Source organism: Chelon labrosus (assembly GCF_963514085.1).
Source record: "Chelon labrosus genome assembly, chromosome: 15".
NCBI lineage: Eukaryota > Metazoa > Chordata > Actinopteri > Mugiliformes > Mugilidae > Chelon > Chelon labrosus.
The window spans coordinates 1168574-1278102 of NC_140348.1; the positions used below are offsets into that span (position 1 = coordinate 1168574).

Here is a 109529-nt window from a genome sequence, read left to right on the forward strand (position 1 = left end):
TGTCACTCTTCAATCCTGTAACATTGTAAGTTTCCCCTCTGCTGATCAGTAGAGGATGATTTTGTTGTATGTTATCTAATAGTGATACTGACTGTGATATAATCTTGCGTTGCATAATGGTAACTGAACTGAATCTTGAATACAGACCTAAACTACATCAAATTAGTTGCATCAGACATGCAAACAAGTGCTTACTTCTCACAATATCATGTGTGATAGTATATTAATGAAGAAGTGGGCAAAACACATATATGACAGAGGCTTAGAAACAGTTGATTATAAACACCGAATAACTGTATATTTAATAACATTAGGTGGATTTGTATTGTGGCAGCAAGCTTCTTAACACTCATTGTCTAAGGGAAAATGAAGATCAGATTACAAAATATCTTAACGTCTTAAAGTGAGTTTCTGTATGTTATACTGAAAAACTGTACTGAAGCCACTGCAGTGAGTAGTAGACTGTCATTAAAGTACGCTGTTCTTTCCGAGCCAAAGGTCAAGTCAAACAGGTTTTCCCATTTGGTAACTATAAAATCCGACATACCCGAATGCAACAGAAGCACTTTCTGGTTCCGTCATTACGCACGGCGACGTAATCCCTTTGTCCAATCAGATGAGGAGCCTGAAGCTCAGGAAAGAAGTAGATGATATGGCAGCTTTGAGAGCAACCAGGTGGAACTTGCTTTGTCAACGCGACTAGACGTTCGATTATGAAAACAATTTGATTCAGCGACGGTGTCAGTGCAGCGGCTCGAAATGATTTACTTAATATTAATTTCCGCGTTCTCCGGAGCAGTCGTTACGTTGATATTACAGTTCTTGCTAATATACCGGAGAAGCCCGGAGCCCACAGGCAGGACAGAGCAGTATGTGAAAGTAGTGCCTGAGAACGCACTGAAGGATTACTTTAATACCCAACATGTCGAGCCAGGCCAACAGCAGCAGGACAGCACAGCATCTGCTGCATCTAAACAGCAAGAGGCCGTCTCCACTAAGCAGCAGGAAGCGGCTGTCACCAGCGGCAGCCCCAAACAACAGCTGCCACCGCCTTCTCAAAGCGAGCCCATTGATGGGGCCAAACCCGAAACGTGCAATTTCCTAAATGCTATATTTTTGTTCTTGTTCAGAGAGCTCAGAGACACCCCTGTCGTCAGACACTGGCTCACCAAAAAGATTAAGGTGGAATTTGAGGAGTTGCTGCAGACCAAGACAGCAGGTCGGCTCCTGGAGGGACTCAGTCTTAGGGATATTTCCCTGGGCAATTCTCTGCCGGTCTTTAAAACGGCCAAACTTATGAAGCCCGTTCATTTGAACGAGGACGGCATGCCCGAGGAGCTCAACTTTGAAGTGGACATCGAGTACAATGGCGGCTTTCACCTCGCCATCGACGTCGAGCTGGTGTTTGGGAAGTCTGCCTACCTGTTCGTTAAGATGCGGCGCGTGGTTGGCAAGCTGAGGCTGCAGTTCACGCGCATGCCCTTCTCCCACTGGTCCTTCTCTTTCCTCGAGGATCCGCTCGTGGATTTTGAGGTGAAGTCACAGTTTGAAGGAAGGCCGCTGCCCCAGCTCACCTCCATCATAGTCAACCAGCTCAAGCGGGTCATCAAGAAGAAGCACACCTTACCTAACTACAAGATCAGGTAGGCTCCCAGACACTGTTTATCTCCAACTGCAGAAATGGCGTGTTAGCAGACACATATTCTGATAAGAATATTTCCCTGGCAAGTGAGTCTGGCTACGCCAGGCTGACCACTTATTGGTCCTATTAATGATTTATAATCTGCGGAAGCAGCTTGACTACAAAAAGAATGACTCGATTTAAGATTGTTATTCTACAACTGGTCTGACCAACATCAAAGTAGTTAACACAGCAAAACAAACTACAATCTTTTACAATAAATAACTTGAAATTTTATTTATCTCTTCGTAATGGTTTTATGTAAAATAATCCTCATGCCTGATGTTTTTCACCTTCGTTAGTTCAGTTGCCTCAATGAGCTCCACAGAATGACCACAAATATCGTTGCACCAACTCTGTTAGTCCAGAAAATCGGTTAGTATTTATTGCTACTGCTACAAATCGGTTAGTATTTATTGCTACTGCTAACATGAAAAATATTTACACTTTTTGCAGGCAGCTTTGTGTATATACCTGATCACTTCACTTTTAATACTGTTGGAAACATCAACAGTAAGAGTCCTTTGGCTCCTGAACCTTAGCATTGTTAGCTGTGTTAGCACCTATCTGATCTCTGCTCTCTTGACACTTAGTTCCTTGCCAGTAGTGAAAAATTCTAGTTTGGTATTCACATTGGCATGAACCACAGATAGCTGGCTGAACTAGACAGCTGCCAGACACCTCACAGTGTTTAATTCATTCAATTCAGTTGTATTCATATAGCGTCAATTACATTCCAAATTGTCTGCTGTACAGAACCCAAAGAGCAAGCACCAAGGTGACGGTGGCAAGAAACCTTAAGCACAGTCCAGCTCATATGGGGGGACCCGTCGGCTTGAGGCCGGCAAGGTAGAGATATACAGACAGAAGAGGGAGATGGAGCAGAAGAGAAGGGAGGCGGGAAGAGGAGGAGAGCACAGCAGGAAACAAACAGATGAAGCATATCTAGGCAAAGCATACCACACATGTAGCATATAAGCTATTTACAAGCAAGACTACTAGGATACTAGAGCGATGCATGGGAGGACAGAGAAAATAGACAAGCAGTTATTTAGACATTTCAGTGTATAGAGCTTTGTGGGAATTCAGGCTAATTCAGGAATTCATAAAATTACTGGTGGAAAAACAGATAAATAAAGGAGGAGACAGACATGCACCACTGTCAATGATAATAGTAGTTATGTTACAGGTGAGTTAGCTAGCATACTATACAGATGTATAAGGTGTCACATATAGGTGGGGAAATAGGAAGGGTAGTCATTCCTCCATTCATCATTCTGAATGCCAGAGAGCCAGACAGGCTACATTCTTCCCATTTGAATGGGTGGGGGTACTCAGTTTTTTTTAACTTCACCGAGCAGTAAACACACCTCTAACCCCTCAAATTAAACAGTAACAGGCTCCCTGGTACTACACGAAATATGTTTTCTGAGAGTTACACTGAATGTCCCTCTTTGTCTTTCCTCAACAGTGGATATATTTATAAATGATTTAAGCTGTAAATGGCAGTTATTGATCAGCAGTTAACGTCACTAATTGGCGCCAAGGCATGTCGCATAATGTCATTCTGCTGCGTTGAGGAGTCTACCTGGGAAAGCTGCCAGTGTGATCACAGGTGGTTTTAGCCTGTTTAGCACCCTGGGTGGACTTTGTTAATACTGATACCTAGATTCATCAGATCTATTTAAGATAAGATAATCCTTTATTTATCCCACATATGTTTATACATGCATTCGTCTTGGTCTTGGTACAAGTACAGTATATAAATATAGACGTTTTTGTAGAATTTACAACAAGAACAATATAAGCGCCTGGCTAAATGCTCAATATGTCACAAAAGATGCAAAATATGTGTATAACTTATATGTCTCATAAGTTATAAGCGTAATGAAGTCAGGACCTATCAACAGCATGAAAAAGGTTCATGGTGGTGTCATATCATGTAATGTAAAATCAGTTAATACAATATAGCATAGGTTGTTAAATAGATGACAGCAGCATACCTTTTTTTAAAAAAATGGGCACCTGATGGCTTGGACCGCTTCTCCTCCATGGTGTTAATTTAGCAGTAGAGAATCACTACATTCCCCATTAGTCAAGACTCAGGACTTTTTCACATCTATGTTTGCTTCAAAGTTGACACTGAGAGTACATTCTTGACCTTTGAGCCATTAATTTCAATTAGGGAAGATTTTTTTTTGTTTTTTTTAAGTGCTTTCAAGTAGTGTTTTATCAACAGCAGTTTATTCATTTGTCATGTTTTCTGTCCATGGAGACATTCTCCAGGCCAACAAAGAAAAATCCATCTTGAAGAGTAAGTAGTAAGATGCAAGTAAGATGTACTTGAAATGCCTGGAAAAAAATTGCTAAGGCTTAATTTCAGATTGTTGCCTTCTTTGTCAGATGCTTCATAGTGCATATATAAACTATAATAGAATTTAGACATAATCGGTATAACTGCTACATTGGCACATGTATGTTTTTGGGCAACCAAATTCTGAAGCATAATCCAAAATAACGTCTCCCACTCCATGAGTCAGATTTCAGATACCATCCCTCCCACTTGCAGCTGCTACTCATTTTTCACATATCAAATGGTTTTCAATGTGTCATCAGTCATGCATTGTGCTGAATGATTGTATTGAGTATTAAAGGGGAACTACTGTTTTTTACATCTTGGACCTTATTTCTGGCATAAAATACGGTTATTTACTCACCCATATAACGTAGTGGGAGTGACTGGGGCACCGCAACGCAGCCTCTAAATAATGCATTATCTGCCGCGAAACTCGTTCATTTCACCAATATTTTGTTATCGTATGCTAGTGCTATTCCCCGTTGAGTCCGGAGTTGTAATTGCTACTGTAATTTGCTACTGCTAGTTTTTTTGCAACATGGCTGAATATTTTTCCAACTCTAAGGTTGTGGATGAAGCCGACCGTCGCAGGTGCGTGCAGCACTCAGAGACAACATCATCCAGGTCAGAAGACATCATCCGGGGTCTGTAGGTCAAGCTACAGACCCCGGATGATGATAACAGCCAACTCCGGACTCAATGGAGAATAGGACTAGCGTATATTAATAAAATATTGGTGAAATGAACGAGTTTCGCGGCAGATAATGCGTTATTTAGAGGCTGCGTTTTGGTGCCTCAGTCACTCCCACTACATGGATAGATCTAATCTCCCAAAGGAATACGAATCACACAAAAGTTATATGGGTGAGTAAACGACCGTATTTTATGCCAGAAATAAGGTCCAGGTTGTAAAAAACAGTAGTTCCCCTTTAAAGGATCCACAGATATCTCAGAAAAAGGTCTCAGCAGAGTTTACAGTTTGTTGGCTATGTGAAAGTTTGCAGACTACATCATGCTTGTGGCCTTGTGGTCACTGTTTGGGACCTAGGTACCCACTCTCCACCATCAGTTTTTATAACACAAACTTGAGTTGCACAAGATTGCATTACCATTTTCTGCCATATTTTGACTTCACTTTTGCACAGTGGGAGGAAGTTGTCCTTTATATAAAGTCTGTTTTCTCAACCACATGCAGCTTAATATGATCTGTACATGTCGGATGCCAAATATCTTCACATGGGGAGTTATCGTGCTTCTCATCATATTCAGGATGTAATGTTTACATGGAGCATAGAAACATCTACAAACCTGGCTCTGTATATCCATGTATACACAATAAAGTGTCTTAGTTGCTGATTGCTGGGTGCTGTTTGTGCAGGCGCAGGCCTGCAATATTTACAGTTAAGAACAGTTAACCTTAAATAAATGTGACCTGATTTCTCCCACTGTACATACTGGGAAACAAGCATCCTGTAACCTGTCCAGAACATGCTGGAACCCCATTAGTTAGATCATCTCTAGTTAGACCCCCCTCCTCGCATGCATCGGCCGCTCATCTGCTCCGTACAGAATTTAACCTGAAGGAGAAAACGAGCTTCACAAATAAAAATTGATGTTACCAATGTTCGTGCTATGGATTTTTTAGACCATGGAGATTTACAATTATTTCAAGGGAGTAGGTCAAACCAGGAGGAAACGACTCCGGACGTAATGTGAACTAGCTTAACTTAATGAGAGCTAGCACAGTTAAAGTCAACTGCTCGTATGTCTATTAGTTACCAAAGCATTTGTAGCCGATGTAGTTAAAATGGGTAAAACTGTGAATAATTGTGTTGCAGATCGATTTAATGTGTGCCCCTACATTTTCTGCTTGTGCTCCTAAAATTTTCTGTAAGGGGCCAGAGTGCTCCCTATTACAAAAAAAAAAAAAATGCACTTCTGCTGGGCACAGAGTGGTGGACGTGCTTATTTTCACTAAAGCAAAAATACACTTAACACCATCATTATCAATCTTGTAAGTCTGAACAGGCCTGGATTTAATGGATTTAACTTGACTGGTTGGAGGAGACACACTGTGCAACTGCAAGATGATACTTTTAGTTTATGCTGTATGATGATGTTTGTGCTGCATTTTGCATTAAAAACCAAATAGCTCAACTGACTGCAGAGTCTACCACATGCCTTGTAGCCAGCACTAGTCCAGATGTCATGTGAGGTTTTTTTTTTTTTGTCAATAGTGGCTTTCTCTTCTAGAGAAGAGCACTCTCTCTCTCCTGTACGTGGCACTCGTTGTATGGTCCTTGCTGCGTGCATGCAAATCATTGCTTATCTTTGTCTTTGTCATGGGACAACAAGAAAAATGGCATGAAAGAATACTTAGAACTTTCCCAAATGAAAATAATCCTAATACTCTTACTCAAAGTTTGTCCAGGGTGTCTGGTTTTGTTTTTGTAACTTCTCCTTCATACACTATATTACCAAAAGTATTCGCTCACCTGCCTTTACTCATTCTATGAACTGAAGTGCCATCCCATTCCTAACTCATAGAATTCAATATGATGTCGGTCCACCTTTTGCAGCTATTACAGCTTCAACTCTTCTGGGAAGACTGTCCACAAGGTTGAGGAGAGTGTTTATAGGAATTTTTGACCATTCTTCCAAAAGCGCATTGGTGAGGTCACACACTGATGTTGGTCGAGAAGGCCTGGCTCTCAGTCTCCGCTCTAATTCATCCCAAAGGTGTTCTATCGGGTTCAGGTCAGGACTCTGTGCAGGCCAGTCAAGTTCATCCACACCAGACTCTGTCATCCACGTCTTTATGGACCTTGCTTTGTGCACTGGTGCACAGTCATGTTGGAAGAGGAAGGTGCCCGCTCCAAACTGTTCCCACAAGGTTGGGAGCATGGAATTGTCCAAAATGTTTTGGTATCCTGAAGCATTCAATGTTCCTTTCACTGGAACTAAGGGGCCAAGCCCAGCTCCTGAAAAACAACCCCATACCATAATTCCTCCTCCACCAAATTTCACAGTTGGCACAATGCAATCTGAAATGTACCGTTCTCCTGGCAACCTCCAAACCCAGACTCGTCCATCAGATTGCCAGATGGAAAAGCGTGATTCATCACTCCAGAGAACGCGTCTCCACTGCTCTAGAGGCCAGTGGCGGCGTGCTTTACACCATTGCATCCGACGCCTTGCATTGCACTTGGTGATGTGTGGCTTGGCTGCAGCTGCTCGGCCATGGAAACCCATTCCATGAAGCTCTCTGCGTACTGTACTTGGGCTAATCTGAAGGTCACATGAAGTTTGTAGCTCTGTAGCAATTGACTGTGCAGAAAGTCGGCGACCTCTTTGCACTATGCGCTTCAGCATCCGCTGACCCCTCTCCGTCACTTTACGTGGCCTACCACTTCGTGGCTGAGTTGCTGTTTTTCCCAAACGCTTCCATTTTGTTATAATAGAGCTGACAGTTGACTGTGGAATATTTAGGAGCGAGGAAATTTCACGACTGGATTTGTTGCACAAGTGGCATCCTATGACAGTTCCACGCTGGAATTCACTGAGCTCCTGAGAGCGGCCCATTCTTTCACAAATGTCTTGTTTCACAGTCTGCATGCCTGAGTGCTTGAATTTATACACCTGGGGCCAGGCCAAGTGATTAGAACACCTGATTCTGATCATTTGAATGGGTGAGCGAATACTTTTGGTAATATAGTGTATATATAGCCATGTATAATGTAAGATGAACTATACTGCTACTTTCTGACTACACTATCCAGCCAAATGTATTTCCTCCCAAACAGTCAGGGAAACATAGATGTTTGGATTTTCTTCATATTTCATATCTTTGTTTCAAATTTGAATACAGGCCAGATTAGCCATATTTCCACATATGTAGTTGTGTGTAGAAGAATGGCTAATAATACGGCCTCTTTTCAAATCATCCACAGCTTGCAGGGTTCTCATCTGTCCTTGAAAACTTAAGGACTAGGAAACTTTACTTGGCCAAGTTCAGTGTGCTGAACACTGTGAAGACCAGTGGTGGGCTGTTATCAAAATCACTGATTTACATTTTAATATTTTCCCATTAATCTTATTAAAATATTCCCAATATCCTATTCTTTTCATTTTATTAAGATGGGAACTGATGATTGTGCAGCATCTAGGATACAATTCACAACAATTATTGTCTTCAGCAGCTGCCATTACTCAAGCATACTGCTGATTCATAAAACTCAGATGTGTCAGAAATTACTACAGACTGTCACTTCTGGGAAATCTCTGGCATTTGAATCACAGCAGAGGGAAGACTAACCTAAATGTTTTCATTCAAAAAGTGTATCATACAGCCCTACATCCACCATCACCAAAGCCCCAGTTCTGGTTAAAGAAAAGCAGACCCAAAGCATGATGCTGTGACCACCACCTTTCACTGTGTATATTGGTCTAATGCTGATATGCTGTTTTACTTTTCCATTAAACATACATTTAACAATTTTGGGCAAAAGGGTAAATGATGTAATTGGACAATAACAGTTTATCACAGGGTTTTGGGACACTTGACATGTGCTTTTGCAAAATTTAGTGGGCTTAAGTGTGTTTTTCATCAGAAAAAGTGTGTGTCTTGCCACCCTGCTTGATAGCCCAGACAGATGAAGAATAGGATAGTTGTCACATGTGGTGAGCAACCAGTACTTAATGATGTTCCATGTTCCATGTATCCATATATCTACCCCCTCTATGGGATACTTCTTAACTGTGAAATCCAGTTGAGGCCTTTTCAGCTCTTTTAAAAAAAACTCCGGTGAAGACGGGTATGTACTATTTAACATAAGCTTGACGGGAAGTTGATTGTGAGCACATCCACATACCCAGATATAAAAGCATGTGTGCACAGTGAAAAAGTCCAAATGAGACACAAAGTGTACGAAGTTAATATAATGATGAGATTAGTTTAAAGAAGTGAGAGAAACGGGGGTTAAAAAGGGGAAGTAGGAATTGTGTGAGAGTGAAAAACTTAACTGGAGAAACAGAAACTTGTCTTGATTTGTACTTGCAAGTGCACTTGAACTCAAGTCACCGATATCTTGGAGCTCTTTTTCTGAGTTAGGCTATGTCAGTCAATTAAGTATTGATGATGATGCCGAGTCATTGCAGTCCTACTATAGTCCTCACTACAATGACACTGGTGCGAGTCCTGCCTGCGCACATTGTTACATGACATTACTTCTCTGTCTTTCTCAACACGCTACTTTCTTTCTCTCTCCACTTAAAACTGTCAAAGAAAAGGCTATTGAACAACTTTACAATATATATAGCATATAGCCGTTACTGCAAAACTGATTTTGTCAGTTTTCTTGAAGTGTAGCATTTTATTTTATAAAAATATAATCATTTATTTGGATGTTAGCTGAGGCACTTGTTAATATTGTAATAATAGGCTCAGCCTCTCCCCTATGCAGTAAAACGCTATAGATAGCCTTGTCTGGCTCATTGTAACGACAACTTAAGTTTAAATACCACTTCAGAAGACAAAGTTTCTTGTTAAATCTAAGCTTTTTTTCTTACACAATCTCACTGCTTTAGAGATGTGTAGGAGGGTAATGCAATAAACACAAAACCTGTGTGAGTGTGTACCACCCACGATCATGCAGAGTGAGTTGGTGTCATGAGAGGATGTAGTACAGAGCAGCCTCGGAATGAAAGCTGGACCTTGGGATTTGCTGAGTGGCACAGATGGTATTTCAGTGGAGGGCAAGACTGGGACTGCGGCCCATTGGAGGTAATCCAGGCATTATAGGAACCATGTAGAGGCAGAACTCCAGCTATGGTGGGTGTTAAACCAAATCTGTGATCATTACACGTTGTCATCGTACAGCTCCTGCAACATTTGGAAAGGGGAAAGAAGGGGAACTTGAAAAACTTCTAGTCCTGCTCATTTCTATTAAAGCACAAAGTACTATTTCAGCAAGTAAACAAGTAGACCAAATTTATATTGCTGCCCATAGCTAATCTTGGTCATTCGTTCTGAAGTATGATGAAAGTATGGTAGTTGGTTCTCGTAAATTCCAAAGTGGTCAACTGTTAACTGTCACACCTCTTAACCTTTTTCCTGGTGTCATTTCCTGTAAGAGGAGGAAGGATGGTAGCACTCCTGCAAACAGCACGCCATTTTAGAGACAGCCCAGTTCCGTTTTAGCTCTCTGTAACACAGATGGGAGGTGACTTGTGCATCGATTGGACTGCCGCTGTAGTTTAGCTGTTGTTTTGGCTGAAAGCCCAGAAGTGAGAGATGATAAGGTTTGTAAAACAACACAGCTGTAATTGACTAGTCCTGTAAGTAGTGCTATAGTTTAAAAAAATGCCTATTAGCTGCTCCATAATATGCCTTATCCTCTTTTTGTAATGTCACATTCTCGAAATATATATACCAGACGAAATAATGTTTCCCAACGCATTACTCAAGAACACATCCCATATGACCAAAACATTCACTCACCAAACCATATCTTACAGCCAAAGGTTTCATTTGGAAGATTGGACTGTGTGTTTGTGTGTGTGTGTGTGTGTGTGTGTGTGCACTTGCTGAAGAGGTGTTCATAGTACTGATGTATGTTTGTGGTTCATTACGAAAGTATGTATGACAGTACAATGGGAAACACTGAACAGTCATGAATAGGGTGAACCAGTTAGCTGCTGACATACCTTAGACAGACAACCTAAGACAACAACCAAGATTAATTTACAATATTAATCCATTGGCTACAGCTCCTAAAATATGACTGCGACATGTGACATTTCAGACGTTTGAAAACACTGATATTGTTAGCTTGTAAAGGCATGAACAACAAAGGCCCACTCTGTCTGGGCCAAAAAGTTGCATGTGATTACATCTCAAAGAATACAGCCAAAAGCCAGGAGGCACATACGTTCTGTGCCTTTGTGAAAGGAAATAACTGCAAGCAGAATGTCTGTGTAAACATTTAGTAAAGTGACACTCTGTATTTATTTATTTATTTACGCAATTTAAGTATGTGTGTCTGATTACAAAGGCTTTACACAACAGTGAAAGAAATGCAGTGAGTGACAAATACTTATCATCCACAGGAAAAAGGAAGTCATTGCATTTGACCTCTCTGTTAGTATCCCCACTTTGATTGTCTGATGTGTTGCAACAGTATGTTACTCTGAACTGAAAAATCAAGTTTCCTCAGTTCAGATCATTGTGGTTACCTTAAGAGGTCTAAATACTTGCGTTCTCAGAACCTGTAATGGTGGGTTACATTTTGGGTGCCTCTTTATATTCCAGTTAGCTTTGCTTTGTGCCCATGTGTATTTTCCCGCCTTTGTGATTGTTTGAGTCTTGCTCCCCAATTAGTTCTGTGTGTATTGTCCTGTCTCTCCATTTCTCCTTGTTCAACTGTTGCTTTCAAGTTGTGTTCTTTTTTTGGATAGCAATGAAGGTATCTTGTGTGTTCACTGTCACCACAGTATGTTTTCATGTAGTAATGCAATGCAAGACAGCCTGATTTTGCTGGTTTAGAGATTTGGACAAGTCTTCAAATTGTTAGGTTAACAGCTGAAACTCTAATCTCTTGCATTCTGCGTACAGATCCATATGTGTATCGTAGAGGTAATTAGATACTAGAGCTTGGTATCATTACTGATTTACTGAATTGATTTTATTCTGATTTATGATCAGACAGTCCACATTCAGTATCATTTAGAGATATTTTCATTAATTTAAAATTGAAATTAATGTTGCCATTGCTTCCAGAGATTTGTTTACTTTTCACAATGTTTTACCTCTTGTTGGCACATCTTACACATAGCTTTGCTTTTGCGCTGCTCTTCTCTTTCATCATACTTAAATCCAGTAAACTTTAGGTCTGACAGTTGTAGCTTCTGTCACGTGTCGGATCTTCCTCATATGTGGACTAATCTCGCTGCGCGGTCTCAAAAGATTTGTTGTGTGAAATCAGTTTTGCGAGACAACAGCGAGATTTCTAACGAGAGCTTACAGGAAATAGCATATTTAAAAGATTGATCCAAGGATTTTGTGAATCTGAAAATCAGTCTTTAAAACCCAGCCCTATTAGATCTGTTCAAGGTTCTTCCAGTATGGCTTGGCTTTCTGGTGCCTGTAACTTAACAACATACAGTATTGTATGTCAGTTATAACTCCCCTTATTCACATAATATCTCCGAGTTTAAAACTGAGCTCTGAATTTCTTCACATTTAAATACTAGTATATTCAGTAATTTCTGTCCTCCGAGAGGCTACAATAGACAAGAAGCTTTGTTGTCTAAATCCAACAAAGAGAGAAGGAAACTTTCTGAAAACCCTGTGCATGATAAAAGGAATTTGTAGGGGAAAAAATGATATACTAAACCCAAGCTTTGTATATGTGTCTGCGCATGACCATGCTTGATCCCTTATATGATTACTCTCAGCAATTAATTGTCAGAACAGAGTCCACTACTTAGAGCAAGAACCTCAGGCCAATAACAGTGGCACCAGAATCTCAGAATGGCAAAATACGGTTGTGTGCTCTCAAACATCATAGCTGTTTTGCTTAATTCTCAAGCCAGCTTCTCTTCCAGGCACCACACCCAACAGAAGTAGTCACATTCTTCCTGCTTCAACTGTGACTCTGCTTTCTTTTGACATTCTTAACAAATGAAACCAACAACAGCTAACAAATTTCATACTGTCTTTTCATAATTACCAAAGCTCCATTGTGTCAAGAGTTAAAACTGACTTTTGTGTATTTGTGATTTATCTTTACAGATACAAGCCCTTTTTCCCCTTCCAAGTTCAGCCTCCACTGGGGTCAACCTGTGATGTGAATCTGTCTGTGAAGGACAGCAGGTTGGTGGAAGGCAGACTCAAAGTCACCCTCATTGAATGTAGCAGGTGAGAAACTTGAATTACTTCTTTGCCTAATCTGTCTTGACACATAGCTTAACATATTCTTTTATACTTTGATTTGGGTTGATTTGTTTTGCGCTAGGTCTCTTTGTTTCATATTGGGAGTGCATCATCATACACCACGCAGTGGAGACAGTAGTGTTCTTCTGACTTTGTAGCAACAGTTTAGGTTCCTGTTTCAAAATGACTACATCCCTATCAGAATCACACTATCACACTGTGAGGCAGGATTTTTACAACCCCGAAAAACCACAACAAGAGCAATCATTTAATCCTCCAATCATATCAAATGTGTTTTTTCACACATGATTGGTTAATGCAGTCTCTGTGCATAATGTTTTTAGGTTGTCCATCTTCCAATTGAGCAGCACCTTCAGGAATTTCTTCAAACCCTGCCATCTTTAATTGATTAGAATTAGATGGTGATTGTGACCTCACAAATGTGTTTTCTTTTAATGTAACATATTATATGCTAATTATAACAAATGTCAATTTCACTGCAAGATCATAATGTTTTGCAAAAACACAAAACATTAAATGTCGCAAGACATTAAAGTCTTTCATAAAGTCAGTAAGGAGTTTATGAAAACAGTAAAGACAGTAGGCGGTAAGTGAGGCTCTAACCCTAGCCTTTGTCCTGCTTAACCAAAGCAGGATAAATGAAGATACTGTGATTACTAGCTAAATTCAGTGTTTCCCATAGGGTAAGAATTTATTGATAGGCATCATATTTGGTATGTCATTTTTATCTGCATTTGTGGCCAGTGTTTCCTAAATCAACATTTCAAAATTCTGTGGAATTGTGGATTTTTCACAATGAAAACACAGATTAAAGGATCAGTTTCTTTGTCAGTTCTGTGCCAGTGGCAGTTTCCTTTACATCTTCAACCCCTAAAATAGGGGTGCCCACACCTTTTTGGCTTGTGAACTACTTTTGCAACGACCAAGTTGTGCAGCAGCTCGCTTGTTTGACCACACACGCATGTGGAGACATCAGACTGGTCGCCTGTCTATCCGATATTGTATTGTACGTCAACCAAGTGTCAAATGCCACAGTGAGGATAGACTAACGTCTGAAATATTTGTTTTGCATGGAACACGACATTTGGGCATCCCTGCCCAAAAGCATCTACAAACACTGGACAGAGCACAAGTCTTGCTCACCAGTCTCTGCTTTCTGAGACACACTTCCTGGTTGTCCAAAGCTGGCAAGTTTAAAATTTAATTCAAACAGAAGAGTCAAATTAATGAGTATAGGCTTGCCTTGGAGAAACGGAGCTGTGTGTTTGATATGTGTGTGTTCACCTATGCGTCAGTGTGGTTGAATGCGTTTGATAGACCACAGGACGATCAGATCAAGCTCTTCTATTAATAATTCATGTTCTGTCCATTATAATAATCCAGTGTCTCTCCTTTAGCCCTCTTACATCATAATATTTTATATAAGCATGTTTGGAGGCAGTTCTTCCTGTATTTGTATATTTTATGTGTGAGTTGTTAGTAGACGTTTACTATGATTAACCTATTATATCAGATCAGTGAATGTCCAGCAGGGGAAGCTTCTACTCATTTACAGTTTTATGTGAGGAATCGCTGTTTGATAAAGGTCAGCATCATACCTTTGATGGTGATCATACTGGCGATACTGCTCCTAAAATACTGCAAAGTTTCTGTAAGGCTATGCTGTTTTTCAGAAGTCAGGCAATATCTCATTATTGGTGTCAGAGGTGAGAGGAAACCCCTCTGAAGGAGCATTAACGGCCTCAGGACAGCAGGGGGCAGCAGCAACCACAAATATGTTGTAGAGATTATCACAGTACACAATCAGGCATAAATTCACTGCATTAAATAGTTGACTGAACAAAATAGATTTGCAAGTTAATTCATAATCTCATTGTGTGAGTTTAAGTAAGCAGGAACTAAATGTTAAGATTTCCTGCCTTCCTTTATCATACATGATAGTTTATTGAATATTTCAGTGTTTTTTTGTTTATTTATTTATTGACATTTTATAGACCAAACACGTAACGGAATATTCAAAAGTATATTCAGTATTCACCAGATAAAGAGATGATGAAAATAATTCTCAGGCAAAGTCCTGGTGAAGGGAAGACGTCAGTAGTGACAGAAAGCAAAGGGAGGGAAAAAAAAAAGAATATTGCATGTTGAAGCAATGGAGACAGAGATGTCCTGACTTTGCGTCTCTGATATTCAAAAACACTTGATCCTACACTTCCCACAATGTAACCAACATTATCTTTTCAATGCTCTTGTCTTGCTAGAGTTTGATAGACTATATCTATCAAACTGTACCTCATTAGTTTGACAGAACTTAAGTGTGTGTGGATGAAGATCAATAAAAACTTAGCAAGCTCAGCTTTTTGTGGTTAGAGTGAAATATCTTGGTGGGATCAAGATTTACAACTTCAAATTTCTCTAGTTTGAGCAGTCTAATCCGTTGATGAAAGATTGGTGCTTTAGGATTTTAATTCTTAATACATTTTGACTTATACTTAGTACAGTTAGTAGTATATTGTGAACAATATACACATATATAGTTATTAGGTACACCAAGCTAAAGCTAATACAGTCTAATGGAACTGTCTTGCCACAAATCTTTCTTAATAAAGGTATTAAAGGTTTTTATCTCTGCTTTTTCTTTATTTTGAAAAACAAGAATAAAATATACAGTGCAATAAAAATTAAAAGCAGATTGAAAAAGTATATAGAAATGAGATAAAAGAGAAACCAGGCTTAATGAAGTAAGGTATTTTAAAAAGATGAGTTTTGAGTCTGTGTTTGAAGCTTGTCAGAAAGTCTATGTTTTGGATGTCAGGTGGGTGAGTGTTCCAAAGACATGGAGCTGTGTGACTGAATTAAACCAAACTCATGGTAGACAGTCGGGCAGGTGGTGCAATAAGTTGATCTGCAGGAAGATCGTGAGGGTGAGTATAATTGGAGAAGTTCAGACAGATATGATGGAGCTTGGTTGTGAAGGGTGATGTGGTATTTCGTGCTCTGGATGGGCGGAGTTGATGAGTGTTGTGGAGGTGGAAGTAAGCTTCACAAGTGATGTTGTTGATGTGGGCTTCTAGTGATAAAGTGTTGTAGAGGATGACGCCTAGACTCGAAACCTGAGGGGAGGGAAATAGAGTGGAGTTATTGATATTTAGTGAGAAACTGTTAACTTTGGCTAGAGTGGACTTGAAGCCGACTAGGAGGACTTCTGTTTTACTGCTGTTCATTTGTAAGAAGTAAGAGAGCCAGGATTTAATTTTGGTTAGATAGGCAGAAAGGGCGGGGGCTTGAATAGTGGAGGTCAGCTTTGTAGACAAGCAGAGGTGGGTGTCATCCGTGTATGAGTGAAAGCATACCTTGTATATGCGGAAAATATTACCAAGAGGAAGGAGGTAAATGATGAACAGTAGCGGGGGTCTCCTGGGGTGAAGGGTGAAGGGTGAGATCTGAATTGTTTAAGCTGGACATACTCTGTGCAGTTGGAGAGATATGACGTAAACCAGTTGTGACAGGTGCCTGTGATACCAGTGGAGGCGAGCCATTCGAGGAGTATGTTGTGGGAGATGGTATCAAAGGCTGCAGCTTGTATCAGTAACAGTTTGTATCTTCATGAAGAGAACATTTACTTTGGACTGTTTGACTGCCTCCAACTGTACGGAATAAATTGATAACCAGGTGTATTTGACCCAGCCCCCCCCCCACCCCATAGCAATGACACTCTTTGATGGCAGCAGTCATCCCCAGCAGGATGCAGCCTGACACAGACACACACACACAAAAAGGAATAACTAAAAAAACATGAAGAACAGCACAAGGTGTTGACCTGGCCTCCAGATTCACTAGATCCCAAACTGATAAGGTATCTGTGGGATACACTTGATGTATGTCGGTGTAGCGCCTTTGAACAATGACAGAGACAGTTCAGTGTGAATTGAATCTTCCAACTTTACAGTAGAAAATCCTGTGTTCATAAGTGGCTCATAAAGTCATAAAGTAGCTGATTGAGAGCATTGACAGTTCAGACAATGAACAGATTTCATTGCTTCATGTATTACCTCAGTTGCTGTAGTTCTCATACATGCTGCGTTGTGTTCTTGCAGACTGTTCATCCTGGGCTCCTACGATAGAGAAACTTATGTTCATTGCACGCTGGAGCTGAGCAGCCACCAGTGGAAAGAGAAGACCAGAAGTTCCATAAAACAGGTGAGCGCTTTCTCCATTCTAACTTCTGACACTCTAATGTGTCATTGAATTGAATTTTAACTGTACCCAAAATTACAACAACAACAGTGCTGATATTTGAGAAAAAGACTTATCTTTAAATCTTAACTTAAAATAACTTAGAAAACAAAGAAAATACTGTTTAAGCTGCTATAACAGATATGGTAGTCTGCATTCTGTATATTATGTACAAATCTCTTCATAAAGTAGATGGAATATATAGAAGGTACAAACTAATACCAGGGTCAAGTGTAATGTATTGTTTTTGACAGGTGCAGTTAAGGCTGGTTTCATTGTTTTGATACCATTGTACTACAGCATGTTTTGCTGGAGTCTTTTTACAGGCGGGTTGTGCTGCACTTTAACGTCTTCCAGGTGGGAGCAATCCAAGGGCGAATAAAATAAAATAAATACAATTTAAAAATGTCCTGTAAGCCAAGTGCAGCTTATTCACAGTAAACTAAATTTACTATTAAAGCTGATAATGCAGTTTCAGCTATAACAGTTGAACATAATGACACTGCCTTTGTCTCCACTACACTGAAGCCTGGACAATCTGCTTTGAAAAAAAACAAAATAGTGAAGGAGGTCTTTGTGTTTATACTCACTGTGAGCTCCACATGGTGTCTGGGTTATTTAACCCATTTTTTAAATTTACAAATAAGCTTGGACATACGTGGTTCTGCTAATCTAAAATAATATTCTACAGCAACTGAACTTGTGACAACTGCCTTGGAAGTCCTAGATGCAGTCAAACTGTGCGACGCCTCAAGCTTGCTCTGGGGGTTTCAGGCCGGGTTTTGTAAAGCGTCTTGAGACGATTTGTATTGTTATTGACGCTATATAAATAAAATTGAAGTGATTGCTCCTATCCTCCCCAACATGTCAAGCTCTGTCATGGACACTCTGTCATTACCATGTCTGTCTACCTCTGCTACATCTGGTGACTGTGATTTTCATTCATTTTTTCCCGTTTGTAGCTCTCATATTTATAAAAAAACAAACAAACAAAAAAAAAACTTCTATTTCTACTGGTCACTTTATATTTCTAACAGGTCACTTTATATTTATATTTCTAACAGGTTACTTTATATTTTTAACATAGTTTATAGTTGTATAAACATTTTATTTCTAGTCACTTTCTATTTTTTATATAGCTTTTGTATTTTATGTTCAATGTATGTTACTGCTACTGGATGCTTGAATTTCCCTCGGGATTAATAAAGTATCTATCTATCTATCTATCTATCTATCTATCTAAGCTCTTACTGCACAATACGAGTGGTTACATTCTTTTCGACAGTCCACTATCCAAACCAACAGAGGGCACTGCATCACCATTCTTTAGGGAGTTTTCCCAGTGGCCGTATATCAGTATATCAGTACTGTTTTTTAAGATGTAGACGTGTTTGGTTTGTTAACACTTGCAAGGACTGAGATAACCACTGAGATCGTTACAGCTCTTGGGACAGATGTGTAACATTTAAATACGTGTTGGAGAAAAGTTATTGTATGAAAGCAGAGTCACTGAATTACTAATTCATTTAGAAAAATACATTTGTATCGATGTAACCTCTAGGTTGTAGCTTTTCAGGCACTCAGATATATAACACAAACACTTCCTCTGTAGATGCTCCAGATTGGACCGTTTGTCATACTGACACATTAATACAAGCTTGTTTTCATCTTTCTGGCACTGATGAGATTGTCCCATTGTTGACATTTTGAGCAGCAAAGTAAATTTTCAGGCCCCCACGGCAAACCTTTTCTAATTGCTACAATTTAGAGATATTACAGTTATCACATCAGGCTTGTTTGGAAGTGACTAATGAGCGTTTTAGAGGGAAATGTCAGGCCTAATTACTGGCGCTTGCTCGAGTAAAGCCTGATGCCAAAATCCTCGCCACACACTTCTGAATGACATTTGCAATTGCTGAAAGATCATTCATATTGCATCGAACAGTAATTGTTCTGTGCTGTATTCTCATATTATGTTTACTGATGTTGGTTAAATCCTAGTCCAGCAGGGGGCAGTGAAATCTCAGAACTCTTCGCTTAACCTTCCTTCTGCCTTCCGTCTCTCATTCAAAAAACACAATTACAAAATAGGTGCTGTATATTTCTTTTTTTAAGCACAGGAGTTCAGAGTTAATATTTACTTTGTAAATAAAAATTTAAATGATACACCTTATTTTTTTTTCATAAACCTGAACATATAAAATGTAACACTCAAATCGAAGTTGTTGGTCCATGTGAATTCAACAAAAGAAACGAGGGAATGTGTGAAAGGGACATTGATTCTTACAGCTTTGCTAGTAGTCATGTGGTATATAGATTCCAGTTCAATGGAAACAAAATCTGCCACATTGGCCTGGTTATAAAAACAAATAATGTATATACATGCATACAGCATTAAAGTTATAGTCCTTATGTTAAAGTACAGCAGGGCAGTAAATGTGGTGGAAATATTTAAGAACTGTATTTAAACACTTATAGAAATTTGAAGTGTTGAAGCTGGTTGGACAGTATTATTTAATTTCATTGTTTATATATATTGGACTAGCTGTACTGCTGTAGCTTGTTCTAAAAAATGAAACAATGAAACGAAGTTTGACGTTGCTCATCATAGACTTGTGTAACACACAATGTATATACAGTATAAGCCGTCCTCCTGGACTGGTTGAACCAGGCCACGGCAGTCAGCTTTGCAGTAAGTAATGAATATGCGAACCGTTCCACTCTACCACTCCATAGTAAAGCCATCAGCACAGCCCTCTCCAAGTGGACCCACTTCAAAGCACTTGTGTCCCTTTTTTGTTAATATACGCATACAAATGCAGATTCATGTTGGCATTTGAGCCTGATTTATCAGTCCTCTCCAGTCTGCGTGTCCCCAGCAGGACTCTGTAGTAAGGATTAAAGGCTATACCATCTGCAAAAGGTCAATTCGCCATCTTTCTCTCCCTCTTTCCACTGATGATTGCCAGATATGACAGTTGTTTGTGTTGTGTGTTTTAATAGCTTTCATGCCATTTAAATATTCCCTCATTTTAACCAGTGTGAATTCCTGCTTTTCATTGCACCATGTGTCTGTCTTCCCACAGGGAACCTGCTCTAATCATTAAGAGCCATTAGACTGTGTTGAACATGCTATTCAGGGCTGGTTTAAAATCTCTACCTTCCAGCTGCATATCAGTGTTTAGTTTCTAGTCCCACACAATGGAAAAACTCCATACCAGTTATGAGCATACCTATCAAAGAAAGGGTTGTTTTAATTTGTTTTTTTTTGTGTGTGTTTTGTAGTATTGTTTTCATTGTGCAAATATTATATATTCACTGTTGTAATTGTGCACAACTGCTGAGAGGTTTGATGTTGGCTAGTTATTGCTGGTATTGATTCTTGTCTGTGCTTCTCATTGCTTTATGGTCAGAAGTTTTAAATTTGACTACTATTCAGCCACCAGAATCAAAATGAAAGAAATACAGGAGACAGGGTCTCCTCATCAACCTTGTGAAGTTGAAGCACTTCCAGATACATATTTTGACTACTCTCTAGCTGTTAACCTGTAAACTGTAAACAATTTGCTCCCTTGTTTCTCCTACCGTTTCACTGTGAAAACCCTTAAGATAAGATAAAACAGGCTATCTGAATATTGCACTTTGTTTTTCGTTAAATGTTAATCCCTGTTTATAAAATTTTAAATATTTTTTTATGTATACACTTCATATACTTCCAGTTCCAGTCAAATGTTTGGACTCACCTTCTCAATGAATGAGATTTCTTTATTTCTATTGTAGATAAATATACTGAAGCCATCAGAATGATGAAGGAACACATGAAATGATGTAGTAAACAATACAGTGTTAAACAAACCAGAATATGTATTTTAGGTTATTTAAAATAGCTACCATTTATTTTGATGACAGGTTTGCTTCAAGGTGGTCACCTTTTGCCACCAAAAATTACACAATGTAATTGTGGTAATTAATTGAACCACTCGGCTAAAAATAATACATGTTAATTTTCGCAGTGAAAGTACAAAAAAAAAAATGATATAAGTGGTCGAGCAAAATGTTGTTTAAAATATTATAAAATTTAAAAACATTTACATTATTAGAGAAATCTAATTCAGTCTTATATTTCGACATGACCTAAAATGTCAAGTATACCAAGGCTTTGAAGTGACAACATACAGCCCAGAAGCTTTGGATGAATTCTTCATTATAATAATTGTTATATAGAGAATAATATCTCTGCTGCTTCCCGTTTGTCAATGTTTACTCTGGCCGCTTCATTGTACTGTGTGTACTTGAATGTGCACAACACGGCTCAGGGTAAATGAAGCCCTGTTCCATTACAGTTTCAGATTGTGTGTGTGTGTGTGTGCGTGTGCGTGTGTGTTTTATAACTCATTTATGGTGTGTTGAGTTTGCGGGTGGGGTGGCGTGGTGGTGTCTGTCAGGCGTGTTTGCGCATCTGCCCTGTCGTTTCCATTGTCGGCCCTCACTGCTGATGCTTGCTGACAGCTTGACCGAAGGGACATGTGGCGGGTGTGTGTGTGCACACCCTGCAGCTCAACATCTTGTTGTGTAACATTTGTTGTACTCAATGGGTGGCTTTGTGTTGCATAAAAGAAATGTTTGTATTTACGGCTGCGTGAGCCTGAATGTTCCACTCTGTGGAGCCCAAACTCATCCAGGTTCCCAGACTTGAAAGCAGACGCACCGTGTAAGATCAGTCATCGTGAGTTCAGAGGTTAGGGAAAAAATGGCTAGCTCCTCATGAGTCTTCCATTTAACGTCTCTGTCAGACTCACAAGGATTAGATCAATATGACAACTAGATATTTATCTCCCACTTTTACCTAGGCTTCCATCAGGTATTTTATTTTTTTTTTTAAATAACATTTGCCTTCCATCAGTCCTAGCAACGTGCTTTCATCAGGCTACCGAACCGTTAGCCGAGCTCTGACATATGCATCAGTGTAATCGATGTACCAGGAAATCGTGCACTGACAAAAGTTCTGCGATGTTTGGAATGCAAACTGCGATTAGAGACAAGAGCCAGTTAATAACGTCACTGAATTGCAATCTGTCAAAATGACAGGTGGCCTTCACATTTTTCCATCGCAGTTTTAAAAAAACAGTCAATGACGGAAATTATTCAGTTAACGCCACCCCTGTTAAGATCTCATATTGTCTTTATAGTATACCAGTTAAAAGAGTATGACTTATCATATTGCACACTTAACAGGCTGTTAGAAATATTGAATTCAGTTCAGTCTTCAGTCTTGAGTGTTATAATGGTTATACCATTAAGAATCATGACTCACTATGGTAATATATTTTGGAGAATACTGAAAAAAAAATCTGCAAGAAATGTCAGTTTACAGTAGGTACTCGTTAAATGATTGTGGGTCTAGTTTTCTGCCATCCTTATGTATGTATTGCCAAGTACATAGTGTGAAAATTGCTGTCTTGAATTAAAAATGTCTTATACAAGACTAAACGATTGTCTTTCACCTAAAGGTAATGCATTACGCCATGTTATATGAGCATTGCAATCACTTTCAAACATTTTCATTTTGGTGTCATTTATGGTGTACAGCATTATCATTATTGTAGATATCGATGCATATAAATGCAACCTTAAGTGACTAAGTGCCATTGAACTGAATTTGTTTACAACAAAGTGGCTCCGACAGGACTCTCCAGCTGCATTTAGATTTTTTTTTCTCTATATTGGTTGAAACATGCCCCATGATGAAATGTGTGTTACCAGACTGATGGGACGTGTTTAAAAGAAGGAATTTTTACAGCAAAATTCTGCAGTAAAGGAATTGTGAAATTCTGTAATTTTTTGCAATTTCATGGGAACTGATTGCAGTTGTTATATCCGAGGTATCTGTTCATGGTTTTGGTGTGCAGTTATATCTTGAAATCATTTAAGAGCCTTGTACACAGCTGTCACCCAGACCTCAGGATCAACTAAGACCGTATTTCTTTCCCTCTTCCAGTGTCTATTCCTTAACCTCTCATGTGACAGTCAATATTCACCCAAACCCACACACAGAATACAGCCCGGCTCAGAGACGGAGACCAGGAAATTTAATATATGGGATTTTGCATCTTTGACCCCCCCCTCCCCCTACTGACATGCACAGACACACACCCCTCCCTCCCCATTACAGTGGTTGTTTGATGTTCCACTCTGGGTGTCTTTAATCTGCCCCGAACACCCGATGAAAGACAGTTTGTTGATGAGGAGCCACACACGAAAGCACACCAACAAACACACATACACAACCCTTAACAATGAGTCATCTAGTGCTTGAAGCACCAGATAAGCCACAGGTTTTCTTCTTCTCATCATTTTGGAATTCAAAAAGGAGTGAGAATGAAATCAGTGTATTTCATATGACATCCACATTCATTTATCATGTTTATTTATTTAAAACCAAAATGCTGAACAGTTAAGAAAGAAAATGGTGAAACAGTAGTACAAAATACATCTTTAAAACACAAAGTTTTGCATTTTTCTTGGCACTGGCAGGTTTTCCAGATGGGGAACTTACCACTGTGCTTCTGTCGATTTATTTTGTCACACTATCTTCATGTCTTCATGCCACGTAGTAACTGAGTTTGTAAATCAGTTCATGGTGGTGGGCAATAACATCTGTTGCAGGACTCTTATGTTTTACTTGGAGTTGACAATATGTCTTTATAACTCTGAACTTAACTGCTGCAGAAGGACTTTAGGATGGATCAGTTGTCTATTCTTAAAAAAATAAAATAAATAAAAAATCCCATCACCTTTGTCATTTTTTGTAACACACATTGAGTTGTAGCAGGTGACACATTCATCACCCGTTTCCGCTTTGCCTTGCCAATTAAATGGCCTCTTCTAATTCTTTTTGACAATGGCTCGCTGTGAGGCGAAGAGTAGATTAAAGACATGAGACGTTGGTCCCACAAGCTGTTTGTTTCTAATCGCTTTTCCACTGATCAATCCACCTCAGAGGAAACTCAATAGACCAACCGCCATGTGCATGACAGACAGAGCCACAGCCATATTACAGATTTCTTGCTGTTATCATTTGCTGTGTTTTTCTTCTGATCATACAGGCATGGTTTCTCATTAGAAATGAAATGACCTGTTAGTTCAATTCAGTTCAATTTTATTTATATAGTTGCAAATCATAACACATCCTCTTATTGCATTTTACATAGTATGGTCATAATTATAGATTGATTTCCTCCTTAAGCGGGAACTTGGTAACAGTGAGGAGGAAAAACTACTTTTTAACAGGAATACAAAAACGTAGACAGAACCAGATTAAGGGTGGGCAGCTGTCTGCCTCATCTAGTTAAAGTAAGAAGAGAGATGGAAAAAAAATGGACATTGAGAATGAACAATAAACACTGACAGGTTGGTGGGACAAGTAAATACAGAACAGAAACATGCAGCTACGAAGCCAAAAATACTTGTAGAAAGGCAAAGGGACAGAGATAACAGAGAGGAAAAATCACAAACTACAGGAAAGAGAATGACATTCACATTAGGAGAGGAGCCTGATAGCCAGTGACTCTGCCTCCTTTCTGCTTCTGGACACTACAAGTAAACCCGTTCCACTGGAATAATATGGTATAGATATGTTGGGGCTTGGTCATTAACAGCTTTTTTTCTGTAAGCGGAAAGATTTAAATCAGAATCAGAAAAAAAAATCAGAAGTATCATAATAAGAGCACAGTCAGAAGGAATGAAGCCATAGTGTACAGTGCATTATTTATTTAATATTCATAAATTGGTTTACATATTTACAAATGTTGTGTGAGCTGCTCAGAAAGATAGGAAAGATTGGTTCTGTGTCTTGTGCATTCAAAAAACTACTGCTAAAGGATGTTGTTCAATGGTGTAGGTATATTGTCAGTTAAATTCTTGAAACCATGAAATATCATGATACTTTTTGCTGTATTTTGCCCATCCATAGTAGGCAATTAGTAGGCAATATCGAAACGATTGTCAGTTATTGAAGCGGCGTAAGTATATATACGTTATATGATTTGTCTGAATAATGACCTTTCAAATATGTATCTTGGCCAAAATCCAGATTTGTATGCATCACAATAAGTTCACGTTTGTTTCACAAACTGTGTTATCTTGGAGATAATACAGGCTCTTTATTTATGAAATTACTGTGAATGCCCTTTCTTTCCATCGACAAGGATCTGACAACTGATATGACGTAGGTTTGTCTGTTTTTCCTCTGCTCTGTCAGTGTTATTTAGAGTGATGGTAACCACTGAATATATTTGTAGTTTCTACTTCTCCTTAACAAAAAATGATATTATGTAGGATGTATTGCGCAGCAGAAGATGAAATAAGAGCATTTATTTTTGTTGTGTCCTTCCTCTTCAGTCCACTGAGGGATGAGTATCTGTGCAAGACGGCTGTTATGAATAGCTGTTTTTAATGGCTGTTCAAAGGGCCAGCAGGATGTTAATGATGCAGAGGCCTGTAGCCTGTTTACTTGTGGGCTGAAATTAGGTGACAAAATGTGCAAATGTTAAATGAATGATAAGTAAATATTATGAGGTCAAGCAGTCAAATTGATCCTTGTAGCTTCTAAGAGGCAAAATGACACTTGGGCAATCCTCTGAATCAACTGGTGAGCTCGCTGAGGAGGAAGATAGGCTCCGTGTTTGCTTGACAGACAGGCACTGGTGCTCAAAGGAGAGGAAAGACCGAAATGCCAACTTGATAATGAAGGAAATGGTGTCTTGCTCTATTTCTGAATCGGTGAACTAGTTAGAATTTAGTTGTCATTTAATCAACTAGGATGACGTAACGGTCATTATTTTCCAATGGCAGGACAATGACAGTGCTACAAAAGGGATGGTGTGGGCGACCAAACCACTGTTGCTGTCCATACAAGTGCAAATTAGGCAAAACACCTTTTTGTTTCCCTGTGTCTCCATAACAACTCCTTTGTTCTTAAAGCTTTTGAAACCTGCTTCCTATGATAAAAAAAGCAACTTGAAAATCCTGATTGAACCACACCACAAACACAAGGGCAAAACTAAACTCCGTAGTGATTTTGCTCGAGAAAGACATGCCACCCATTTCTCCTTCATGCACTCATTTATTTATTTACTTTTTGTAAGTGGAATTGAGGATGTGTCATTCTGAAGGTGCAGGGTATTCAGATACCTTTCTTCCCATGTAGTTTTTGTTTACTTCTTTCATTCTAGCCAGCTAGCCATTGGCTATCTGTAAATGTTCCTAATAATTATCTTGCTCTGTTTTTCTCTGCTGTCACAGCAGACCTGTTGCTGCAGTTGCACTAGCTTCCACTGTTCCACATATTGTTATTGTCAAGAATCTCCTGTATCTGTAGCATATAACCGTAGTCGCTCTCTCTCTCTCTCTCTCTCTCGCTCTGTTTTTTTCTCTGTTGTATTTGTGTTGTAGTTATTGAACACTGACTGACAGCTAATACTAGCAGACAGTGAGCTTTAATATTATTTCAGCATTTGGACAACTCTGTACCACCTATCTGTGGTAGTGTGTTTGAGAACACGCACTACAGAACATCATGACTGGTAGCAAGCTTAATAAGTACCCACATAAACACCTGAGTAGCTACTGGCCATGCACCCCATCCTCAGCCCACCCCATCCCTATCACCACCAGGACTGCTAATTGGATGTGACAGGGAATTGCTGCGCACTTGCCTCGCAGCGACTTGTACCCTATAACCATACACAAATCGATCTGACATGTGGTATTAGATTAAATTACCACGCAGTGCAGTGACAGGGAAAAGGATTTGCTCAACCCCCACCTCTCCATCTCACATGCACCCTCCCAGACCTACTGGAGAACAGAAGGATGTTCAGCCAAACAACAGGAGATGCTGCTCCACCCAAACGATCTGTCAAGCCCAGGTCTCAGACCAGCCGGCAGCTAGCCACCTCTCCCTGCAGTCTACACACGTAACACTCACATGACTTATAACCCATTCTAATTAAATATATGTGTATGGTTACAAGTGCAACCATTAGCAGTGATCTAGTTTTTTCCATTTGCTAATGTACTTATCTTTGTCTTTCGCAGAGCACAGCACACATAAATTGGATTTCACTAAAAACAAATTGCTTGCACACAAAAAGAAAAAGAGAACATTTAAAAATTGAATTTTCTAAAACACCTTGACATTTCAATTTAAAAAAAATACAAACAGGTGCATTTGTTGACAGCCAATTAATTCATGTTTTCATTATGTTTCATGGACAGCAAAAACAATGTCAACTTTCATCAAGTTCTCCCCATTGTTTATTGGAGGAAGCATGTTATGTCAGTGTGTAACAGAAAGTGTAAGATGTCTTTTATCACAATGCGAGTCTTATTCAGGGGAACAAAGGAAGACTTGTCTGGGTTTCTGTCCTGGAGGTAAAGGAGAGAACTTTAAAGTAGTGATAGCAGCCATTTGAACATATTAACCTTTCATTTGTTCTCTGTGGCAGTGCAGATAAAAGAGAAGCTGAAATAGATGGTGAATTGCTGCATTTACATCTGGACAGTTTGGGGTCACTACGTTCTTTGTCTTTTCTGCTCAGAGACGAGGAAACCAGGAGCTGCTTGTTCTCTTAGTCGATTGTAACAAGGTTAGTTCAGTCACTGCTGCTTAGCCCTGAGAGAAAGCACCTCTGCGCAACAATTAAACTCTGCAATTTAGAGGAACAGCAAACAACTATTTTCTCAGTGAAGTCAGGAAAACACCTTAATAATTTTCTAGAAACATAATCAAATAAAAATGAAGGTTTATAATATACTTACTATATTTCCTGTGCAGTGTGTATATTCACAATCATTATTACATGGTATTCATCGACCATCCACTGAGTTTCCCCTCTGCGTCTCTACAACAAAGGTGGAGAATCAGCATAGTCGGCACAACTTATAGAGTTGCAGTAGCCACAAATTTTGTATTCAGTGTGTCATAAATCATCATGGCTGATGTCCATCCTAAAATACATGAAATAATAAACCTGGTTACAAATCATAGAAACAATTGCTTCAGATGTTGCCTGAGAGTGGAGTTTTTCAAAAGAACATAACATATATTTTACGTTAGTAATTTTAGCATTTATAAATGAAATACTACAACTCTGCACTCTAAAGTTTGCTAGTCAACACAGTTTTTATAACAATTCCAAAGCCAGAAATTTCCATTGAACCCTGAGTTGTTCCATTTGCCTGGCAGTGGTGTGTGAATGTGTGTGTGATTGTGCCAACGAATGGGTAGATTTGTCATTGTTACTGTAGTTGGCTTTGAGGAAGAGAAGTGCTATATAAAGACCTTTTTACCATTTAGCCCATATCCTTACACCTTAAATTGTCCCTGCTACCAGACCGATAAGATTTTATAACTGTTTTTAAAAAAACTTTAAAAAAAAATAGTTTTTAAGTTCATTACCTGTCTTTGGGATTAGTAGTTATAGATGATTATATACCAATAAGAACAATTTACAGTAATGGATACTCAACAAGCATTTTTTGTGTCATGTGTTTCAGGGCATCAATATTTTTGGCCATCATTACTATCAATGAATTACTATTAATTGATACCAATGATGGCCAAAAGTATGGATCTAAAATCCAGGTTGAAATTTCAAGGTGTATCGTAGTCATTTTGTACTTTTGGGCAGAACAAACATTCCTTTTCTCGTTTTATGCTTGGACCATGCATTGAATTTTAAATTAATTAAGCAAATGCCTAGGATAAGGAGACGTAGGATTGGACCTTTGGCTGAAAAACAACATTTTTTTTATTGTACAGCACTTATTTTAAATGTGCTTTATGATAAATTTGACTTGACTTGGCTTATTGCTGGATTTTGGTGTGGATTGCCACATAATTAGGTACGTGTGTGTCTGTGACTGCACATATATTGATGGTTTAAGTGTGTGTGTGTGTGTGGGGGGGGGGGTGCTTGCGGGTGCTTGCGTGTGTAAAATGGAGATTGGCCCTATTTGCTCTCGAGCAGAATGGACTCATGTTTTTTGTAAATCTATTGAGAGCACAATGGCCACAGTACAGCCAGTAACACAGCTGTATACACACAGCTACAGAGCTGCTCTTCAGTGATACTGCTTCTATCACCTTTCAGCTCTTATTACCAAAACAGAAATATGCTTCTGCCCTTAAAGTGTGAATTCTAAGTTGCCAAGCAAAAGCTGACCCACTCAGCTCTGGCAGGATCTGAAGTTACTCCCCACAATCTTCCAAATGCCAGTGAATCGTGTGATGGATAATAAATAGAACAATCACAAAGCAGACACTTCACTTTTTTCAGATTGCAGCAGAGGGCAGGGGGAATTTATTGATGTTTGTCTCGTATTTTCTTTTTAGTTCAAATATAACTGAAATACCCTATTTCTTCGCATAAAACACATATTGCCAGAAAAACAAATCCCCAAACACAGGCCGGGGAAAATACATGCGTGGATAAACTCATGGTGTCATACATTTCGTAAAATTTGTTTTCATTGTTTTTTTTTTAGAAATAATAAAATTTTGATATAATGTGCAGCCCACTTAAGTATGATGCACACTTTTACTGATTTTAATTAATTCAGTATTATCATGCTACTTGCAACTACTAAGTTATTATTTCCTATTTCATTCACGGTGTTTGTATAATTACTGAGGACAATTGCATCATTTTATGATGAATATACACTGCCTGGCCAAAAAAAAAGTCGCCACCTGGATTTCACTAAGCAAATAGGTACGAGCCTCCTATTGGATAATTACTGCATGGGTGATTGTCTTTCAGCTGGCAACAAGTTATTTAACCCCAACTGATGCAATGAGTAGCTTCTCATTTCTTAAACAACCATGTCTAAAGACACATCCTGTGGTCAAGGAAAAGATGTTAGTCTGTTTGAGAAGGGTCAAATCATTGGCATGCATCAAGCAGAGAAAACATCAAAGGAGATTGAAGAAACTGAGTTAAAAACTGTCCAATTATTAAAAACTGGAAGGATAGTGGGGAACCAGCGCATCAGGGTAAGAAGAAAAGCAGATGAAGTGATCATTCCTAGTGCCTACTGTACAAGCCTGTGGGGGCAGTGCTATGATCTGGGGTTGCTGCAGTTGCTCAGGTCTAGGTTCAGCAACATTATGTGTCCAAAGAATGAGGTCAGCTGACTACCTGAATATACTGAATGACCAGGTTATTCTATCAATGGATTTTTCTTCCCTGATGTGCTGTAATCAAAGCTAAAGGTGGTCCAACAAAATATTAGAGTGTGTGAACTTTTTTTGTGGTGGCGACTTTTTTTTTTTTTTTTTGGCCAGGCAGTACCATTAAATGATTGTAGGGATAAGGAATAAGATACAAATGTAAAATATACATATAAAAACTAAAGACATGTGGTGGCATAAATTATACACTAATATTTCCTTCTGGACTCAGCGTCTCAGAAAAAACACATAACTGCATCTTATATTTAGAATGTTAAACTATTGTTAAGGGTTAGATGTTTAACTAGATTGATATTACCTTATGCCTAAATGTGAAACCTCCTCAGCTAAACATGGCATCTGTGTTCAGCCACATTGTCATTTGCAGAGACTGTGATGAGATTGGATGCTTCTTCTATCCTGTAAAATTAGCTGGCTTATCAAAAGTGCTCTTCCACTTAGAATATCATTGTGTTTTGCATCTACTGCTGTTCATTCATATTCAGAGCTTTACCAACTGAACCTACCTGGACACTATGTAATGGCTGTTGTGTAATGTAGTGGTTTAGCCTCCACATTCTCCCCCAGAGCAACCTGTTGGTTCTGCAATGTTGTTACAGTCTTCATGGAAGAGCAAGATCAGATTAACACACACACACAGACACGCACACCCCCACACAAGAGACTCCAAGAGACCGAACCATGAACACTAAATTCTCTATCCAATACCTAGTGTTGTCCTAGTCTTGTTGTGATCTCTCAACTTAGATGACAGTACACAGATATCAAGTGGTGATGCAGAAGCTTGTAGCAAACAAAGGTTAGTCATACGTAATTAAATATCGGAGCATGTTACATGTAACCTTGAAAAATATACTGTAAACATTGGGTTCTAAGAACCCCCAAAAATTAAATGGACTCTTTGAAAACAAATCGCATCTTAATCGGAAAAAAAACACGCTGGATATCTATAGTAAAATGGACTGGGTAATGTATTAAGATTGAAAGCATGCCACATTGTTTGATGGAAATTAAAATGATCAACATACAGAGGGCTGAATTCGAAGACAGCCAGAAAATCAAAGTTAAAAAATTATGCAGCAAGCTAGTCCATTTTGCTGAAATTTCTTAGCAGCAACTCAGTAGTTTGTATGGCCCCCATGTGTTTGTATGCATGCCTTACAATGTCAGGGCATGCTCCTAATGAGATGACAGATGGTGTCTCAGCTCCTGGACAGTCTGAGGTACAACCTGGCAGTGTCGGATGGACTGGAACATTATGTCGCAGAGGTGTACTGTTGGATTTAGGTCAGTGGACAATGGACATTCGTACCAGACCATCACTGACCCACCACCAAACTGGTCATGCCAAATGATGTTACAGGCAGCATTATGTTCTCCACGGCTTCTTCAGACCCTTTCACGTCTGTCACATGCGCTCTGGATGAACCTGCTCTCATATGTGAAAAGCACAGGGCGCCAGTCGCAGACCTGGCAATTCTGGTGTTCTATGGCAAATGCCAATTGAGGTCCACGGTGCTGGACATTGAGCACAGGACCCACTAGAGGACATCAGGCAGTATGTTTCTGATTGTTTGGTCAGAGACATTCACATCAGTGGCCTGCTGGAAGTTATTTTGTGGCAGTGCTGATCCAGTTCCTCCTTGCACAAAGGACCAGATACCAGTCTTGCTGATGGGTTGAGGACCTTCTTTGGCCGTATCCATCTCTCATAGTGTAACTGCCTGTCTCTTAACCTTCTGCCACTGGTATGTATTGATGTGCCATCGTGGAGGAGTTGGTATGTGCAACTCTGTAGGGTCCAGGTATTGCCTCATGCTACCAGCAGTGACGCTGACCCTAGCCAAATGCAAAAATAGTGGAAAACGGAAAAGATAAGGAGGGAAAAATTGTTGCCCCTCTTGTGCGCATGTTGTAAATTTCATGAACACCAAAGCAGCTGAAACGGATCAACAACCCCCTCCATTGCTGAACTTGATGCTATACTCTTTATTTTCTGAGCAGTGTAGTTATGTGGCACAGATCAAGCTATTAGTAATTTCATCATAATATTCACCAATTTCTCATATTTGGAATTGCGAGTGTCCCAGGCCTGCCATCAAATAAGAATTATACTTCCTCAATATGGATCTCTCTTTATCATCATCATCACTGTGGCCTGCTGATACCTCTGATGTTGTTCTTTTATTGGTATATTCTTGTCATGAAAACTTAATAAATGCCAAAAATATTCTCTCACTCAGGGTATGTATATACAGTAAATATCTATCCAGGACCACCCTCTGCCATCTCCTTCAAATCAATAAATATTTGGTGTGATAACACTTGACTTTAAAATTACTTTTTCTTGGCACACATGCACAGTTTTCTGCCTTTTCTGTCTGTCTTCTGTCTCTGCATGCAATCCCAAACTTACTCAATATTGTTAAAAACGCCTAGTTTTTACTGTGATGCTCTGTTTGGGTGATTTAAATGTGTGTTTGGTCTGTAGCATTGTTAGGTAGAGTAAGTGGTATATGAAACACCATCATAAATGCCAGGACCTAAGGTTTCTCCAAAGAACATTACATCATAACAAGCTGATCAATGGTAAGTTGTGCTCTTTAGCCACAACATTTATCTCTACCGTGCCACGACTGGCCTAACACAGCATATCATCAATACCAGCTCCCGCCTGCTTAAAGGGGAACTACTGTTTTTTACAACCTGGACCTTATTTCTAGCATATAATATAATACGTTCGTTTACCCATATAACTTTGGTGTCACTTTTAGTCCTTCGGAAGATATTTAGCTCCTGTATATCCATACAGTGGGAGTGATCGGGGCACCGTAACGCTTCCCCTAAATAATGCATTATCTGTCACGAAACTCGTTCATTTCACCAATATTTTGTTATGATACACTAGTGCTATTTCCCGTTGAGTCTGGAGTTACCTGTTATCTATTCGCGGACGTGCAGCAGTTTGTTGTTCTTTGGCCAGCTGTTCCTCTCTCTGCCTCTGCATCTTCCTTTCAACGAAGCTCCTCATCCGTACATTCTGGCTCAAAACGGTAAGGACGTCCATCATAAACAAAGTCGCCGTCCGCAACCTCGGAATCTGAAAAATATTCAGCCATGTGCAACACACTAAAAATTAGCAGTAGCAAATTACAGGTGAACAAGCCACGCAGGGTGCACGTGGCGCTCAGAGATGTGGGATCTACAGACCCCGGATGATGATAACAGGTAACTCCGGACTCAACGGGGAATAGCACTAGCATATCATAACAAAATATTAGTGAAATTAAAGAGTTTTGCGGCAGATAATACGTTATTTAGAGGCTGCGTTTCGGTGCCCCAATCACTCCCACTATACGGATATATGTGGCACTCCGCTGGAGCTAAATATCTTTCGAAGGACTAAAAATGACACCAGAGTTATATGGGTGAGTAAACGATCGCATTATATGCCACAAATAAGGTCCAGGTTGTAAAAGCGGTATTTCCCCTTTAACCTTCACCAGGTGCCCAACACTCAGTTTGTTGAGCAAGTGACTGATGTGGTGCATTTATCACACATTTGACTCCTCTGCTTTATTAACTAGAATCCAATGCCCAGTTTTAGGCAATTACTTAAAACTGTATTTGTTGGAGACGGACTATACAAAACATGCATAGCACCTTGAACGATACACTGGTTGGGAGAAATGGATGTCCACCATAATGGAAGGCCACCAAAAATACAGATTACGATTCACTCTCAGACTACTTTAGACTTTAGCCATCCACCCATCAACCCAACCCCTTGCCTCCACCTCACATGCCAGCTTGTATAGATCATCTGCTTATTCATGGCCAACTCTAACTCAATCACTGCCTTCCAGCAGAACAGTAATAAATGACAGCAGGGGAAATTACAGTCATTCGTCTCTGTCTACCCACATCATGCCTGCCTTCTTTTCAATCTCTTTGAAACCAGGATACCTGTATCATCTCCATCCTCATTTTCTTTGTCTTTATCAACCCCACTTAGCTCTTTTCTTTCTACCTGGAATAGCCCAGCATTTATGTCAATAGCGTGTTGATAATCTCCACCGATCTCAGTTAAAATGGCACAAGCTTATGTACAGAGATGGTAATCTGCATAGGAGGCACAAACTTCTCGTATCTGTACATCTGCTTTCATTTGATAGACGACCTGTCAGACATAAAACAGGTCACCTCCGCATCACAACAGGTGTGTTGTGGGCTATGTGACTTATACCGTGTGCAGTGGCTGTTATTAAGGCAGCTGGGGGAGGGGGCTTAATTGCAGCTCTCTCTTCTCTCACAAAATTGCCAGTTTCATTTTGAGTCTCTCATCAAAGTGCTGAAGCCAGATGCCAGTGTTGCACTTTAAGCATTTGGCACCTTTTTTTTCCTATTCTTCAGTATCTGGACTAAACAAATAAGCAGTCACTGTTGTTAGGTGCTGGTTGTAGACTTGTAACATAAAGAAATGTGCTCAGCAGTAAACAAAAAGGACTGTTTTTTTTTTTTGTTTTTTTTTGTTCTTGTTAGATTAGTTACATGTTTAATTTAACAATGTGCAACACTACAACATCAAACAATGCAATATTTTAAAGCCCTTCAGCATGATTCTTATTTAGATTAATCTTTTTCATCTCTTAATATGTTTGATAACCCTAGGCTTATCTATCTGTCCATCCACATTAGATGGATGGAAAATTAGGTTAAAAGAGTGCAGAATCTTCTGTTTTGCATTGCAAAAATTAGATTAACCCTCTTACCACTGATCAGAAATGAATCATATTACTTCAGACTACATTACTATGATTGCATGAAGTATAACAGTTGTAAACATAGACAGCCTGTAACCTCTTAACCAATGCTGGTCTTAATTGCTAATTTTTCTCTTGTTACATATATGCATCAGACGGAGGTTATCAAAGGGCCATGTGGTAGCGTGGGGATGACGTTCAGGCATGTTTCTGCTACTGAGGGAGATGCAGTGCACGTCAGCATCGAGACCGTTACGCCCAACTCCCCTGCAGCCTTGGCAGACTTGCAGAAGGGTGATCGCCTCATTGCCATTGGAGGTCTGAGTGTGTTACCTTTTATAAACACTTTAAACTTTAAATAACATTTTCTTTTTTGTCCTGTTTACTGAAGACTTTCCCACTCTTGTTTCTGTTGACAGGTGTTAAGGTGACATCATCGGTTCAAGTGCCCAAACTGTTGAAACAGGCTGGAGAAAGGGTGCTGGTATTATATGAGAGGCCTGTTCGACACCAGACTCCCTCGTCGGGAAGCCTGGGAACTGTGCAAGAAGGATTTGGACAGCTTGAGGAAACCGGTTTTATTCCCCAACCAGGAGGCTATGAAGAAGACCCAGCCCCCATCACCACCCTTTCTGACATATCCGACAGCAAAGACATGGACTCCGAGTTTGAAGAGTTGGTTGTGGACTCAAAACCTAATCAGACTGGTGGCCCTAATGGCAATACCACAAATACCAGTGACATCAAGGAGGATTTCTTGCTTTCAGTAAACCAAAGCCCCAAAAGGACTGTGGCCAACTTGGCCTCTAAGCCCCTTGGTACCATTTCACCCATCCTAAACCGCAAGTTAAACCTAGTGGGTCTCCAGTCACCACTAAAGCCCCAGCCCAAAGAGTCACCAAAGCCCTCACCGCATAAGACAAGTTGTGATCCAGCAGAGGGTCTGCAGCGCCCTTCTGTCCCTCCCCCACCTCCTCCCTCTCGCCCTCCAGTGCCACCTAGACCTCAGATAAGGTTGACATCGGCCAGTTCAGAAACCAGTCTTTTGGAAGCAGTTGATTCTGTTTCACCTACTTACACTTCTACTAACCCTAATGCTACTGAGACTACAACCATCAGTGCTCCCGAAAAATCTCCAGAAAGAGTTCCACCCAGTGAGGATAAGGCTGGCACTGAGAGGTTATCTGTCAGACAGGCTGAGTCAAAGCAGTCTACCAAGCCAACAGAGTCCAGTGATGAGAATCTAGCACCCACCACTGTGACAAGCGGCAGCAAAGTCGATCAAGCAAAGGATAAAGCTTCAGAGAGTTCCTGCAGCACACGAGACAGTCTAGAAGACCACTCCCTGTGGGAATCCCCAGAAACCATGTTTCGTAACCAGTCAGCCCGCTGGCCCAAGGCCTCTGTGGTGTTTGAGGTGGAAAGCAACCATAAGTACCTTAATGTGGCCCTGTGGTGCAAAGATCCCTTTAAGCTAGGTAGTTTGTTGTGCCTGGGTCATGTCAGCCTCCAGCTGGAGCATGTAGCTTTGGAATGTATGGCCACATCTTCTGCCGAGTACCAGTGCATCTTTAGATTAGGGCCTCCAGAGCCTAGAGCAAACGTCAGTCGCACTGCCCTGCGTAGTCTTGGTACCCACAAGGGCTTCAATGAGAAGCTGTGTTATGGAGATGTTACTCTGAACTTCTGTTACTTAGCTGAGGGTGAGTTAGAGTGTCCAGGGGGCATCCCAGAAAGGGAGCGAGAGGGGAGCCTCCATGATGAAGATCTAAGAGAGAGGGATCCCATCAACTCAGCACCCCGTGATGACTTGGCCTACAGCGCTATTCACGTAGCAGAGGTTCGTCACAACTTTCAGGACACTCAGTTTCAGAACCCTACCTGGTGTGAATATTGCAAGAAGAAGGTTTGGACGAAGGCAGCTTCTCAATGTATGATCTGCGCTTACGTTTGCCACAAGAAGTGCCAGGACAAGTGCCTCGCTGAAAACCCTTTCTGTGTGGCAGCAGCTGAACGTCGTGGAGCTGACCCTGAAGCCAAATCCACCATAAACCGGGCCACGACTGGCCTAACACGCCATATCATCAATACCAGCTCCCGCCTGCTTAATCTTCGCCAGGTGCCCAAGACTCGGTTTGTTGAGCAAGTGACTGATGTGGTGCCTGGAGTGGTAGAGCCTTCACCGAAGCACACTCCCAACACATCTGACAATGAGAGCAGTGATACTGAGACCTATACCAGCGGTGCCAGTCCCTCAAAGCAACCTGCTGGCAGTGGTGTCAGCAGTAAACTTGTACGTAAGGAGGGTGGGTTGGATGACAGTGTGTTTATTGCTGTGAAGGAGATAGGCCGTGATCTGTACCGGGGACTGCCCACAGATGAGCGCTCACAGAAGCTGGAGTTGATGCTGGATAAGCTGCAGCAAGAAATTGACCAAGAGTTGGAGCACAATAACACACTTGTGATGGAAGAGAGGGAGACCGCAGATGCACGGCGCAAAGCTCTAATCAGTACCGCCCTGGCCAAGTCTGGGGAGAGGCTCCAAGCCCTCACCCTGCTAATGATCCACTACCGTGCTGGCATTGAGGACCTGGAGTCAGTGGAGAGCACCTCTCCTTCAGAGCAGCAAGCCTTTAAAGGCAACAGAGAAGGCCTGGAGGAAGAAGCCCTGATGGGGACAGACGTCTGTGATGGTGACATATGCAGCCCTGTGGAGGTGCAACTGCTGGATGACATTACTGAGGAGCAGATCTGTGTGGAGGCACTCCACTAAAGACTTACAAAGACAGTTTGTGATTTTAAAAATTGGAAAATTTCCACCGTCCATTTTAGATATTGGGGTCCAGTGTTTGATTTAAATGTTTTCTCATGAAAAGGACAGAATGATTTTCCTCCCCAAGGATTTACACCAGTCAGGCATACCATTATGACCACTGACAGGAGAAGTAAATAACACTGACTCCAAATTCACTAGATCCCAAACTGATCAAGTATTTGTGGGATGATCCACTGATGCCCCTCCCCCTAACCTTTAGGACCCACTAACAACGTTCTGTTGCCAGACACCACAGGACACCCTCAGAAGGCCCATGTCCATTCTCTGATGAGTCACAACTGTTTTGGAGGCACAAGGGAGACCTACACAATATCAGGAAGGTGGCCATAATGTTATGCTTGATCGGTGCATGTTATTGATGTTTTGATTTGTACAGTGTGATCCTGGTTCCATGCTTTGGGTTCTACAAGGGAATCTTGAAAGCTACACCATTACCTGCCCTCAGTAGTGCTGCATTATTGCATTATCCTCCGGTTTTGTTGTCTGTGGCTTCAAAATGTCACTGCCAGCTTTGACATAAGGCCTTTAGAAAATGGGCATCTTTGGTTAATTAGTATGAATCATTTTAATTTTGGAAAAGAAAAATAATTGTTTAGTATTTGTTGGCTGTGTGCATATATACGTATATATATATATATATATATATATATATATATATATATATATATATATATATATATGCGTGACTTAAGCAGGTTAAGCAGACACAGCAGCACATCACATTTATCTGAGGGTGCTGCGGGCAGTGATATCTTTTGTTTTGTGCACTTTTTTATTGTAAAATATTTGGAGTTTAGAAGTGACTTCCTGCTCACAAAGCTCGTTGGGATTGCAGCAGCTGTATTATTGACAGTGGAACCTTATATATATATATATAAATCATGTTTTTCATTTAGTGTTTATTTGTATTGGTTAGGATAAATATGTTTAATTATGTAACTAATTTACAACAATACCTTACACCTTCCATCGTTGGAGATGTAAGATGTAATTGTCCTGAGTGTTAATATTGAATTAATTCTTAATTTACTAATTGTTATTATTTATTATCATTATTATAATTAACAGTGTATATATTTTCTCATGTCTTGCCAAGTCATGTTTTGTTCAGAAAACCCCTCCAACAAAAACAAAACATTGGGTTCTGCAATGCAAGAAATCACATGATTTTTATTGCAGATCATTTGCCTTCAATAGATGCTTTCATGTTGTTTTCTTACCCAAATGAATGTATGGCCCTTTTCTGTCTATACACAGCTGCAGCTGTTTGCTACCTTGTAAAACATCTAATATTAATGTTAGCCTTTTACAGGGGTTCTGTTATAATCTGCTTCAGCTCCCAAAACACTATGCTGTTCATCTGTCTTTACAACCTTAGATGGCAACTTTAAAATAATTGTTTGTGAACAGGGAACATCGTTCTCTAGTATCTCAAGAGGAAAAATCTACCCTTCACACTGAAAAATGTCTAAATATATTCTGGTGGCAATGATCAATTCTTTCTATATATTGATGGGTATTTTGATATTCAGTGCCACAGCTCTAGGTTGACGGTTGATACTCCATAAGAGCTTTCTAAAAATTGTTAGAATCAGGTTCTAAAAACTCAAATTCAAAAAAACCTTTACAGAAGTCATTATGACTTGTTACAGTGGGAAAAGCACAGGTGTGTTAATTACAGCTGCACTGCACTTATAGGAGGTCTTGTTTTTTTGCACTCTGGTTCACTTAATGCAACTGCTATTTTTATTTTGAGGGAAGACGAAAAACAATCTAGAAAGACCAGTTGGACTGATTGCTGAGAAGATAAACACTGCATAGTGGTAGTTATTACAAAAAAATTCAAATAAAAATATGACAACAGCCATAGGTTTATGTTGATATCAAGAAAACAGTAAAAGTAATAGATAGAGCTAATAAATAAGTAGCAAGTAATTGGCAAACACCAGCTTGTCAGATGACTCTGCACTGCTTTGCAGCAAAGGTTTAGCCAGTTTCTGCACCTGTGTCCATACCCCTGTTGTGTGCCCAGAGTGGCCTCATATCCTCTGCTGGCCACTGAATGCAGCACCTTTTAGATTATTTTCTATGGAAAAAGCAGAATTAAGACAGTCTCAGTCTAAAATCTGGGGATTCCTGTTTTATGTGTGACACGTTTTCTTTGATTACAGAAACATGCTAATGGTAGATTTCCCAATTAGAAATTATGAGCATCACCCCAAATATTAATGAGTTAGAAGAGGTTAGATTTTTCCTTTCATGTAGCATGAAGGGCATGTTTCCTGTTCTTTCCAATGTATCAGCTATGTTGCTTATGTAGATAATGGCTAACTGGCTGCTGTACTTGTCAGTCTCTCGATCTCTGTATATCCAGATTTTTTGTGCAATATTTTTGTAGGAAATGGAGCTGATAATTGGGAATGAGTCACCATGTCTGTGATTTCTCTTTTTAAAGTGTGTAGTCTATATGCCCATCCTTCTGGTAATGCCAACTATGGGTTTTGGGGTACCAATTAGAACCTTGTGGGAGTTCACTTTATTCCATAAATGTCTCTGTTGGCCTGAGAAGCCCTGCTTTTGCTGCTGCTGTTACAATGTGCTCTTCGACCCCCCCCCCCACACACACACATCTACCCACCCAACCCCGTAGCTCTAACCTTTGAGCCTGCACATACATATTGACTGCCCACCACAGCTATCAGTAGGTCCAGATGCTGTTTCTTTCTTTCGTTGTGTGAGTACGTGAGGGATGTTGTACATCAGTTTTTAAGAAAGGCTCATGTGTTGAAACTTTATTGTACATAACCGAAATAAACGAGATCAAATGAATTCCTGTCTTTATGGTTTGATCACATGGGAGAACTTAAAATGCACAAGGTCAGGATGTATCCCTCCAGGAAAAGCAAAACTTGATGTTAAATGACAGATTTAATACTACACAAATATAGTTTTTTAAGATTTATTTATATTAAAAATGTTGAACAGCAAGGGGAGCATGCTTACATTTCAAATAAAAATGGAGTCTTGCGTGGTGAGCATGCATATAGGCCATGACTGGTGAGTGTGTAACCTAATTCCAGGTCTTTCTGAAGCTCTTCACAAGTGGAGTCTGACTTCTCTGTCAGAAATCTTGCTAGGAGCACATGGTCGTGGCCGGCTGATGTTGTTTCCACTCCCGGATTATGGCCCCAACGGTGCTCACTGGAACATTCAGAAGTTAAGAAATCCTTCTGTAACCAGTGCCATCAGTACGTTTTGCAACAACAAGGTTGCGAAGGCCTTGAGAGAGCTCTTCGGTTTTATCCATCATGAGATGTTTCTTGTGTGACACCTTGGCAGTGAGACACCTTTTCATAGGCCATCAGTTGGAACTGAATGAATGTGTTCAATACTTTTTCCCTGTGTCATTCCATTTTGTAACACGTAACTTCATTTATGGACATCTAAGGTTTGATTTCTTTGCGTGTGTGGGTTGCATTGCGTTGTTACCAATATGTCAGTAGCACCTTTAGAAATATATTTACTGAGAAAAATGGTGATGGGTTCAGTACTTATTTTACCCGCAGCAACACATTATCCTCTAATTATGACAAATTCATTCATTCATTCATCTTCTGTAACTGCTTATTCCTGTTAAGGGTCGCGGGGTCTGCTGGAGCCAATCCCAGCTGATTATGACAAATGTCCCGCGAAAGTTTGATATAATAACAATGATAAAGCATTGACATTTTATATCCCAGACAAAGTTCAACGTCACTGTTCTAAATACATGTATTAAAAACACACTTGTATAAAATTCCTTCATAGTCATAGTCGGACATACATAATATGAACATGAATACACAACCACAAGGCTTTATTCCAGTTTCTCACAGTTCTTGTGTTTTCTTTTTAAAGATTAATTCCATGGAGTTATTGTATGCTTTTCTTCATTTCATACTTGTAAAAAATGAAATAAATGCAAGGAGATGTGCTGAGAGGCTATCCAGGATACATATTGGCTTATAACACTATGTGGAAGAAATGTCTTTTCATCTTTCAGCATTATTAATTTTAGCTTTGAGGTCATAACATGCTCTAAAACCATGCACTTCATCTTCAATTCTCTTGCCTTTCATTTTCTCTCTCAGCTGTGCAATTTCCTCAGTATCGATGGAAACCCTGCAGATGTAATCCACTGTTGAATTTCAGTGAAACAGAGGACAGCAGCACATGCACAAGTCTTTGTTCATCCCATTGAGGGTAAAAGGCTCATCAGGTTTGTTGACCAAGGAATTGAGATTCGCATGGTAATCTTCCAAGATGGCTACAGTGGGAGCCACCACTCTGAGCTTAGGAATCCCATGATGTAATGGAAGGTTTGTCTGTCTTTATATACAGTTTATGCTAGGCTGATGCAGTATTTTTGTGAGATGTACCCATAATCTATGAGAAAGATACCATTTGAAAGCTATTACTCTTCTGCTTATACAAAAGTAAGTTATTCCTCCGGGTTCTGTGCTGGGACCAATACTCTTATTATTCTCTGACTTGAACTTCCATTGCTATGCAGATGACACCCAGCTATATTTATCCACGAAACCAGATGAAAGTGATCAGCTGGTTAAATTCCAAGCATCTCTTAAAGATATAAAGGCTTGAATGACCTTTAATTTTCTGCTCTTAAACTCAGACAAAACAAAAGTCATTGTATTTGTCCCTAACAGCTGAGTGATGCTGAAAAAGTACCTCATGTATTTGTGTCTTCCAGGCTGGATTACTGTAATTCATTACTGTCTGGCTGTCCAAATAGCTCTTTAAAAAGCCTCCAATTGATTCAAAATGCTGCAGCAAGAGCATTGACAGGAATTAGCAAGAGAGATCATATTACTCCAGTTTTAGCTTCTCTTCATTGGATAGAGGCTTAAAGGCCTAGCTCCATCGTATCTTAAAGACCTCATTGTACCATATCATCCCAACAGATCACTTCGATCTCAAAGTGCAGGCCTACTTGTGGTTCCTAGAATTTCAAAAAGTAGAATGGGAAGCTTTCAGCTATCAGGCTCCTCTCCTGTGGAACCAGATCCCAGTTTGGAGGCAGACACCCTCTCCACTTTTAAGGTTAGGCCTAAGACTTTCCTTTTTGATGAAGCTTCTCTGTTGAAGCTCCAGTCCTCTAATTTCTTATCTAATTTCTTGTCTATTACTACTCATGAAATTCTGGTACTACTGTATAGCATGTTATATGCTCGTAACTGCATCATTCTCCAATCTGCCTATGGTGCCTTTTATATTAAAAAATTATAGCAGCTAACTCTCCTGTAATAGGACAAGTGTTGTCACTAACAGCTTTATTTATATTACAAAACTGTCATGTAACATCATCAGCTATATCTTGTTTTTGTATCATCATCAGATTCTACATGTATTCTTTAGTCAGATGTATGTCTATGTATGACAGATGGATGTTTATCTCGTTCCTACTACTGTTCTCTTCTCTCTTTCCTCTGTCTGTACCCGGCTGGCCTTAGGCAGATGGGTCCCTCCATATGAGCTGGGTTCTGTTCAAGGTTTCTTCCTGTTAAAAGACAGTTTTTCCTCTGGGGGTTTCAGGACGGGTTTCAGACCAGATTTCCTAAAGCGTCTTGACAAAATTTGTATTGTGATTGACTTAACAACTGAATTCAATTGAATTTTTGCAAATTTTATGTTTGTGTTATACACGGAAATTATATGATTATTAAAAGAAACATGACGCAGGGCTTAATCCATCTCTTACTGTTTTTTTTTTTGTAACAGTTTCAGTGGCATTTAGTCCAACACCCATTCCCAATGGCATGAGATGTATCCTGACAGTAAAAATAATCTTGTGAATTGCCACATATATCCTGAAATTGTCTTTAAAATTTACCCCCACTGCAATCCAGTTATGTTAAAAACATCTTTAAGTGTCCCCATAGGATCTTCTTTCAATAAGCCTTTTTCTAATTTTACGTCCAACCCGACTGTTACCCATACACTGAAGGTCTGGATTCAGTTTAGACGATCCCTCAACATTACAGGGCTGTCGCTTGCCGCTCCAGTGACAAAAAACACATTTACTCCATCAGTAATTGATGGTGCCTTTGATTCCTGGTCACAAATTGGAATTAAGTCACTATACGTCCTTTACATAGATGGTAAGTTTGCCTCCTTTGAACATAAATCACAAAAAAAATGGTATTCACAGGTTGGATTTTTTCAGGTATCTCCAAGTCAGATGTTTTGTTATATGTAACTCAGACTGTTTTCCCTTATCCCCTCCCATGTCACTTTTAGACTCAACTTTAAATGTTCTACAGTCAAATTGTCAGTAAAATTTATAAACTGATCAATTCACATCAAGTGACCAATTTGGAGTCTCTTCAACGTAATTAGGAAACAGACTTGGAGGAGCCTGTTTCAGAGCCAGTCTGGCAAAAGATTATTCAAAGGATTTATTCCTTCTCTGTATGCCTAAGACATGCTGTGGTGAAATGACGTCTTCATTGGTCCAATTTCCAGCCACACTGTTGCGTATGTTTTGGACATGCCCAAAGCTGTATAGATTTTGGCAATCTATTTTTGAGGCCTTCTCCAAAACATGTCGTAAAACTGTACACCCATCCTCTTTATTTTCCCTGTTTGGGGTGACCCCAGTGGATAGCTCTCTTAGTAAGTGCAATATAAACATGTTTGCATTCTGTTCTTTGCTGGCCAGAAGGCTTATTCTCTCTAAATGGAAAGATTCTCAACCTCCGACATATGGACATTGGATTAGAAAGGTTATGTGTCATGTCCATCTAGAAAAAGTTAGGTACACCATTCGAGGATCTGTTGGGAAATTTTACTTTTAATTTTTTCCTCTTTTCTTTATTTCTTTTTAAACATCTGGCTATATGTATATGTATTCCAACATTGGTCTGGCATTTTGGGTATGGGGTGGGAAGGGTTTATGTTATGTTTGTTCAGACTGTGTCTGTTCATGTAGTTTTAAAAATTTGGAAAATAATAATAAAAAAACATTTTTATGAGGGTTCACTATAGCTGTGTACCATCCCTCCCTCGCTCCGTTATTACAATCACATTTTTCTTAATATATTTGATTACAGTGCATCAGGCGTTCCTTACCCAAAAGACAACAAAATATGATGTATAAATGGGTAAAGTTTCCTTACTGCTAGACTGATGCAAGAACAATAACTGTCTGGGTTCTTAGTGAAGAGGAAAAGGAGGCATTGTAAGAGCATCTGCAAAAGTAATTGAAGCCCAGTGTTGAGATGGACAAGCTGATTACAGTGTGTCTGCTCTCGCATTTCCCCATCATGGCAACTTATTCTGCTGTCTTCCAGGGCTCAGCCCCGGCAACCACTGAGTGTATTTCTGTGGCCAAACTGAAAAGCATGCATATTACTCCTCTGTTCACCTTGAACTGTCACGGTAATAATGTGAAGCAACATTTGGGACTAACATTTTGTCTGTATGCCCAGTATACCAAATGGTAATGGTGCCAACAATCAACTGCCCATATATTTAGTGTCAGTGCTGCTTGTTTCTGAGGAGGAAGCTGCTTTTCAGAATACAGTATCCCACATTTATTAGGACATATGTTTTTTTTTTTCTAAAAATGAAAAAACAAACAAACAAAAACATCCAGCCAATGACATACTGTACATGTAAGACTTACACTGACATGTTAGCAACAGATTCTGGATGAACAAAACCACAAAAAATACTCAAAAATAAATACATGTCATGCAATATTACTTAAAAACATATGCAGCATAGGTCACACTTTTGAGAAATCACTCAGTTTGTTGTTTATAATCATAATGTTTTTGCTACTATGATAAAATCCAGTTTTTCTCAGCTCTCCAGCAGGTTTTCAAGGAAAAATAAATCAAAATAATATATAAAAAAATAATGTATGTGACAGAAAATCCAGTGTGTTATAAACACAATGAATACTACAGAAATCAAAAAAATATATACATTTATGAACAAATACATTTGTAGTGTAATTGTTTGCAGATTTTCTGAGAAGTAGAGTATTAGTAGAGAAGTAGTACCAGCAGTAATAATATTCTATTCATCCACCATAGTTCATTTGGGAGAAATAATGTCACTGGCTGTCAAAGAAACATAATATTAACTCAGCTTAAAAGCAAATTTAAAGATGCTGTTTTCTTTTGTTTGTTTTTTTGTAATTCTTTGTACCTAGCCTACGAGACATTGAAACTGGGGCATCCTGGTAGCTGACCTTACAGTGGATATTACTCTACAATGTCCACTCTCTGGTTTGATTTCAACTCGGACCTCAACTGTATGCCTCTCTTTCCCCTTGATTGCTTCCTTTTTTTCCCCTGTTGAGTAAGCCTCAATACCAATACATGATCTAAAAAGAGAAACTGGCAAAAAAATGATGCAGTGTTAGTTACATAGCAGAGTGTCTTATTTCCTTCACTGGTCCTTCTGAAACATGTAAAATTGTGTTTGTGCTGATTATCTACAACAGAACTTCAACCAACAGAATTTGGGCTGTAACTGTTTTAACAGAGAAAATGTTCTACCCACCTCACAACACGCCCATCATCTCATTTTAGGCAGTGGGTTCCTTTGGTGAACAGTACTGTACAGTAAATGTAGAACAACAATCACCGACAGATGCAAGACCAGAAAACTACACAATTCTACTTAACACAGGTAACAGTTAAACTGAGCACATAGCCACACTTGTTTTCAGCTTCTGGTTATTTACCACCGCTGCCCAAATTGCACAATTTCTTGCACCAATACTTTTTTTTTGACAGTTTCCTGTGGCTGGTGTGTGCTAAAAGGTTTTTCTTCAAAAGGCAGACTCTTTGTGCTATGGAGGATAATGTACTTCATGGTGGTAATATCTGCTGTGCTGACGATAAAAACATGTGGTCTGTAAACAATCAAATTGCAGCTGGGCAAAACTTTCAGACCCACCCATGACTGCTTTCACTGTCATCTGGGCATGTTACTGTTGTGGCTGTGGGACAATCCCCACTTAGAGGACTCTCCATCCAAGGCATATTTATTTTGATATGATTTTTCATTGCATAAATTACTCCAGATTATATTATTTTTTTCTGTTGCCTGCAGATAAGTGCCCCCAATTTCCCCAAATGATCCATCACATTACTAATTAGAGGAAGCAGTAGTTACTGCTAATTTGTCTGGAAGTTCCACTTTCAATGAAACTGATTAAAATAAGATTTAAATCATAAAATGTCTTGCAGAGTCATGTTTGTTTCTAGGTTGGAAGCCTGACCAACTTCCACGCCCACACATTTTCATGGTCAATTGTTGGTCTAGAGTTGCTCTGTTGGAAATTCTCTTTCAAAGATCCATTTATGGTGGCTTTATGTAGTGATTGACAGAAGAGTAACATTCAACCAACCACATTTAATTGGCTATATTAAAAATCAAATTGATTATTTTTTTTTCTCTGCATCATTTGAAACACACCCCATAATGAAATCCAAACAGCGTGGTACCAGGCTCCACCAGAAGAATTGAGTTTTATGCCTTTTCAGTCTGTTCAGTCTGCTCTGATTGGTCCGTCACCCTGACCTAAGTGGGCACAGTCCATAGATGCTCCAAGCAACATTACTGCTGTTGAAGGACAGATGCAGGGGAAATGAGGGACATGAAAATGTGACAAAGCCTTGCACTGAATGAAAAATGGTACACAAGTGCAGAAAAGCAAATTTAATTTTCTCGGCTAATGTCTTAACTTTTCCTCTGTCTCTGGAGTTGTTTGGTCATTGCTCGAGAGTTGATCATTCCCATTCCCAAATAACTCCTCACTGCATTAAGAAACAATCAAAATGCTGGCCCTCACTACTGTACCATCACTTCTGTGAGACTGGTAGTACTGTGGTGTAACAACTACTTAAAGACTTACAGAGTTTTCAAGACATACATAAAACAAACAAGAAATATAACTGAATTGTAAAAGACAAAACTAATAGGACTAAGTAAAGAATATTCTATTTGGAATCAGCCTGAGGTTCCCTCACAGACATAATGTAAAGTGGGTCATTTCAGTGGGGTCATTTGAAATTTTGCCAACTTAATGCTGTTGAGTTGGTTTTGTTTACAACAAAAGGCCGCAATCAGAGAAGATGTTGAGTTCCTGCTATTACATCTGTCTAAAAAAATATATTAACAGGGAAATTACTTTAAAGGACAAACAGTCAACAGTAATTTAGACATTTATTGAGAAGCATATAATATGTCGCATAATTTGTCACTCTGCTTGGCTGTAGGACTTTTCTCTTTATGGGTTGAAACGCACCCAGTAACGAAATCCAATAGTTACAGGCTTATTGTAAAATATCTACAACAATATACTGATTTAAGGCAACTCTTTTATGCTGTGTCTGCCTATAACTGGTCTAAGCAAAGACAATGATTGGTGAAAAGAGTTGTCATTCATTTTTCTAAATCCACTCTTGAAAAGTTAGGCAAAAATAAATGATCGCCCTTGGCCTTGGCCTCCAAGAACAAGTGGCAATAGGTGGTATATAACTGATCAGTGAGGAGGGCCTTTCAGCAAACATTAAGTGAAATCTCAGGTCAGTTTTGCACGAGTCTGACAGAATGCAGTATGATTAAATTACTATTGTGTAGGGTCATGATTGTACGTGAAGGTGAGACCATTTAAAATGACAGACTTTAATAAAATGCTGGTCCCGCATTGTTTCATTTTGATGGGAAGTTGGTTTTTTTTCTTTTTCATTTGTTTAATGACATTACTTTGTAATCATACATTATTCATCACATTATGCTGTGGGTTAATCATATTATTTGCCTGTGTCAAATCAAATTTTAAAAATGTAATTTGTAAATGTCACGCAACATATTCCTTCCTTCAAGAAACGGTTTGGAAACTGTGCTTATTTGCTCACTTCTTACGGATTTAATGGGAGGACTGATATTAGTCTCATTCCCCATATGTAAATGCGTAGCTGGGCAAGCAGTTGGTTAGCGTAGATTAACATGAATACTATGGGGAAACATTTTAGAACCAGGCAAGCGGTTTTCCAACTGGCTAACCAGCTGCTAGTCCTAGTTTTATGTTTCCTGTTTACATGTGAAAACAATGGATCCTCTCTACTAACTTCTAGCAAAGCACAAGAAAATGAATTTTCTACTATGTCAAACTTTCCCATTAATTCATACTGGCAGAACCCAATGTAAGTGTGGACTGTATACATGCAGTAAAACCACTGACAGGTGAATAACTTCATCATCACTTGATCATCTTATTAGAATGCAGTGTTCTGCTAGGCATTCACATAAATGTATTTAGACACATATGACACACTTAAATGTTGTACAGCTAGAAACAGCTAGACATACAAACGTAGTCCAACGTGGACAGACCCAAAGGCTCCACTACCTATGTCCTAGTGCCAGATGCCACAGGACACCCTAAGAGCGCCCATGTTTATTCCTAGATGAGTCAGAACTGTGAACTGTTAGAGGCATATGGGAGACCTATACAATATTAGGCAGGTGGTCATAATGTTATGCCTGATTGGTGTATACTGAGAGAGGAACACAGAACGAACAGTTTGTCACAGGTGTCACCTGACCTTTTCAACAGCAGACATTTTGACTTGTCATAGCAAAGGAAGCACAGGTGTAAATAATAACATTAATGATGGCTCAGGGCAGAAACACAGAAAGTGGCGACCTCATCAGGAAACAGCAACACCTCCCCCATTCAGCAGCCCCTGGCGACTAATACAGCTGTTAATGAGAACGCTGCTGCTTCCTCTGCTGCTGCTGCTATTTTGAGTTACAATACAAATCAGTGCAGGAGAAGAATGTCAACAGTGTTGTAGAATAAGAAAAATCTTCATGACATGTCCCTCCTCAACATTCAGGTTTTGACCTATTTTTACTGAAGGTTTCTCAAAGAAAATGGATGCAAGTCTGTGGTTCCACGTGGCTCACCACTCTCTGTGTGTTGATAACGCTGTGTCCAAGCCTTTCCAGTGAACCTGATTGAACCGGTTCACCTTAATGGACAACATTATGAATAACACTTGCGCATTTTTTCCTGACATGTGAAAATGTAACGGATCTGTTGTAAACAGCTTTGTATTTAGGTAATAATTTGTCAAAAACACAGCATTTATTAATTACATATACATGTATATTTCATACTGAAATACACTGGGCAGAACTCTGTTGAAGTATCCAAAAAGCTACTGGACTTGTAGAGTTTTTTTGGAGAAAACGTTTCACCACTCATCTGACTAGCTTCTTCAGTTGGGACTGGTGGGAAGTTGAGGTTTAAATACACATGTGGGTTTAGCCCATCTGAAAAATTGCAGTTCAAGTAACAACGGAAGAAGCTACTCGTATGAGTGCTGAAACGTCTTCTCAAAAAAAAAAACTTCCAGTCCAGTTGCCTTTCTGAAAAGTTTTTTTTTGATATACCATGACCTGAATGACTGAGAACCTTCACAGACTCTCTGTTGTAGAGCTCAAACCTTGACGTATGTTCCACATAAAGGCTTTCAATATATAGATAGCTGTGGAACAGCAGTTCTCTGGCATGTCAAAGTATAGTCAGGCCAGCATTTGAAGAAGGATCAGTTCATTTTAATGGAAAGACAGCAACCATTGGATCTTTTCACAGTGGGAGTCTTTCTATCCAAGTTCTTTTCTGGTGAATTGACACATGCAGTAAGTTTGCTTCACTGATGACTGGCAAACTGCTAAGACAGTTCTAGCTTCTGAGCCAATGGAGAGTAGAAGAGTCCATCACACAAATATTTACTACACTAGCTAACTTTATACAGCCCTGCTCTGCTGAAATATACTATACAGAAAATACACCAACTTGCAGACAGCCTCCAAACATAATGCTGTTTAGGAAGTAGTATATTGTTATATAAAAGCGGAACTACATAACTAGCAGAGAGGCTTGCAGAAAAAAATGTAATTATTATGAGTGCATGAAAAAAAAAGAAATCTGTTTATTTAAATCACCCACTTCCAAACATGTGATATACTGAGTCCATACTGTTATACTAAACTGTGTCAATGCGCACAATTTGATCTTATTTGTGGACAAGACATTTGGTTTCTTTACCTATCTCTGAACAGCAGTATGGGAAATGTTTCAAATAATCTTTGTGGTCTCTGTTCTTGTGAGGATATCTGTGATCTGTTTTGGAATACATTCCTTATTCCTTCTTCAGCTCAAACGTGATGACATCCCACACTTCCGCCCAAGTGGTTGGACTGGGGAAGCCCTTGGTACGTACTTTAGTAAGTTTTTCAACGTAAACAGGCTGACTAATCTTCCTTAACAAACATTGAATTCTTGACATACCACATAATTGCCTATTATAATACCAACTTGCACATCAAATTCAAATTATAAGTATACTCGGGACAGGATCATTGACGTAAAGTAGATAAAACTTAATGGCCAGCACATGAGTCGAGACGGATCTTCAAAATAAACTAGCAAAGCGTCTGTTGCTCAGCACCCTCCTACTGTCTAAAAAGTGCTTGTTAACACATCTCTCTACTGAATAAGGCTGTTGGCTAAAACATATCTCTCACACAATGCACTTGCAAACACAGATCAAGAACAACTTTGGTTTGCTCCAGTACAACTGCTAAGAGTACACTGAACAGTGAAGACTGAACGCAGGACATTCACATGGAAATATCTTGGCTGTTTTGTTTCATTGCGGTTTTCTTTTTTCTTCTGTGTTCCTTCTTTTTTTGTACAACAAAATAGATCCTCTGAAGGGTTAACCTGCATGGCTGCTGTCCTGTTAATCATAATCCTCATATTCTGGATCCATGTCTTCACCTTGATAGTATGTCCCTTGTGTGGAGTAGGACCTCGTCTTCATTGAACAGTTGGTGTCCATCAGAATTGCCTGAAAAGACAATTGTTAAAAGGTGTTGTTTCTGCCACAGCATGTATTAGTGTTCTTTGTGTGAACAGAAATTAAAATACAGTCATTGTTTTAAATGTTCTTTAACTTGCAATTGTTTTGTGCCATTAAAGCATAATATGTAAGATGAATGAAAACTCCTGATTTTAGTAAGGCGGTATCTACTATTTTCATTGTCTTTCTGGCTCAGGTTATCAGATGGTGCCCCACTCATTCCTATGAAACCTTCTATCTTCCATTTCTGGAAAAAGGACCTTTTCAGTTCTAAGGGAACCTTTATACAGCATGCAGGCAGTTTTGGAGCTGTGAACACTGGTAAAAAATTGGATTGGCAATATTCTGATTCTGTGTTTGCGTTTTGAGTTTCGTTCATGTTTCTTGTTTTCCTGTTTCCTGTTTTATTTTGTTAAGTTTTTGATTTCCTGTTGCATTACTCCTTGTGTTTCCCTGTGTTGATTAGGTAATTGGTTTCCTCCTTGTCTTCTTTTGATTTGTGTCACCTGTGTCTCGTCACCCCTCTGTTCCTCGTGTGTGCATATATAGCCCTGCCTTCCCCTTTGTTCCTTGTCACGTCATACTACTATTTTTTTTTTTTTTACTCCCCTGTGTGTCACCAGTGCCCTCAGTGTTTTGAGTGTTTTTTGTCTTTAGTCTCTTGATACCTTTTTGTCTTTTGAAAGTTTTGATATTTGTTTGTTGGCGTTCCTGCTGTTTCAGCAGCGCCTTTTGTTTCCTTTTTTTGTTTGATAAAACTTAGTTTTTGCCCACTCCTGCCTCCTCCCTCTTTGTCCTGCATTTGGGTCCTTCCTCCCCTGGATAAAACCATAACATTTCTGTGCCATTATGTGTTTATAACGTAGAAAAACATGCAACAAAGCTCGCAGATTGCGCCAAACATAGAGAAGAAAGAAAGAAAGTAAAGATCTATAATCACCAAAGACATAAGGTCTTCAGGCAGTTTAGCATGTTCTTTTCAGCATACCAGAAACCATACAAAAATATATAAATATAAAATATGTAAAGTTTATCAATTCATGTAAAAGCAGAAAGAAACTGTGGCTGAGGTAAACTGACAGAGAAATACTGATGTGAAACCAGTGGTGTTTTTTTTTTTCTTCCAAATTTAAATCCGTTAGGAGCTTGCATGTCACTGTTAATTTTGAAACCTGTATTTTTTCCTGCGGTCGTGGATAGCTGCTCTGCCCTTTTTAGTTTAACCTGTGTCGCTTCTCATCTGAATCTAACTGACAAGTTCTTGTTATTTCAATTAATTCTGCCATTTAATAAGATATTTATTGTGAAGCACACCCAAGAAGTATCAACAGTAATATATCAAAATTAGCTCACTGTAGAAAAATCACTTTTGGCCTGATGGATATTAAATGTTGAATTCTCTTATTCTAAATATGCACAAAAATTAACAATATCCTAAAAGCACATCAGCAACCCACTGGACTTGAACTGTGCACAACAGGCTAGATATTGAGAAGTAACTGTTGATTCAGATCTGAACGATTCCACTCATCTTTAGAACTTAAAGAGGCAACTCGTCAGCAGCATTGCTGGAATGCCATGTTTTCTTTCATTTCAGGACATGGAAGCAGATTGATGGATTGACAGATCGGAACACCCTTAGTGAAGGAAGCAAATAGTGATGAGTGGCGGGGGGGGAGATGAAGTGAATACAAACAGAACATAACGGAAGTGGAAGGGGAATGAATGAAGGAAGATGCTGCATAGAGAAGTAAAAATGGGTATCGAGGCAGATGAGTGAAGCTGCTGGATGAGAGGGTTCACCCACAAGCATGCAGGGTGGAGATGTGTATACAGTCCAGTGGTGTCCAATGAAGGCAAGCCAGTTAATTGATTTTCTCCACTGGCTTAAGGTCGTATAACATGAATATGAGTGTATTTAAATGTGTTATTTAGAATAAATAGAAAGACAGCAGTGTGTGACATGATCTGTGGAAACTATTTTATGATTGGGTTATTGGGTCATGTTTAGTTGCAGTCTCATAACTTCTAAATAGAGGATTCAAAAAATATGTGAATGACTACTAGAGTTTTGGGTGTTGAATGAGAATGTGAATTCTCAACCAGACACAGAATGACAGCAATTTATGGTACTACTTCAGACACTAGGAAACAGTGTTGGGATTACAATCTATCCAAAAATCATAACTGTGCATTGTGTGTGTTGACCATGCCTTTTATAGCATCCATAGTTCTGTGTGTGTATGTAGGAACAGGTTGGCCTTGTATAAGTTTGCTATATATCTTACAATTTTCTCTTCCTGCCCTGGTGGATTCCTGAGGAAGAGGCAGAGAGGAGCAAATAAAATGTCCACTATTCCAATGATGGTCATCAGCCAGGGGAAGCCGATACTCTCAGCTATGGATCCTCCAATTGATGGACCTGTATCAGGAGATGACAGATCAATTCAGTACGGATAGGTTGATGTATTGGTAACAATGCTATAAGTATAAAGGAATGGTCTTGAAGCCATCACCTAGTAACAATCGAGTACCAATGATAATATACAGCCAAAAGCAAAAAGTCTGAAGACACTACAAGACAGCTGTAGCTCAGGTGATAGAGCTGGTTGTCCACTAATCACAGGGTTCTTGGTTTGATTCCCAGAACCTCCAGTGCCAAAAGGCAAGACAATGAGTTGACTGGGATAGGAGGTGATCCCCTTTCAGAGTATCTTAGAATTTGGGCATGGGCTCTTCAAGTTAGTTCAAACCTCTTCTTTGGTCTACAGGTATTTCATGCAAAGCTTTGAGGTAAATATGGACTCACTGAGCTGCTGCGAATGAATCCTGGTAGAGTCAGTTTAGTACAGGTGTCCAACTCCAGAGCAAAACCTCTAAAACTTGAATATTCCAGAACTATGTTTCACTGTAGTGTTATTCCCTCACCTGTTGTTCTCCCACTGTACTTTTTGTCATCATCCTCTGTAAAATCTTGGTGTATCTTTGTCTACTTACTGTACTGTATGTGTCCTTCAGACTTTTTGCTGACGATTTGGGTCTACTGCTTACCTAAAGCAAATCCCATGCAGAAAGCCACGTCAGCAATGGCATACACACTTCCGTAGACAGACACATGACGCAGGTCCACCAAGTAACCCATTATAGGCATCATAGAGGAATCCACCATGCCTGTAACACACAGTGGTCTTACAGTATTGTAAGATATTGTACATATTTAGCAGTACAGTTAGTGAATGTAGCAGACTTACCAATGGCAAAACCAACACCAAAATTGGGAAGAATCAGGCCGTAGATGTCTCCAGCAAATGGGACCTAGAACAGATTATTTGTTCATTTACTCCTATGAATTACATTATAGTAGAATAGCGGGAGTATAGAATCTACATTAAACACGTTGCATGGAGAGTGAAGCTGGCTGATTTTAGATTTTAGAAAGATAATAATAGTAAAGAGATTTGAGGAATAATGAGATATAGCGCAAATTTACACCGTGGACAGCCCGAGGGAGATGACGCGGACAATCTGGATGTTTTTTTTATATCCTAGAAAGAGTAAACGTAATGACATCTCTCTCTGTTTGATCCAAGCTGTAACCATACATTGCACTGTTGTACATAGACTCATTTCTGTTTATTCATTATATTTATATATATCCAGAACGTTTACTTTGGAACTGTTTCACTGCCAAATTCCTTCACATTTCGTCTATTTAGGTTTTTTATTCTTATGTGAGAGAGAGAGAGAGAGAGAGAGAGAGAGAAACGTTTTTTCGATTTTTCTGTATGTCGTGAACGTATTGACAAATTGACAATAAAGAAATCTTGATCTTGATCTTGATACACTCAATACTCTAATTATATCTGACAGTGCATTAAAATACACATTTATTGCATCATGTAGTGGAGCTACTCTTTAGTTTCCACTTGCTGAGCAACTATTTTAACATTTTTTTATTGTTAAAATCTATAGTTTATATAATGCACACATATCACACATCTCCTTGGTCACAATCATGCAGTGGTTAGCACTCGCCTCACAACAAGCAAAAGTGAGTGGGAAGCTAGCCACAGTCCCAGCCCTTCAGATGACAATAGCGATCTAGGAAAGATTGCCAGATCTTGTAGATTTTCTCCTCTTGTTTTTTTTTTTTTCTAAAGAGAATTTAATATTTACTCATTCCAGTCATTTCATCTCCCTTATCCATCAAGTCACACTGTGTTGGTAGTTTCGAATTCAAATAAGAGTATAAGGGTGAGATAATCTCTGTGCCAGCAGGCTGACAAATGATACCATATTCTGTTCCAGACTGTTTTGTGTTAGAGTCTCTTACTCCCAGAATTACCATGACAGGATCTAAATCCATAAGTTTTATGCAAAATGTTTGTTATCCAAGGAAATATTTCTCCAATAATCTAATATCCTCTGACAGCTTGTGAACATATGACTCAATGATGCTGGTACAAGCCCTCAGTGTTCAAGTGAAGGATCTACAGTATATCTGGAAATATTTTATATGAACTAAAAAAGACCATGTCTAGCACAGACTGAAGAGAGTTACCACTGACCCTAGGTCATCTTGCCAAGCAGATTTCAAGTGTTCCATATATTAGCAGGCCACCTGACTCACTTTATTGTAAAATTTGGATATAGCTCCTTCTCAGTGTGGATCTTGTAGAAATAACAGTTTTTAACTGGTCTGGGGAGTTAGGATATGATGGAGTATTTGGTTTCATTCATAAAGTTCCCCGTCTGCCAAACACTGTGTTATTCAATGAAGGTGCAAATGAATGATTTTCAGTTAGAAGACGTTGGAGGGTGCTTGCCTAATTCGTAAGTGTAATGATTTCTGTAATTATTTTCTCTAAGCCATGAAAGAAACCTTTCTTAATAAACCTAAAGACACATAAGGAGGATGCTAATTTTCATAATACTGATTTGAGTATGGAACCAGCTCTAAAAATTTGGGAACAATATAATTTAACTAAAATTAATCTTATATGCTGATATTTAATTGTGCTGATAATTAATTAGATATTAATCTAATCAATTTATAAAATTAATGTTACTGCAAGGTTTGACTTCTAAGGGTGGAAAATGTACAATAAAACCTCACATGCACACCACCACCATTCATTTTACCTTTATTTTTTAGAGATACTCAACTCAGAAAAATGAAAGAGAGAGAGCATGTGAATGACATGCAGCAAATGGTCCCTGGCTGGGAATCAGACTGGAGAGTCACTGAGCAGGGCATGCAGACTCATGAAGGATGTGCTCTACCCACTCATGTTGCCACAAATTCAACTAATAGCAAAATTTGAGCTCCATTTTTAACATTTCTGTGAGACAGCATGCTGATCAAATCTCCTGTGGTTGTCATCTGAATACTTGCTGTCTCCCAAATACTTACACATATTACGCTGATTCCAACCACCACCATTCCAATGAGAGCGCATAGCCATCTATAAGGGACAAAACAAGTGGTCAGTATCACCTAATGTAAAACAGATTTATTCCATTCAGCTGCATACAATTAGTATGTGTATAACACACTGCATATTTAAATATATAGATTGAATACTATACCAAATATACAGTATACTTAGTGCTACTTAGCATGCCTGAAAAATACTAAATGCCTGAAGAATAAGAAAAACCTTTATTAGTCCCGCAATGGGGAAACTGCAGTTTACAACAGCTTACAGAAAGATGCAGAATAAAAAAACAGCAAGAGAAAAAAGGGTAGCTATAAAGATAAATAGTGGAACAGAGTCAGGAAGGGAGAGAATGAGTAAGAGCTGTTGCAAGCAGCTGCCGGCTTCGACCGGCGCCGACCTGTACTTCCTTCAAACTTCCTGTACATTGAAGAGGGAATAACTTATAACAATGAGTCAGTGACACTGATTTATTGAACCTGTTGAAAACATTTCTCAACTGCAACTCTTGCTGTTCTCTTCTCTCTTTGCTGTTCTCTTCTCTCTTTGCTGTTCTCTTCTCTCTTTCTTCTGTCTGTACCCGGCTGGCCTTAGGCAGATGGGTCCCTCCATATGAGCTGGGTTCTGCTCAAGGTTTCTTCCTGTTAAAAGGGAGTTTTTCCTTGCCACCGTTGCCTTCAGGCTTGTTCTGGGGGTTTCAGGCCGGGTTTTTGTAAAGCGTCTTGAGACGATTTGTATTGTTAGTGACGCTATATAAATAAAATTGAATTGAATTGAATTGAACTCCATCAAATTTGATTTAACAGAAATGCAGCATAATAAACACTACATCCATGTCAATCATAATAACATAAGGTTGTGTCTTCATTAAATATGCCACGTGCAGTTCAATGACAGATACAGCCTCATCCTGATAAAGGCATTTCTTGTATGGAATGGTTCACGTGTGTAGCAGAAATGACCCACAATTTTGTGAATATTGCTGTTATGAGCGTAACTGCTGAGTGATGCTGTGGTCCTGTTGTGTTGACAGTACTATCACATATGTATTCTTGTTGTGTGTATGTGAACATTCTTCTGTAAAACTTTCATGTGTGATTGGGAGATACCAACCCGACAGTAATACACCGATCAGGCATAACATTATGACCACTGACAGTAAAAGTAAATAACATTGACCATCTTGTGACAATTCAGTGTTCTGCTGGGAAACTTTTGGAAATGGCATTCATGTGAATGTTAATTAGACATGTACCACCCACCTAGACCAGACCAGACACCCCCACCCCATGACACTCCTTGATGGCAGCAGCCATCCCCAGCAGGATGCAGCCTGACACAGGCACACACACAAAAACACTTTAGGAACGAATAAAAAAACCCACTAAGAACAACACAAGGTGTTGACCTGGCCTCCAAATTCACTAGATCCCAAACTGATCAAGTATCTGTGGGATGATCCACAGAGGCCGCTCCCCTCAACCCTTAGGACCCAAAGGCCCCCACTAACAATATTCTGTTGCCAGACACCACAGGACACCCTCAGAAGGCCCATGTCCATTCCCTGATGAGTCACCACAAGGGAGACCTACACAATATTAGGATGGTGGTCATAATGTTATGCCTGATCGGTGTATATTGCTTTTGATGCTTGGTTGTTATACATGCAGTGCAGACAGAGAGGCAAAATAAGTGTTTTCCACTACTGTAATATTCCCAAAGATGCAAAAGTAGTCCGGGATGCAGCATATGCATTTAACTTTGCATTTGGGGTAGAGGCCTGATTAAAAGCAAGAAGGTTCTTTTTCACAAACTACTCAAATGGAGTCTATTCTGAAAGTACTGTTTTAACATTAAATAGGATTAGCTTATGATAGCACTGACAACAGTTGTGGTTAATGGAAACAACAACAACAAAACAACCATTTCTAGTGAAGATGTGTACACACAGAGATTACGGATGCCCTTTACCAAGCCTTCAATAAAGCCAGCCTCACAAGCACTAAAAGACTGAAAACTCATTTAGAGGAGCGGAAACAGATATCAGATCCACAGAGGGAGAGAGAGAGTGTAGATAAACGTAATTTCCCTCCCTACCTCCCCATCTTGTGTGCCAGCGTGCCGAAGATGTTGGTTCCAATAAGGTAGGAGATAGACGCTGGTAGGAAAGCGACGCCTGGATCACAGACAGACACACATACAGAGACATGAGAAACTGAAGGTGTGGGCAGGATTTCCAAGATTAGCAGATCTCTATCAGTTGCTCATCACAGAGCTGCTGTACATCTTCCATTGTCTGTAATGAGGATTTGTGCTTTCCACCTGCCAGCATGTGACACCCTAATATCCTGTTCCCCTCTCCTCCTTTTTATCTGACCTAGACTTCATACACAACTGACTGCACAAACAGACTAATAACAGCAAAGACTGCAGGAAGTCTCTGTATTTCGTAAGATGGACTAGTGACACTTTTGTATGATGTCACTATGTAAGACATGTACGTATATTATGTACATAAAACAAAAAGATGTGGAAGACTGAAAAATTATTTTGATGATTTTCTTTGTGTGAGTGTGATGAAATATAATTATATGCAAAGGTTTGGGCACAATGTGGAGACTGCACATAAAAGCATAAGCAACCCCTATAAGGGCCTTCTTCAAATGTGAAAGCATAGTGAGTATTTGGTAATGTTCCTTTCTGTTCCTCCTTGTAGATCACTTCAGGTTCTGATATATTGTTCTGTCTGCTTCATATCATTGTCCTGTCTGAAAAGCCAGCTTCTTTTCACTTCCTTTGGCAACATCATATTTAGACAGAAACTCATAGAATTTGCGAAAAAAAAAAAACGATAAAATGATATTTTAGTTATGACTTACTATTTCATGATTATGAGTAAAGATGGTTTATACACTGATATATTTTTAAGACATTATTGCTTTTGTGCAGTGTTACCACCCCAACCAGTTGCCTGGGTGCCATGGCTGTTCAGCAACAAATTCCTTGCATATTTGTACATATATTAGGGCAAATAAAGCTGATTTAATTAGATTTTTCATCAATATCAATTGACCATTATGTGCGTCCTCCTGTTTATGTCTGTCTTTTTCAAGGTGCTGTAGCAACGCATGTCTGTGTAGTGTGTATTGTCTGTGTGTACAGAACAGAGCTTTATAAATACCTAGCTGCCATTTCCTGGCACACATTGTCTCCATCATCCAGATTGGCAGCGTTGGCTCCATCATGGCAATAGCCATATTTCCAAAACAAATGGCACCTGGGAATGGAGATTGAAGGTAAGTGGATGCAGTGTCAATTATGGTCTGTTTTTGTTCCTTGTTCCTTATGTGTTACTCCACAGCCTCCAGCCCTCCTTAACATGCAGCCCTCACTTCACAATATAATTTCAATTCATGTTCCTGCTCTGTAACCAGCAAATCAATTGCCGTCTTTCTGCTTGGTTGACATGTTCAAAAGACCAAAACAAGATCTGAATCATTTCCCTGCTCTTTGCCCACCACCATTAACACGACAATATCACACAGATGCTTCTCAGGACTGGGCTGCTGTATCGGCTATTATCTTCTTACCAGCTGCAATTAGAATGTATGGATCCTTCATTAACGTCAACAGTGAAGTCCCCTTCTGACTCTGTGAAGAACATAGGCACAATAAAAACATTCTTCTGTAAAATGCAAAAAGCCTATTTTATAGCCTACTACTTTCGTGTTTACACACATTGCCAACATTCCCATTAAGATCACCTCAAGAACCTCCTCCCAGTGAAATACAATTTGCTATCTCTGTTTTAATTATTATTATCAAAAACAATGACATAAATTATTAACCTAAAATAAAAAAAGTAAAGAAATTCTGCCTGGACTCATAAAAATGGCATGTCATTAGTCATAGCAATTGAGACACATTATACTTGAGATTCCTTAAACAAGCAGCATCACGCTCAGCCCAGTGCAGCTTCCTCATTAACTGAAGAGCCAACAGTGCCTTGTTGCAATTCTCGAAATGTGAAAAAATTTACTAATGACCAGATACAGATTATCTTGCTGCCTTTACTTCTATTAGCACCTCTGTTTGGTTCTTATCTTAGATCATGTGACATAGCAAACAGAAGCAAAAGACCATTCTTTCTTTTCTGGAGAAGTCATTAATTAGTTTCTGAAACATCTGAAATGATGTCTGAAGAGTTCACTGAAGCACTGGTTAGGATGTTCCATCTCTTTAAATACGTGATCATCCAATGTAATGCTGTAGAGTAAACTGGTTTATTAATACATTAAAAATAAGTTAACTTTAATAAAAATGATGTGTATATATTATTACTTTTCATAAAGAAATAATGTCAACTGAGTGGAAAAAGACATCTGCACACTTCTGCTTTAAAGTCCTTGTCAGTTAATACAGATGAGCAGTGTTTTCAATCTATTTAAAAAAAAAGGAATTTTTTCCAAACATTTTTCATAAGCATGTTTGATCAAACATGTCCACTGGGCACTGATGCTGTGAGAGAGAACACATTTATTCATGTGCTTGGGCAGTTGTAAGTTTTTGTCCTATTTTTCATTGTATTTTCATTTAAAAATAAATGATTTCATATAATAGCCTGTTTTACGGTAGCCATTAATAACTATGATCAGCACAAACAACCACACGTCCACCAAAACTGCCTCACACTGATCAAAATTTGCTTGAATGAACTACACTGTTGGTTGCTATATTTCAGACTTTTTTGTGCGCAGTAACTTTCCCTTAAAATAAATTGCAAGACTCAGTGTTGTAACTTGAATGTTTAACTGTCCTCATATGCTCTTGTTTGCTTAGCAGAGTATTGGTACTTTGAAACAGAGTCAAGCTAAAGGTGCTACGCAAACATAGCAGCTCACCTACTATTTACCAGGAATACTATGTGTTTTGTTGCATGTCTTCCTCCTTCTCCATTGCTCTTCACTCTTCCTGTATTTACTATCTAATTAAGAAAAATTGTCTTTAAAATGTTCTGCTGCTCTAAAGGTCATCTTAATGAAGTGAGGTAATAACCAGGAAATAAATAATCAAGGCAAACTCACCTCTGGTTCCACCTTAGTGGGCTGAAGAACAAAAAGCTGCAGAGCTGTGAACACACACACACAGTTAATGTAAACTTTAATGTGTAAGTGAAGATGTATTTTTGCAAGTGTTTGCTATTTTATTGCTAAGTATTCTGACTGAATATTCTTGGTTATTCCTGTTAGCAAGGAAAAAATGTACCTCCATCAAACAAAGCCAGGAAAGCCAGAATAAGGAAAGGAGCAGTCTTCCCAACAAATTCATACATCACGCTGCCAAATGGTGGTCCAACTGTGGAGGACACGCTGGTGGTCAGTATGGACAGTACTGGAGAGATCTACTTTGCAATCGCTGCAGCTACTGCAGTGTTTCCTCCATGACAGCTCACTTTCAACAGGTGTGTCAGAATATGTTTTGGGGAGAATGTTAGAAAAGCTGTATTATTAGCTGTTTTTTGTAGATAAAATGACACTTGAGTCAAAAGAATAATTTTTCACGAAAGACATATGCCATGGGCCGACTGGGCCTTTCTGTGTGGAGTTTGCATGTTCTCCCTGTGTCTGTGTGGGTTCTCTCCAGGTACTCCAGCTTCCTCCCACCGTCCAAAGACATGCTCGTTAGGTTCATTGGTGATTCTAAATTGGCCGTCGGTGTGTCCCCCCCCATGACCCTCCAGAGTACAAGCGGTTACAGTAAATGAATGAATGAATGAGAACATGCCATGCCATGAGAATGTGTTGCACCACCAACAAAAAAAAGCACCGTAACATATTATAACAAAACAATTGTTTCTCTGTAACAATATGGTAAAATTTCATACCTAACACTCCTAGTGCGAGACCTCCCAAGGCAATCCCAATGGCATGACCTCTCTCCTCATCATCTGTGTAGACGCTTGCCAGCATTCCCATACCTGAAAACACAGTTATACAGATGAAGAAAGCAAGAACTCCAGTCAGATTACATACACACACACACACACACAGAGTTACAATTAAAGCTGAACACAGAGAAAAGTTAATATATAAATAAAAATCTAAAAGCATTTTCAGCAATTGTAGATTATGTGTTTTGCATGGAAAAGTCACAAGGACCTTGGACCTTAGTTTTCATTTTTCTCAATGTACATTTAACGCACACATTTAAATATTTACTTTTTCAAGGCTCATTAGTTTAACACATACTGTAATTCAGTAGTGGAAAAAATGCATGCTGCTTGTTGATCTACAAGCAAGTATAAGCTGCACTTTAAAAAACAAGCCAATAAGGCCCAGTATTTAATTCAGTTACAGTATAACAAAGTTATGTATGACAAGCAAGGTAAGTAGTATAAGTGAAATAAAATAAATAAAATAAAATAAAGCACTTTAAACCAGAGAACAAAAATGACAGTCAATTTCAAGATTATGATAAAATTTCTTAAATTTAATAAAACCGATGATGTCTTTCTTTCTTCCCATCATTCTGGTCTTCCTGTTCTTGACACTTGGATATCTTCTTTTTTTCTTTTTACCATGAAAAGCCCTTTGGCAATCCAAGCACGTTTAATTTGCAGCGACTCACCCATGTGTTATTTAATTCTTTGAATGTACCAAACTGTTGATCTGGCCACTCTTATCCTAACCTGCATTCCGATGTGAATTGAATGTGAATACCTTCATATTAAGTTTGCACTCTAAACCTATATTTATTATATAACTACAACAAATATGTTACAGTAAATTCCTAAAAAATGACAAAAAGTGTCAGTGTTCAGACACATATGGACCTGACTGTATGTGGAGAGGAGCCACTTTCTTCTAAGGCATAGTTCCTTGGTCATCGGGTGGTGTGTCTATGTGAATCTGTGTAATTATATGTTAAAGCGTGAGAACCAAAAATGTGAGTGTTCATGTACTTTTTGTACTCTCATACGTATTCATGAACATAAATTAGTCCCTGTTTCTCACATTGAATTAACATGAGGACAGCAATGTGCCAAAGAGTCCTATTCCATTTTCTGGTCTGTCTGGTGTTAGTAACTGTGTTTTAGACCTTAATGAGACAGACACGATGCTGTGGTAGAAATCCTGACTGATAAACAACAAACTGTTTAAATGTTTCACATGTTAGGGGCCAGACATATTATGAAACAGCCTTTTTCTGTTTTACTTAAGTAGGATATTTGATATGAACCTAATATCTACTCATTAGTGAGGTGTCTAGATTGCTGTTACTAAAAATATGAGTAGATTATCTGTAAATGATCTTGTTTCTCTCGGACTTGTCACTCTACAGATATTTAGATTTCAGATTAGTGTTTAAAACTCTTTAGATAACGGTTGTCTGCACCTCTTTGCTAGCCTGGCAACATGTGGGTGACAATAAACCCACAATGCCGCACTAATTTAAATTAGTGTACTCAATAAATGTCTGTCTACTTAATGTTAATGTATTCAGATACACCCAGCTGCTGAAAAGGCAGAGTGGGTATGATCATCACATTGAAATGGAGAAAAGGAGACTATACCAGCCACAGATGAGCAGGAGGACCCCACACCTTGAAGCGATCTGGCCAGAAACAGCAGAGTGTAGCTCGATGAGAAGGCGAACACTTCACAACAGCAAGAAAAGCAAAATTATAAACAAAAAAACGTCAGGCATAGTGTATGTATTTTCTGGTTTTGAGAATAAAGGCATGGTTGCTGGAACTCACTGATTGTAGAGAGGAACATAATACAGAAGCCAGCGAATATGGGTAGCTGGTAGCCTATTCTAAGGGGACACAGAGAATAACATTACATTTATACAATATAGTTCTTCTAGTTAGTCTGAGATGTCTACATAAATATGTATACATACTGCATTTGCACAAAAGGTTTTTAGTTAAATCAGAAATGAATTTCAGCGTCTAAATCAGAGTAAAATAAAAATAAAAAAAATATTCATGACTATTTAAATGGAAATGCTGTGGCTGTGGAGAGTGGGAGTTGTTGTCAAGTTGAGCCAAGACAGATATGGATGTAGATTGTCTCCAGCTTTGTATGAGTTGCCAAAGCGTCAAGCAGTACAACCAGGAGTAAAATGAAATAATCACCTTTAAGCAGATACTGATAAAATTAAACTCCACAGAAAACAAGTGTCAAGTAACACAAAGTACAAAGAGGATTTGTAGAACTTTTGCATTCGCAAGACACATTCTCACCACAATTGTTAGGCTGGCATTTTAACTGAAACGCAGGAGGATTAAAAGTCCAAGAGCTGCCATGCACATCACAACATCATTGGAGCTATTGTATTCCCACGTAGAAACCTGACATGCTTGACTTGCCTTGTATTGTCCTCTGTCAGAAGGGAAGGTGACTCAGAACCAGTAATGCGACTGTGCCTCAATTACGGCGTATGCCTATCTGAGACAGTAAATAACGGCTTTGAGTTGAATGCTAGTAATGTTCTAGCAGTCATGCTTCTCCCCTAAATATATCTCCCTTCATTTATTTCTTATTTCCTATATTCTTATCTATCTATCCACCACAATCTCCTCCTTACACCAACTGTGTGGCTCTATAACTACCTCAAATCACTTCCTTCTTTTCTTCCTCCTTAATAGAAGAAAGTAGACTATTCACTAACCTGTTATCTCTGTTTTGGTCTCGGCCAACTTATATGAAGTATAACCAGCTCTCAGCAACTAACCTCCAGGGCCAAAAAAATGAAGCCAACACAGAGGCTGTAAAAAACTTCACCTCCTCAAAGGCTGAACAACACTGTCAAGTTATGGGCTGTAAAATCTAAACAATGAACTAAAAACTGGCTCCTAGAAAGAGTACTCAACAAAGTCACAATTATCTCTGACAAATTGTTATTGTGACTGCTGGCTTAGTGGTGATCATGAGAGTTTTCCTATAATAGAGTTTAAGTGTCATAGCCTATCGCACTCTCATACCATATGCTGGATGAATATGAGTGACTCATTCATTATGCAGTAATCGATGCATGAACAGACAAACACACATGCACACACATGCAAACACGCAATCAGGAACTCTGCTCTGCTTAATTCAGCTGGATTAGAGAGTGTATGTTGTAGCTAATATGACATTACACACCTGAAACCACATCAATGGCTTGTTGGATGTCGCCTCAGACTGAACCCAAAATGCTATTCTCTGTTGACCTCTCTGAACACCGTTGCTCTTTAATGCTTGTTGCAACATGTCATCAAATGCACACCGAGTTGCATCACAACTGAGACAAATAGAGCAGTTTTGAAGAAGGTTCTTCACATTGGATCAAATTGACCGAACCACTAAAATTCATGTGTCTTTGTACACACCAAAAAGCAGAACAATCAGATTCTTTACAAGGAAAATGAAACAGGCTCCTTCACAATTATCTGGCACGTTTTGACATGCAGTCACAGGATATGTGTGTGCAAGCACACAGTGTTCATTCCCTTTAACAAGCTTGCAAAAAAAAATTAAAGATACTATGCTTGTTTGGTTATTGAGTGTACACTGATGGTACAATAAATCAATTTTAACAATTGGAAATAAAATCCAAACAATACTTAATTAAACAACTCTATTTTCTTAAAAAAAGTTGTCCCCCAGACATCTATCCTCATGTTATTTCTGAGCGCAGTTTAATAAATTAGAACATAAACTGATTTGTCAGTTATAATGGTTAAATGTAAAGCTTAACAGCTGGCTGATTAATCAATTAGCTTACTCACATTTAGTGCTGTGGCATACATTACACAAAAATGTAACGCATTATTTGGTCAATCTACACACAGTAACCCATGTTTTCAGATTTTATTAAAATTCATTGAAAATCAAAAACTGAAATTTCTCATCTACAAAAGTGCCTTTGTAATGTCAGTCCCAATTGTGGCCAAGTTTCTCCTGTTTACTGTAATTCGTCAAATACTGAACTGATTGGATATGATGTACATCTGTGCATATAAAGACCTCACATTTCATGACAGCAACCAAGGAATGAACTCTTTTGAAAATTCAGTAGACATCAGTGAAACAACTGTGGTAAGGCATAGTCTGGCCAAGTACTCTAAAACCATGTCTAAACCTTTGTGTAGTCCCCGGAGTACAAGGTTCTGGTTAACTGTGAAACATGAGTTTGGAAACCCACCATGACTCTTCCAAGAGTTGTCCATTTAGCCAAACTGAATAGGAGTGCCTTGGTCTGCAAGATCACTCTAGGGCTGGAGATATACTTATGTATTTTCCACAAAATAATTCTGCAAGTGAATAGCATATATGTTATATACTGTCTTCCACCAATTCTCTGATGTGCCCTCTAAAAGGAAAGTTGGTATTCCAGACAATGACTATCATTTCCATCCCTAACAAAACGAGGACCACAAGACTTACTGTCTACAGACCTACTACCCTGCCCTCTGTGGACTCATTTCTGATGGAGATTGTGGGACAAATAAAGGATTTTCTTGTTCTTATTCTTATTCTTATACGTTTACAAGTGTGAGATTGACCATGAACAACAAAGAGCTGAACGCTGCAAACACAGTGGAGAGATGGTCATGAACTTCAGGAAAAATGTGGCACTATGGAATCCTTCTGCTTCCTTGGAAGCGGCTGAACATCAGCTCTCCATCAAAATCCTCCATGATCAATTGCATCCATTTAAAATAAAACCACTTTATTTAATACATTAGAACAAAAACTGAATTTGCATGTACAATAAATAATACCTTGTGTTTTAGGATAAGAATTCCAAATGTGGGATTGTTTTTTGGTTTATTGTGTGGCATCTACACAGGGTTTCATCTCTCGTGTTTATTATTCTGTGACACAAATTCTCAGGCACCAACAACAGACATATTCCAGGTTGCCTCTAAAGCCCATTAACTGGCCAAATCCCAGCTAACCAGTCAAATGATATATAAATGTCTCTACATAGAAACAATAATATTGCGAAGACATACCTGTTTGTAAGTGGCCCTATGAAGGGGTTGGTAATCAGTTGCACAGTGGCCTTAGAAGCAAACAGCATTCCCACTTTGACGTTTTCATTGAGCAGCCTGCTGCTGGACTGTGGGCAGTCAGAGGAGTTCTGTGGTTGCTCTACACCAGCAGGGGTTGGAGGGACCAGATCAGTAGACCTGGCTGTGGTGTTGGAGCCTGACAACCTGACAGAGTTGTCATATAAGGACACAATGCTGTGGAAGGATCTGGGAGGTTCCTGTTGTGACACGGTGCTGTTCTTCAACGCCACGTCCGTTGACTCATCCAGGTTGTATAGATAGCTAGGAATTATGGGAACTGGCGGGTACAAACAGGCAAGAGAGGACTGATGTAATGAAATATGACATGACCACTGACTGACACTTACTGGCATGATGCTATTCAAGGAGTATATCAGCAGAGATCAAGAGCGCTTCTTCAGGAGTATTCACAATGCTAAAGATGGACTGCTTACATCAGTGAAAACCAAAACCAAAAAGTAAGAAAAAAAGAAAGAAAGACAGATGTCTTTGACCGTAGAAGTAAATCTATGAAAATACAAATGGGCATATCAAAGAAAATGATATACTAATCTTTTTTTCTTCTTCTCATTATCTCAATAATCTGTTTATAGTTTTTCATCTCTCAGAGCCTAGTGTACATCCTATTCATAGAGCAACCTGCTTTTCTGGCTTCTTTCAAGAATTGTCTTGCTTTAAAATTTGTAACATTGTTGAAAATGGTTGCCTGAAGGATCAAGAACAAATTATATTCTTCTTCATCCATAAAATGTAGACAGTTATTTCTTAAACTTAAATGTTAATTTAGACATTGATACTGATGGAAGAATGTAGAAATTAGAGGGAATAATTACTGCTGTTTGAACATACCGAAGCACTATAATATTTGAAGAGGAAAATCCCTTAAAATTGACCCAATCAACAGGACAGTCACCTCTAAAAAATACAGCAGATAATGCAATGAAACAGCCACTTACAGTATTACCCTTTAACTTCCTAAAAATGCTTATACCATTTCTTCAAATATCATATAATTGCATCTGAAAATATATTTGCATTCCAGCTAAAAAATTTGATCTCGACACCAACGACCACACATTAAATGAATATTTAATGGCTGTCATGTGTTTCAAATGACTACCCCTTAAAATCTCTGACAACCTTATTTAGATTGAGGTATATGTGTGTTTTCAAGGGAGAACAAATAATTAACCACACATGCTGCCAGAGATCATCGGTGCCTGTATCGTTAAATGTGTATTGCTTTGGAAATGATCTGGGATGTGGATTGACAAATGTGGATTTTTGGGAAAAAAAATAACAGAATAACCATGAATGTGGGCCACGTTCATGTTGTCATAAACACCTATCCTTACTGGATCAGCCATATGTCATCAGGCTTATATATGCCATGAATGATGTGAATGATGACAGCATGCGGTCACATCTTTAATTCTAGGCTATGTCTTGGCAAGCTTAACACTGAGATCAAATCTGGTCTTGTAGTTTTCAGTCAGATGTCTAATTTTATTACATTTGAAATTTAAATGAAGCTTGAAATAAAATAAAAAATAAATACTAATTCATCTCCAGAGCGTCAGGTGATTTGTCAGATCGGGTTTTGGCACTATATATTTCACAACAACATATTGTGGATGACAATATTATTAAGGCTCTGCTGGCTGGTCTATGTGTGCCACACATGACACATGAGATTTTGGTACCGCTGTGGCATTAATCAACAGACAAGCTGTGATCTCCTGACCCTGAACAGACTGGTCCAGACGACAGAGCATGTTTGCACAGACTGGACTACCTGTTGCGCAAAGAGAGACGGAGAGAAACTCAACAGAGATGCGGGAGGTGAGAAAAAGCGCACTTACCAACAACAGTAAGCAGCATGTTATCCAGAAGCAGGGCGACGAAAACAATAAAGAGTATCAGCTTCCTCGACTGTCTCTCCTCTCTGAGCCATTTGAGCAAATTAAACTGCCGGAGCGCATCTAATCTCCCCATTGTGTTAGTCCCGAAAAGAGCAACACGACAGAAAAGGCGTCCTTCTGGAGAGAGACAAGTGGCGGCGACGGATCAGTAACTTTGAGAAACCCTACAACATTGTATGAAACAATCGGTAAGTTAGAAATGACAGACAAGGTGCTCAGACTGCCGAAAATGCGAAAAGGTGAGTGCTGCTGAGTAAATCTTACCTGAGATGCACAAGGAGCAGCAGCAGGAGCAGGAGCAGGAGCAGCAGAGGTAGCAGGAGGAGAGGAGGAGAGGAGGTCTTTCTACTGAGTGGACCGGCTGCTGACGTCATTCACCCTTCATATAAATATGTACTGTACATCCCTGTCAGACCTGTCCTCAAACACTCAAACCAGAGCTCAACACTTAACACAACAGGGAGGAGACCATGCAACAGACAACACTGTAGAGACTTCAGTCTGGTCTAGGTCTAGGATTCACTTGACGGGAGAGGATCTCCTAAATATAAATCTGTGTTCAGAGGTGTTTATCACCTGCCTGACCCCAGCTTACTGGAATTAACAGGAGTGCTAGGTGAATATTTTCATTTTGTATTTTGTATTGTAAAAACACACCTAATAAGATAATTAACAACATAGCCTGTAGGCATAACAGGCACAAATAACATTTATATGTTTCTCAGCGGAGAACTGAAACTAACAGGTGAATTGAACAAACGGAATCTTTATAAAAACTTAAAGATCTTGTATTTATTCCCCTTTTTAACAGGTTAAATCACTTTTTCGTGTAAGTCTCACATATCCCCACAAGATAGACATAGATTACTTTTTTTCTTTCTACAATGCATGACGCTTTACCCTCATTTATAGTGAACTTCAGTTGCAAATGCAAATAATTTGCATCTGCCCACACCCATTTCCAGAAGAGGGTTGTGCCTTTCCGGCCATTGCCATGGATACGCCACAGACAAAGGCCTGTTCAGTCAGCCATCTCATTTCATAATTTGGACCTCAGCTCCAGGCAGGAACAGGAAGTTGCATCAGTGATGGGTTAGACGAAGACTTCTGTAGCTCTTAACAAATACAAAGCATCGGTATAGTAAATATTGTATTGTTTTGAATTTCTGATATAGTCCAAATAGTGATATCTGTGATAACCAGGGATATGAAATATTTGAAGAAACAATGATGAAACAGTGAGTCTGAATATACACACAGTAGCCCACATGTAACCAACCCTACCTGTCATGCCTGTTGGTCCTTGCACCGCAGTAACTACTCTCTAAGACTTCTGTAGGTTAGGGTTGGTTGGTTGACTACTGAGGTTGATGTGTGATCCTCACCAGCAGAGTTGTGTTTTTGAAAAGCAGAGAGTTACAAGATACAAGACTACAACTAATTCCTTGTATTCCAATTATTTGACCCATTGGTCTGCTAAGCTATTGTACTGATTAGTGTTAACCGCTGTTCCCCTAAGCCTTCAAAGTAAAGGAGGGTATCTCTTCCACAATAAGAGATACTGTGTGCTTCCCAAGCATCCCAGATACTTTGGCATCAGACAGTGGATGCTTCCAAAAGCGGAACTGAATCTGAGGTTGGGATTAAGAAACAGAGAGCTTTGGTATGAATGTGTTTTACTTCTGGTTAAATAATGAAAATGTGGCTAGTGTGTTTGTTCTTTGTCAGTGTTGTATAGCAGCACCATCTTGTGCCCAGGAAACTCTACTGCAGCACTCCATTTGCCAATTCCTCAATGCTCATGTAGTCAGTACCTTAGTATGATATATGAAAGACAGACAAAAAGTTTGGGGGTTAGATGTTTGCTCAGGGCACCTGAGCCATGGACATGGACGACCCGGCCCCAAGCTGCACCTCTAACCACTACTCCACAACTCCCCATCATCAGATTCTACATGTACACTTTAGTCAGATGTATGTATGTATGACAGATGGATGTTTATCACATTCCACCTGCTATTCTCTTCTCTCTAATGTCCTGTCTCTACCTGGCTGACCTCAAGCAGATGGATCCTTCATAGGAGCTGGGCTCTGCTCAAGGTTCTGTGAAGCATCTTTAGACAATTTGCATTGTTATTTGCTATATAAATAAAATTGAAATTGAAACTGAAGTCCTTTGTCACCCTTTAGTGCAGGTTGTGGTGGCAGACTGGCAGTTGAATACCATGATGTGGCTTAAAGCTGTTTCTGTAGCTGGAGAAATCATTTATATTTTCATTATATTTTCATTTTCACATAGGTTTGTGTGTGTTGGCCGACTCCCTTTTATCATCAGTACTAAACCCAAAATACTCCCAAACAGGGGCCAAAGCTATTTTGGATTTTTACTAGTCCTGTAAGGACCCTAGCATCAGCAGTAACCATTTTCTCAGCTCAGTAGCATTTCCCAATTGCAGAAATTAACCTTGAGTGGTGCACGATGTGCACTGCAATAAATCACCTCATATGGCATGTCTTAATAAGTTTAATAGAAAGAGGACTATCTGTAGTTTTGATGTTATTGAAAATCATACCTTTTAGGCTTCTATATACTGATATGCTGTAATTCTGGAAAAAAAACTGCATAAATGCAATGAGGATATGGCTTGTGAAAAATAAAACTAATATTGCAGTTTTCCCTCATTGTCCTAACCTTGCCACTAAATTAACACCACTTACTCTGAAGGTAACTTCAGGTAACTCAGTGATAGCCGGCTGGGCCTTCATCTGATAAGGACATTCGTATCACATTCTGTTATACCTTCACTGAATCTGCAGATCTGCTGAACACAGTTAAAGTCTGTTCAAAAATCACTGAGCAACCCATTGGATCTCTTACTGCTTAATGTGATCAGCAAACTGTGAAATCACCTCACAGAATTTTACAGGACTCCTCTCATATTCTGTTACCTGAGTTTGAGTGGCTCCCCTCAGGACACAGACTTTGCTGTTGAGGCTGCAGGACACAGAGAATGAAGATTACCTTCATTTAAAAAATGCACAAATACATGCTTGAAGCACTTATACAATTTTGGGATTATTGTATGCCATACTGTATGTGCTGTTTTTATGTCTTTGTGCGTCTATTGATTGTGATTATGTTTATTTTTAGTGACTTATGCCCTTTTAAATTTCACAACAAGAAGGTTTCGGGTTCAAATCCAGGCCGACTGGGGCCTTTCTGTGTGGAGTTTGCATGTTCTGCCTGTGTCTGTGTGGGTTCTCTCCTGGTACTCCGGCTTCCTCCCACTGTTTAAAGACATGCTCATTAGGTTCATTGGTGAGTTATGCATCTTATAGGTTGTGGCACTAATCTGTCATTGGCATATACACAAGGTAAATATTATTCTAGAAGAGGCTAAAGCTAAAACTTGTACTGCCCCCGACACAAATGAGTCCATGCAGATCTTTACCGTATTTTTTTTTTTTTTATCATACTGTTCCTGTACATGTATTGATTTGGTTTGTTTACTGGGTATTATTGTCGTGACTTTTCATAGTTAATTCTGTGGGTAATTGGCTTCACCCATAATGCTTACTTGATGATTAATTGTTTCACACAGACCCAAGATTGTGCATGTACACTAACAATCTTCTCTTCTTACCGGGCACACCTGACACGTGCATGCACACGCACACACTCTCACTCAGCACATTATTTGTTTTTTAGTGAGATGAGATGTTTATATTGTGTTTTACTTTATTAACGTCACCAGTGGTGCTTTCCTCTCTCTTCCTGACCCTTCCAGGCAGGTAGTTGTAGAGGTTGATAGATACCTGGGGGATGCAAGTGTGCCCTGTCCTTGGCATGTTGGCACTCTTTCAACAGAGTTTCTGGGTGGCTACCATGGAGATGTTGGGATGTCAGTGTGTTTGAGACCACCTGTCCCATAATCTCTCAACTTCATCACTCTAATCAGAACCACATGGGTCTCATGGGACTGAACCTCATTGTCCCTTCCTGGGCCCACATCACCCTGGACTTCATCATTGTCTGTCCTCTTCTGACAGTAACACTGTCAGGTGTGGCCTGGTGTTGCCATGAGGCTCCTCCTAACACTCCAAAGTTTCCCCTTGTATCGCTCTATCTCGAACTATCTCTTGCTCTATCATGGCTTTAATCATTCTGCTCAATGTCTGTCTTCCCATTTACTGACTCTCCTTTCATTTTGGACATCCACTACAGTCTGACCTACTGTTCCCAACGTCCTTGCAAAGTCAATTGGACTTGTTTGACCTGGTACCATAGCTCCCCATACACTTAAGAATTCATCTGGCTGATTTTGTCTTTGTTCACTTAATAAACACTAAGTGACCCAGTGCTATTAGACGCATTGTTTTATTCATATGTGTACGTGAGAGGAGATGTTTAACTTGTGTGTACTTCACTAGTATATATAAGAACATTTGAGTTCACTTTATGAATAGTATGTTTTAAGTGGATGAGAATAAGAGTATGTAAGAGCATTGCACTTGTATCAAGTCAAGTCACGTTTATTTATATAGCACACTTAAACGCAATGTAATTGACCCAAGGTGCTCACAGAAATAAAATATATACAATAATAAAAACAAAAATATAAATGACAAAAAATAAAATAAATAAAACATAAAATAAATGAAAATACATAATAATAATAATAATAATAAACAGATTATGATTGTAGATAAAAAAACATATGGTTACTGAAACTACTACTACTAGAGAAAGATGTACAGTAAAGTTAGAGATGCCAGTTAATATAATACTGAAAAGAAATAGAAATAAGATAAATAAACAAACAAGGGGAGAAATTAATGGACATTATAGGCCGAAGAAAATAGATGGGTCTTTAAATTTGATTTAAAACTAGTGATGGTGGGACAGGACTTAATTTCTATAGGGAGATTATTCCAGAGTCTAGGGGCAGCAACAGAAAAAGCCCTATAACCTTTAGTTTTTAGGATTGCATTTGTAAAGTTTTCAGTACATAAATGTAGTGTATGTATGTATTCACACAGCATGTGAATGAGTCTGATTTATTGTGTGTATGTGACTGAATTCTGAATAATGTCCCTAACAGCTTGTCATACTTATAACTGTTTTGCACCTTGTGGTGAACTCTTTGTATTTGCTCTTGTGAAGTCTTCTCTTCATGGTAGACTTGAATAATGATTTGTTTCCCTCCTTGAGAGTGCTCTTCATTAAGCTGGATGTTGCGAAGGGGTCTTTCTTCACTGTGGAAAGGATTATCCACCACTGTTGTACCTTCTGGCATCCAGGCCTTTTTATGTTTCAAAGCGCATGAATTGAGTCCTTTATCTCAGAATGTACCAAGCTGATTTGGCTGATTTAAGTCTAGAGTCTGCACTTCAGTGTGTCTTGAATTGTACTTGATCAAATGTGCAGCTGACAGTGGCCTTTAAAATAATTCCACTATCAGTGCATAATTCTTACAGTATGGTACATGCCCCTCAGCAAAAAAAAGCGTCCAGGATATTTACTTGCTTCATTTTCGCAGACCCTTATCCTGTCTTTCAGCAATGAAAACATAATGCAAACAATCAAAGAAAAAAAACTTCAGGATATTTACTGGTATTTACATAGTGACAGCTGTAGGATTAATAAAGGGTTACCTTGTTTTGGGTTACTGCCCTCTGCTGGTCAATTACGGTACTGGGGATTTTCTGTAATTTCAGCACATACTGTATATTGAACAATATTATCTGTTGTTTCGAATCTTTTTATTGAAATATAAACATCACACTGCCCACATCTTCACAAAAAAACAAAAACAAAAATGAACAATATGAATAAATGTTGTTCCCTACTACCTAAGCTTTCAACATATCTTAAATGATACTAAAATGTTTAGCTGATCACCAGGTCAACCATATCAACGGGGGAAACAATGGAACAGTAGTTCCCTTACTCTGCGGTTCCTTTATTGTAATAATTCAATTCAATTCAATGAATTGTGGCAAGGAAAAACTCTCTTTTAACAGGAAGAAACCTTGAGCAAAGCCCAGCTCATATGTGGGGACCCACCTAATGCTAACCAGGTTTGGGAGAGAGCAGCAGAAGGAACGAGATAAACATACATCTGTCATACATACATCTGAGTAAAGCATACATACATGCAGCAGCTTAACATGTTACAAAGAAGAGAAGTAAGTAGTAATAGTTGATGCATGTTGGTGAAAGGGAGATGGAGAGAGGAACACATAGTTAATAACATGCTATACAGTTGTAGCAAACAAATGCATGCATAGTAAAAGAGAATTGGAGAGGCAATAATTGTGTAGTTTATCAGTGGATGGTAGATGGTGTACCTTTGTTAATCTGTTCTTCCTCTGCTGAGATGTGTTTATGTCCTGCTGTATCTAATTAGCTTCTTGATTCAGAGCAGATATTGTCCTGTCAATTGATCACCTACTAACAGATTAGACACAGCAAATGGTATACAAAAAGCCATGGCCAGATTAACTTTCACTAAGAGCGTCTCTTTAAATGAAGCAAAAGCAACAGTTTAGACAGCAGCAATTGATTACATTTTACAGGTAGAAGACTCAGTTTGGGGACAGTGAAAGTTTTAGCCTTGACCACTTGTTGTATTTGGAAAAATAAACACAAACACTACAAATAAATGCATTACAGTTCAACTCATCGTCATTCGAAACATTACTATATGCTTTTTATTTTTTATAGAAATCTAACAATTAGAAAAAATTGAACCTCATTTATCAACAATGCCTGTATGCTATAATTTTTTGATCAACCAGGTGTACATTCATTTTTACAAATATAATCTGGTTTATAAATGTTTGATTGTGCTTGGATATGTCTTATATTCGGCACCCCAGGTGACAACATGGCAGGGTACACATGCATAATAATGCTAACTCTACATCAGCTTCATTCATTCATCTTCTGTAACCGCTTGTTCCTGGGGGGTTGCAGGGTCTGCTGGAGCCTATTCCAGCTCATCTGGACAGGTCGCCAGTCTATCACAGAGGGCTAACACAGAGACAGACACCCATTCACACTCACATTCACACCTACAGCCAGTTTAGAATCATCAATTAACCTAATGAGCATGTCTTTGGATGGTGGGAGGAAGCCAGAGTACCCGGAGAGAACATGCAAACTCCACACAGAAAGGCCCAGTTGGCCCATGGATTTGAACCCAGGACCTTCATCAGTGCTAACCACCTCGCCACTGTGCCGCCCCATCAACTAGTAGATTAACCATTATTCATTTATTATTATCCATTTTTATTTGCCAACTGTAACCAACCACACCATTCATGTTTATCGTTTCTGTAGTACAGCATCACTGAGAACCTATGGCTCCTAGTGGATGTGTAATACCATTATTTTTTTTTAAATATCTATTTTATATACACCAATCAGGCATAACATTATGACCATCAGGGTTGAGGGGAGGGGCATGTGTGACTCACCCCAAAGATACTTCATCAGTTTGGGATCTAGTGAATTTGGAGGCCAGGTCAACACCTTGTGATATTCATGTTCTTTGAGTTGTTCCTAAACTGTTTTTTTGTGTGTGCCTGTATCAGACTGCATCCTGCTGGGGATTGGGATCCACACTAATGTCAGGTCCAAAAGTTTTCCAGCAGAACATTGCATTGTCACAAGATGGTCAATGTTATTTACTTTACCTGTCAGTGGTTTTAATGTTGTGGCTGATCGGTGTATCTTATATAATTAAACAGCTAAACCAATTTAGAATCTATAATTTCTATAATTTATTTTATTTTTTTATCATTATGTATATTGAATAGTTTGTCAATCCCCTGTTCCTACACTGTATATGTATTTATATGCACACAAAAAAACTTTGGAACTGTCAAATAAAAGTGTTTGGCTTAATGGAATTAAATGTTTTAATATCTGATATCAGGTTATTCACAACAAGATATAAATGGAGAAAAAGTTTGCCATTATATTTACAGGATAACAACAGGTGCAACAAAACGTTTCAAACATGGGGATCTAACCAACCAAACTGAAAAATTACTGTGTCATCTTATGCAGCGTTGCTAGGCAGTACAACTGCTACAGCACCGCATATAAATCCTTTTACTCACCACCTTCCATCCCTGTGCAGAAGAGTTTGGCACATGCACACTTTTATCTATTTTGCTAATGCTTCTAACCAAACAGGCTAAACAAAGAGTTCACTGGATAAGCTCCCACAGGCTCCTGTTATGGGCCTGTTTCAACACCAGCCTGTGAGCTTGTACAACTCTTGGACATGAGGCAGTGAACCTTTTGATGACTTAGTCTTTCTTTTCATTTTTGACAGTGCTCACATTTCCTCTGCTAATGAATTTGATGCACTGGCGATAACAGCTTACAATTCTTGTTTGGCTCAGCTTAAAAGACATCGACATGATTGCCATACCAACAATGATGAAAAGTGAAGTAAGCATAAAGTACTTAGGGTGTTGTGGTACTATGTCACCAAAACCAATGGTGGTGAGCGTGATAAAGCAGAAGTAGAAAGGGTCAAAGTTTTTGAATTCAGTTTCCCACAATGGCAGAATTAGACCTCCAAAACAAATGTAGGCAAACACAATGAAAAGGATCAATACAAAGGGTACATCCAGCATTTCCATTCCATCCCCCAACCCTGTGAAGTCCCATATAGCATATCCCTTGGGTGCTGATGGTAGCCGGTCTAGTTCAGGGCACGACAGGCTCCTGAGCAGCGGGTCCTTTCTCAGTAAATTCTCCCTGGCAAGAATCTTCTCAAAGATCTCTTTGTTGTTTTGGAGGTGGATGGACTTGTGCCGTACATCTGCCTGGCTGTGGAGCACCTGCCGGATGTCAAGGGGCTCGCGGATCACTACGTCATGACTAAAAACAAAGGTACCGTCCTCCAGTTCTCTGTGGCTTGAGTTCGCTGCCTTCTTCTGAGCCTTCCGTGGTGACCAGGAATGCGAGCGAAGAAATTTGATAAGGGTGTGAATGCGAATGTAGGCTTTGGACATCACCATGGCGAGGAAGTCTCCAACATCAAGGATGACCACAAGCATGAGAGGTATGCCCACCATGGCATACAAAACACACACCACCTTACCAGTGAGGGTAACTGGATAAATCTCGCCATACCCTGCAACAACAATGGGACAAAGAGATATTTTACTGTAAATCACAGGAAGGTGTTGGGATTGTCTTGGCTTAAATTCTTGTATGGGATAAGAAACAGATATTCTAACCACAACAGGTGTATCACAATTTCTTTAGTTTCTGTCTTTAAGTGGGATTTTTCTAAAACTAGAAAAACCTGCAATTTTATTTTGGCCACTTAGGAGCAATTGAGGATGTTGATAGCCTTTTAAAGGTGCAGAAGTTCAGTTTGAAAAGATTAAGGGTGTGGTTTTACAACTCGAGTGAGTACAACTTCTAGGGCCCTCTTTCACATTATATTTCAACTGTGAGCGCAGACGTGAGTTTTGCACAATCTGGAGGAAAAAATGACGTTCACCCCTGTTCAAGAAAAAAAAATTTATATATTTTTTTTTTATGCCAGCTGTCAGCTGCCATGCGATTTACAGCATACAGCATGGCTGGTGCAGCTGAAAGAGAAGCCACCTCCTGCACCACAGAAGCAGCTGGCCACACAAACAGCTGAGTCATTTCCTAGTATACACAGTCAATGGTTATTCAGAAATGCAGTACAGATCCTGGTGGAATGGGATGGATGGGCACATCAGTCAGAGATTCTATTGAACAGGAATAGCTCAAAGTTGCTCATTTAAAAAATGTGAACGGTTCATTTTGGAGTCTATGAACTTAGTTCAGAATTAAAAAAATGTGAACTGTGAACTTAAACTAGTTCACTTTATCTGTGTGAACTGAACTTTGAACAAGTTCTTGTTTAGCATGAACTGGCACAACACTGCCTAGTACACAGAACTGAGTCCCCATGCTAACCCAGAACAAACCAAATCCAATAATATAAGAAGTAACTGTCTACAAGCAAAGACAATGTTGCTTGGGCATAAATAACACGGTACAATGATTTTGTTTTTCAAAAACATTTCATATTAAGTATTTACAGAATGTCCTTTATAGTAGACAACAGGTTTCAAATTCTTTGTTTTCTTGTCTGGTCCGACCAAATTGCTGCAATATCACTAACACAATTATGAAGTTAATCAAAACTTGTAACTGAAATATAGTTAACTGGAACGCTGTTTACCTTTTATGGCAGTATTCTGAATGATCAATGATCAGAATGAGAAATCAGTAGTTTAAAAATGTCCACAGAGGGCACCTAACTTAAAACCCTTAATTGGATTGTCATCAGCCTTAGAATTTATTTAATGCAGGTAGTCCCAAAAGTTGTTTCCTGTGTTTGTCAAACACAGAAAGCAGTTACGCTTGGGTTCCTTTTGGGACACGTTCTGCCTTTCGAAGTACCCTAAGTCCCAGCTTTGTAGACTCTGTCCCAAACACAGCCCACCTGTACATTTGTCAGGTACTTTACTGCAGTCAAGTTACGTGATGCCCTACACATGCCCACCAGCAACAGGAACCGTCACGTAAAACAGGAGCCATGCAAGGCAAAGATGTCAACTGATGTTAATGATCGTGTCATGAGTGACACGTAAGTTTAGCAGTTAAATACATTACTGTGATCCTATTTTATCTGTCACTGCTCTTACTACTTTATGGACAACTTGAATGATGGTGTGCATACATCCAAGCTGGTAATTGTGCCATATTTTATTTCCTTATTCATTTTTTTAAAATAATTCTCTTCCCTCTTCTTTTATGCTCAGGATTTATCTCTACTGTCGAACAAATACAATAACATCACATGAATGTATTTATTTGCTAATCTTACATGTTGCTCCTGACCTGAGTTAGCAAGGATGTTTAAAGGTTTTGACATAACCTATAGTGTAAGGTAAAAAATTGTTTTTGTCCTCTCTTGTCCTCTCACTGCGCATGAAGTCAATAACTGGACATCCACAGTGACTCATATTAGTCAAATGAGTCTCAAATTATAGAGATTCATTTGAAAGAGACAGTATGGAGACTGTAATAATATCCCACTGTGGGATAAACCAAAGGATTGTCTTGTCTTATTTATATTTTTCCACACAAATGCATTTCTTATATTCAAAGAGACGTTGTGTACTTATACAGATGACACTATTCCTCTGAATCTTTAACAACCTCTAACAAGCTTTTAGCGGTGGTGTAAAAGGCATTCTCTGTTGAAAGCATCTTATATTCTGAGAGTTATGGGCTTCCTGTTGACACTAAGCCATTAGCCATTAGCTGACATCCCTTGACCACTTATCATGTATCTGAAAGTAACAGACTTAGCAATATACTTACACATCAAATTAGGACAGAAAATGCATGGTCCAGATAAAGGTAGTAAATGGAAAAAAAATTCACAAATGAATCACTAACAAGTGAAAAAAAACAAAAAACAGCACTGTAACTAACAGCACTGTTAGCGACAGAAATATTTGTGGAAATGTGAGCAGATTACAGGTCAGTTTAACACAATACCCTTTTAGGTAAACAATAATAAAGGAGCGTTTCAATTCTCATGTTAGGAAACAGACTTTTACAGAAAGGTCAGTGAAATGTTTGGTGGTAAATCTATAAATCTACGACAATCTCAACCTCTTCTGAAACAAATTAAATGACTTTTTTCCCCATTCACTTTTGATATTTCATTTGGCACCACACAACACTCCTTCTGGTCCATGGTCAGCTGACTGCATACAGACACCGACATTCATTTTCTAAAATATTTACATGTATTCAAATTCATCAAGTTACAGTCCCCAGTTTATCTGAGTCACTGAGGTGGCAGTAAGAGGCGCCTTTTTCACTGCCTACGCAAGCCAACACATAGTTTCTTGTCCTGCTACAAATGCAGAAATGTAGTGGTTTTCTGTTTATTAAAGTTTATTAATAACTTACTATAACTTGATACATGAGCCTTTCAAAACTGTGCCAACACTACAACACTTTCTTGAGATAAACAGTGAACAGGGCATTGGACCTATAGGGATTAGCACACAGAAGCAACTCCAGCTGTCATCTGATAATGAGACACAGCAGCCACACATAGTAAAATATGTAACCATAATCTTTTTTTTAGGATCCTAGCTTGTTAGCGTGCTATTTAGTAAGGAATGTCCTAATTATGCATGTGACAACAGATTCAACGTCAAAAAGAAAATGATCTCAAAACTACTGACCATCTTGTTATGAAGTCATGTATGGATTTTTAAGGAGTGTTCCCAGTAACTTTGGTGAGGCTTCTGACCTGACAACTAGATCATTGTAAAATCTAGATAGATAGATAGATAGATAGATAGATAGATACTTTATTAATCCCAAGGGAAATTCAATCTAATCACCATAATGTCAAAAAGTCAAAAGTATTTACTGTATGGTTCTCATAAGAGAAATCCTAATGTTGTGGTGCCCTTTCTTGTAGCTCCACCCTCACTGTTATGTTCAGTTAAGCATAAACTAATCCATGCTGGGCAGGCTGTGTACTGCAGCTTTATCATAGCCTTTTCACAGAATAGTTGCCTGCTGCCAAATTACCAGGTCTTAAAAATGCGAGATTCACTTGCATTTATGGATGTAAAAGTAGTGGTTTCTGTACAGTGATATATGTGGCAATGCCCCACGATATCAACACTGAACACCACACATTGCTATAGAGGCACAGTGCCTCTTCCTCTTCCAGTCTCACATACATTTACAACAGTTTCGTTTGCAAAGTCTGCAAAAAATCCTCCACTCCATGCACAATCTGAAGGATGTTACTGTTTTTTTACATCTAGAGTTTACCAGTGAAGAGTATCATGAACACCTCTGCACAAATTTCTATTGCATGTTGTTATACAACTCTGTCAATATTTGGGACCCAACTCTTCAATTTAGTTATTAGCAAATGCTTAAGCAGCCCAGCCAGTAAGAATAGCTCTAGGTCAGTGGTGTCAAACTCAATTAGAGAGGGGGCCAAAATTAAGAACTGACTCCAAATCACGGGCCAACCAGAATGGATATTTTTTTTTAAATGAGACGCAATTTTTTCTTTTCAGATGTATTATCAGAAATGATTGATACAGAAATATGAATGTACAGATTCACTGATTAAACAACTAATGAGAAAAATTGCAGGAGATTTCAACTAACTTATTCCAAATGAAAATGTTTTTTCTCACTAATTCGACAGATTTAAGGGGGATATGATGGGGGATGAAGGGAGTGAAAATTACACTTTTTGAGCTTTTTCTACATTTAGTAGGGCGTGTGGCAAGTTTGACAGCTCAGAAAGCCGATAAAAGGCCATGCAGTCAGTTTGTTAGGAGTGGCCTAAGAGTGAAATTGTGTCCTTCAGTGAGTTGTTTCAAATTTGACTCATCTGTGACGTAACTAGCTCACTGTGCCCTGTCAGTCATGGTACTTACACGGCTTCAAACAGCCTCCTCCTTCCGTATACATTGTGAGACAAGACATTGTGAGATTAATAGTCCACAGTATGGTTTCCTGATGTTATTTCTATGTTGTATGAATTTGAATGATGCCAGAATAAAACCAAACTAGCGGGGCTAAAGTGGTGGAGCTGACCACAGGGCTAAGTTAGCATGCTGAGACCGTGTTAAACATGCTGCTGTTATTTGGCTAAGGAACACTTTCAGTGTGTCTGTACGTTAGTATGCATGTTAACAGACTGGTGTTTAGCTGTGGTGGTGTTGTCATTTATATTTTAGTCCCTGTGCTGCTCCACGGACTGTGCCAACACTACAACACTTTCTTGAGATAAACAGTGAACAGGGCATTGGACCTATAGGGATTAGCACACAGAAGCAACTCCAGCTGTCATCTGATAATGAGACACAGCAGCCACACATAGTAAAATATGTAACCATAATCATCTGACCCTTTTGTTATAAAGTCATGTATGGATTGTTATGGAGTGTTCCCAGTGACTTTAGTGAGCCTTCTGACCTGACAACTAGTATCCATCATGGCCATCGTAAAATCTAATCACCATAATGTCAAAAAGTCAACAGTATTGTATGGTTCTCATAAGAGAAATCCTAATGTTGTGGTGCCCTTTCTTGTAGCTCCACCCTCACTGTTATGTTCAGTTAAGCATAAGCTAATCCATGCCGGGCAGGCTGTGTACTGCAGCTTTATCATAGCCCTTTCACAGAATAGTTGCCTGCTGCCGAGATTACCAGGTCTTAAAAATGCGAGATTCACTTGCATTTATGGATGTAAAAGCAGTGGTTTCTATACTACTTCTCCACACTTCTCCACAGACAGATTGAGGAGGTTGTTTGTTCCTCAGACCATACGACTCTACAACGCATCCCTGTGAGGAAACAACCGGACTTTGGTCATTCCTGCCACTACTGTATATTTTTTACACAGCATTAAATATTTATAATATTATATAACTATTTAGCAAGGAACAGTAGGTTAACCAATTAGTCTGCTAACTGATACAGCGTTACTACGTCTTTGTGTAAGAATCTCCATTAATATATTTTAGTATTTAGTGCTCTAATGGTTGTGGCTTGAACTTTTATGTGTCAACCATATGGACTAACGTAGCTTCAAAGCGCTGTGCTGCCGTACTGGCATCCTCTGGCATCCTCTGTGTCATTTGCAGTGAAAGCTCTTGCCTCCCAGTTCCACAAAACATTCTGAAACTTTCCCATAAAGTACAACTGATATGCATAATATAAAAAGTAATATAATACGTCATAAAGGAATTCTGTGAGCCGAAAGACAATGTAAAGTGAAATACACATGAATGGTACTTTCAGTGTTTATGATTGCAAAATAATATAGGCTACCGTCCAAATATGAGGGAGAAAATAAATGAAGCAGGATTAGGTGAATATTTTAAAGATAGCTTCACTCAACCTGCCAAATGTGGCCTGATCCTGACCTGCTACTTAAAAACAGTATATCACTCACGGGTTATCACAGGTGACTATTTACACATTCTTGCATTGAGCACTCATGAAAATGGCACAAATTTGCAAAACGCATAATTTAATCAGATGAAACTAAAATAACCTAGAATCACACTGGGTCCAACATGACCAGGACTACATCAGTGACCATAGTGTGCCAATCAACCATGCATGGAGTAAAATAAGTGAAGGAGTGTATGGACATGGGTCTGCAAAGCTGTAAAAGATATTGAGTAAATAGAATTTATAGATGGCATAATGAATGCACAAATATAGTCTTTTCGCTTGTACATACATATGAATGAGAAGACCTTCAGTTTCATCATGTCTGGGAGAATATGAGAAGAAAAAAGCGAAAACTGTGACCGGTTTAAGTCTCTGACTTGAATCCAATAGGACACAGGGGACTCAGGGAACTTTAGTTTTTAAAAAATTTTTTTTACAGTATATGCTAGAGAAATGTATCCTTCTATGAAAGAGCAGTTGAGCAGAAACATGTACTCCATGAACTGTGACAGACTGAGACATACAAAATATCAGAATAAAAAGATGACATCTTTTGCAATAGTTTACCATTCAAATGATAGTAACCAGAAGGGTATTCAGGTTTGTTACCAAGTGACTCACCAACTGTTGTGAATACAGTGCAGCAGAAGAACATGGAGCCAAAAAAATCCCATCTGTCAGGTCTCTGGAACCATATGGACTTGAACTCATGCCGCATCTTCCCCTCCACGTCCTTCACTATATCTTCATGTGTGCAGGATCCGTTATCTGCAAGTGAAATTAAGTTCTAACTTATGGCTCTGAAAATGAGACCTAATGAACGCTCAAACATACCAATTTGTCACATAGAGTAGTTAATTAGAAATCACAGAAAGTCCAGAAATGTCGACACAATTAAATAAAACAACACGTGGTACTACAACATATACTTGTTGACGCTTACTGGTTAGGTTTTGGACGGTGCTGACAATCTTTTCCAAAAACTTCTTGTAATCCGTTTCGGTAACGGAGGGACTCCCTCCTTCAATATATTGGAAGATGAGTGCACCTAGCGCTGCATATGCAACCAGAGAGGAACACAGCAAAAGGTGAGGAAAGAGCGTCCAGAACCGCGCTGCACATTTTCTGGACTCGTTTTTAGCGCTTATTCCTCTCTTCACTGCCACCGACATCTTCTTCCTCCGCAGCTCCTGCAGTAGTCTGTGTGGTAAGTGGCCAGTCGTTCACCAGCATAGCTTTATGCTCCAGCACTGTGCGTGGGGATACCCCAGACAGCACACTGACAGCCAGGCTCCACTTTGTTTTTCGCTTTTGTCCTTATTCGATACGTTACGGTAAACGCATGCAAGAACAGCCCTTCAAGATGAAAACAACGTTCGCTGAGAGTAATTTAGCAGCACACACACAACATCCTCCATCCATGAAGCCTCTGTGAGAGATCGATTGATCAGGGACTGTAGCCTATTGTCTTTTCTATGGTCATGAAAGAGCACGACTAAAGCTCTGACTGACTTAAATATAAACCAAATATATTTAAGCATTTAATTTATTTTCTAATTTTTTCGACCTGTGGTGTAAGAACTCAGCAAAATGTAGAAAAATAAGGAGCTGATAGAGTTGAGTTTAATGACAGTAGATTAGGCTAAGCAGTTATTCCAGGTTGATCCTGGATAAATCTAGGGCTCGGGCCCCATCAGAAATTCACAAAATGAATCTGAGAGGTCTAAGATAGATAAAAGTGGTTAAATTATTTGACGACTACAGCAGAAGGCACTTAAATAAAACTATGGAAATGTTAACATCTCTGTGGTGGAATTGCAACATGTCAACATGTGGCAAAAGTCCACAACCAGAGACTGCTTTTTGTATATAATTATTCACTTATATTTTAATGATATTGCACAAACTGACCATTTGCCATTTTTATGACAACAGCTTCCCAACAAACGTGGAAAAAATGTAGAGTATTCACTCTAAAGGAGAAAGTAGCTTAAAAAGGAAAGAACCAAGGGGCTCAAATTTGTGCTGAAGTACAGTATATTAGTCAGTGTATTTTTTCATTACTATTGATAGCCTTAAATCAGATTGATCCACTTTTCATTTCTGACGTTCTGGTTAATGCAAAAGCAAATATGCTCCTTCAATCTCTAAAAACAAATTGCCTTGAACTTTAGCACCAGGCATAACAGGTGCTATATGAGATTTCTATATTTAGTAAACTATGTGAGGGCCAATTGTATGTCGCATTTAGAGAACAACTGTGGCCTGCTTCTGTAAATATCTTCAGACTATTGAATATGACACTACTAACTGACTATAGGTTAAGTTACCCATTGTTGACAGTATTGAGAATCACCGTGAGTTTATCAAATATTTTTTCTGCATTAAAGGCAATTTGATATTTGGACATGATTTTGTGGCCTGACTTAAAATAGGGCGGAAGTGGAATGTTGTCAGTGAGCGCTGGTGTGATCTAGTACAACAACACAACAAACTACAGCCACAGTGATGACCATAAGTTAATGACCACCCTCTGATTTATAACAGGACTGTTCTGCCACACTGTATCATTTCTGGACTTGATGGTTTTGTTAATGTTGTTGTCCATTTTGATCAATCAACGGTAAATTAAGAAAGACACTGAAGGAAACCAGAACTCAATCAGCATGCTAAAATAATAATCATAAATTTATGACAACCACCACCAAAGAGAAATGCACAACAGTATCCATTTTCATTTATTTCCATTGCTGCTTATCCTCTAGAAATGATTTTAGATCAGGGTTCACATGGACCAGTACCTAATAGCACAATAACCTCTAAATAACAACAACTTGAAAATGTTCCCTTTGTTTTATTGCAAAGAAGTACAGTACACTTACATTATGACAATGTTTACATTTAATAAACTACCCTTTTACAAAACATTTAATGAGCAGCCTGATCATTTCTTGAGAAAAGTCCTGCTGTTTAGACTTGAATAGACTTTACTGATCCAGAAGGGAAATCGCTTGGTTACAGTAGCTCAGTTGCACATAAAAACATTCTTGAAATACACTAGTAAAAATAAATATAGTAAGATAGGTATGGATAAGTATGGAAAGCATAGGAGCATTAACATGAATTACATGGAGTTATCTGTTACAGAAAGGTGGGTTGTTGTACAGCTGGATTGAGTAGGGTTTGAATGATGTCCTATATTGTTCAATGTGAGAGTGGAACCAAATCAGTCTGTTGGAGAATGAGCTCTGCTGCCCTTCTGTAGTCCTGTGAAGAGGGTGTATAAGACTGTCCATAATGGAGAGCATTTTGTCCAGTATCCTCCAGTCCCTCACTGACACAAATGCCTCCAACTTACTGCCAATAATGTTTCCAGTCTTTCAGATCGGTTTGTCAATCTTACTTATGTCCTTTTTGCTGGTACTGCTCCCCTAACAAACCAGTGCAGTATAGGGCGCCCACAACCAGAAAATCTCTTGCAACTTGCTGTACACATTAAAAGATCTGAGCTTCATCAGGAAGTAGAGTCTACTTAGGCCCTTCTTGTACTCAGCATTGCTGTTTTCCTTCCAGTCCAGTCTGCTGACTCCCAGGTATCTGTAGCAGTCCACTACTTCCAACTCTTGGAACTGGATGGTGATGGGCTCCTCTGGTGTCTTCTTCCTTCTGAAGTCAATGACCACCTCCTTCGCTTTGTCCACATTCAGGAGCACGTGTTTTGCCTGAGACCACTCCACAATGTCTCCGATCAGTGTCCTATGCTCCTGTACTCCTACACCTAATGTCCATCTCTAACACACCCAACCACCGCAGAGTCATCAAAGAGCTTCTGCAGGTGGCAGGACCTGGTGCTCTACTGGAAATCTGAGGTGTAAAGAGTTAACAGAAATTGAGACAGGACAGTCCCCTGTGGTATCGGACAGGTAACCCCCCAGCCGCACAAACATGAGGCTGAAATGCAAACTGAAGAGCGTTCAAGATGGGGGCCACCAGGGGTCTCAGCTGAGCCACAATGAATCTCTCCAGGATCTTCAAGATGTGTGATGTCAGTGCAACCGAAGTCTGAAGTCATTGAGACCAGATGGGATGGGCTTCTTGGGCACCGGCACTACGCAGGATGTTTTCCATAGCACCGGTATCCTTTCGAGCTTCAGACTCAAGTTGAAGATGAAGTGCAGGATGCCAGTCAGCTGTGAAGCACAAGTCCTTAGAACTCAGGGGTTGATTCGGTCTGGACCTACTATCTTGCCTTGGTTGACTCTCTCCAGCTGTCTTCTCACCTGGCCAGGTGTCACAGTCCTCAGTTGAGGTGGCAGTTGGGGGGAGAGCAGAGGTGATGAACAGGAAGGGGTCAGTGTCAGTGATCAGTTTCATGCCTCCACACGTCCTGGGTGTTGCTCTGCTGAAGTTTGGCCTCCAGCTTCCTCCTGTAGGCGTCCTTACACTTCCTCAGCTCAACCTTGAGTTGAGTCCAGATCTGAGGGTCAGTTTCTTCTGGTTCAGCAGTTTAGTTCTGGGTCTCAGCATTGTGTTATTTCCATTCCATTTATCTGTTTGCCATAGTTTTCCAGCCACCACACTTTTCTGGTGTCCCTTTTGGACTTTTGCCTGACTTGACATCTGCTGTTAACATTTTAAAATTTTCTGTAAAATACGTTTAACTTCTTCTGGCCTCACAAAAATACAGCTACATCTATTATTGTAAATTCCACTCACTTACAATGAAAAAATGTCAGCAGTGAATAATTGTACACAAACTCACCTCAACCATCACAAGTATCTAACACTCAACGCTTACCCTGAACTCTAATATAAACCCTAAAACCCCTTGTTAGTGCTCAAAAAAACCTTTTGACCAAACTGGTCCACACAAGAATTAAAAGACATACATACACACGGAGTCCCAGTAGAAAAGTCTGGAGCTGAATCTCTTTCTTAATACACCCCTGGCTGAAGCCATTAGATTTGATCTAATATCATAATCATTTCCAATGGTGGCAATAGCCTGCTTTGATATTTACAGGTGATGATAAAGTCTGCTGAGCATTTTTGCAGGAGTTTTCAGTTTCATGCAGTGATGACCATAATTGGCGTAAGACAGACAAACGACCGCACAGGCGCACAGGGGAGGTCCAGGGAATGTTGGCCTCTCTCAGTAAAGTGCACCACTTGAATAGCTCTTATGTCTGCTCAGCATCAATGGAGTAAACATTTGGCCGGCATTCTGGTTAAAGTAAACACCCATTACAAAGTCATGGTGCTCATCTCAGTATTTAACAGTCACACCATACCAAACCAAGTAGTCAGAGAATAAGAAGCACTGTAATGTCCTCTGGCCCCAGGCTGTATGTTTTAGACAAGGCTTTTAAAGGCAAGCTAAGTCAACTGTGTTTGTGTTAGCATGACTTATTTTGAGGTAAACTTGGAAACCTTACATACGCCTGCTACCTCACTGTTGACTGTGTTTATATTTGAGGCTAATCTTGAAAAAACATGCTGCACACAATTTCAACATGACACTGACTAATTTTATCGCTTCTAACCTTCTCTCTGTGACTATTTTATATGTGAATATAGCTGAAATCACAGCACAGCATGTGTCTTGAACTTATATGTACTGTGGTTTTGTCTGAAGATGGTGGTCCTAAAATTAAAATGACTCAGGAAGTGATTGCTGGTTAACAGTGGAGCAGTAATTTCACTAACAAAGACCACAACGTAATTGACACAAGGAAGTTTATTGGTAGACAGGACATAAGAAATGGAGAGAGGGTTAAGAGGCATTGAAGAGAAGGGGTAAGAGAGGAGTCGAAAGGAAGGGAGGAGAGGGGCAGAATGTGGAGATGGATGACTGTAGAGGACCCAGGGAGTGAGAGGTGGGGGCACATCTCAGGAAGCTCCGGCTCCTTGCCTCCTGATTCCTGTAAAGAAAGATGGAAGAGGAAGAAAAGAAAAGAGAGGGATGGATAGGGAGATCCAATTGCGAGCAGAGGTATTAAAGAATGGGTATTGCATCCATACCCTCTCAGTATCAATGAACAGGTGTCATGGTTTAAAAACTTGGACATGCCAGTGGTGTGCCTGTCCTCTGCAGGCCAAGGAAGCCATCAAAATAGTTGAGATAAGCCATGCTTGTTAGGAGTGTTAGGAAACTCCTTGTTTGTTGCGAGAAGAAGGGTACAACGTTGGCTGATTCCCAGAGCTGGGTAGTGTGTATCATTTGTATTATTATAGTATTTTTATTACAGGGGAGAGTCCTATCCCACCATCTATCGTCTCCGTTCTCCTGGGCAGTAAAGGTTTCTCATCTTGTGCATCCACGGTGGTCCAATCACTGCCTTTCACTGACGCAACTGAAGCAACTAATAGACCTCTGGTAGCTGACGTCACCCTGCATCAGCAACCACAACACCGCATTTTTGCAGGAGAAAGGTACATTTTACCAACCAACAAGTTATTATTCATAAAAGCAAGACCTTGAAAAAAAAAGATAATATTAGGTAGGAAAAGATTGCACTGTAAAAAATTTCAAGTCAGTAAAACTTAGAAACGAAAGTTCGCCTGCTGCCTTAAAAATGTGAGTAAACTCAATGTGTCGGTGAAGGTCCAGTTGCCTTTTTTGAACCTTTTTTGGATGAGTAAACTCAACCTGAAGAAAAGCTCTGTTTCAACTCAAAAAGCTAAGTTAAGACTAATGATGATCATTTCTTGTTTTAACTTGATCCAGTGAGTTAAAACAAGTTATTAGGTTATATTATCCACTGAAGAAAACCAAGTTAAGATCAATTTAACTATGTTCATATCAGTTGGCATTTTAAGCTGAGAGCACTAATGCTTTTGTTTCTACTTAGATTTCTCATCTTGACGACTAATGGCAAGTTTTAAAGTTTATGTAAGCTTCAGATGGATTCAACTAACTTGACAGAAATATAACATTTAGTTTATTTATGCTGTTTAGAGAGGAGGAAATTCAAATTTGATCAACCAAAAACAGCCACTTTGAGATTCATTCCTAACAGGAAAAAGGCTTCTAAAATCCGCCCATCCGTTACACGTTTCAAGGGTAATGCCATTTTATAGTAATCGATTTATCTAATTAAAAAAATGTGAAAATGGTGCCGGCATCTATATTTCCCAGTATTCAAATCATCACCCTTCTTCCTCTTCAATCATTTTTTCAACTCAGACTTATGAGTTAGATGAACGTTGACCACACAGAGAAAACTCACAAGAAGTCAAGTCAATAAATTACTTCAAGTTGAGAAAACTTATTAAATTGGGTTCAATATCAAAAACTTGTCATGACATTTGGAGATAAAGAGAAGAAATATGTTCACATAACTTAATGATGCTGTAATGTTTTACAGTGAGGTATATCTTCTATGAACCAGGCAGGGGGAGAGTTACCTGGGTTTACACAGTATGGTAACAAACGTGGTGGCATATTAGAATGGCAGTGTATTAGACAGATAGCCAAATCCCATCTGAAAACATCTATAGTGAACATTGCGGGGGATGTGCTACCAAATATCACCAGAAGCACTATGAGAGGGAAGCAGGAGAGGAACGGTCTGGGGGTGGTGTACTCAAAATCCAAGAAAAAGACGGCCTTGTTGGAATGCGTAAAAATGTAAAAGGTCTTCTAAAATGTCCAAAGAAAGAAGACGTCCCACAAAGGGAGCAGTCCTTGTTAAAAGACATATTCTAAGCTAAATAATCATGGCCACCATCTGAGATTTCAATAACTGAGTCAAAAACATCCATTTGTTCACACAGTATAGTGTGTACAGTTGGAGCAGTGGGCTGCAGGCTCTAAGGATTGCGCCCAGGGAGCAATTTGGAGGTTAGATGCTTGCTTAGTGCACCTCAGCCATGGACACGGCGGGAGGCGAACCTGGGACCCCTCGTCCCAAGCTGCACCTCACCTCTAACCACTACTCGACAGCTCCCCCCTACATATGAGTTTAACTGTGCGGTGCAGCCCGGGTTCTGATGGACTTCCAGTCTGATGTTACATGTTTTGACTATAGACACATTCCCCAAGGAACCTTCTTCAGGATCCAAGCTGAAACAAGAAACCAAAATCCTCACGAACCTTAGCCAATGGTCTCTGTTTCAGATGTCTTTCTGATACGTCTGTATTAGTTGGTAATACATCTCTCATCCATAACCATTCAAGTGAGCGTGTGAGGACAGAGCTGGAACTGTTTGCCATTTAATGCACATAGACATCAATCGAAAAATCTATATTTGGTGAAGTCCTACAGGTTTCAGCAACAGCAGAGAAGGGTCCTATGGAATTTAATAAATCAGTCAGCAATGAGGATTACCTCGATCTAAACAACAGCGACATGTCAGGATCACAAATGCTGATGGCTCAAGCCTGACTAATGATGCCGATGTGGGTTTTGCACTCTGTTCTCTCGAATAATAACCGAATGTCTAATCAGCTATAGAAAAGACACGCTGGACACAAAGCTCAGCAAAGGTTTATTTTGCAAAGACACTAGCAAACCCAGCTAAGTGTCAACACAGGACGTCAAGGCAACAGCTGAATTGTAGAATTAATTGCTAATTTGATTTGTTTTTTCAAGAAAACTACTGCTAAACACCATGGTCTTGCACCTGAAATTCCAAAGGTGAATTTTCTCTAATGGTAAATGGCCTTGCTTTTATATTGCGCTTTTCTACCTATTGGTACTCAAAGCGCTTTACACCAAACTGGGGGTTCAGTGTGTTGCTCAAGGACACTTTGGCATGTGGCACATTCCGGGGACCGAACCGCTAACCCTCCGGTTTATGGTCAACCTGCTCTACCTACTGAGCCACAGCCGCCCAGGTTCATCTAAGGTGCCTAGACGCTCATTTATAATAACAGGTTTCTCTTTTATGCCTAAATTACCTAATTTTTCTTTGTTTCCTCAAGCTGAGGGGAGCATCATCAGGCCTGTCCAACAACCTCAGACAGTATATGTCATCGAGTTTATCATTTATTTCTTTATGCCAATGCTTAAATTGCTCAAAAATATTATCCAACCACTCATGCAACTCCTCCATGGTGGGGAGAATGGCATTATCAAAAGACTGATCAGAGCCGACACTAAATCTAGCAGTCTTATATGGTGTGCCATTGCTGAAATTGGAGATGTTGGCAGATGTCTCTGTTTGATTTAATTATTAACAACTTTTCTAACCTAGCACAAGTATGGTTAAGGGCTGACAATAAACCACCTTGTCACCGCTGAAGAGCAGCTGCTGGAGATTTGACACCTCCGGCTGGTGAGCAGCTGCTAGCGCTTTTCCAGAATTGTGGCAAATTCTTTTTTAAAAAAAAGGACTCAAACTATACACTAATGACTGCTGGTTGAATAAATTGCCGGCAAAACACCACACACAAAAAACACCATACTGTAGAGGGAGGGGACGTGGCATCAACAGGATTCTCTACAACACAGCCAAGTTTTTTGCTTCAGACTCCAGAAGGGCAGTAGCCGCCGAGCTAGGAACCAGCAAATTTTGCAAATCCCCACCAGGCTGATGTCTCAAATGTAGGCTGTTTTGGGTGGCTTGTATTTAGCTGCTGCAGAAACTGTGATGCAGATGCCTTTGTCTCCTCCACGGATGTGATTGTAACACCTGGTTCTCAGACCTATGGACAGAAAAACACAGTCATACACAGTTAAACTGTAGTTGTAGTTACATCTTTTTTTCACACAAGGCATCCCAATAACTGGACAAGACTCTTTGTACACACTCTGCAATGTCAACCCTTTTCTCTGGGCCTGTTCTCAACAACTGCAACCACTTTAAGAATGGTAGGTGTACCCAATAAATTAGACTTAAAAAAGAAGAAACATTATTTGAATGGCCAAATCATGTGTTTATTTTGTTCTCTGTGGGAAGCCTTCATCGCTCTCCTCACACACATTAAAAACTAAGACTCATCCAGGACAATACTATGCATGTAATATTTTATAGTGTGGTTAAAGTAAAAAAATGTATCAACCTCACCACTTAGACAAAAGTTCTCATTCACAAATGTCCGGTTGCATGCATATTACCACATGCACACGCAGGGATGCCTGATTTCACTGAAGATTTTGCTGCTCTGAAAGAGAGATGAGCAAAAATGTCCCTATTTAAAAAGTGAATTAAATAGTAAGTTGCACCTTTGCACCTTTTGTATTTTGTACTGAGGGCCATGGTTGAATTTTAAATATTTTTATACATAGAAATAAATGACACAGTCTTCTACTAATCAGGGAATATACTAATTAAAACACAGTTTTCTGTTGTATCTTCTTCTCTGCACATAAAAAGTACAAAGATGGTAGTGTTGAATCCAGATAACAATTTGTAACGATTTCAACTAATACAATGCATTTAAAACACAATTGTTTGCATTGTATTGTCACTCAATGGTGAATTGATTTTACACAACCACTTAATAACACTTGTATGACTGACATGTTTTACAATGTTCCTTTGGTGATTCTGAGTGGACAAGTTTTCAGCAGCATGGTTCACAAGAAAGTTTACAAGGAAAACAAATCAAATCATGGTACTATGTAATTCAATTTCATGTGGGCACAGGGGGTGTTGATAGCGTGTAAAGCCTTATGTCATACCCTAAAGCCATTAACTCAATCTAATTCCTAGTCTTAAGGCGGTTCTTTCCTTTCGTCCTTTCAGTTAGTGATAATGTCTTCTCTCTTCTACCACTCAAGGTCTGCATTTGCCTTGGGACCAGTGCCAGACACTCTAAATTGCAGGAAGTCTTAGCCTCAAACACTGCGGACAGTTTTTCTCAGGGTCTCTTTTGTACTGCTACTTATTCCCGATATATTACACATACCAGAAACTCAACCAAATACAGGAGTAACTAAAAAGTAATGCACATGGCCACGACAAGCCTGTTGTTGCAATAGTTTATGACTCGTGAAATTATTGAAGTATTCACCAGTGCTGGAGAATGAGTTGTCTGTTTCCCGTTTGTATTTACATTCATTCCGTGAGTTATCATAGCAGCAAACAGACGGGGTCCCAGACGTGTCCATCACCTTTTAAAACCCTATGAACCATTCCTGTTGTAATCTGTACCGTTTGCAGCAATTTGTGTATTTGGTTGCGTTTTCTATATTCACAAGATATATTCGTAATTTGCTTGTGTCCTCTCTAGCTGCAGTGCATTGAGCTCTCAGGTTTTTAGGGCTTGAGGGAACAGCATGCATGCTAATTTTACTGTACAGAATTAGTACGCTCCATATGCAGTGAGAAAATACCTCTGTTTATTAATTCACTGATCATGTTTCCTGTGCTCCACCACAACCTTTTACTAAGCTGAGCACAACAGAGAGTGCAGGGAGACCATAACACTCTTGATAATGGGAAACAGAGGATAACACCAGCTGTCACGTGAGATCTGCTATGAGGGCGTCTGCTATGAGGGCATCTGCTGATGGGCGTCAAAAACCACAAAAGCAATCCACTGCCTAATGTAGTATTCGGAAATGGAGTCTCACACAGAAAGCTGCAAGCTAAGCTAGTCTTCTACAAGATACCCTAGATTCTGGGATACTGAGATAATAAATCACTTAAGCAGATTCCAGTCATGAGTCTATAGCTATATATGACAAGACAGACAAGAAGATGACTTGGTTTGCAGCACACAGTATACTGTAGAAGCTGTCTAAAAGATCAACAGTTTAACTGTAAGTGACATGAAGGACAGTAAAGTAAGATGCTATCCTATCACCTGAAGACCATGCATGCGACTAAAACCATTTGTTTTCATTAAGCCAGTATCACAGGAAAATGTATACAAATGTGTTGAAAATTGCCTAGTCAGTAAAACTGATTACCCTCCACCACTGACATATTCCCACTGAACCATTAGAAACCCTTTCCTGACGTTCTCCTCTCCACCCCCAAACAGGAGAAGAAACAGCTTCACCACAAGGTCCATTTAATGCCGTTATGTGGCTTTTGGTCATATCAGCAGATGGAGCTTGTAGAACTGTAGATGCTCAGAGTCAGAAAGCCCAAGCACCAAGGCAACTGTAGCAAGGAAAGTCTCACTTTCAATGCGAAGATACCTTGAGGACATTGGGGGACTCTACAGCTCGGGGCCGACCAGGTAAAGTCTGAAAAAGAGACAGCTGGAAGAGAAAGGAGGAAAGGAGGAGAAGAGATAATCAGCAGAAAAAATCATACATACACCAGGACAAAGTATACAAGCAGCATTCACTGTATACATAATACAAGCAAGATGACATTATACCCCTGGGTAATGCTAATTATTGGGTTTACGATGTGCTAGCAAAGTCACTGTTATAAGAATACACATCATCCAACATACACAGCACTGAGGCAGTACATTGCAGAAGGTGCAATGGCTCAGTATAACGCATAAAAAATGCAGGCTGGTAGAAATGGAGAGCAAGCAATGAAAACTGATGTCATGGGAGGTCTATAGGTGCACAGCATCATAACTAAAGTACGGAGTCATTTATGACAGCCCTCACTACAGGCTGCCCTTATCCAAGTGCAGCTACTCCTCCACCTTAGCGTCATTTTCAAGACATCCGTCCCAACCCAGTCATCACTGGGCAGTCTTTCTGCTCCCTGGGAACTGTGATCACCCAGGATCTCAAGTGGGACTTGAACATCAGCTCAATAGAAAAGGCACAACAGAGGATGGGCTCCCTATTTAAAAAACCTTAAAACAAATTCCTTATATTCGTAAACCATGCTGAGGTAAGGGGTGAGGTTGAGAGTTTATGCTGATAAACTAGAGCTTTATAACTGAAATCTGAGTGTGACATTTTCATCACACGTTTAGTTTTTCGTTTCATGCATTGAACTATTGTTTTTTTCCCTGTTCAACTCATGTAACAATACCAGTAGCAATCACTAGCTGACACGTATCAGTTCAGAACCCACGTCCATAAAGGCAGCTGCTTTAGTATATTAAATGGACTTCTCACAAACATCTGATTCAGTAGATCGTGTCAGGTTTCATTTTGTGATGCAGGATGGCCAGTGCATACAGACCATCCTGACTGGTTTAGCAGGAATGTCATGATTGTTAGCTAAATTTGTTAGGTTTTTGCAAAAACTGGACCGAAATGCAGATACAGACACAAATCCTGGAAGTTGGACTGTTTCATAAAATAAATAAATAAATAAATAACAGGAGGAAAATAGCTGAAAACAGTGGGATCCTATGGCAAAACATGGCACGAGGCTGTGGCATTATAGTCTGGAGACAGCTGGGCTGAATGCAGAGGTGGATTAAGGCTCATCCAAGCAAACTGTGGACAAAGAAAAGACAATGGTCAAAAAGTAGCATGCAAGAACTAGAAAAAGTAACAAATCTCGAAAGCTGTATCACAATCCCCCCTGAATAAGATGGAACAATCAGAGAATAGGTCTTCTATGGGGACTGCTGGAGAGCACAGAGGAGGAAGCAGAATACAGAATATAGAACAAAATTGTTCAAAATTAGTTCAGAATACTGTAAACACAATGTTTTTCACACAATATCATCAGTGGGTTAAAGGCTCAATCATCATTGTTCAGCAAAAGATAGATGTATAAAACTCATCAAACTTGAGACTTTTTTTTCGATAAACGCAAATTAGGGAACGATCTACTGGAATATTCGGATTGCACTGCAGCATTTAAAGAGTCAAAAAATGACTTTAGTATATGGGGCAATTTGTCACCTCCCTGATAGCTGACAGGACAGCTAGCCAAACACAATGGTTGCCCAACAATGGTTGTCCAATGGAGAAACCTTCCATATGACCAAACATTGCCAAAGTCCAGTCAAACCACAATACTTTTTCTGTTCTATACTGTTTGTTTGTCAGCATAAAAAAGATCATAACTATCCTGGTGAAACAAAACACTAATCTCTGGAAATCTCAGTGGAAACCATGAAGACATATTAGTTTTTAGTCATGTCTACTTTTACGTGTACTGTACACCACCAGTCCTCATCGGTTTTGTACACTGTTGGGAATTGCTTATGTGTGAATCAATGTAAAATTTGAGATGGTGTTCAATTCCTGACAACAAATTAAACAGAGTAGTAATAATAATAGTAATGAGGACCATGACTCAAGTCACGACCATATTCCTTATGTATGAAGCTTTGACTGTAGAATCATCATAGTCGTTAAGTCTTTCCAATAGAAATATCTAAAGCTGAGGAAGAAAACCGTGACAACAACAGTATCATTTAACATCAGCTCAGGTGGACTAGTAACTTTCTCACAGGATCAATAAAGTAGCTACAAAACTATTTTGCCCTTGACTTTCAAATATAACCACATCAGTGGCCTGTAGGTTAGAAAAAGAGGTAGAGATGAAATATCACAGTCAGCTTGAAAAAGTTCTATATTGTCACCCCGTGGTCATTTAGACTTAGACCTAGATAGACTAATCATCCACAAGGGAAATTGCTTGGTCACAGCAGCTTAGTTGCACACAATAAATGCTCTTAAGACCCACAAGTAAAATATTGGGGCTATATAAACAAAACTGAAGTGAACTGAATTGATAAATCAGCAAAGTATTGGGTTTATGTAATCAATATCTTCTATTAAATTTACCTGCATCAGCCCTCTATCCAGTCCTTCAGGTTGACTGCAGCTTACCGTATGGGAAAGATTATTAACCATTCACCGCCCTCTGCTGGTCACACTGGGTATTGCGATTTCCTGCAACACAAACCACATTCAGTAGGGATAATCTGAAAAGGAAATATTCAGTCTTTCAAAGTCAACCTCAAAAGAAATTATCTCTATTTCCTGCTGTGAGCAATTAGCTTGTTAATACACATTACACACAGGTACAATACAATACAATTAAAGTATTTCATATAACATTAGCATAACATTTTACTTAAATCACACACAACCAGCAAGCATAGAGTTTATCAGCAGCTATTTTGTTCAACATATCACAGGGGGTGGCATGACAGAATTCCATTCACGTGCAAGGTTTTATTTCATTGTCAAATTATATTACGTTTACACTGAAATGTCTGACTTAGTGTGACTTAGATGCGTCATTCCCTGTTCCTTGTTCCATTTTTTAGGTGTACATGCAGTTGTTGTATCAGTTGTCTGACCACAAGGGTGCCATTGGTGAGATACTCATATGAGGAGTCCTCACAACAAAAATATATATTTTTCACATCAGAAGATCAGACTGATCCACAGAGGCCCCTCCCCTCAACCCATAGGACCCAAAGGCTCCCACTAACAACATTCTGTTGCCAGACACCACAGGGCACCCTCAGAAGGCCCATGTCCATTCTCTGATGAGTCACAACTGTTTTGGAGGCACAAAGGAGATCTACGCAATGTTAGGAAGGTGGTCATAATGTTATACCTGTATATTCAAAGAATTATGGAGTAGTAAATGTGTACATTTGTTTTGCAAAAAGCAGCATAACAGAAAACTCTGATAGGAAACTGAAGTATCTAAAGTCTATTACAGTTTTCTAATATCTATGAAACAGCTTGACAGAAGTGTGACGGAAGGAGGAGATCCCTCCCAGTCCTGGTGCTGCCTGCCCATCAGGCTGAATGACTGGCACCTGGCGAGGTGTGGGTGTGGCCACTAGGCCTGAGCATAAGTACGCTGCTCAGGCCACACAGTCTCACTCTGCATTTGGTCTGGCTTGGATCTCTGCCACATGGTGTGGGAACTGTTTGGGGCCTGGTGTTCTGTGGTAATGAATTATGTTGGATTAACTCTAGGTTTCTGCATCCACACACTCATACACATTCAGCCACCTCACTTACAGACACGCATTAATAAAACACAATTGATTACTGATTCCTGGTTTCTGAGTTGTTTAATAAATTTCTTTTTTTAAAAAGTACATGCCTGGTGTGGTCTCCACCTTTTTGTCTGGTTCCCTGATTAGGAAACGTGACAGAAGAAATTTCACTATTTGGATCTTTACCTAAGAACTACTAATACTGTACAGTAAAATACATCACAAGTTTAAAGTCTACATTTGAAATGATACTTTAAATGGAACTATATATAAGCATTTCCAGTAAAATCTAGTAGTATTAAGTGTAATGCCTTAAATGTAAGACCATGACAATAATGGCAGTAATGATTAAATATACAAGCAGAATTTTCTATTTTAGTTGCTTAAGGTGGAGCTAATTTTCATTTCATGTACATCTTCAAGTAATGATTGTATTCCCTTATGGTTTATCTGATGAGTATTCTGTTTTAAGGAAAAACACCAAATCCTTCAAAAGTTTCAATCACGATAATTCACCCTTTCCACAGTCGAGGTCCCTAGATCAGGACCAGGCTGTGTCTATCTCATGGCAGAGGCAAAGACATCAGGGAGGTCATTTATGGAGAAAGCTAAGAAAAAGGGAGAGTTAGAAAGCAAGGTCAGAGAAAATCTTGGCCTGGGTTTTAGTCATTGGACAACTAAGTAGTACTAGGTGGCTTGTTCCATATTCATATATTTCACAAAGTTGTTGATTCTGTACTTTTTGACTGTAAGCCATATCAGCCCATAGGAATAGTAACTATCAACAGTGATCTCAAACTTAAAAAAAAAAAAAAAAACACACAGCAGCTTTATTTAATGTTGACATTTTTCTTGTGGACTGGGACACATTTTCCTCTGAGGAAAATATAAAACATTGCAACCACCACTACCAGAATGCCGACAGTCAATCGCTGTCCATCTCGGGTCGACATGAACTCCATTACAGTTTTTTCCAGTTGCTAACACGCTAAAATGACATGGACAGCACAAATATTTAAACTGACACACAGGGAGCAAAACCCACATTTTCTGCTTTACACACATTTTGCAATTCGAAATGGCACTTTTTAAGTGTACTGAACGCAGTTCTCTGCATAAGACACAACAATCTGACATAAAATCACATTTTTGCGATTTCAAAAAAATGCCATTTAAAATGACACTACATGAGCTCATTGGCCGCTATATGTGCTACCTGGCCAAACAGGTGTTATGTAATTGTTAACGCTTCAGTCAGGAAGTAGGCAATAAAAGACCACAGGTGAGCATCTTTTTTTTATTTTACAACAACAATGGAAGACATTGCTGAGAGAAGAAGAGGTAGAGGGAGGGTGAGAATGAGAGGGGGAGGAAGAGTGAGAGGTAGGGGTAAAGCAGGTAGAGGAGCTTGTGGCCAAAGAAGGCAACTTTCAAATGAAATAAGAGCAACGTTAGTTGATCTTGTAATCAACCATGGACTGACAATACAAGAGGCTGGACAGAGAGTGCAGCCCAACTGCAGCCGTTTCACTGTCGACACTTAGTAATCCGGACATTTAGACCGGAGCACAGGTATGTAACCAACATTTCTTTCACACTGTGACAAAGGCGTCGTCACAGGCCTGGGACAGCACATGGTGTTGAACAATGGAATTCACATTCACATTCACTAATTTCTTTTTAGATATGGTGGTGAGTGTACGCACCACTTACAGGTCAACAAAATAACACACATCACCACATTTAGTTTAGAGTATTTAGCAATTTATTTTCATTTGTCATATTCGTGTTTTCATCTGTTCTCACCAATGCTGATTTCTTTTCTCTGTCCCAAGGATCAACCAGAACTGTGGCTGAGGCCTAATCCTATATGATCAGAGATTGCTCTCAGGTGTGTTGGGTGTGGAGGTAGGTCAGGGGTGATTTTGTTTGTAGTATAATAAGTTATGTTGGTTTATGTAAAACTTGTGACTACAGAGTAGCACAATATGTCAGAATATCATGGTTGTATGTAGAAATCATGTTTATGTTGTCATACTGAAATCAGGAGGAGTAAATTGATTACTGTAGCTAATGGTTGGTCCAGAGGGAGGGGCTGAAGGTATAAAACCTCTGGCCACCAAAGCTGTGGGGGAGAGAGGTGTGCGATACCGCTAGATTTGGTATCGATCCGATACCAAGTAAATACTGTGCCAGTATCGCCGATACCGATACCGATATCGATACTTTTTAAAAAATTAAGGTGGATGCACCATCAATCTGAATCAATCTAAATCTGAATTAATTCTCATGACATTTTAAGTGTTTTCGTGATTTGCCTTTTGGATTATTAATCAATTAAAGTTCAGTACAGAATTTGGTTTATAAGTAGGCTAAATAGAAAATACTTTATCACAATAAAAGTTTTTGTTCAGAAACAACACAAAATGATCACTTGAGGACAAATAAAAACAAATTATTTTTCAGGCATGTTCAGAAACTACAATAAAAACTTAATCTCTCCCTTCATTGAACTTCTTTCTGGATTTTCTTTTCTTAAATAAACAAAGTGTAGAAAATTATCACTCCACAACAAATATTATAAATAATGTAAGGACATGTTTAGGAAGTACAATACAATACAAAAATAAAACAACATTTCTCCCCTTTAGTGCACTTTTTTTCGTCGTATCAGCGATCTGTAGAGGCCAAGTGGGCGGGGATTTTAAAATTTTCTATATGCTTTTACAAGTTTGTTGTGTTACCACTGTATCTTACCACGTTTTTACAAATAGCACAACTTGCTATCGTTTTATTTTCGGCCCGAAAATATAACCAAACAGCCAGGGCCGGATTAACAATTTCCAGTGCCCTGGGCAACAAGACTCAAGGCCCCCCCCCCCCCCCCCCCCCCAAAGCAACAATCGCAAAGTCACAATCATCAAGAGCATATACCCTGTACTTCTATACTAACAAATCAGGCTACTGCATGGCTTGATGGAGATATATGTAACAATATTGCCATGGTGTAGGAGTCAAGCCGCGCTGGTATATTATTTTTTTTTATTAATGTAGCGAGTTGCAGCGCAGAGCTTTTTTTTTTCTCAGCACCCCCTGCTGAGAATATGTTCCCGCGGCTATGACTGTTTTTGACGTGATTTAACATAATATTTTGATCGAACGGGTTGCACAAATCTGCACATGATTAGGGAAGTGAGGACTGCGTTTGTAACGTGATCGAACATAATATTTTGACTGTGCCCAGGGCCCCTTACTGGTCCTGTGCCCCTGGGCAAGTGCCCAGTTGCCCTAATGGTTAATCCGGCCCTGCAAACAGCCCTATTCTTTCTCTCGTTGTGTGTTATGCGTTGCTGCTGGCCGAGCCTGGCTGGTAGCGGTGGGCGGTGTTCGGTCACCTGGCGCTGCGGAGTCACATGGTACAACAAACACACGAGGGGGGAGGAGGAGCAAAACGAGCCTGATCTGCTCTGAGACAGCAGCGGCATCGAGACAAACAGAGTCAGGTCCCTTCTTTAATGAAACGAGAGAAACTGAAACTTAAGTATCGATCTCATTATATTGGTATCGATCAATCTCGATACCAACGTTGGTATTGATATTATCGATATTTGGATCGATCCGCCCACCTCTAGTGGGGGAGAGAGTTGAAAGATGATGCACAAAGTGTGGAGGATTCATGGGATGTTTGCTGAACAGGTTTCAGTTGTTTTTCACTTTTTTTTTTTTTTTTTTTTTTCTCTGTAAATAAAGGCACGCTTATCGTTTGCAACCAAAGCAATCTCCTTGATGATTTTTTTTTTCTTCCCACAGACTATTTGAACCCAGTTTTTGTGACACACACTATGTAGTACACCGCATTTCATAATGTATCAGTTGGGTGAGACCTGTTTACTTCATGAATGGCGGATGTCATACACTAACTGTACAAGTTTCCTGTACAATTTACTCTACTATGGGGGAAATACCTTTAGGCTGCATTGTCCTAGATAGATAGATGGATGGATAGAGACTCAACCATGGTGGAGGAAGGGGCCAAATGTTCACTGGGGTACAGGAAGCTGCCATTGTAAACTTGGTTTTGGCAAATAATGAAATCAGATTACGAGAGATTCAAAGCCACATCATCCAAGACAACATCATATTCAACAACATTCAACGAGTCAGTCTGTCCACATTGGGTCGCATTCTCAAGTGAAACCACATCAGAATGAAACAACTTTATAAGGTGTCTTTTGAGAGAAACTCTCAAAGAAACAAAGACCTCAGATGAGCATATGTGGATGTAAGTACAATATTGAGTGCAGTACACTACACGCAACATTGTTTCCCAGTGTACTGGATACTGTAACATCTGTTTTGACTAATTTCTGTTCTTTGTTTTCAGAGAGTACTGGAAATGGATGTTCATGCAATACCACATGAGTTCATCTTTATAGATGAGGCTGGGTTCAACCTGGCAAAGACCAGGAGAAGGGGAAGAAACGTCACTGGCCACAGAGCCATTATAGATGTTCCTGGCCAACGTGGTGGGAACATCACAATGTGCGCCGCCATCTCCAATATGCATGGTGTCCTCCACCGTCATGCCAACCTTGGACCATATAACACAGCCCATATGCTCACATTTCTGGAGAGACTTCACAACATTCTCATTCCACCAGAGCGTATGAATGATGCAGACCATCAAAGAAACTGGTACGTTGTAGTATGGGACAACGTGAGCTTTCATCGTGCAGCCCCAGTCCAAAACTGGTTTGCTGACCACCCACCATTTCTCGTGCAATACCTCCCACCATACTCATCATTTCTGAACCCTACAGAAGAGTTCTTTTCAGCATGGCGGTGGAAGGTATACGACCAGCAGCCCTTTGTGTGCATGCCTCTTGTGCAGGCTATGGAAGAGGCATGTGATGAAATTGATTTGGGTATGATTCAGGGATGGATAAGGCCCTCAAGGCGCTTCTTCCCTCGATGTCTGGCAGGAGAAGATATTGCCTGTGATGTGGACGAGGCGTTGTGGCCAGACAGCTGTCCGGCAGGATGCTGTCTAATTATTTTGCTTTCCTCTTTATTTTTATTTATTTCTTTTTTTTTTCTGCACATTTTTTCTGCAATTGTATTTTTCACCTTACTGTTTTGTGAGCATATTTTAGTTCACTCTAATGTAAATATATCTGAGAGTGCTTTTCATTATGGCCAACAGTGTGTAGTTGGTTAGACAAAAATCTGTAATACGAATGAAGTGTGTGCCATCTGGTGCAAAAGTTTGATTTTGGTTGCAGTGCTTCATTTTGCGGGATATATGAGGTATTTTGCAGTTCGGGTGTGTGATTTGGTGAATTGTGTTAGTATTTTGATAAAACCAGCCTAGTTTGCAAAATTGTGTTTAAGCAATTGGAAAAAACTGTAACAACAGCAACCGCTCGTATTGGGCGCTCCCGTTATCACTTCCTGTTCAACCCCAGAGTTGGTACATTACCTTTCTGGATGATATTTGTAAATTTGTTTCGGGACTTGTAAAAGTGTTTCGCGTCTTGTTAATTTGTTTTCTGAAATGTTAATTTGTTTCGGGACTTATAAATGTTATGGCATTGTAATTTTGTTTTATATGTAAAAATGTTTTCTAAAATGTAAATTTTTCTCAAGCTTTGTAAAAGTGTTTCACATTTTGTTATGTTGTTTTTCCCAAAAAACAAAACTGTACGAAGGCTAGGAGAATAACAGGAACACTGGAGGCAAAATACTGGAGGCATGGAAGCCTAGCTGGAATAGCAGAAATAAACAGACTAACTGAGTAAGAGGAAATGAGACACAAATGAAATTACTGAGGGCAGAGAAAACACAAGGGAAGCAAAAATTAACAGAAAGACGCAGGTAGTCTTCAAACTAACACAGGACGTGAGCCTTGAAACCATGAAAACCATATATTCATTCATCTTCTGTACCCGCTTATTCCTATTAAGGGTCTCGTTAACCTAATGAGCATGTCTTTGGATGGTGGGAGGAAGCCGGATTCCCTGGAGAGAACCCACGCAGACACAGGGAGAACATGCAAACTCCACACAGAAAGTCCAGTTGGCCCATGGATTCAAACCCGGGACCTTCTCACTGTGAGGCATCAGTGCTAACCACCTCACCACTGTGCCGCCCTGACATCTATATATATATTAAAAAAATAAACTGAATAGCAAAACCGAAATCAGAAAAGTCCAAACAAGAGAAACAAAGAAAATCCAAACCTTAGCAACATGAAACACACAGGAGCTGAGTTTAATGACGCAGACGGTATACTGTATAGATTTAAATAAATAAATAAATAAATATTATAAAACGCAAACAGGAGCTGATGAACAGGCTATATTGAATCCAGGAATCCAGCGGCACCAAAGGGAGGGTCAATGGGGATGTCAGATTTTCAAAACAAAAGCACCAAACTGCTCCTTCAAAATAAAAGCATGTGACAGCAAACAGCATCCAATGAAGAAGCTGTGCAGAAGTCATGCCTTTCACAAGAGGTTAAACTTCTGACACTCATTATAAAGGACTTTGTGTATGTTGTGTTCTCAAAATAAAATCCCACAACTGCTTGCAGTAAGTAATGACATTGCCTGGACTTTCAAAATAAAACCTCTCAAAACTAGCTGTGTGCTACTAAACTATGTGCATTTGCGACAGTTAACAATTGCACATATTCATGCATCATATGAAACGGCAGCAGCAGCACTGGTACATTCAAAATTTCTTTCAGGATTTTCGTATATATATAGTGTTGGGATTTAATAGTGTAAATAGTTTTTGGATGTATGTATTTATATTTATCCCCTTTAATTCCACGCTAAGCTATTTTATTCACCACTAGCTATTTGATCCCTTCCAGTGGCAAAAGCTCCTAGTAAATGAACACACCACAAAGCAGACGTGTACAACCCTGGCATTAATGATTCTAAGGTCCTTTAAAGGATTCCTATACAGTGTGTGTAAACTGAGCTTTATTGTTGAGCACTTGTGGACACACACGCCAATCAGGAAAACAATGAATAATGCTTCCTTCCAAACTGTACAGAAGTGTTATTTATAATATCAATGTAGTAAGTGTTGGTAGTTTGCAAGCTTAGTATACAGAACTTAATCTTTTAAATTAGCCTAACCCTTGTCAACAACTCATATCCTCACATAACTAGCTATATATCTTATTGTAAATACACTGTTATAGTAGATAGGCAACATCTAAAACATATGTAGAGGACACAAGACAAAAGAAAAAATATATCATATATTATAAATTACAATAACGCCACAACAGCAACACTTTCTAAATATGTATGTTTGCTTTTGACTGAACTGTGGTGTAATACATTCAAGGGCCACATGGGGGCCCCAAAGGCTTAGCAGTCACATCCCAACTGGTACTGAGACCCCATAACTGCCCAGTGATCTGATTACACAGTGTCCCTCAACCTTCTATCTAATGGGCCTTGGCACCGGAACCCAGGCTTCATATGCAAATGTGTGACTTGACATGTATTCCAGCATCACAATTCACGGCGGTGAACCAGCGTTTTGATTATGGACTGGAACAATAGCAAATCAGAATATGATTACATGTAAATCAAAGATGATTGCTGATCCACTGTAGATATGGCAAGTTAGACGGTGCTGGAGCAAAGGTCTTTGTTTCAGGTGAGAAAATATCACAACTTGTATAATGTTTTATTTTTATGTTAACGCTACAAAAGTTGAAAAAAAAAAGGTTCATCAGGGTGATATTGGGGTACTGATATGATTGTTATGGAAATACAATATGCATCTCTACATACACACAGCCAAACTCCTCACCAAATTAAATATGTCATATCATTTCCAGTGTTCTGCCATATCATCATAATTATTACTAATGTAGGAGGACAGTCAAACTGGCACGAATGTTATTTTTTTGTGACTGATTTTCTTGCTACTATGTACTGTACATGCTGTGCAAATGCTAAAGGAATCTAATATTTTCGACATGTGGCAGCAGCTAACAATTAACTGAACTTTAGATAATGTCTTTCTTATTAATGGATCAGATTTATGTGGTATAAAATATCTGAAAAACAGAAAAATTTACTTTGTCAAATGTCTAATTTTTGAGATGGAACCAACAATTGCTCAATAAAATTTTTTATTTTTTTTTGTGAATGGCAGATTATTATATATTCTTTAATAATCAATATTATTATCTGTCATTTTGTTTTTAT

General features: G+C 39.3%; 3 protein-coding genes across 4 annotated transcripts; 1 reads left to right on the forward strand and 2 right to left on the reverse strand.

Annotated features, from left to right (window-relative positions):
* The first annotated feature begins 323 nt into the window (after nt 1-323).
* pdzd8 (PDZ domain containing 8) lies at nt 324-40909 on the forward strand. 2 transcript variants are annotated; one of them, XM_084561611.1, is made up of 5 exons: nt 324-1643; nt 12829-12954; nt 17088-17190; nt 35400-35568; nt 35664-40909. In XM_084561611.1, the coding sequence occupies exons 1-5, from the start codon at nt 760-762 to the stop codon at nt 38015-38017; spliced, it is 3636 nt and encodes a 1211-aa protein (XP_084417737.1). In that variant the 5' UTR covers nt 324-759; the 3' UTR covers nt 38018-40909. The 2 variants fall into 2 exon arrangements, with proteins under 2 accessions (XP_084417737.1, XP_084417738.1); XM_084561612.1 differs by having other exon boundaries at nt 35400-35562.
* Nucleotides 40910-51074: 10165 nt separating this feature from the next.
* slc18a2 (solute carrier family 18 member 2) lies at nt 51075-70536 on the reverse strand (the record flags this gene model as incomplete). Its single annotated transcript, XM_084561263.1, has 15 exons — nt 51075-52023; nt 54324-54457; nt 55087-55206; nt 55287-55350; nt 57449-57500; nt 59571-59649; nt 60655-60750; nt 61064-61124; nt 62558-62601; nt 62739-62828; nt 63358-63450; nt 65047-65130; nt 65233-65291; nt 68482-68818; nt 70404-70536. The coding sequence occupies 15 exons, from the start codon at nt 70534-70536 to the stop codon at nt 51916-51918; spliced, it is 1554 nt and encodes a 517-aa protein (XP_084417389.1). The 3' UTR covers nt 51075-51915.
* Nucleotides 70537-78318: 7782 nt separating this feature from the next.
* On the reverse strand, nt 78319-86687 carry kcnk18 (potassium channel, subfamily K, member 18). The gene is made up of 3 exons (XM_084561426.1): nt 86440-86687; nt 86118-86264; nt 78319-79621 (listed from the first exon to the last, which is right to left on the reverse strand). Exons 1-3 carry the CDS (start codon nt 86666-86668, stop codon nt 78786-78788), a joined length of 1212 nt encoding a protein of 403 aa, XP_084417552.1. The 5' UTR covers nt 86669-86687; the 3' UTR covers nt 78319-78785.
* Between the last annotated feature and the right edge of the window lie 22842 nt (nt 86688-109529).

Coding starts and splice junctions, on each gene's coding strand:
- kcnk18 (XM_084561426.1), bottom strand. CDS start 86,668: ATGTCGGTGGCAGTGAAGAGAGGAATAAGCGCTAAAAACGAGTCCAGA. Junction 86,265..86,439: donor CACCGTCCAAAACCTAACCA/GTAAGCGTCAAC, acceptor TTTCACTTGCAG/ATAACGGATCCTGCACACAT. Junction 79,622..86,117: donor CACTGTATTCACAACAGTTG/GTGAGTCACTTG, acceptor TTGTTGTTGCAG/GGTATGGCGAGATTTATCCA.
- pdzd8 (XM_084561611.1), top strand. CDS start 760: ATGATTTACTTAATATTAATTTCCGCGTTCTCCGGAGCAGTCGTTACG. Junction 12,955..17,087: donor ACCCTCATTGAATGTAGCAG/GTGAGAAACTTG, acceptor GTGTTCTTGCAG/ACTGTTCATCCTGGGCTCCT. Junction 35,569..35,663: donor CATTGCCATTGGAGGTCTGA/GTGTGTTACCTT, acceptor TTCTGTTGACAG/GTGTTAAGGTGACATCATCG.